The following is a 121896-nucleotide window of genomic DNA, read 5'->3' on the forward strand; positions in this document are numbered from 1 at the left end:
AGGTATGCAGTGTCACACATGCCAAGATTAGTGCCCAACTGTGTAGTTGTTTAATCAGTAGTGTTACTTTTTGCCTTTCTGTGATGGATATTGAAGAGGAATAATATGCTGCTCTAAAATTCTACTGTATGTTGCAGAAGAGTAACTAAACATACAGTATGTTTCTAGGAGTTCATAGATAAGGTGCTCTACCCACAGCTATAGCTTTCCACTGGTTCAAAGAGTTTTAAGGGTGGAACATCAGGGAGAAAATCTGTAGGTCCTGGTTTACCAGTGACTGTGGTAATCAAAGAAAATATAAACATAGCAGCCACTACTGTTCATTAGATAATTTTGTAACTATCCAAAAAGCTTGTAGCTATGTTTAGAATTTCAGCTGGAAATACATATACAAGATAAATAAAGTTCCTGGACTGGTGCTGTTGTGGCCACCTTTGATGAATTTGCAAATACAGTAGAATTTCAGTTATCCGGAATAATTTGAGAGGCTGATCTTTTTTCTTTTTTTTATTAACAGTAGTACAGTAAGCTACAGTTATAGTGATCACGTTTGCAAATTGAATTTTTATTATAATAAGCGAAAGATTGAGTTTACTGCCCATTTATAACAGATTGTACAAACAAAAAGCCCAATAAACCGAAAACTGCAAGTTATTTTTATTGTTTTATGGTTGTGACCTATAGAATTCTATGTGACCTTCAGAAATGTGCTTTAGAAAAATATCACAGAAACTACTGGGTTTTCTCGGAAACCATGAGTGAATTTCAGATTAGTTTAGCTCCAGATTCGGTAAGAATAATATCAGCATAAAACAGTGCGATTTATTATTTTTTTCAGTTGATTAAGGTAAAATGTGAACAAAAAGAAAATGCATAGTTTTAACATTGCAGTAAGAAACAAAAATTATTAATAGAATTAGAAAAGTTTAAAATTTAGGAAATATCTTCAAAGAGTTTAATGTGGGGACTTTAACAATTTACGACATCAAGAAAAATTCCAATGCTATAATAGCATTTGTGTCGATTATGGATAATGCAGGAGGATCTAGCAGGAAAAAGATGATGTCGAAAACTGAAAATGCCACTTTAGAGAGTGCACTCACTTTTTTTTTTGTTTTCTTCACAGCGAAGTTTAGGTGAACCAGTGTCTGGCTCAATGTTGTGAAAAAGCATTGGATTTTAATAAAAAATTAATAGGTAATGAAGATTTTAAGGCAAGCACAGGTTGGCTGAAAAACTTTAAAATGAGAAACGGTATATGTGAACTAGATATTCAAGGCAAGAAAATTTCTGCAGATGAATCGGAAGCAGTGTCCTTTGAAAAGTAAGTTTGCTTCAGTTATAGCAAATTTTGAGAAAGTAAAGGATTATAATTCTAATCAGACAGGCTTATTATTGAAAGCATTACTTGAGAAAAACCCTAACCACTAAAAGAGATATGCCTGCACCAATTTTTAAAATTAAAAAAGATCGAGTTACAATTGCTATGTGTACAAATGCCACTCGGATGCACAGATTGTCCGTGCTCGTTATCAGTAAGTTGGAAAAAACGAGAGCATTTAAAAATAAAATCTTTCTAATTTTTCTGTTTTGTATAAAAATCATAAAAATGCCTGTGTGGATGTTTCTGTTTTTCGAAATTGGTTTATATATATATTTTTATTTAATTAAATTTACCAGAAAATATTCTGGTTTGATTATCTGGAAAATTTGGCTATACAGAAGAGGTCTGACATCAATTATTCCGGATAACTGATACTCTACTGTAAATGGATATGGTATGTTGTAGTTCAAACTTCATCCAGCAGATAGTGGTACCAAGATTGTCCAGTAGGCAGACAGGTTGCAAGTAACAACCAGTTCCATTAGTAGCATTAAAGTTTCGTGTCACAATTTTGCAGTGGAGCGACGAACAAATATCAAATTTTGCTTTAAACTGGGAAAAATCTGCAACATAAATGTATGAAATGTTAAAAACTGTTTATGGTGATTTTTTGGATGGTACCAGTGTGTTTGAATGGCACAAGTGATTAAAAGATGGATGTGAGGATGTTATTGAATTTGATGATCCAAGAAGTGGGTGTTCATCAGCCTGTGGACAGAATTGCAAAAGTTCAGGAAATTAGCATTCGTCGAGGCATATGATGCAAGAAAGCAAGCTTATACAGCATCGGCAAAAAAAAAACAAAAAACCAAACTTCCCATTTCACCCATCCATTCACTCTAAAAGTTTGTCCACTTCTTCCTTGGATTTATTTAAGCTATCAACTTCCACAATGACAGATGGAAGTTTGTTCCAGTAATCAAATACCTACTGGCTAAAGGCAGATTTCTGCACATCTATTCTACAAATGTTTTTCCTCAATTTGAGCTGCCAATGTGCCATTAAAAACCAAATTAATCAATCAATCAACCATTCCTCAATTTGAGTTTATGCCCCCTCAGGTTTGTAATCTGAGCTAGAAGAAGAATCCCATCAGCATTGAGCCTGCTCAAACCATACAAGGCCTTATACAACTCAGTCAGATGATCTCGCAGGTGCCTAGTTTCCAGATGCTGTAATTTGGAAAAGTTAAGCCTTTCTTGGTACAAAGACCCCCTTCATTCCTCTCGCCAATCTTGTTACTCTTCTGTGTAGTTGTTCATGCAACTCTACATCCCTCCTAAAATGAGGACTCCAGACCTGTATGCAGTACTCAAGGTGTGGCCTGACCATTGCCTTGTACAAAGGGATAATTACCTCCTTAATCCTACTAGCAAAATTCCTGTATATCATTGACAAGACCCCATGACCTGCTCTGGCAGCCTGTCTGCATTTCTCAGAAAACAATCTGACTGCACAATTATACCCAGATCTTTTTCTTTCTCTACCACCCTAAGTATAGTACCACACAGTCGGTATGTTTCTCTGGGGTAAATTGTGGCAAGAGATCATTGTTTGACACTCCAAATGAAGGTTGATGAGTTTGATATGAATAAGATTTTAGGAAATACTTGGATTTCAGGAAAGCTTTTGACACTATTGCACATAAAAGATTGTTGTACAAATTGGAGCAATGTGGCATTAAGGGCAAGTTATTTTTTTTTTTTTACTTTTTATTGGCTACGGATAAAGGGATATTAAATGGTGGAAGGCAGTGAGTGGTTACCAATGAATACTGCTGTTCGTGGACTTCTGATATTAGTGGAATTCAACAGGGTTCAGTGCTGCTCCCCATTGATGTTTTCTGTATTTATTAATGATATTGATGAAGGTATATATTAGGCTTAATGTCTAAATTTGTAGATGATGCAGAGATTGGCAGGGTGGTTAATAATAATAATGAAGGTATGCTGCTGCAACAATATCTAGAAAATTTAGGCAGATAGGCTGAGAAAAGGCAGTTGAAGTTTAACATCGACAAATGCAAGGTACTGCATATGGAGAGCAGTAATGCTAGAATAAAATATCAACTGTGTGGTACTACACTCAGGGTAGTGGAAAATGAAAAGGACCTGGGAGTAATTATGCAGTCTATGAAATTCTCTGAGCAGTTCAGACAGCTCATTCAGTTTTGTCTATAATATACAGGGACAAGGAAGTGATTATCTCGTTGTATAAGGCAATGGCTGGACCCTATCTTGAGTACTGTATACAGGTCTGGAAGCCTCATTTCAGGAAAGATGTAGATCTTTCCTGATGTAGATCATTTCAGAAAAGATGTAGATCTGGAATGGGTGCAGAGAAGGACAATGAGATTAGTGAAAGTAGTGAAAAGGATGATCTTAACCAGGACAGGCTTCATTTCTGCTATTTGCTTCATCTTGAGATTAGGTACCTGCAAGGTGATTTGATCAAGGTTTATAAGGATTTGAATGAATTGAGCGAGATCAGTGCTGATAGCATTCTTGCTCTTGTTTAGACTACACACATGAGGGGGCATAAATCAAACTGAGTAAGGATTGTTGCAGGATAGATGTGAGGAGGTTTGCTTTAGCCTGCAAATGGGGCAGTTTGAATAAATTTAAGGAAGAAATAGACAAATTAGTAGAGGAAGAACAAGCGATGTGGGATGTTTTTTGCTGGTGTTTTATAATCTTGACCCTTGCATCATATGCCACTAATAATAATAATAATCAGTTCTGTCAGCTTTCATAAGAACTTATCAGATGCTATTATGAAAGAAGAAAGATTTGAAGTACAGTCATCCTTGGTTGAGGAATTAACGTTCATAAGGAAGCTTGAAATATATAAAAAAAATATATATATTGTAAATCATTCTTGTCATGTTAACAATTCTTCATAGTAGTACTGAGCGTGAAAGGATATTCAGTCAGGTGAGATAAAAAAAAAAGCAGAAGAATTCAGATCTTCTCTTGTTTAAACTTTGGAAATGCTCTTGACAGCCAGGTGAAGACAGAGGGGACATTGTTATGAACAAAAACTTTGACTCAACATTACTGAAGAGGAAACTGAAACAGTGTGTTTCTTGAAGCAATCAAAATCAGTTGATGTCTAACAGAAATCCAAACAAAATTAACAAACAGAGAAATCCTAGGTAAGGTAATATGTGAAATTATAATATACTGGTCAAGAATCCTGTGTATGCCCTTTAATATTGAAATGTGTAAGTTCTCACTGAAATTTAATTTCTGGTGCAGTGTGGACTTAAAAATCCTCCTGCTTTTTCCAAAAAACTACTGTTTTTCTTCTATTTTTTGTGAAGAATTCCTGTTTGCAAAAAAAAAAAAGAAAAAAAGCCTTTTCTTCCTTGTTTTTACCAAATATTCTTTCTTTTCTTCTTGCTTACACTTGATACACAGTTTTTTGAAAGTCAAAAGTTGGAAGCTAACTGGCATCATCTGATGGAATTCAGATGTGATCTTAACAAGAAGAAAGAAACCAAAAAATTAAAGGCTAAATGAAGCTTTTCAAATTAATAACCATAACTGACCATAATTAAGAGACCAGTGGAGTGAATCTTAATCCTGTTTTGCTACATTTGTCAGTAGCTACTACTGACAATGTTCATGCATGGCAGGCGCCTCTGTAGCCAGGTGGGAAGGAGCAGCAGTGCGCAGCACACACTTCTTGATTAGACCGGGGTTCGAGCCCGTCACCACCAAATACGGAGGATGCGGAAAGGTCAAGGAATGACCACTGCATATCCCGGAGCAATATGGCCTTAGTTGCTAATGCTCCTAAAAACCAACAAAATCATGCATGGCACCATCATTACCTTCCAACCAGAGCTTTGTCTCACATTTCTATTCACACAAAAGTTTTCACTCATCAGTTGCAACAACAGAAAACTAGTATTAGACATACTGCATCTCAGAAGCTGTCATAATATATATTTTTAAAATAGCTTATCTGAGTTTCCTTTTTAGTTCTATAACGTTGTACTTGGGAAGAGCAGTATCTTTCTGCTTCATATTTTAAAAATTCTGCAACTAATTTGTTTTATTTCAGTTCTTATTATTGACATAATTGTGTAACAGTTATAAGAGATATTTAAATTATCTCCCTTCTTCCTATTTGTAAGATTCTTTTTAACTTGTTTGATAAGACTTGATATAGTACTTGAACACCATATTAAGTCTCAACTTTGAAATTTCTAATTTAATATTGGCTTTTGATTTTACCAACTAAATGTGAGGGACATTAGTGTATACCACTACTTTTAATTATTAATGGGGATTTATGTGAAAATTTGCATGCATGACTATGATACTTATGGACATAAACAATTAGTATGTCAAGTTGTTGGTACAGTGGAATTTCTAGTAATGTATCTGTTACTACCCTGACATAGTAACATGAAGTTGCCATTAAAGGCAAGCGAACAGAATGGTGAGAATTTACCATCTAATTATGTATAGTGCTTTTGACATGCATAAGGAAACATTATGTGCAGCTAATGGACTTTGAAAGCTTTTGGATTGTGGGTTATTTGGATCTATGTAACTAGATGGTTAACACAGAAAATCACCATTTGTGCAGATCTTGATGCCTGAATGGTTGGATGCTATTGGCAACAATTGTTAGAGGAAAGTACATGGTTATGTTGCCAGAGCTCTGGTGGCATCATAAGAATCAAAATGGGATCAGTAGACCGAGCAACAGGAAATGGATATCATAATCTGCCAGATTTCAATATCTTAATGTCACTTGTGTCTGCACCTGTGGAAGGGAGTGCAATTAGCAGATGACAGCAAAACGTGGGACTGCATTCTTTGCTGTCTGTTGTCTGTGCAGAAAGAAATAAAAAAAATTTCATACATTGGATGTCATTGCAGTTTATGAACCAACACTGATGACCTTTATGATCTCAGTATGCTATATATACCAATATGTATCTGTCTTCAATAAACATTAAAATCACAAGATACCCTCAAGGTTATACAGGTGTAACAATTTCAGTATAATAGTACAATTCAGTACAATTTCAGTGTAATAATGCTGTAAGCAGCCTGATATCACAATTGCCCTGGCCATACTATATACCAGATTTTAATAGTCATCACATGCTATGAGGAAACAATTAAATATACAAAAGGTACAAATTGAACAACAGTGATGGATAATTTACATACTTTTACATTTCATGATTCACCAAAACCACAATTGATCTAGCCATATGTTCTTGAAGACTGTTTCTTATGCTCAAGTGGTGAATGGATCCTCTCCACTTGAGTCACCACTTTCTAATCATAAGCTATCAGACAGAATTTCCAATTTCCTGTAACAAAAATCCAAAAATGAAAACTTGAGAAAGCAGGATGGTCAAAATTCCATACTCCAGCAATTCTGGATTTGTAGACAATTCAACAGTCCACATAAAGTGATGCAGTCAAATATATTACAGAGAAATTACTGCATTTTGCTCATAATGCCATACTTAAAGCATCATGAAACTGCTGATACATTCAAAAACTTGGTGGAACAGTGATAGGCTTTTAAACAAAAAGAAACAAAATAAAATCTGGAACAACTACTTCTGCAACCAACTTCCAATAGCCTACTCTTGGTACATTTTGCTTCAACGCTAAATAATATCACATCTTCCCAATAGATCTAGACAGCTATTAGGAAAGTAAGGGGCAGATAGGTAGATCTTATGACAATCTTGTCACAATTATAAATTGATAAAGTCCTATAGAGTGCTATATAGGACTTTATCAATTTATAATAGGAGCAGTGAAGTGTTGCAACTTCAAATATTTAATTCACTCATAGCTTATAAATTGACAGAGTCAGAGCATTGCTGAACCACAAATTTCAAATGGTAAAGCTGTATGACTTGTGAATAAATTTGGTAAATTCTGGAAGTCAGTTGACTTTCTGTCATAACGTCATAAGATCAAAGTGTGTTTCCTCTGCAAAGTATGCTAGCTCCAAACAGAATTCATAGATAGCAAGCTGTCAGTCGAGTTCTTGAAGGGATTAAGTTAAAATATTCTTTAACTTTAATTTAAATATAATTGTATTTGGAGAGCTCTTTCATTATCCAGTAGTACTATTCAGAGAAGTTTTTGAACCAAACCAAAATGAATTGATTTTGCAAAAGAAAAATCTCAGTATACTATTCAGAGAAGTTTTTGAACCAAACCAAAATGAATTGATTTTGCAAAAAAAAAAATCCCAGTATCACTGAAGTAAAAGAAATATATTTTGCATTGTGTTCTATTAATATCAGTGTGAGAACTTACCAGATTCTTTTATAAAAGGAAAAAGAACTGATTTACAATAGTCCCTTGACTCTTGATTTTTTAAGGAGTCCTTATGTGCTGTAATGTAATGTAATATAATATAATATACACGCGTGCATACTACCACTTTAATAGCTTCAAAACTAATTCAGCAAGTACAGAACTAACACAACACGTCCAATCTCAAAATCACAACCCACTCATCGATTCAGCCATCACAGTAATTAAATTAAATTCTAGCTACAAAATCCTTGAAAACGAAGCCCTCGTCATCGAATGGTTTAAGCACCATACATCACTCAACGTGTTAAACAAAAAGATTCCCGCCAATTTCTCCCCCATTTGGAATTTAGCACGCATTAAGTTTCCACGTGCACTGAAATGCATTTCGGGAACCCAACCCGTATATAACACAAGCGCGCTCTCTTCCCCCCCCACTATAGCTAACTGAAGACGAGGAATCTCGAAAGTCGCTCGTGCGCGACTATTAGCTTCTATTTTTTTTTTATTTTTCTTCATTTAATTTAATTTAATTAGGCAACCATAGAATGGAAGGTGAACTTTCCTTTCTTAAAATTTTTGTTGCCCACAACTTAGTTTTAAACCCATAATCCCTGTAAGTTATTAGAATCCTATAACCACTATGTATGTGGTAAATCCCTCCACCAGCTAAGCGGATTACTATGAGGTGAGTGCTGAAAATTAAGCTAAGCTATACATTTTTTTTTTTTTTTTTTTTAATGAGAACCCCAAACACGAGAGGTATTATAACCTATAGTACTTAGTACCGTGCTTGGGTTGGAGATTGAGAAGACGAAAGAAGATATTTGTTGACATTGGACTTGAACTTCTGTAGATTGTAATTTTCAGGAAATACGTATGAAGGAAGGTTGTTCCAGAAAACGGCAGTTGAATGAATAAATGAGGAAGATGAAAAGTTGGTTCTGTGGGTTTGAAGTTGGACAGTAAATGGATGTTGGCTGGTGGCGGCACGTGTTCGGACTGTTTTGAAACAGAGAGCGGGAATTATAGAAGCCAATTCAGAAGAACAGTGCCCATGGAAGTATCTGTAGAAGAGGCATGCAGCAGAAACAGTGCGTCTATGAGACAGCGAGTGGAAAGACTCTGTTAGAGATGAATCATTAATTAACCTAACTGCCCTCTTCTGAATGGAATCAAGAAGCCTGAGAGAGGTTTTGGGGGCACCACCCCAGATGTGGGAACAATATTCCATGCCAGGGCGGATTTGCGATTTATACAAAGTGAGCAGCTGTTTGGGAGAAAAGTAACGCCGAGAGCGAAAGAGAAAACCAAGTTTTTTAGATGCAGAGGAAGCAATATTTGTAATGTGCTTGTGCCAAGAGAGATTAGAAGTCAGGGTAATCCCCAAAAGAGATATATCATTTTGCCTAGAAATCTGAGTGTCACTAAAGATAAGCATAGGAGCAGAAGAATCCTTTTTGCGAGATATAAGACAAGATTGAGTTTTAGAAGGGTTGAAATCAACTAAGTTGTCTTTGCCCCACTGGAGAATTACCTGAAGATCGGCATTTAAGGAATTGGCAGCAGATTTTCGAGAACTTGAAGCTGATTGAGCTGGACAAGGTTTCTCAAAATGGAAAGTTGAATGCAATGTGCTATCATCGGCAAAACTATGGATAGGATTTCCAGTCAATGGAAGAAGGTCATTGATATACAAGAGGGAAAGAACTGAACCTTGGGGGACACCGGCATTAGTGGAGAAGTTAGAAGACAGAGAGCCATCTACCATCACCCTCAGTGAGCGATCAGAGAGAAAACTGGATAACCAATTACTAAAAACAGTTGGTAAACCATAAGATGGAAGCTTGTTTAGAAGACCTTTATGCCAAACACGATCAAAAGCCTTTGAGATGTCAAGAGCAACTACTTGTGTTTCACCGAACCTTTCCATTGAATTAGTCCATAAATGGGTAACATAAGCCAGAATATCACCAGTGGATCGACACTGACGGAATCCATACTGGCGATCGTTGATCAGACGGAAGGTTTCTAAGTAGTTTAAGAGTTGGCGGTTAATTGATTTCTCCATTACTTTAGAAACAGTAGAAGTAATTGCAATGGGACGATAATTGGATGGGAGGGATTTGTCACCCTTTTTCGGAACTGGCTGGATATGAGCAAATTTCCAAGCAGAAGGAAAAACACCTTTGGAATAAGAAAGTGAAAAAAGGCGGCAAAGAATAGGAGTAAGTTCAGGAGCACAGGTTTTGAGAACAAGTGGAGAAATACCATCAGGACCTGGAGCTTTCTTAGCATCAAGATTCATCAAAATCCTTCTGATATCCTTTTGACGGAAGACCACAGGAGGCATTGAATGGAGCGTGTTAGGAATGGTGGGAGGTGTTTTACCAAGATCATTAATACATGAGCTCAAAGAAAAATGGGATGCTAGCAGGTCAGCTTTATCCTTGGCTGAAGTGACAACAGAACCATCTGGTTCAGACAGAGGTGGGAGCAGAGATGGGCGAAAATTGCGGCCAGTAGCTTTGGCAAGAGACCAGAATGCTCGTCTACCATTAGGGCAAGAAGCAAGTTTTCTACTCTTAGCCTGTTCAAACTCTAGTTTGGACTGATTAGTAACTGCTTTACAATTGTTGAGAGCTTTGGTGTAGGCAGAAAATGAAACTGAAGAATTAGAAACAAGCCAATTACGATATGCAACGTTCTTCTCTTGGACAGCCTTAGCACATTTATTGGAAAACCAAGGTTTAGATAAAGGACGAGATTTTAAAGTGGAGTGTGGGATAAAGGATTCCATTCCTGCAAGAATAATTTCACTGACACGATCTGAGCAAACGTTGACATCAGAAGTTTTGAAACAGTAATCAGACCAAGGAAAAGAAGAAAAGAAGTCTCGCAGGTCATCCCATTTTGCATTCTTGTAATGCCAAACAATACGAGGTTGGGAATAGCCATGAGATAAAGGTTCCATTGGAGAAGAGGCAATCACCAAGTTGTGATCTGAAGTGCCTAAAGGACCTCTCACTTTAACCTTGTACTTAGAAGGGTTGTTTGTGAGAAAAAGATCAAGCGTATTGGCTGTATGATTAGGATTGTCCGGTATTCTTGTAGGTAAATGAACAATCTGTGCTAGGTCATTAGTAATTGCAAAAGCCTCAGCATCTCGACCTGCTGGGTTGGTGTGACTAGAAAACGGAAGCCAGCTGGAGTTGTGAACGTTAAAATCACCAAGGAAAATTACCTCACTGTTAGGAAAGTTGGACTGGAGAAAGTCAAGTTGCAAAGAGAGGAAGTCAAAGAGCTCCAAGTGATTAGTGGAGTTGGGAGAATGGTAGAGACAACAGATGAATTTTACACAATGAGGTAGAGAGATTTTAAGCCAGAGAAGATCAAAGAGAGGAGATTCCAAATTGCCAAGTCTCTGACAGGGAATATCAGAACGGACATATGCACAAGTACCACCTTTGAGGCGAAAGGAATCATACAGCAAATAATTTGGACATCTGAGATGAGCAGTAGTTGAATCAACTGATAACTGAGATTCAGTCAGAAAAAGTACATGGGGTTTGGAAGACTGCAAGTGGAAATGGACATCGTTGAGATTAGAATTGAGACCACGTATATTTGTGAAATGAATTAGGAAGTCCTTGGGAGGTTTAGATCTTTTCGCAGATAAGCTTGCTCTATTATTTTGACAATTCATGGTGTATTCAATAGTAAGAAAAAGTGGGTGGGACATGCTGTATGAAGTAATGAAATTTTTGAATATGGTGTACATGTGGTAAGAATATACCCAGATCCTTGACATAACGTGGCCTCGACAATGCTCCCCACATACACACTACTCGGACTCCCTCCAGTCACTATCTGGCAGAGTAGAGGTAGCAAGATTATACACTAGCTGATCCGGAAGCTTCCTAGAGAGTTACCAATAGGTTCAGTCCGGTGTACTAACTAGCGGCCAGCCTGCGAACACCGTTTTAGAGCTGTACCCTCGAAATGTAAGGAATATTGGATCTCGCCACGACATTCATCATAACCTCAAAAATCATCAATCATACTGCATGATGGAAGAGATAGGGAAGGGTTGGCCGGAACTTAGCTCTAGAGACTAAACATGGGTTCCACCACTTCAAGCCTCCAATAAGCAAAGTGGTGGTATTTCACCGGTTGATGAGAGTCATTTACCACCTAGTACTGCCTGGTAACATAGAGGGGCGGCGTTCCTCCATGTGGTGTGGGCGCCACACCTCGACCCCTGCTTACGTTGGTTCACACCTGGGTGGTCACCCACCATGTACTTGTGCATGAAGGTTATACCCAGGATTACTAACAGTCCCACCATCGTGAAGGTGCAAGCAGAGGATTTGGCTGTCATAGACCGTCCGGACTTCGCCTAAATTGGGTCCACTTTGACTTGAGTGTCACCCAAATATCAGTTGCATCAGCGTTTTAGACTCCCAGGTAGCAAGATTTAGTTACAATAGTCCTTGGTTGGGGGACTGGTAAGTTCATAAAGGAAGCTTGAAATATAAAATATTATTTTTTGGAATAGTAGCTTCGATCATGCATGGCATTTTAACTGTTCCTTACAGCAGAACTAAGTGTGAGAGAATATTCAGCCAGGCAAGAAAAACAAAAACTGAGTTAAGATCTCTTTCTGGCAAAGCTTTGTAAATGCTCTTGAAGCCAACTGTAAACAGAGTTAGTTTCAAGAGCATTAAATAAGAACACATTATTTATTAGAAAACAGGCCTTGTGCATCTGGTTGCATTATATCATCAAATTATGTCATCTTTGATGACACATTATTTAATTAGGAAAAGTTAGATTGATACAAATTTGCAGCACGTTTTGTTTCATTAAACAATCAAAATCAGTTGATAAGTAACATAAATCCATAGACAGAAATACCTAGGTAAGCTAATATTTGAAAGCATACCATACTGAAAAATAATCCTGTATCCATATTTTAATTAATATTATCATTGAAATTTAATTTGTAGGCAGCTTGGACTTAAACTTTCTGCCTTTTCCTAAAAAGCTCCTGTTTACGGTTACCCGATCTCCAGCTTTTTGAAAGTCAGAAAAATGTTGGCAGCTCTGTGTCTTATTATTGCTATACTATATTTATTTACCATATATATAAATATTAAACACATTTTTGATATTTTTATTTACAGAAAGTTTTGGTAAAATTCAAAACTTTCCTTACATTATCACCATAATTAGATGGTAGAAAATTGCACGGAATAGCCATTATGCTTAACTATGACTCTCCCTATGCCTTTTCACTCAGCGTACATTCAGGGTTCTTCATCCAGAAATGGTTTCTCAAGTCACACATACCCATACATTCTTTTTCTGTATTTCTAAGTCCTCTACAAATGGAAAGAACTCAGAATGATACACTGATGCTGCATGGTCTGTGCTGCCTTGATGCTAATCCAAATAGCCTAACCTATACAAAAGATTTTTGTTCTAAGAGAAAGTGTAAAAAGCAGAATGGACTGAGTAATAAGCTTGATTATATATTTATTAGTTATTTTTATCCTCCCTTATGGGGTAGTACAAATTATACAATAATTTTTTGTACATTTGCAAATGTGTAATGTGCCTATAGCCTTCACTGCATCTGTCTATATGCATGTAATAATTGAAATTCTTGTGGACAGACCTTTATTTAGATTTGATATTTTAGAATTATTTGTCAAGCTATCACAAATTTCATTAAAATTCAACTAACAGAAATATGACAACCCCTTCCTCCCCAGTAAAATCTCACATTGTCTAACATAAATACCAAGTGTTTTGATTAAAAGGCACCATGGTCTATCTTGCTTATTTTTAGGTTTAAGCAATGTCTTTTTTGTAATATTTGAGCTGAAATTTTTGAATTTGATGTAAAAATTGGACTAGTATCACAGTTTAAATTTTATGATTTCTAAATTTAAATTTCTTCCAATCAAATGCTTTTTTCTCTGTGTAAAGTTGTGCCCCATCCATGGCTTAGTCTCTATCAACATCACCAATGTACTTTTGAAACCAGTGTAAACCGACAGTAGTTTTATGAGATGTTTGCCCTTCAGTATGTACATTCCACTGTACAAGGACAGTTGTGTGTCAATCCCCTCATGCTTACAAATTCAAATAAAATCGTTTACATTTGTTCAGCAGTATCTGATGTTTTTAGACTAAACTGAAGATGGAGGAACACCTTTCCCTCTGAAAAAAAAAACAGTTCATTGAGCAAAATTAAATTCAGAAATTGAGTTTTAACTGATAATACCAGTCAAATTTTAACATCAAATTTAAAAATTTAAATAAAGACAAGTCTTGCACAGAAATCTGTGAGACTATGGTCTTTATAACTGAAGTATGTTTATTCAGTTGTTTGAAGTGCCATCTAATGGTAAATTGTGGGGGGAGGGGACCCAGCAAGTGCAGAAATGGTCCAATTTTTCTTGAGAGCAAAAAAAAATGTCACTGACTATTACTAAAAACACATTCATTGTGTGTGCCATTATTAAGCATGCTTTCAATGGCTGTCAGCAACATAAAATTTGATGAGGGTATAGATGATATAATCTATACCTTTATGAGGGTACAAATTATATCACAGTATGCCATGCTCTTTAAGGAGCTTTTGCAGCCAGAAATCACAGAAGTAACATCAGGCAAATGGGGTGGCCCCAGTGTTGGCCAGGATTGACTGATAATTTTGTTATCAGTAAAATCACTTTGGTCTTGCACGGATTGAGCAGTGTGAAATTGTTCTCCATCATGGATTCCCAGGCATCCCAATTGCTGAACAGCTGGAATAGTATCTCTCATTTGCAACAAAACAGATGATAGGCCCTCTATCTGAATATCCTCAAAGAAGAATGGTCAGTATTATCACTTCTTTCCAACAAGGAAGTGGTGATGCCACTCCAAATGTTTTAGGGAACCATAGTAGAGCCCAGTGAAAGGTTCTGAAAAGCAAGCATTTTGCTTCCAACAACTGTGAAATGGAAGAATTTCACAATCTTTTGAAAAATGGCTTGCAAGAAGCATTCAATGCATCAGTATTACGGTGGCGAAAGTGTGTAAAGTTCAAGAGAGAGAGAGAGAGAGAGTATTTCAAGGATGTTATGCTCCGTTGTTATTTGGTTTTTAGGAGCATTAGCAACTAAGGCCATATTGCTCCGGGATAGGCAGTGGTCATTCCCTGACCTTTCCGCATTGTCCGTATTTGGTGGTGACGGGCTCAAACCCCCGGTCTAATCAGTATTTCAAGGAGAAATCCACAGAAGATTCAAATGATGACAATTAAGATAAGATCTTGCACCAGTCCACAAATTAAATCATACCCTTCGTATATAAATGAAATTGTTTTGGGCATTATTCGAGAAGGGGAAAGCCTGATCGGACATCACATTGTCAGCTTATGTTTTGTTGATCTCTAAAGATTTTTCACCTCCAATTCCAACCTTTCCACCAAAGCATTGCCACAAATATTGACCCTTTTTCAAAACTTCAGGATTTTAAAATATTTTTAGACATTCATACTAAATTTCATATTAATAGGTAAAATGATTTCCCCTGTGGGCTCATCAATGTTTTGATAAACATTTCTCAAGTACGGTGTAGAAGTTTATAAGAAACTTTCTGAAGTGCATTATTTAATAATTAAATGTATTTGAAATGTGTATGTTATCCTAATTGTTTTATTCAGCCTTTTGTTTGTTATTTATAGACAAATTTAATAGACACTTATTGAGCACAGATTGGAAAGGAATTCACATCTTTGCACGTTAGATTTCCATACTTATATTTTACCTACACTTCTGTCTAATAGTTTGGAATCACATTTCATTTAATTCACATTTCTTAATTTTCAAAGTTTATATTAAATTAGAACCAGCTTTACCAATTTTTATTAAAATTATTTTCTATTATGAAAAAAAAATCGAAAAAATTAATATTTAAGAAATTTATAGAATATTTGAGAATATTCCAGAAAGGTATAGAATACTTCTGAACATTAGATGATTTTAGAGTCTTTTGCAATAATATAAATTGAGGAGTAAAAGTTGTAACTTATAAAATTGTGAACACCCATCATTCAGAAAGAGTGTTTGGTGTAGGTTTTGTGCATTTCATTATAAACATGGCAAGAAATAAGGAATTAAGTGTTGAAAAAAGAAGTAATATTATAACTCTATATAAAGAAGGTTTTCCATTTGAGAAGTATTGACAGAAAACTAGGTGTTTCATTTAACTATTTGATGATTCAAAGAGACTGGCAGTTTAAAATATAAACCATGATCGGGATGGCTGTAACAACAGAAGCACGAGACAAGACCACAACACTGATTTCTAAACCCAGTCAATGATTTTCTGTACCTGAAATATGAGCTGAGTTCAGTAGGAACAGTGAAACTTCCATGTCTACATACATTGTAAAACTTTGTCGTAAACAAATTACTTCATGATCGTTTAACAGTCTGTAAACTCTTATTAAAACTGGAAAATTGAAATAAACTGTTGGCTTGGGCTAAGAGCATTGAACAAATGAAGAGTGAAAAAACTGTGGATGGATGAATCCAAATTTGAAATTTTTGGATCCAAGCATAGAGCTTATGTCAGATGATCAACTGAAGAAAAAATTGTGCCAAATTGTTTAGTGCCTACAGTCAAGTACAGTGGTGATCCCATCAATATGATCTGGGGTTGCTTTTGTTTTTCTAGAGTGCGTGACATCGTTAGAATTGAAGAAATTTTAAGAAGACCCTAAAAAACATTCTTGAACATTCATGCAACATCTCCTAGACTTTAACTTTGTGGAAGAAATTTTATATTACAAGACAATGGCCCAAAGCACAACTCTAATCTGTGCAGCAACTAATCAACAGGAGAGGGTATTGCAAATTATGGTGTGGCCACCTCAGTTGTCTGACTTAAACCCAATTAAGCTTTTATGGGATCATTTAGACCAAGTGGTTCTCAAAGTGGGTGCTGCAACGTCAAATTTAGCATCGGCTTACTTTGTGGCTGTTGCTACAAAAGGCCGTTGATTTTCATGCAAGCGCGTAAATTAGTAGTAGTCATGAAATAATTGCTGAGTCGTCCGTTTGTATTTGAAACAGCACAGTGCTGCTGCAAACGCTCATGCTCGATTAGTGGATCTTATCCCTTAGCCCTAAAATTAATAAAATTTTGTAGGGTTTTTTTTTTTTTTTTTTTTTTTTAATTTTGAATTATTTTAGTTTCTGAATATAAATTAGAAAATGTACTTATTGTTCTAAAACCATTAAAATAAGTATGAAAAAACAATCAAATATTTCTTTAATTTAGATTTTTTCACACAATTTATTATTCTTAAAGATATAGAAATTGTGCATAAAATACAGTATGAGGCCAATTTTTAAATAAAAACATTTTTGATTAAAAATTCTGAGCCATTTTTCATGCATTTTTCAAAAAAAAAATTTCCTCATTGCCCTTCCACCTTACAAAATATTCTGCAAGTGCCTATGCACCCGGTGCTGGGAATTTTTCATAAAGGATTTAGGGTGTCTTCACATTAAAAAGTTTGAGAACCACTGATCTAGACCATGAAGCCTGCCCATCTTCAAAAAATTTATGCGAACCTTGCAGATCACTTGTAATAATGTTAGTCAAGACATTCTCATAAAATTAGTCACCAGGATGAAATGTCTCTATAAGGCAGTGATAAAATCTTGTGGAGGATATTTTGATAAAAAATTCAGTATAGTTAATATTAATCATTTCAATATTTTTTGCTGTATATTTTTCAAAAAAAAAAATCTTAAAATAATTGGTTGGTGTGTGGTTTTTTTTTTTTTTTATATATTAAACCTTAATTGTCATAGCTAATTTTAAAAAAAATTAACAAAAACTGTTGTCATCAACTGTGATTCCAAACTTTTATACAGGAGTGCATATCATGGTTAATGCTTAAAAAGAAGTCCTACAAAAATTATATTGTGTAGTATCCATAACTGCATAATTATATAAAAAAAAGCTAATAAGGTATAACACACTTTTTTTTTTTTTACACTTATACTTCTTGCAGTGTATCAGATTGGGGTTCTCTGTTTCAGGTTCCTGTTGATAGCATTGAAAGAGCAGCTGGTCTTCTTCTGTTCAACAAAATTCCTAGAGAGACTTTCCGTCGTATTAATAAACAGAAGAACAACCTGAGGGTTTTGAACTAAATAGTTCATTTTAAGCCAGCATCAAAATAAATGGTGATTCATCAAATATCAATTTTATATTAGAGTATTTTTGTATTACAGACTGCATAAGGTCTTGTTTATGTGGGGATATATATGTTAATGGCAAAGTGAACCCAACCATTGTATAAAAATGCCTGGCAAAGTATGAAATTAACCCCCCCCCCCTTTGTGCTATTATACTCTTATGTAATTGACTCACAGTTCCTTAGTTTTATACAAAGGCATATGGGGGAAATACTGTTCTTCCCTTAGCTTGCCATAAAGGAATTGCAAGAAATGTGAAATGACAACTTACCTGAATCAGTTTGTGATTTTTACAAAGGAAAATACAGGGAGAAAATAGTACTCCCATGTCTCACTGTTGAAATGAATATATATCTGTAATAAGTAGTAAATATAATATCAAGAAAGCTTTTCATTCTTTACCAAGCACTATACAATGCCTGAATTCTATACTTTGCCTGTAATATGTACAACAATCATTTAAATACACTTAATACCACATAGATGTGATAAGTTCATGTATAATAACATGTGATTACAGTGATGATAACATTTGCAACTGGGTTGTCATCATTGCAACACCAGGGTACCTTGCCCACCCACTGATGAGGAGCCAATAAGCTCTGAAACAGTGTCACATGGGTGATGGTATCCGCTGAGAATAGGTAACAATAGTCTTCTCCTATGGTGAAACGTTACTTATTCGAGGTAGTGCAATATCGTGACAACTCATTGTGAAGGTATTCACAATATTGAGATGTATTTTAATATTTCTTACGTATTACTACGTAACCTGCATCCATCTTCTCCCATTGGCTTAATAAATATCACTAGGAGGAAAATTATTTTAATGTATATAAAGATAATGTTTAATTTTACTTTTTTAATGATGCCAATTTATAACTACTTAAGTACAGGCATACCTCGAATAACGAATAGGATGCGTTCCACGAAATTACTTCGTTTTCAGAGGTAAAAATACTATGGCCAGAATAGGGATACGTTCCTACTTAAAGAAAATGAAAAGCTTTTTTTTCGGACAAAGAAAAGTTTTATTAAATAAACAGTCAACTTACATACAAAGTGAAATCACATTTTAAAATAAGAGTCTAAAGTTGATTGTTTGTGCTCTTTTTCTCTTTCATTTAACAATTGCCTATACGGAGTTATTGCATTTAACACTGATCGCTTAACAATAATACTTCTTCCTAAATCAGGATCATTTTCACTAAAAAAATTTAAAACGTTTTCAATGTCATTTAAGCACCTTTTTAAATCTTTGGTTGTTAACACTTTTTCGGCAGGAACTTCTTTAACTTCGTCTTATTGCTAACAAGGTTTTCTAAATCTTCCACTGAAAAACCATCATCTTCTGCATTCAATAAATTTCTAACATCCTCTTCATCGACATTTTCGAAACCTATTGATTGAGCCATCTGGATAACTTCATTTCTAATTTCTTGGATGTTATTTTCTTCTTCTAGTACAACTTCTGGCCATATTTTGCACCAAACTCCATTTAAGCATATCTTAGTGACTTCTTTCCAAGAACTATCAATGTTTTCAATTGCATTTTTAATGGTGTAGTTTTTCCAAAAAGTTTTAACTGTCATTTCCTCTTTAACCTCTAGTTCAGTTAAACTGCTTAATGTTCGACGCAGATAATAAGCTTTAAATGATGCTATTACTCCCTGATCCAATGGTTGAATCAGAGAAGTTGTGTTTGCTGGAAGAAACACAACTTTGACAGGAATGCATGTGTCCAACGTGTTAAGATCAGTAGGATGTCCCGGAGCATTGTCTAACAACAAAAGAGCTTTTTCTTCAAAGTTGTTTTTTTTTTGACAATACCGTTTTACTTCATGACAAAAGTGGTTAACAAACCAATCAGTAAATAACTCCTTGGTAACCCGCGCTTTTCTATTTGCTTTCCATATTACAGGTAAATTCATTTTTATGTTACCTTTTAACGCCCTCGGATTTTCTGAATGGTAAACTAATAACAGTTTTAATTTATAATCGCCAGAGGCATTTGATCAAAAGAGTAACGTTAAACGGTCTTTGGCTGCTTTGAACCCAGCAGCTGATTTTTCTTCACTAGAAATGAAGCTTTTTGTTGGTAGCCATTTCCAGAACAAACCGCTTTCGTCAACATTGAACACCAAATTTGGAAAATTTTCACGTTCAATTATTTCCTTTAGTTTTTCTGGAAACTTATTTGCAGCTTCTCCTGTTAATTTTACACTATGAATCCTGGCCCGTTTTTTAAATTTCTCGAACCAACCACGAGAAGCTCCAAAGGTTTCCCTAATTTCTTCAGTTTGTTTAGATTTCAGGTGATTAAACTGGAATATTTTTTTTATGTTAAATGGGGCTTGAAATTGCCGACTTCGTTATATCCAAGCTTCGTTATCAGAGGTAACGTTAACCGAGGTATGCCTGTAGTTGGCTATGTAAAGAAATGATGCAATTGCACTAACTTGTATGCTAGTTGAACTTATACACATTTTCTTAGTGTAAATCCCAAGTGTTTTTGTAAAATGGTGAAACAGGAGTGTAATTTAAGTTTTATTTATGTATTACTAGTCACAGTGTATATTTTTAAAAGCTGACACAAAAACTGCATTGTTAATAAAAAAAAAATTAAAATATTTGAATAGCATACTGCACAGGCTATCTTTGATCTAAATACTGGAACTGAAATCACTTTGGTATGAAGTTTTAGAATCTGTTTATGGTTAATAGTCTGCAAACCATGTGTTTCAGAGATGTTTTTCTCTTTGTTCCTTCAGTGATTTGTAGTATGTTAATAATAAATTGATTCTAAAATTTTACACAGTTGTAGTGCTTTCAGTTTTAGTATTTTAATTAAAACTAGGAAGCCGTGCTCGCTTATTTTGATAAAATAAATAAAATACTTATAGAAGCTTTCACCACTGTGTCTCTCTCTCTTTCTCGGCTATGAATACATAAATGCGTTACATATGAAAATGTAAGAATGGTACTGTGTGGTCACGCTAAACAAAGCGTGTGCATGAGGTGTATCTAGCATAATCACGCTAAAACAGAAGCTTGTTTTACCACAGTAAAGCAAGCTTCTGTTATGTATTTTAGTATTTCTTACGTATTACCACGTAACCCGCATCCATCTTCTCCCATTGGCTTAATAAATATCACTAGGAGGAAAATTATTTTGTATAGAAAGATAATGTGTAATTTTACTTTCACTGACTCACTACACCAACTTCACACACTTGCTCTGTGCAGAATTTAAAGTAATAAGGACAGCAATTCAGTTACCGAAGAAGAAGTGGTACAGCAAGTACTACAAAACATCTTAAAATTATTTGTATCCCTTTTAGAAATTAAAGGCAGATTTTAATCATGCAGGTTGAAGTTGTTCTATGTTCACTGTCATTGTAATATTTGAACATGTTTAATATGCTAAAATAATGACATTACTAAAAGAATAACACATAGAACCATAGTAGTTATGTTTAACTTTTCACAGATATAATTAAACAGAAGCTTAAGATTTCTAAGCAGCATCTATAGCAATATTAACTACTATTCCACTGACTTGTATGTAACCTGGCACATGTGGTGCTGGCATGTTATCTGTATTTGCATTTCTATCATCTTTTTGATTAAACATTTCATTAACAGTGCAGTATTTGTATTTAATATTATACAGGGTCTTCTGATAATGGTGGGCCAAAATTTGTAGAAGGGTGAAAAAATGTTCATGTGTGAAAATATCTACAAGCACTTTGTTTTTGAGCAACACCCCCTTGTTTTTAGATGAGTATTGGTCACACAGCACAAGAAAGCTTCTGGCTTCATTTCAAAATTTGGCTTACCATTATCAGAACACCCTGTATCATTTTGTTAGTTATTAGGCACAATGTCGGCATTCTGTAAGTTGTTAATGTATCGTTCACAGTTTTACGTTATACATTAGCAAATCAATCTACCACAATTAAATGATATTATTTATTACATTTTTCATTGTTCACTACCTGTATTTACAGGTATTATTTACTTAATTCATTATCCATTTTTAATGTTGTGCCAAAATAGCAGTTATTCTTATCACAGTTACGGACTCATTTGATTTATTGTTGAATGGCTAGTACAGAGTTATACCTTTCAGAAGGCACGAAAGTGGTGAATAATCTAACTGGACATGAAAAATGTGAAAATTTATTAGTGTTTTGTTAGCTTTCTGAACATTTCCAGTATTAAATTGTGTGCTCCAAAGTTGCTTAGTAGTGCTTACATTTTATTCTGCAAATATTGAGATATCTGCACATATCAGAGATACAAGGTAATTTCTTCTGTACTTTTAAAACTTATTTTGATATGACATCCTAAAGAAAACTTGCATGTGTTGCAAAATGTAAAGTAGGATATCTGGATTCTTGCTAAAAAGTGACTTTAATAAAGATGTTTGGTTATTTGGTTTTTAGGAGCATTAGCAACTAAGGTCATATTGCTCCAGGGATATACGGTGGTCATTCCCTGATCTTTCTGCATCCTCCGTATTTGGTGGTCACGGGCTCAAACCCTGGTCTAATCAAGAAGCGTGTGCTACGCACTACTGCTCCTGCCCACGGAGGCGCCATAAAGGTGTGTGTGTGTGCGTGCGTACTGCAAATAGTTAAATGTGATCATAGTGAAAATCTTAGCAAACTGATCCGCTACTTTTTTTTTTTTTTAAATAATTAAAAATTGTTTTTGTACTAAATGGTTTTCAGAATTTTTGTGTCATACCATGTATCAAATAATGTTTCATCTTTACTTTTTTTTTTTTTTACTTTTATCTGATGACTAATGCCACATGCATAAAACAACATCCAGCATTTAGCTTAGAGGTTTCTAAGCCTTTGTAACATCACAGGAAAATTATATCATTCTAATATTATCACAATGTAGATTCCACTAAATGGCATTAACATGTTCTCCCTATTCTAAAAAAAATTGGCAACTAGTGTTTGTAATTAAGCTATCTACTGGCTCTATGCCCATGTATCATAACATGTATATTTGTTTTCCATTCACACCAGTGGCCACCCCCCCCACTCCTTCTCATAATACGTAACAAAACTGTCAAGATATTCAGTAGCTTTATACAATGGAAATAACATACCAGATATTTAGCTTTTACTTAAATAAGTAAAATTACATTATTTTAAGCTTTTCCTTTACATATTTTTAACTAGTAATTTATATACATTACCACTAACAAGAATGGCAGCTAGTTTAGGCCTTGTGGATAGCAGTATGATGTACAAAAACATCAAAGGCAACACAATGGTAAACCATATAGAAATTAATCCATATCATATATCTATTTTATATCAACTTTAAAATGTAAAGGTTTCTACAGTACCATGCTAAGGGGAAGAATGAAATAAATTGATATTTCTTTCCTACAAAGGGGTAATTGTACAGTCCAGCCTGTACAATTACCCCTTTGTAGTTCCAACAGTTCTCTGAATAATACAGACATTGCTAAGACAGCTCATTTTAAGAAGGATATGGAACAGATGCAGAGAAGAGCAACAATTGGTCCAGAACACAGAAGGGTTTTCCTACCATGAAAGATCTACCTACCTTGGAAGTTGATGGATCTTCAAATTGCAGTGCTTGGAAATTAGGCCCCTGCAAGGAGACTTGATTGAACGTGTTTATGGCTTAGAATGGATTGAGTAATCTGAATGCTGATATCCTCACTCTTTCTCAGTCGATGAACATAAGGGGACAAACTTAAATTTAAAAGGGATGGCTGCAGGATAGGTGTGCAAAAATTTGCTTTCATCCAAGAGAGTAGTAACTGTTTGTTGGAATAAACTTTCATCTGGTATTGTAGTTGGATAGTTTGAATAAATTTAAGGAAGCATTAGACAAATTATTAGAAGGGACGGACAGATGCACTGTGTTTTAGCTAATGCTGAATAAGTTTGCTGTCTTGCATCATTTGTCACCATTAATACTTTGTTGAATGAATTTGAGTATTTGAAGAAAAGGGTCATTGCTTTAAATCAGGCAATGTATCGTGCAGTTAGTTGCCCACCTTAATCTGGCTGCATAGCAGATCACTATGAGCAGAATGCATGGCCCCACATGAGGTAGTTATCCTTGGCAACTAATTGTCAGGAAAGCAGGAAATATTTTAGGGGAAACAATGATAGGTGGAATAGGACCAGGGTATTTCTGCAGGAGCAAAAGTTGGTAATGTAGAACAGTTATCTTTTAAGAGCACAAAGGGTGATACTGTTGTACATGCTGATACTAATGATGTTAAGAATAGGTATTCTGAGGCTTTACTTAGCAAGTATGAGGTATTGTTGAATATGAGTCATGAATTAGGGCTGGAATTTAGCCAAAATGTGATGAAGTTCATGATAAGAACCTTGTCAATCATTTTGGTGCTTGAGAGATTGTGAGAGTTTTATGAGATAGAATTTTTCTCAGTATACCAATTCTTGTCAACAGACAGGATACACTTGAATAGAAAAGAGGGTTGGTTATTTATTTATTTTTTTTAAATGAAACCCCCAAACACAAATGGTATTAGAAGCTATAGTACTTAGTACCATGTATGGGTTGAAGGTTGAGGAGACTGATGATACTTACTGACATCATATATAGAAAAGATGCAAAAATATTTGTTGATGCTGTTAAGGTAGTGTTAAATAGGTGGCCTCTTACCAATGCTCCCAGAAACCTAATGTGATCAGATTTCTGGGAGCACTGGCAAGAGGTTCATAATAGCAGGTCCAGCTTGCTTTGCTGCATGCTGGACCTTCTATTCTGGCACATAATTTGCTTCAAATTCCTGCAGTCTTCTTGGATGACTTGACTTTCTACCATATTTCTTCCTTTTAGAGCTGCATTCTCCTTTTGTCATCCACTCATTGTATATTTTTTAGATGGTTGCTTTCAGTACACAAGTGATTTCCTTTGTTTTCTCAATTGTGGCTCCTGCTAACACTGCTCCAACAATAATGCATTTCTGAAAATAGGGAAGATCACATGTCTTCACCACGACCACATTGATTGTTTGGATGGGAGATCTTTGACATCTCCCAGTGCCTATCAATCAGCACCTCACTGGAGACTTGTAGAGGCCATTTCTGACCATGCACACCCATTTATGGCATCAATCTTCATGGACCACTAAACCATCTTTCAACAAGACAGCACTCTATAGCACAGTGCTACAATGATATTAGACTGGTTCAATCAGCATTCCAGAGAGTTCTTTGTCCTCCCATGGATAGAGAACTCTCCCAACCTTATTTAAGTTCAGTTTAATTGAAGATATGTGAGATGGCAGAACAAGCCATCTCACATTTGCCACCTGGATTCAGCACTATCAAATATTGGGCAACTGTGTTGTGTGAGATGAACTGTAGGTGTCATTGGTTAGTTAGCTTACCTGTGGAGAACCTCCAGCATCACAAGGAGTCTACACCATGGCATATCTAGCTACACTACAAGTGGCTCAACCACATGCTAGGTGTGGTTGAGCCACCTCAATGTATGTAGCTTAGAAATAAGGACATAGTGAAACTGTTACTGTTCAAAGGCAGTCTGGGGCTTGGATGAAAGACCTTGAATTCTCTGGTATCTATTGATCAGTGGAAACTCTTACAGGTACATTTCTGATCATGTGCTGCTGTTATGGTAACAGTTTCCCTGGATCACAAGCCTACAACAGTGTTTAATTGGGTCTATGAACATTCTGGAGAGTTCCGTCTCACCACAGCCACCAGACTCTCACTATCTTGGCTCAAATGAACATTTATGGGATATCTTATAGTAGGCCATTCACCAGGACCATTGAATATCTGAAAACCATAAGCTAGTATGGGTTATCATAAATGTAGACATGAATCGGCACCACATAGTAGAAATTTATTATAGTTACACACAGAGCGTACAAATAAAGAAGAAATATATGAGCTTTTGGCTATATGGTAGCCTTCATCAGAATTAAAAATACATGAATGGCAGTTGGAATGGAGATGTGCACTGCCAGGTGCGTGAGACGCGAGGTTTAATTGTTTGTTGACGCTTGTGGCTGTGACGCATGATGACGTGGCCAGCGTTTGTCCAATGATAGAACTACTGACTCTGTGATCGGGTTGACTTGGCAACCACTGTTCCTGTTCAAGGATTTATCCGAAGATTTTATATTTAACGATTCCAACCAGGTACGCTTTAGGTAATGGTGGGATCTGTCTACCACCACGACATCGCGGTGTGGGTCGATGTCGTGGTGGGTTGTCCAGACATGCTCGGCGATAGCTGAGTGTTCTACATCCACTAAACGGATCGCTCTTTTGTGCTCCGAGAGACGTTTCTCGAGTCGATCGCTCTTTTGTCTCGGAGCACAAAAGAGCGATCCGTTTAGCGGATGTAGAACACTCAGCTATCGCCGAGCATGTCTGGACAACCCACCACGACATCGACCCACACCGCGATGTCGTGGTGGTAGACAGATCCCACCATTACCTAAAGCGTACCTGGTTGGAATCGTTAAATATAAAATCTTCGGATAAATCCTTGAACAGGAACAGTGGTTGCCAAGTCAACCCGATCACAGAGTCAGTAGTTCTATCATTGGACAAACGCTGGCCACGTCATCATGCGTCACAGCCACAAGCGTCAACAAACAATTAAACCTCGCGTCTCACGCACCTGGCAGTGCACATCTCCATTCCAACTGCCATTCATGTATTTTTAATTCTGATGAAGGCTACCATATAGCCAAAAAGCTCATATATTTCTTCTTTATTTGTACGCTCTGTGTGTAACTATAATAAATTTCTTAATGAATCCAGAGCGCGTAGGCCTGTTTCGTTACCACATAGTAGACTATGTGGTGCAGATTCATGCAGTAGTGTGACCACATAACTCTGTAGTTTCAGAAATCTGTTCAACAACATACAAAAAGGACACAATTTGCTTAGCTCTTTTATGATTGCCTTGTACAAAGGGTACTAGGAAAGTTTTGCAATACAGCTTTGTTTATTTAATTTTTTCAAAGTAATTTCCTCTACATTCAATACACCTCTCCATCCTCCGAAACCAATCTTTAAACCAGTTCTGCCAAGTTTCACTAGGGAGTAAAGCACACTCGTTGTCCCAAACCCGTAGAAGGTCCTCATCACTGGAAAACCGCCTCCCTTTTAGCTTCATTTTCACATGCGGGAACAGTGCAAAGTCGAAGGGAGCAAGGTCTGAACTGTAGGGAGGGTGCTCGAGAAGTTTCAGTCCTGTCGTGGTCAAATATTCGGTGCAGGCTTTGGCGCGGTGAGCTGGAGCATTTTCGTGATGGAGGTACCAGGTGTCCATTCTTGACTTTGGCCGCAGGTTCTTCATAGATCCAATGACTTTAGGCAGGCATTGTTCAGTATACCACTTAGCTGTGACTGTCTTCTGCGTGTCCAAAACAACACGTTCCACAATTCCACTCGATTTGAAAAATACAGCTATCATTTTCTTCTTTACAGATCGGGATTTTCTGACAATTACTGGTGTGTCGTCATCATCAAAGACCCAAACTTTGTTTTGAGCCTTGGTCGGCTGATCATAATAGTACAGCCAAGTCTCGTCACCTGTCACGATGTTGTTCACATACCGAGATTGTCCCTTATCAAACTTTTTTAACATCTCCCGGCACCAAGTCACACGTCGTGTCATCTGCTCTTCAGTCAGTTGATGCGGCACCCAGAGAGAACAAAGTTTCTTCACGTGCAAATGATCTTGCAGAATCGAACAAATTGCTGGTGCATTTAGGCCCAAAGTATCCTCTATCTGTTGGTAGGTCACTCGCCTGTTTTCGTCAAGCATTTTCCTCACAGCAGTAACGTTTTCCTCCATAACTGACGTTCGTGGCCTTCCCGGCCTCTCAGAATCCTCCAGAGTGAAATTTCCCCTTTGGAATTCTCTATACCACCTGAATATCGTTGTACGATGTGGACAATCATCATCTAGTGCAAGAGTCATTTCTTCTAAGCACTGGTCTATGGTTAAACCACGCACGAAATTATACCGCAAAACTGTCCTTATCTCATTTCGTGACCACGATACCATCGCAAGCACTTTACACTCTCACTACTAATGAATAACTGAGCCCATCGACTTGGCGCGGCAGCTACTATGCACGTATGAACATGTCTCAACAAGCAGCTTGTTGTGATTCATTGTTGCGTCATATTGCAAAACTTTCCTAGTACCCTTTGTATATTAACAGAATATGATAATCACGAAGCAGCTGGGCATGGCTCAGTTTCTATCAATCTGGTTCCTGCTGGCATATAATGTGGAAGTAAAGAAAACCAAAAATATGGTTTTCCTATAATGGAAGTAAATTGTTCATGTGCCCTCCATGCTGATCTATAACTGTAAGAAAATGAATGACATTGGTGACCCTTACCAAAGCATTTCAGAAGAAATGGCATAAATCTCATATTGAATATCTATAAAAACATCTTTTCAAAACCCCCACATAGAGGACACTGGTCTAAAAACAGGCAGGAATAATCCATTATGCATAAAAATCATATCATAGCTGCATTCTTGAAGACATGGTATTACCTCCCTTTGCAACATCTGTTTTTGGCACTGGCCTATAATTATGATTTCCATATCAGTGGGTTCTTTAGAGAAAAAAGGTCCAAGCGTAAATGAAGCTGTAAAGCTGCAGCATACAGTCACTTGCAGAGAATGGAGAGTAGTTCCAGAAATTGATTGAGACTGTCTTCAAGTCTTATGTGAAGTGTCTTATGACACACTTCAGCTGATTTGCTGGTAGAATTTGCTAATCTTATTTTGTTGGGTGTAACAATAAATTGTTATAGCTCCAAAGGACACTAAGACTCCACGTGTACAAGCATACACACTTGAACTTTCTTCAGCTTTTTAACTCTGTAGTTTCAGAAATCTGTTCAACAACATTTACATAATAGCATCTGCTTTGTTGGAAACATTTCCAGTTCATTCAAACTTTTTTTTGATGATATTTTGACGGTTGCTTTCGATACACCAGTGATTTCCTTTGTTTTCTCAATTGTGGGTCCTGCTAACACTGCTCCAACAATAATGCATTTCTAAAAATAGGGAAGTTCACTTGTCTTCACCATGGCCACATTGACTGGATGGGAGACCTTTGGCACCTCCCAGTGCCTATCAATCAGCACCTCACTGGAGACTTGTAGAGGCCATTTCTAACCATGTGCACCCATTTATGGCATCAGTCTTCATGGACCACTAAACCATCTTTCAACAGTGTTGCATGATTACACAGAACATGGCACATATTTCATCATCTAGAAAGAGAGAAAAGCCCTATTGATGCTACAGTTGTTTTCATAGTATAGATGAACTAATGCTCCTGGAAACATTCTCAATGTGAAGTAAATACTGCATACAGCACAAATGTGGCAGAAACATTTCCTTGCTTTATAAATATCAATGTACATGGCACTGTGTAAATTTGGCCCTCTGGTAGCAAAAGTTAACATTATTTTTTCTTAAAAAATATTTTATTTATTTTTTTTTAAGTTATTCATTTTTAAAAGTGAACAAAGACAAATATAACTACCCTATATAATACCAGGGTGGAGAGAATATGACAATCTCCATACATTTTCAATAAAGGTTTTCAACTAATTTGATCATGGTTTCTAATTTTTGACCAAGGTCACACGTACAGAGAATAAATACTAACTCTCCCTATACCACTGGTCAAAAATTGTGAACATCCTGGTTCGCAGATTTCCAACCAAACGTAACTGGCAACAATAATAGAAATTAGGGCATATCCAGTCACTTCTCTTCCTGTATTATCTAAAGACTTTTACAATTTAAGCTAACTTAAATGTACATTTACTAAACAGTTGTGATTATGTTAATTCAGTGGTTTTCAACCTTTTTTTAATAACGGCACCCCGACTCAATTTTCTCAATATATATAATATTTATTACAATAATATAATTATAAAAATTACATTTCATGATACAAATTATATATATATATACAGTATATAATTTTATTCTTTGCATAGAGGTACTAAGTAAACATCAATTATAGATCACCACAAAATTAAAAAGATACTGTACATCTTTTTATAATGAAATAAACATATAAATTAAAAAATAATAAGTTTAAGTAACTTAAACCCAAATTACGTGGCACCCCTGGAATGTTGTTGCGGCGCCCTAAGGTGCCACGGCACCCCGGTTGAAAACCACTGTGTTAATTAGTTTGTATTTATTATTTGATTTAGTTAATAGTTTAGATTTCTAGTTGTTTCTCCATCTTCAGTAATGGCTAGCATATTAAGGAATCTCTGTAAAAAGTCACTGAGTGCTGAATATAACATGTAACTGTGATGACCAGAATAATGTTCCTGTAAAATTTGCAATTTTTGTCTTAAAGGGGATGTTTTTTATACTATCTATTTTTTGATGTAGTTTCAGCTTTACAATAAATCTGTGAATCAAAGTAATGCATTATATTTTTGGAAGGCCTTGCTACTAAGGAAAACTAATACAATATTTTCTCCCTTTTTATGCAAATGGTAATGAAATGAATTGAAACATTTTATCTTTAAAAAAGTTTAATAGTAAGAAATGATTTCACGGCTTTCTTCTTTACAATGGGGAGATCTTTCATTGTTTTTGATATTTGATTTTTGGTCGCAAAGATGCCAAGGAAATGAGTATTGCCTCCTGAAAAGAAAATGTCATATATATATATTTATAATTATTGATAAAAAAGTAAAGAAAGAAAGTTAAAACGACAATAACTGTAACTAATATGTAAATAATATTTATGAGTCAATGCAGTTGCAAGCAATCATGCAATACACCCATAATGTCTATAATATTAAGGGTAATATAAAGAACCATTAGAATAAGCAAATCAATCCAATAATAATACCATCAGGGACCTAAGAAAACGCAAAAAAAAAAAAAAAAAAAAAAAAAAAAAAAATTATTATCGCTTTTTACCGACAATCTAGATGACTTCAACTGGGGCCAACCACCCAGAATGAAGGCAAAAAACGACAAGAGGTTCTCTGTTTCTGTGATGATCAATATATGCTAAGTAATTTAAATCTAAACCAAATATAAACCAGTATAGGCCGAATGTAAATCGAATATAAATAAATCGAAAGATGATAATAAAAGTTAAGAAAATTTAGAAATATTAGAATCAAAGATAAGAAATAAAGTAAAATATAAAAGTAAGCATATATTAATCATCGTTGACCCGACGGAGAATGTAATTTAATGATTAAAATAAGATTAAATATATAATACATACTACATATTGACCGTATCTAGGACATAATGTAATAGTCGTCAAAATAATATGTTGTGCCCCCTATGTGATGGATACGGTAAAAATAAATAATTAAATTAACGCATAGAGAAACATGCAGATAGTAAGAAGAAAAACTAAAGGAGTAGGAATAATAGAACCTGAACTCCACAAAGGCAAAAAATAGTAGTATAGATAAGAAATAGTTTCTCCTACATCCTCGGATTGCCCTAATAGAGAAATAAAAATAAAGAGTGTAGGACAGTTTAAAGACATTACAAGATATAAGTTGTGGCTCGGGTATGCCCGGGATCGCAAACCCGTTCCTATAGTAGGACCCTGAGCTGAATTTGCATGTTATCTCAGCGTGAACATAAGTAAATTTAAATGAATTTAACTATATATTAAAAAAAAAAAATGATACTCTAATTTGCAAGCCGGTGGGCACAAGTTTTCCACGCCGTAAGACACCAAGAATGCAAAGTGTATCCTATTTACATATATACGTGGCACTAAATATAACGATTATATTGAAAATTATATTAAAACAATAGGTTCAGAAAACAAATTTTTGAAATTAATTATGTTTATCGCTTTCCTGAAATGATATTTCAGGTAAGCGATAGGGAAATTATTATTGATCAACCTGCCGTACAACGCTGTTAAGCCCACTGAACAATTTTTATTACTATTGCAGATATGAGCAATCCTTAGACATTGCGATAAAATTATATTAGCATGCACTGATTTTGATATATTAGATTTCCAATTTGTAAGGCTGACTACGTTAAAATTAAATGCATCTCTTTTATTATATATGTTTACGTCTATATTATTATTATGGAATATTTCTATGTGAAGATCCAGATAATTTGCTATAGTATCGGAACTATTAGTTTTTTGCAATATAAGTTCTACTGGATATAATTTACTGTAATCCTGGACAAAATGTGGACAATTAAAAACACATATATCATCTACGTATCTATATATAAGTAGGTTATCTTGGAATTCTCTTTCTGTATAATGTAGATAAAGGTTTGCGATTATGCTTGATGCTGGACTTCCCATAGGGGTGCCAGTCACTTGTAGGTATAACGATGTTTCGTCATATACATAATTATTAAAGATGCATAATTTTATTAGAGAATCCCAATAGGTTAAATCAACCTTTATGGCATTTTTATTTTCTAAATATAGTTTCTGGAGGACGACTTTTAAGTTATCAAGATTAATGCTCGTAAATAGACTGTTAAAGTCAAATGTTTGTATTTGATGAATATTGTTATTTTTTAGAGCATTTATAATAGGTAAGTTATTATTTATTATAATAGTTTTATTTAAGTTATTTAATATAATTTTAAGTAGCTTTTCTAACGTTTTTCCGGGAAATTTAGCATAACTATCTCTACATGTTATGAATCTAAAAGCAATCGGTGTTTTATGAAATTTGGGTATGCCATATATAAATGGATATTTTAGGTTATTATACTTTAACTTTAATTTTTTATGCAATGCAATTAATTTTTTGATTATTATATTAGAGGAAGATGTTATCTGTTTATATGTATGGCTAGACTGTAGTTCATTTTTTAAAATTTCTATATAATATGATTTACATATGATTGCATAATTACAAGCAGCTTTGTCAACGGGAGTAATTACAAAATGTTCATGTATATCTTTGAGCTGCCTATTTATTAATTTGGTATTATATAGATTATCCTGTATGAATTTCAATTGATTATATTTGCTAGATATGATATTAAGCATTGTAAATAACCACATGTGGTATGCTTCAACCAGTATATTATGGTTGTATGCTGATCTTATGCAGTATTTAAGTAAATCTAGATATAACAATTTTTTAAAGTTAGATTTATTAATAGGTAAATTAGGTCGAAATTTAAAACCCAGTGATAAAATATCTCTAAGTTCAGGATATGGGATTATATCTAAATTGCCGGTTATAATGTGATTATGGTTAGGATCCACGTATCTATGAAATGAAGGTTTGTGGCAAACACATGTATCCTGTCCGATGTTAATATTGTGAAGGTTTGTAGCTATTGTTTTATAGTTACACGCTTTAAGACCAAATGGTCTAGAATATCTAAATCTGATATTAATATGTAAGTTATTAATAGGCAGCAAGTCATTACGTAAATTAATAGTTTTATGTATATCTAAATCATCCATTGTGTATATCTAAATCATGTCCAGGATTACAGTAAATTATATCCAGTAGAACTTGTATTGGAAAAAACTAATAGTTCCGATACTATAGCAAATTATCTGGATCTTCATATAGAAATATTCCATAATAATAATATAGACGTAAACATATATAATAAAAGAGATGCATTTAATTTTAACGTAGTCAGCCTTACAAATTGGAAATCTAATATATCAAAATCAGTGCATGCTAATATAATTTTATCGCAATGTCTAAGGATTGCTCATATCTGCAATAGTAATAAAAATTGTTCAGTGGGCTTAACAGCGTTGTACGGCAGGTTGATCAATAATAATTTCCCTATCGCTTACCTGAAATATCATTTCAGGAAAGCGATAAACATAATTAATTTCAAAAATTTGTTTTCTGAACCTATTGTTTTAATATAATTTTCAATATAATCGTTATATTTAGTGCCACGTATATATGTAAATAGGATACACTTTGCATTCTTGGTGTCTTATGGCGTGGAAAACTTGTGCCCACCGGCTTGCAAATTAGAGTATCATTTTTTTTTTTTTTAATATATAGTTAAATTCATTTAAATTTACTTATGTTCACGCTGAGATAACATGCAAATTCAGCTCAGGGTCCTACTATAGGAACGGGTTTGCGATCCCGGGCATACCCGAGCCACAACTTATATCTTGTAATGTCTTTAAACTGTCCTACACTCTTTATTTTTATTTCTCTATTAGGGCAATCCGAGGATGTAGGAGAAACTATTTCTTATCTATACTACTATTTTTCGCCTTTGTGGAGTTCAGGTTCTATTATTCCTACTCCTTTAGTTTTTCTTCTTACTATCTGCATGTTTCTCTATGCGTTAATTTAATTATTTATTTTTACCGTATCCATCACATAGGGAGCACCACATATTATTTTGACGACTATTACATTATGTCCTAGATACGGTCAATATGTAGTATGTATTATATATTTAGTCTTATTTTAATCATTAAATTACGTTCTCTGTCGGGTCAACGATGATTAATATATGCTTACTTTTATATTTTACTTTATTTCTTATCTTTGATTCTAATATTTCTAAATTTTCTTAACTTTTATTATCATCTTTCGATTTATTTATATTCGATTTACATTCGGCCTATACTGGTTTATATTTGGTTTAGATTTAAATTACTTAGCATATATTGATCATCACAGAAACAGAGAACCTCTTGTCGTTTTTTGCCTTCATTCTGGGTGGTTGGCCCCAGTTGAAGTCATCTAGATTGTCGGTAAAGAGCGATAATAAATTTTTTTTTTTTTTTTTTTTTTTTTTTTTGCGTTTTCTTAGGTCCCTGATGGTATTATTATTGGATTGATTTGCTTATTCTAATGGTTCTTTATATTACCCTTAATATATATATATATATAGCAAAAAACAGTGCAGAAAAAAGTTAACTGTACAAAAATCTGAATTTCATAAACTCAAAAGTCTGGATTAAAATAAGTTCAGTATTCTGAGAGGCTATTTTAGTCAGAATACCAGCATATTAATGTACTTGATTATTTGTAATCCTCATGTAACTGTTTAGGCCAATACAGTTGTGCCATAATTACCCGGTCTGTTGGATATTCTGTTTTACCAGCCTATGCCAGTATGAGTGACTTAACCTTGGATATTGAAACATACAAATAGCTTTGCAAACAGCAGTTGACTTGCATTTTTATTTTAATCTGAACTTGACAATGATTTTACAGAGTATAGTACATTGTGATGTAAATAGAATCATATATATAACCCTTCTTTCTCTTTAACGCATTCACTGCCACTTATATCTGTAAAGGTCCTTTCTGTCCTTCTGTGGGATGCTGGAACAATATGTAGCCACTGCATTTTAGTAAATGGGATTTCATGTGTAAAGGATCATCACTCCAAGTGACATTGGCATCTGTTGTTTGTAAACATTTTAACATTAACAGATGCATCTGAATGAGTATCAGATTCAAGGTTATCAGCTTTAACATACTGTCCATCCTGTTCTTTTTCAGTCCTGATGTCTCAGGCTGTGAATCCATTATAACAACCCTTTAGGGCAAAATTTCATAGGACACACACATTAAGGATGTTTTGTTTTTTGCAAACTAAAGAATTAAAATTCAGCAAGCATAATCTTCAAAATATTTTACCTTTTCTTCTTAGGGAAAATACTAAACTTGCTAAACTAACTTCAACACAAACAAATAAAAAATACAGCAATCCCTCAATTAGTGGGATTAATATGTATCCAGGAAGTGTCAGCTAATTGAATACAAAAGTACAGTGTTCAGTACAAACGGTTTGTTTGTTATTTGGTTTTTAGGAGCATTAGCAACTAAGGCCATATTGCTCCGGGATATGCGGTGGTCATTCCCTGACCTTTCCGCATCTTCTGTATTTGGTAGATGGGCTCGAACCCGGGTCTAATCAAGAAGAGTGTGCTACGCACTGCTGCTCCTTCCCACCTGGCTACGGAGGCACCATACAAAACGGTAACTGGTTCTAAGATTTTCAAAATATGCACTAAATTTATAAATATGCATTTTTTTAAATATTTTTTTTTGTAAATGAATGGAAAAGATAAAAAAAATGTTTCCATTAGTCAAAAATTTATTTGAAACAAAAGCTTACAGATACATAAATAAAAAGGTGAAAAAATTTCTTAATTTATTTTTTGGAAAAAGGTTTGAACCATGTTATTTTGGCAGACTTGCATGCTTCTTTGATGTTGGGATCAGCATCCATAATATGTCTTTAAAGTTTCAGGAGTGTGAAATATTTTGTTGAATTCTTTTAAAGTGAACTCCTTTGATGATTCATTTTCATCTGCTCACAGTTGTCCTCATTTTCAAAAGCATATTGTTCTAAATTAATAAGGTCATTATTACTGAGCCCTTCTATATGAGATTCAAGCAATTCACAAACATTTGCAGTGTCTAATTCATCTAAACCTAGTTATCTTCCAATATCAGTTATTTCAAAATATCTGGATATTTTAATACAGCTTCTTTATCTACACTTGCAGGTTCACCTGTTATTTACAGCCCTGTTTGATTTTTAAATGTTCAAACTAGCCTGGACTAGCAGAAAAATTTATCAGTTGTACTTGATTCACATTTTTTGTTCTGTTTTCTTTCACAGTTGATAAAAGACAATGCTTTTGCTCTGATGTCAACAGTGCTGAGCAGAACTTATTTTTGATTACAATCTTCAATCTATATAGACAAAAAGATGCCCCTTCTCAATCATTGCACTGCTTCTATTCCTAGTTTTCTACATTTCTACTGAATTTGATGCAAATTTGCCCTTTTCCTTATATCGATCTGCTTTGCTCAAAGTATTGTATACTGTTGATTCATTTATTCCAAAATCTTAACCAAGTTTTGCATTGCTATCACTGCATTTATATTTCTTTTTATAATTTTGAATTTTTTATTCTAAAGTATTTGCCTTTCATTTCTTTTTATCACTGCTACTGTTCACCTCTTTTTCCTTTTGTCCATAGGTATTGAAGCTATCGTGTAAGGACAGCAATGTAAAATAAAATATTCATTGGAAGGAAACAGTAAGCAAACATGTTCAAACTAGGAGAAGTGAAGCCACACAGATATAAGAAGAGCAGAATTGGAATTTGGAGAGTACAATGTGTACAGAAAGGGTAGGAAGGGTTATGCTGTTAATTCAGAAACACAAAATCTAAGGAAGTGCATCCACCAGTTGACATAGATGGACAGTGCAATATTAAGACAGTTTGGTGTGACATAAACACTGGGAAAGCAAAAATGAGTAGGAGTGTGTTATAGGCCTAATGAGCACAACGAACAAGTGTACAGAAAAATAGAGTGGGCCAGTAAATCAGAATGTCTAATAATGGGGATTAACTTCCCAGATATTGACTGGAATTTGTGGGTTGGTCACTCACACACTAGCAAGACTTGTGGATTTATTGGATGATTGTTTTCTGCAGCAGTATGTCTGAGAGGCAACCAGAGAGAGTAATACTTTTGATCTGGTTATCAACAGTGATTTTTTGTGCATTAAGAATTTGCAGATAAAGGAACTACTGGGTGCCAGTGATCACACAGTGTACTGATGTGGGATTTACTTAAAGATATTACTACCATCAGGGGTAAAAGGAAGGGTTTTTGCTTTCGTAAAGGTGACTACTGTGGTCTCAGACAGTTTTTAAATTCTGTACAGTGGGACCAACTGATGATTTTGCAGCCAAATTAGCAATGCTACAGAATCGTGCCAGTCACAAAAAACTATATACACGACAGCAAAAATCTTGGCACGGGCACACTACCAACAAGATAAATTAAATCAAGCCTGTAATTATGCATTGGCAATCTCTATTCAGTGCAAGATTCACTAAGAGGAAGTAATCCTTTCTTGGCTCCATGCAGGGAATTGTCACAATGCATTTCTGTTTCTTAAGGACTGATAATCATCCTAGGCATAGATATTTTGACATTAACAGTTCGGCACATTTTAATCAAATGTACATCTTTTAGTAATGAATGGCATCTATGTTTTATTCATCTGTTTGAGTCCTATACACTCAGATTTTATCAAATTATAACAATGTGTCAGATATATTCAAGTTTTTCAACTTATATAATTCTATTTAGAATGTTATTATTTTATAGTATTTAAAGTAGTTAAAATATTTTATAGCATTAGATGATGAAGCACCATCAAACCCCTAAATGACTGAATAATTAATCCTACAAAAAGAAAGTATCCAAAATAGTACATGCTGGTTTCTCATTGACAAACTCACTTCAATAGTGGTGGGCCTCCCTTTTGGCTACTGTGACACACTCCTGGGTAGACTTCCTTCAAAAGAATGATAGACTACAGCAGGTATAATCCTCTACTCCTGGAGAAGAGCAGCCAGTTGAACAACCAAGGTGGGACGTACTGGTCTGTCCCTCACCCAACGTTTCTATTCATCCTGTAGATGTTTAATAGGATTAAAATCAGTACTCTGTTCCATTCTAAATTTGTACATTCACATCCATGAATCAGTGACCCATTATTGAACAGCATCAGCAGTATGACATAAGGCATTATCCTGTTGAAACAAACATGGGTCTATACCAAAGAACCAACACATCATATGGCACATGAACTGATCAAAATGTTAAGGTAGGCACTGGCATTTGTGATTTCACCACACAACCACCAAAGGTTCTAAAGCATACCACAAAATAGCTCCACACACACACCCATCTGTGTAACATAATTCATCACTTTAGATCCAATTTCCACTACCTCTATGGAACAATTATAGCGATTGTTGTGGTTAATGCTGTTTGGCTTATGTGTGTTACTGCCACACTACCATGAAAACAGAGTGCAGAATTCCATACGTAATGTATTCATAGAGATCCCATTACCTGTCGACACCTTAGTCCTGCTTTTGCAGGAATGCTTGAGATTGTCATCTTACCCTTCCAAGTACCTTCTAGTGACATGGGGTGAGCTTCCTTGGTCTTCTGTGTGTTGTTCTTGGTGGCGGTACTGTCACACTTCCATTACATGATAACCTCACAAACAGTCAACTCTAGATGGTCCAGGCCATTGGCAATGTTGCCACATTTCCCAACAATAACACTCCTCTTGATATCAGTCATCACTCAGATCTGTGTGCCATAGTGAGAACAACTAACTGTGCTTCATATGACTTTATATACTTATCTGAGTTGCTTTTTTATCTGGAAAAGCCTGATGACTATGAAAACAGAGTCCAGATACAGCAATCAATAAAACTAATTACAACTGGCAATGATCAGATATTTTTACAAGTGCTTCAAAATACATTTAACAAGAGTATGGAGTGGTACCAGAGAAGTTATTGATGCTGTCCAAAACATGCATAGTCATGAATCAGGTTTATACACATGCCCCATGGTAGGAGATGGTGATCTTTAAAATTTAAAACTGTAATGTGGCATAAGTGTTGGCAAAAACTTTTGATCTCTAGGCCTTGTCCTTACAAATCATCTCAGGCTCAGTGAAAAATCCAATTGATTTAGGTGAGAGCAGGTCAAGCCATTAATGTTTGCTGATTGGCAATACTGTTATCTCTGGGTAAGATAACTGTAGATGTCTGGAGCACCTAGTTTGCTTGACATAAGTTTAGAAAGGTAATTATATTTCAAATGGTGAAAATTTGTTTCCAAGGGGGTATTTTCATGCAGTGAATAGAGATTGCCCTAGAAATAGTAAGGGGAGGTCAGGAGAGATCTTAAAAGCCAAGGACAGCTGAAAGTATGGTGGTGGTGGTGAGGAAGATGACCAAATCTGTAATGTACAAGAGCCACCGGTACTACATAAGTTTGAACAAATTTATTGACAAGCCTAATGTTGCTGAAACCCAGTACTTCCTGTTTCACAGACTGAAGGGCAGAGAAGAATTTATTTCTAGGTAGGTAGTGTCATTTGAAAGGCCAGATTCCTATCCTAAATCAAACTGAAAACTTTGAAAGAGTTTCCAATTTTAATTTGGAATCCACTTATTGAGATAGGCATTCAGTTTACTCTCCTCACTGAGAACATCATCTGGGCCAATTTTTCAGCACTTAACTCAATCTCTGAAGCCTGAAGGAATGTCAGATATGATGAAGTAATGTTAATATCAGATATTTGTTGCATTGTAGCTTTGCTAGTGCTTGATCCAACTGATTTGAATGGATGGATGAAAAGCAGATCATCAGCAAATGATAACGTTTTAAAAATTTTCAAAGTTTCCAATGCTGCAGAAAAGACACCACTCTGTGGAAAGATCTTGAGAATCCACTGTGAGCTACAAAATGTCTTTCCTGTGATATCTTTTTTTTGAGTACAATGGAATAGTGCTAATTTTAATAGAGTAACAAATTCTAAAATGATTTTCCAGGATTTTAAGTAAAGCTGTTAACTGAAGTCTTAACACTGAGAAAATTATATCAAGTTTTTCAAAAATCTTAAGGGTGCAGTCAACTGAGATCTGGAAAAAATCCTTTGTTTCAGTTATAAATGTATTACTTTTGGTATAACCCTTGTAAAACTGAAGATGATAGAATATGTTAACACAGACATAGTAGATAATAGTGATTAAGAAAATTTGCTATTATTAAAAATAATTACATTTCTCATACAGTCCTCTACTAGGAAATTAACTCAGCAGTAGTGGTGAGGGACCTGACTGGGCCTCTCAAAAATAACACTCCTGCATTACTCTTTAATTAATGATTAGAAAAGTTTTTTAGATTCCCAAATACAGTCAAACTTTTACTGCAATAGCTCCTGAATTTTTGTTATTTTTTCAAAGTAACTAAACATGAGCACCTGTCAGGTACCATGCCACCATTCTTGCAAATCTTTTATTTGCATGAAGAATAGCATGGGAATTGATAGATGCCAACACAGCTATGAAGTTCAAGATTACTTGCCTCTCCACTCCCACAAGTTAAGTAAATATCTATGGTCTCACATGGTTTTTGACATTTGTTATTGCTTGCTTTTGCATAAATGAAGATTTTCTTAGATGAAGAAATAAAACATATTCACTTGACAGATGGGTGCCACCTGCAGGAAGCAAAATGCATAGGTATCAAATTTCATGAGCTGTGAAGTGTGCTAAATTTTGAAATAAACTAAAAAAAATTTAAAAAGGTATTTGTATACATAATAAGCAGAAATATGCAGATGTGCATGTTTAAAATTTCAACCAGAAACCTTTAACTAGAAAATGGACCAGACTAATAGATTCACATCTATATTTTATATCTAAATTTTTTTTTTTAATTTTCAGATTAATATTTCTTTCTGATTGTTTGAAAATAATAAATATAAAAAACAGAATTTTTTAAATTAAAAATGAGAAGTTACCCACAATAAATATTGCAATCCATTAAGAAAATATAAAATATTGGTACTGTTCAAGCAAAATCCAAAAATACCAAGCTTTTTTCCAGAAATTAAAAAGAAAACTAGCACCTGCTAGGTGTTGCACAACTATAGGTCCAAGGTCAATTCTATACTGTGCTAATGTTGAACAGAATAAAGATAGGAGTTACTTATACTGTCTTGCACTAACACAAGCTATATTTAGAAAAATAAAAGTATATATATATCCACTGGATATAGCAAAATTAATGTATATAATTTGCCTACCTCAGTTCGGATAGTTCTGGATCCTTGATTTGGACAAGTGTTAAGGTAATATTGAAACAAAAATCGTGGATCATCAATCTGAAGAGTGTCATCAGCATCCACACTATATTCCAAACCTTTCAGACCACCAAATACAACTAAGAGATGTCTGAAAGCAAAGAACACTTATTACTAAAAAAAATAAATCAAAACCACAACTGAGCTGATAGTAGTCCTTCCTAATGTCAAAGTCAATTAAGATATGAATATTAATTTTTAGCCATCCCTAAACCTTCCTAATGACAAGTCTATATTAGTCTTGTACACTATATTTTGAGCTCCTTATATTAGTCATATAAGGAGCTCAAAAAAGTAGTTTTAGGTAAATTCTTAAGGCCTACTGTTAAAACAGCATGAATAGAGATACTGTGGGCTTTTAAAATTAAAATTCTTAACATCTACTGGCCCACTTAACATGGTGGCAATAGCCAGTCACTTGAAAGGTGATCCCCTAAAATAACAATCTCGAGTTAATTGTTAATTAGTGATTAAAAATCTCAAATTTTTTATAGCTTTATAAAAATACTGAGTATATATTATTAGTATTACATATCATTGGTAATATATATTATTAACATCTAAGTAACTGCATATTTATGGGCTAATTTGCATGTTATGCAGGCTGAAAAACCCAAAACTCACAGGGAAAAATCTTATACATCCCAATCTGAGATTGGCTAACTACATCCAACAAGGACAACTTTAGGAATTCCTCCAATCATTGTCAGGAACTGAACCCAGACCACTCCAAACAAGTGGCAGACAGCAATGTATCATGCTGAGTAGGCTGATATTGGAGGGCTTGCTTCCTAAACATAGACAGACTTTTACTGCAATAGCTTCTGAAGTGACTTTATGGTTTTCATGGAGTACCTGCACTGATATAGTGGTCATGCTGGGTTATAGCAAGAATTTTTTTTTTTTTTTTAAATTTACCATTTCATCCTAAAATCTTAAATTTTTCTAAAATAAATGTGCCACGGCTGCTTGAGATAAGACTAAAGCATATTATAATTGGTTGCATTCAGATCTACAGCTTCATTTAAGGTGCCACCACCACCACTAAAGTGTAAAAAGTTTAATTAATCAATTAAAAAAGCTATTTTGAACAGGCTAGGAATAGGAAATTTGCTTCTTTTCCAAATTGTAGTTGAGCCTTCTGATCTCTGGCCAAAGCTATTAGCTGCAACTTCTGCCAAGTCATACCACTTCTGTTACATTGTGATGGTTGTACTGCATCTTCAGCTAAAGATAAAGCTGACATCTGGATTTCATAGCAAAAGTTGTAGCATAACATGAACTTTGTATGAAAACACTTAATTTCCTCAGTGCTGCATGGCAACTGCCACATGACATTCCCTATTTTTGTGGACCTGATGCCAGGTTCTCCATAACATTCACATTATCAGTCTCTCTGAACATTTTCATAAGCTTCCATATTGCAGATATGATGGTGCCTTACAACATCAAAATCATCTACAAAAATGATTTTGGGTCAGGTAGTTTAAAATGCCTCTGTTTTGGGGCATATGTACTCATTAAGCCATGTTTATTACTACTCATACATTGAACATTTGGATTTATAGCTTTACAGGTTGTGAACAGATGATGACAGCATGCACGGACTAAAAAAAATGTCATCTGTTTCACTTGAAGTTATTCACATTTGTGTGAGTTTTCATTTAAAATGATCACTCTGTAAATGCACATTTTTTTCAACTAGAGATCTAGTTTGGGGAGGTGTACACTATATGCTAGTGAAATGGAATCAAAATTAAAAAATAATTCATGTATTCTGAAGTACTCCGGGTTCAGTTTATCCTGAAAAGGAATGGTTCCATTATTTATAGCAAATACTAAATAAAAATTGGTTGAGTACCTAAATGAAGGAAGTGTTATATCTTCTACACTATCTCCATTTTCTGATGTTCCAATTGTCAAATCATAGCCATTTTTGAAAGGACACTGGGCAAAAACAGCTCCCAAGCTTTGAGCTAATCTTACTGTATAACCCCAATACAGTCCTAACCTTGTGCGGGGAACTGATGGAGAAACTGCCTCTCCTTTCATCTTTTTACCTTCTATATAAAACAAAATAGACAAAAACAATTGCAAAATATGTATTTTAAACAATGTGGTATGCTACATATTTTATCATTATAATAAACTAATTGCAACAAAATGAAACTAACATATTATAAATTAATACAACATCAGAAGTTGTATTAATAATCCATTTATACAGCATGTTATTAGGTGAGGTAATTCCTGTATGTACAGGCATACCAGTAAAGGCCGCTACACACTTTCAGGTAAGCCTGTCAGTTATGCCTGCACAGGTCTACTGGAGTGTGTGGATGATAAAACTGCACAGTTATTTTGACCTGCACAGGCAACTAGAGGAAATATGAAAAATCATTTGATTTGCCTGAACTGGAGTGGCCTGTGCAGGAAAACCGGAGTGTGTGTGTAGCGATTTGGCAACTGCCAGATTGGGGGAAATCCCCATTCAACCATCATTAATAATTACATAAATTCTATGAAAAAAAATTCACTATTAACTTTGTCGCTGAATAATAAAAAAATTTGCCTGGATTAGAAGTAAATTTTAACTTTGAATATCAGTGTCAATAATAAAATTCATTACTATATTATTTTATTAAATTTTAATAAAGCTGGGGGATTTTTCTGAGAATTTTGCTAAAATTATTGTAGAAAATTTAAGATCTTCATAACTTCTTACAGTTGCAAGAAATCTCAGAGTTGCAGTTAATCTCTTGTGTGGTGAAATGGCCGTCCTCATAACAGTATCGTTTTTTTTTTTTTTTAATTACTGGAGTAACTAATGAAAGAAGCTCTAAATAAGTTTCTTCATTCATCCGCAAATAATTATGCCAATCTTTAGGGGCCAACTGCAATTCACTTAAGTTCACATGTGAATAAACTTTTTTTCAACCATTCTTTGCACCATATATTACATTTAAAACACTTTGTTGTAAATAATAAGCCAACTATTGCTAAAACATCGTCTGTCAATGCCATGGTCAGCCGACTGCATGAATGGTGACAGGTGTGGATGTGCTCGAATGCTCTCTCTGTGTGTGTGTGTGTGTGTGTGTGTGTGTGTGTGTGTGTGTGTGTGTGTGTGTGTGTGTGTGTGATAGCAAATGGCCCTCTAACTTCTCCACCAATGCAGGTGTTCCCCAAGGATCAGTTCTTTCTCCCACTCTTGTATATTATTGACCTTCTTCTACTGACTGACTGGAAATCCCATCCGAGTTCTGGTGATAGTACAATGCAATCCTACAGCTCTACGCAACCACCTTCCAGTTTGAGAAATCCTGCTCTGCAAAGAGTTTTGTCTTCTCAAATATCCATCACCAATTCCATAAATGCTGATCCCAAGTAATTCTCTAATGGGGCAAAGATAACTTAGTTAATTTAAATCCTAAACCTCAGTCCTGTTTTATACCTTGCAAAAAGTCTACAGCTCTATGCTTATATTTGATGACACTCAAGATTTCTAGATCACATATCTATTAGGGATTATCCTGACTTCTGGTCTCTCTTGGCATAAGCACATCACAAATCTCTGCATCTAAAAGATCAGTTTCTCTTTCACTCTTGGCATTAGTTTCCTTCTGAACAACTACTCACTTTGTACAAATCTCAAATTTGCCCTACCATGGAATATTGTGCCCACATATACAGAGAGGTTTTGGTGTCTCAAAACCTTTCTCAAGCTTCTGGAGTCCATTCAAAAGAGGACAGCCATCTTAATTAATGATCTACCTCTCACAAAATCACTCTGCTCGATATCTGCTGCATACCTTTTCTACAGATACTTCCATGGACTGTTCATCTGAATTGGCTTCTGTAATTCTTCCTCTCTCTTCCAAACCAGTCCAAACATGTGCCAAAACCAGTGAACATCCATTTACTGTCCAACTTCAAACTCGCAGAACAAACTTTTCTTCTTATGTCTTCAACTTCAGCTTTCTGGAACAACCTTCCTTCACATATATTTCCAGAAAATTAGAATCTACAGACATTCAAGTATAATGTCAAGAAGTATCTTCTATTTTCCCAATCTTCAATCCACACATGGTACCTTGGTACTACAGGTTCTAATACTTTTAATGTTTAGAGTTTAAAAACACACACACACACACACACACACACCAATCAAGGGTGTCATATGATCCTGCAACAATGGCACATTCATTAGTTGGTTGGTTTGCAGTGTAGCAGCATATGGGACCATAATGCACAAAGTCCATGGATGCAATAATAAAACTTATAGAAGTGCAAGTTAAGGTGTGCCAATCTAAGCACCACATTAAGTGATCACTGGTTAGATAATGTGATGAAAGTGGATCAGCTGCAAAAAGGTAAAGATATCCAATATATATTATCTTCACTGGTTAAAGTTTGCCTTAGTTTAGTAGGCAAAGTCAGTTGTTTAACACATTCACTGCCAGATGCAAACATGTATCAAAATGATACCACAATTTTGTGTCCATTCAATTGCAGTCAGTAAATGAGTGCTATAAAAGGAGAGGCACACGAAAGGAACAACTGTTCAATAGTGGCACACTGATTGAACCATGGGCAATTTACATCATGGCTGGGATTTTCCTTAGCGTCAAATTACACTGCCTGGAGCAGTGTTTCTTAACCTTTTTGATGCTGCGGCACATTTCTAAAGAAGCTAAAACTTTGTGACACACACTACGATTACTACTATACTCAGATGTTTACAAGTGGGAAGTTATTTCTGTCAAGTATTAAATATACCCTACGACTTCTGGTTATGGGGTATATTTAATAATACATGAATTATATGAAATTTAAAAGAAAACATGTAAAAAATTAATTAATTAATTATATAAAAACAAACAAAAATACAATTATAACATTTTAATCAGTGAGACAGTTGGGTCTGATGGGGGCACGGTTTTTTATTATGATGATTTATTGTGAATAAGCTTACTCTCAGCTCCTCTTTTACCAACCTTTGTCTCTCTCTCTTTGTTTAATCTCGTTTAAAGCAGAAAACCCTGTTTTGCACAAGTAGGAAGTGGAAAACGGCAATTCTAATTGCCATTTCAGAAATTCATGGAAATTCATTATGAATTTTGATTCAAAATTTGCTAATATTAATGTTATTAAAGTGAATTTCCAGCAACTGGCAGAAATTTCCAACAAAAGGTGAACAAAATTGTCAGTAGAAGTGAGTAAATTCTCCTCTGAGCCTTGCATACTGATATTTAATTTATTAAGCTGCATGAATAAATTGCACTGTAAATTAGCTTTTCTAGCAAATATGCTACAAACAACAGATGACAGTGTTACTTGACGTGACGATTCTTCACAGAAATCCCTTTCATTTACTAAAAAGCAGTGCCCCATAGCATACAGAAAGAACTGTCGCGAATATAAGCAGCAGTGAATGACAGTGGATATCACTTAGCCATGGAACATCCTTTGGAGTGATGAAGTCCACTTCTGCTTAAATGGAGAAGTGAATACGCACAACTGTCACATTTGGGGAACAGAAAACCCTCGAATTATCCAAGAGGTCCCGTTGCATTCTCCAAAAGTGACAGTGTGGATTTACGGCCACATTCATGATTGGGCCATACTTTTTTGAACAGGTAACACCAACTGGACCCCCACAACTGTTCCATCACTGGACAGCGATATTATGAAATGTTGGCAAATTTCACAATACCAGAGCTACAACAACTTGGGTGCCTTCAGGATACCATATTCATGCAAGGTGGTGCACTACCCCACATCCACCGTTGTATCTAAAGATTGCTAAGGCAACACTTTACAGATGAACGGGTCATCAGCCATTGTTTCCAGACATTTTCGCCACCCCAATCACCGGACCTCAGCCCATGTGACTTCTGGTCGTGGAGTATTATGAAGAACCAGGTGTATCGGGAAGGATGTCAAACTCTGGCAGATCTGAAGAACAGCATTAGACGTCATTGTACTGGCTATTCCACTTGACATGTTACATTCTGCTGTAGAAAATGCTTTTCTTCGAATGGAAACTGTTGTTGACCAAAATGGAGGACATATTGAACAATGGTAGTGCTGTTCAAGTGATTTGTATTGCCACATAGTGACAAATTTTGTCACTATGTGGTGCTGTGTTAACTATTTTTTTTTCCCAATAAATGGAGAGCGATTCTTTATTATACCCGTTGTCCAAATTTCTCTTCAGTACGAGTCTTAGAACTCGCTCCAGAGCCCTCTACATCGGGATACTTTAATTTTAACAACCCTGTATATGAGTTTGCAACTTTTTTTTTTACTGTAGGTGGTGGTGGTGGTTGTTATTTGGTTTTTAGGAGCATTAGCAACTAAGGCCATATTGCTCCGGGGATATGCAGTGGTCATTTCCTGACCTTTCCGCATCCTCCGTATTTGGTAATCACGGGCTCGAACCCCGGTCTAATCAAGAAGCGTGTGCTACACACTGCTGCTCCTGGCTACGGAGGCACCTTTTACTGTAGGGGTAGCATTTGTAGTGGCATATGATGCAAGAAAGCAATCTTATCCAGCACAGCCAAAAAAAAAAAAAAAAACCTTCTCAATTCACCTATTCATTCCCTCCAAAAGTTTCTTCCTTGAATTTATTTAAGCTACGAACTTCCACTACAGATGGAAGTTTGTTCCAGCAATCAACCACTCACTGGCTAAAGGCAAATTTCTGTATATCTATTTTGCAACTGTCTTTCCTCAATTGGAATTTATGCCCCCTCAAGTGCTTAATCCAAGCAATAGGAAGAATCCCATCAGCAATGAGCTTCCTCAAACCGTTCAAAACCTTATACACCTCAATCAGATCACCTCGCAGGTGCTTAGTGACCAGACAATGCAATTTGCAGAACTGAAATCTTTCTTGGTAAGAGCACCCCTTTGTTCCCATCACTAATCTCATTGCCCTTCTCTGTATATCAAATAAATCCAACTGAATGAGGTAAAGAGATTATAGACAAGGATCATCACAGACAATTATATACAATATCCTGAAATGGAATGAAACTTAACTGTGACATACAATATAAGTGGCAGTTGAGGAAACTGATGGTTTAGATCAGCAACTTTTCAAAGGCAAAAGTAAAGTGCAGCCATTATCAACCCACTGCAGGATGGAAGCCTCCTCAACAATTCATGCTGAGGGAAATGGACCATAATCTACCACGCTGGTCCAGTGTGAGTTGGCAGATCGACCGTATTCAGCAGTGAGGGGCTTGAACCCCGGTCTACTCAAAGAGCGTGTGCTACTGCACTCGCGCTCCTGCCCACTCGGCTACAGAGGCCGTCTTCAAAGGCAAAGGTGCCTGCTAATATCTTGTGTGTCTATATAAATTAAAAAAAAAAAATCTACCTAGAAAAAAGCTTTTAAATTGCAACTAAATATATGCATCATTTGAAAAGACAGGCATTTGTTTGCTTTTGTTATGACATTCATATAAATACTTTAACTGGAATAATTAAATAAAATAATCTTGTGTGTAACTCTGCAGGTTGCTGGTTTAAATTATTTTAGGAAAATTAAGTTGACTTCAGATGGAAGTGGATTTCAGCAAGTTTATAACTGGGCCCACATATAAATGAAGTGAATTTGTTAAGAGTAGCAAATTAACAGCAGCAGACAAAAAAACTGCATTACTTGTGAATTTTGCAAATAATGTGTTTTGCACTGCATTGTAGGTTGCAGAAGTGTTCGAAATGCATTTGCTAGATGGGATATATATACCTCTGTGAATGAAATCGAATAAAAAGACTCCACCTCATATACCTAATTGCCATAAATATCTTCCCAAAAAGTAAAATGTATAGAATTAATGGAAATTTGAGAAATCATGCAAATGGCATGATTTCTCAAATTATGACAACCAAACATACATTTTATTGCATTTACGTGTACAAACAAATGACAAGTTAATGTAATAGTCCTCAATATTTTGTTGTTCCTCCTCGAGCTATAATGACAGCCTTGCAATGATCTGGCATAGAGTTAATTAACTTCTGGATATATGGTTGCCCAATTTTGTGGTACCACGCCCTTACAATGCTCTCCTGCAGCTGAATCTTACTTGTTGGCCTCTTCTGAGCAATTTTAGATAACGTTATGTACCAGCAATTTTCAATAAGGTTCAAATCTGCACTGCTGCAGGACCAGTCCAACACTGTAATGCCAGCATTTCTGATGTTTACTGCACATTAAGGGAAAAAAATGAGGGAAAACATTGGTGTAAGTAAGTTTTAATCCTTGTGAGACAAGAAGACAAACACTTCATTAAATCTAAATAGCATAAAACTTACCAATTTTGCTGTGTGACAAAGTGCTGAGTCCTGTTGAAAAATGCAGTTTTGGATGTCTGTGTGGTGATCCCTAATAATGGGTTTCAGGCAATCCTCCAAGACAGCAGTGTAGGTTTCTCCAGTCACCATTCTGTTAATAAACTATATTCGCCCCACCCCTTTGCTTGTTATGCATTCCCAGACCATATGACCGGCGGGGAGCTTTACAGTCGGTGTTATGCAGTCAGGATGGTATGCCTCCGATTTTTGTCTTCTGACATATCGCTTCCCATCCTAGCCATGCTTGTTTGTTGTTGTTTGTTTATTTGGTTTTTAGGAGCATTAGCAACTAAGGCCATATTGCTCCGGGATATGTGGTGGTCATTCCCTGACCTTTCCGCATCCTCCGTATTTGGTGGTGACGGGCTTGAACCCCGGTCTAATCAAGAAGTGTGTGCTATGCACTGCTGCTCCTTCCCACCTGGCTACGGAGGCGCCCTTAGCCATGCAGGTTGAATTTCGATTTGTCAGAAAAGATAATGTCCCATTGCTCTTTTGTCCAAGAAACATGCATTTTAGCCCAAGCAAGTCACTTCTTACTCATTTGTTGGATCAACAAAGGCTTCTTCTTGGGCCGATAGGCATGTAGACCATATTCCAAAGCAGTCTTTGGACAGTTGGTGCACTTGTTTCAACACCAGAGGCCATCTCAAAGTCCAGTTTTAGATCAGGAGCACAAGCAAGGCACGGCGATTATGAAGGCATAGCCATTTCAAATATCGATCTTGGGAAGGCGTAGTCACTCTTTTAGGGCCTGATCCAGGTCTTTTCACATGACTGGTTTTACGCTTTAATTTCAGCACCCGGGATAATGTTGACTGGTGGCAGCCTATTTTATCAACGATAGCACGCATAGAAAGCACTTCCTGGGACGGAGCAACAGCTACACTTTTTTTTCTTGGTGTCAACTGAACATAAGGAGCCATGCTTACATCTCTGCAAAACAGGATACTAATGAGCGTGTATACCCTTCCAATGTCGTATTTACAGAAACGGCTGATGCAATACCTTGCAATTACTGTCTGATGCGATAGAAGTGTTATCTGACACAATACCTTTGCTTTGCAACATGTGTTTTTGTAAAGGGCGACTCCTAGAATGTCAGTTCAACTCTGCCTCGTATCTCTGTGAAGAACAGTATCACTATGTTGTTGTTGTTTGGTGTTTAGGAGCGTTAGCAACTAAGGCCATATTGCTCCGGGATATGCGGTGGTCATTCCCTGACCTTTCCGCATCCTCCGTATTTGGTGGTGACGGGCTCGAACCTCGGTCTAATCAAGAAGCGTGTGCTACGCACTACTGCTCCTTCCCACCTGGCTACGGAGGCGCCTTAACACAGTATCACTACAAATGGGCCCGATATGTGTGTGTGACGTAGGCTTGTGTGTATGTTCTGTTGTTGTTGTGTCTGGCTGCTTGGCTACCCAGAAGCATTAATCACCTGGAGAGATGATTCTGGATACTCACCCACACCACGGGAAGGCAAAACTATAGTACGAGCACTATAGGCCAGTCCTATAGTGCTAGTACTCTCTCAACTCGAGACTCTGACCCACCTGATGTTGCCAGATTTCATGGGGGGGGCCCACTCCAGAGAAGGAGGGGGAGAGAGAGAGAGAGAGAGAGAGAGAGAGAGAGAGAGAGAGAGAGAGAGAGAGAGAGAGAGAGAGAGAGAGAGAGAGAGAAAATATATTAAATATACAGGGTGTCTCAAAAATATTGGTACAAACGTTTAGGGGAGGCAGGTAACATCTAAAGGAATGCGAATCGTATAGGAACCCATAACCAGAAACGTCATGGGAAAGTAGTAGCAGAGGCACAAGAAGCAGAAATGACACAAGACAGTAATTAGTGGAAAAATTTATCTGACATAATATTAACAAAGGAGGACGAGATGGCTGCATTTCATGATGTTACAACAGATGCTCGAAGGTTCCACCATGAGACACGATGCATGCATGACACCGACGCAGCATGGATTGGCAGACACGGTCTAACACACCTGGAGTTTCTTTGACAGTAGCAGCAGCGCAAATGAGTCTCGCCACGAGATCCATTTCCGTCTCCACAGGCGATTCATACACGATAGATTTGAGAGCCCCCACAGAAAGAAATCAAGGCTCGATAAATCAGGTGAGCATGGGGGCCAGGCAATGGGTCTACCATGGCCAATCCATCGACACCCAAAACGCCTGTTCAAATGGTCACAAACACACCTTCCATAATGGGCAGGCGCCCAGTCATGTTGAAACCAAATGTTGCATCTCACATTTTCTGGAACATCGTTAAGTAACCCTGGTAGAACTTGTTCAAGAAAGATCCGATATTTAGCAGAGTTCATGTGGGATGGTAACAGGTATGGGTTGATAAGCAGTCACCAACCATACCTGCCCACACATTTATTGCGAAGTGATGTTGTGCCGCATGGGGGCGCACACACGTGTGGGCCCTCTGCTAATCCATACACTAGGTGCATGTCTGCCAGCTCACTGTTCATATATATCAATGCATGCTCTTCGTGCGGCGACTACTGCTTGAATGAGTAAACCAGAAATTGTCCCTCTCGCGAACTGATAAACAGCATACCGACTTACGGTGACATTTCCAGTTATGGGTTCCTATGTGATTCACATTCCTTTAGATGTTACCTACCTCCCCTAAATGTTTGTACCAATATTTTTGAGACACCCTGTGTGTGTGTGTGTGTGTGTGTGTGTGTGTGTGTGTGTGTGTGTGTGTGTGTGTGTGTGTGTGTGTGTGTGTGTGTGTGTGTGAGAATAATAATAAATAAAAAAAGAAATAAAATAATAATAATGATAATAGATATAAGGAATGAAAAGGAAGAAAGAATGAATTCATGTGGTGTTAAAAAAAATAATAATAAAATAAAATAAATGCTTTGTGACAAACAAAATGACTGTAATCAAACAATATTGTATATGCTTCACTACAAATGTTACTTTTTTATAAGGTGATGCAGTTTTTTGTCTGCCACTGTACTTTACATGATAATGCCAAACTTTCTTATAACTAACTTGGCATAATTCTATAAACTGAACTAAACCAATTTTAAACATTTTGTTGAATTCAGTATTAATATATATATATATATATATATATATATATATATATATATATATATATATATATATATAACCAAACAACAAAAATAATTTATTGACAAATAATCATGACAAACAAAAGTTTACCTATATCTAACTTGACTGTTACTCTAACACCAGGTTGAAGGGCTGTGTTAATACAAACATCCTGAAATAAATTTTACAATTAAGTTGTGTCAACTTATCTAATAATCAACATTTTTATTATAATTAACTAGGGAAATAATATTACATACAGTTTAATTAAACTTGCCCAAATTATAAGCATTACATATTTAAAACCTGAAGGGAAATGCTTCCATAACTTAAATGCTAATTTGTAAGAGCAAACGACAAGCCACTTCAGTATAAAGATAGGTGGTTATAATTAAAGTGCATCAACCTCGGTGGGGTATAGGTGCAAAGTTGTTATTGGTAGAAATTTGGAATGGATATATTATCCAATGCATATGGAAATGGAAAAAAGTTCCACAAAACGTAATTGACACTGTGTGCAACTGGCAGAGTGCTGTTTGAATGAACAAGTGAGATGTTCAATATAGTGACCGTTTGTGTACACTCTACGCTGGCGATACAGCATAGCATAGCCAACTGTTGTCTGAAGAACATTCATGGGGAACATTAGCAATAGGCCTCATGATGCTTTCCTTAGATATGTCTTTAATCGACCCTATCCTTGAGATATCCCCATAACCAAAAGTCATAGGAAATAATGTGGGTAACATTGAATATGTTACAAAGAAGGGAAGTTACTGGCCAACCAGTGTGCAAAACAGCTAAGTGCAGTCATTGAGTTTCTGTTGTTCTGTTAAAACAGATTAACCAGTGAAGCAAAATTTTTCTTTGAGGTGCCATTTTGAGTTCTGTTGATTCATTGCATTAACCACATCTATTTAAAAATGGATGGCTTCCTGTCAGAAGCATCAGGATGGCTGCATGATGTAATTAAAATTTAATTTGGCATAAACGGTGACAATTTCTCTTTTTGGAAATTTTTGTATTCCCCCCCCACCTCCATTTCCACATGCATTGGATAGCATCCATTCCAAACTTCATCTGAAGTGATACATTTCAGCTATATTCACCCAGTACAAAAAATTCTTCACCAAATAAAAACTATTAAAATAAGAAACTTAATGATTTATCTAGGTAAACACAGCAAGATTTGTGATTCATACAATAGAAACACTCTCCATTAATGTTATAAATCACAATTAATTACAGGAAGTAAAGATTTATCACCACAACTGTAAAAAGCATCTCTAATTTTATGGCAATACAATAAACCCCTGCTATTTGCAGGGGTTACGTTCCTGAGAAATGCCACGAATACTGAGTTATGGTGCCCATAGTAATAAAAGGGTTCTGTTCCAAAGTATGAAATATATAACAAGAAAAACTAGTCTAAAATTTTGTCCATGTATGTATTATATGTACCTACATAATATGACTATGTACATAGTGAAATACAAGCATAAGGCATTGAAATGAAAATAAGAAACAATTTAATATTAAATGTAAACAAATCTTTCAAAAAAAAAAAAGAATATTGGTTGCTGGGTGAAAAATAACTCGTAATCGAAGTTTGTTTCTTCATTTTTTTTTTATTGAATTCTTTTTGAATTTCCCTGTAAGGCACGGATAATTGTTCTAGGTCTCGTTTAAACTTGACGCTTATTTCCAAATTAGGATCCATTTCCACCACCTTTTCTGAAAGTTGTATGAAGAGGCTAAAGATTTTCCTTTAATGATTTGCTATTTAATTCTGGTCTAATAACGTCAAGTTCTCCCTCCTTAGGATCATTTTGGTTCTCGTTTGACCTTGTTACTAATTCATCCAACTCTTCTACTGTAAGTTCATCTGCATGAGTCTCAATAAGTTCCTGAATATCTGTTGCATCGATGTTTTCGAAGTCACTGCCTTCTATTCCCTGTGCAATTGCTACAATATCAGTAACCAGTTCATTGTTCTAGCAACAACCACTTCTGGCCACAATTTTCGTCAACATGTGTTAATTATGGAAGCTCTTATCTCATCAACTGATGCCTTCATGTTGATCAAGCAATCTGTGATGTTATAATTTTTCCAACTTTGATTTACAGTTAAGTCTGACTCCATTTTTTCAATTAAGCCAGTAAAAGTCCTCCTAACATAGTAGGACTTAAATACAGCAATCATACCCTAGTCTAGCGATTGTAAAAGTGATTCAGTGTTGGGTGGCAAAAACACAATTTCAACATTTGGGTGGTCAAATTCTAGACTGCATGGATGTCCTGGCATGTTATCGATAAGGAGAACTTTAAAAGGCAAAGATTTTGAAGCTAAGTAACTTTCCACCTCTCACACAAAGCTATCATTAAACCACTCTCCAAAACGTGTAGTTGTTACCCAGACTTTTTTATTGGATTTCCAATAAACTGGAAGATGATCTTTATTGTTTTCCTTCGAAGCACTTGGATTCTGCAATTTATACACGAGCATCGGTTTGATCATGTGTCCACTAGCATTTGCACAAACAAAAGGGTAAGCCTATCTTTGGAAGCTTTGAATCCATGAGCAGTGGAAATCGACATCGTTGAGATTAGAATTGAGACCACGTATATTTGTGAAATGAATTAGGAAGTGCTTGGGAGGTTTAGATCTTTTTGCAGATAAGCTTGCTCTATTAGTTTGACAATTCATGGTGTATTCAATAGTAAGAAAAAGTGGGTGGGACATGCTGTATGAAGTAATGAAATTTTTTGATATGGCGTACATATAGTAAGAATATACCCAGATCCTTGACATAACGTGGCCTCGACAATGCTCCCCGCATACACACTACTCGGACTCCCTCCAGTCACTATCTGGCAGAGTAGAGGTAGCAAGATTATACACTAGCTGATCCGGAAGCCTCCTAGAGAGTTACCAATAGGTTCGGTCCGGTGTACTAACTAGCAGCCAGCCTGCGAACACCGTTTTAGAGCTGTACCCTTGAAAAGTAAGGAATATTGGATCTCGCCTCGATGTTCATCATAACTTCAAAAGTCATCAATCATACTTTTGCATGATGGAAGAGATAGGGAAGGGTTGACTGGAACTTAGCGCTAGAGATTAAACATGGGTTCTACCACTTCAAGCCTCCAATAAGCAAAGTGGTGGTGTTGCACCAGTTGATGAGAGTCATATACCACCTAGTACTGCCTGGTAACATAGAAGGGCGGCGTTCCTCCATGTGGTGTGGGCACCACACCTCGACCCCTGCTTACGTTGGTTCGCACCTGGGTGGTCACCCACCATGTACTTGTGCATGGAGGTTATACCCAGGATTACTAATAGTCCCACCATCGTGAAGGTGCAAGCAGAGGATTTGGCTGTCACAGACCGTCCAGACTTCGCTGAAATTGGGTCCACTTGACTTGAGTGCCACCCGAATATCAGTTCTATCAGCGTTTTAGACTCCCAGGTAGCAAGTCTGTCATATCTGAGAGAATGTCTGTGAAAACCTCAAGGACCGAGGGTACAGCTCTAAAACGGTATTCCCAGGCTGGCTGCTAGAGAGTTCACGAGACCGAACTTATTGGTAACCCTCCAGGAGGCTTCCGGATCAGCTAGTGTGTGTGTGTATAATCTCGCTGCCTCTACTCTGTCAGAATGGAGGGAGTCTGAGTAGTGTGTATGCAATGTGCATTATCGAGGCCATATTATGCCAAGGAGCTGGGTATATTCTTGCCATGTGTATGCCATATCCAAATATTTCATTATTTCATACAGCATGTCCACTCCACCTTTTCTTACTACTGTATACATCATGAATTGTCAAATTAACAGAACAAATTTATCTGTGAAAAGTTCTAAGCCTCCCAAACACTTCCTCATTCATTTCACAAATATACGTGGTCTCAGTTCTAATCTCAATAATTTCCACTTACAATCTGCCAAACCCCATATACTTTTTCTAACAGAATTCCAGTTATCAGTCAGTTGATTCAACAACTGCTCATCTCAGTGGTCCGAATTATTTGCTGTACGATTCCTTTTGCTTCAATACTTGTGCATATGTCCATTCTGATATTCCCTGTCATTCTTAGAAATTTGGAATCTCATCTGGCTTAAAATCTCTCTACCACATTCTGTCAAATTCATCTGTTGCCTCTATCATTCTCCCAACTTCACTAATCACTCAGAACTCTTTGACTTCCTCTCCTTGAAACTTGACTTTCTCCAGTCCAATTTTCGTAACAGTGAGATAATTTTCCTTGGTGATTTTAATGTTCACAACTCCAGCTGGCTCCCATTTTCTAGTCACATGGACCCAGATGGTTGAGATGCTGAGGCTTTTGCAATTACTAATCACCTCACACAGATTGTTCATTTACCTGCAAGAATAGCAGATAATTCTAACCACACAGCCAACGTGCTTGATCTTTTTCTCACAAACAATCTTTTTAAGGTGTGATCTCAGATCACAACTGGTGATGGTCTCTTTTCCAATGGAGCCTTTCTCTTGCAGCCATTCTCAACCTTATGTTGTTTGGCATTACAAGAATGCAAAATGGGATGTTCTGCAAGATTTGGTTAGATTACTGTTTCAAATCTTCTGATTACAACATCTGCTGAGATTGTGTCCGTGAATGTTATTCTTAGGGATAATCCTTTATTCCACACTCCACCTTAAAATCTCATTCTTTATCTAAACCTTGGTTTTCCAATAAATGAACTAAGGCTGTTCAAGATAAGAATGTTGCATATCGCAATTGGCTTGCATCCAAAGCTCCAGCTTCATTTTCTACACCAAAGATTGCGACAATTGTAAAGCAGTTATTAATCAGTCCAAAATAGATTTTGAACAGGCTAAGTATAGAAAACTTGCTTCTTGTACAAATGATAGTTGAGCATTCTGGTCTCTTACCAAAACTATTTGCTGCAACTTTTGCCCATCCCTATTCCCACCTCTGTCAAAACCAGATGCTATTGCCACTTCAGCCAAAAATAAAGCTGATCTGCTAGAATCCTACTTTTCTTCCAACTCATGTACTGATAATCTTGGTAAACCACCTCCTATAATTCCCAGTATGGTCCATTCAATGACTCCTGTGGTCTTCCATCAAAAGGATGTTAGAAGGATTTGAAACAATCTTGATGCTAAGAAAGCACAAGGTCCTGATAGTATTTCTTCACTTGTTCCAAAAACCTGTACTTCTGAACTTCTGTTTTGTGTAACCTTTTTTCTCTGTCTTATTCCAAAGGTATTTTCCCTTCTGTTTGGAAATTTGCTCATATCCATCCAGTTCCTAAAAAGGGTGAAAAATCCCTCCCATCCAATTATTGTCTCATTGCACTTACTTCTACTCTCTCTAAATTAATGGAGAAATCAATTAACCACCAACTCTTAAACTATCTAGAAACTTTCCATCTGATCAATGATTGCCAGTATGAATTATGTCAGTGTCGATCCACTGGTGATATGCTGGCTTATGTTACTCGTCTGTGGACAAATCCAATGGAAAAGTTTGGTGAAACTCAAGCAGTTGCTCTTGAACATTTCAAAGGCTTTTGATTGTGTTTGGCATCAGGGTGAGCTACTGCAACAAGATTTAGGAAAATTGGATTGATGTGCCGAGAAACGGTAGTTGAAGTTTAACATTGACAAATGCAAAGTTCTGCATATGGGTAGCAGTAATCCCAGTATCAACTGTGTGGTACTACATTCAGGGTTGTGGAAAATGAAAAAGACTTGGGGTTAATTGTGCAGCCAGATATGAAATTCTCTGAGCTGTGCTGACATGCTGCCAGAACAGCTCACGGAGTTTTGTCAATTATATATAGAAACTTTGCAAGCAGGGATAAGGAGGTGATTATCCTCTTGTACAAGGCAATGGTCAGGCCACACCTTGAGTACTGCATACAGGTCTTTTGGCCTCACTTTAGTAAGGATGAAGATCTGCTGGAACAGGTGCAGAGAAGGGCAACTAGACAGGTAAAGGAAACAAAAGTGTGCTCTTACCTAGAAAGGCTTGTTCTGCAAATTGCAGCTTCTGTAGACTAGGCACTTGCAGGGTGATCTGATTGAAGTCTTTAAAGCCTTGAATTAATTGGGTAAGTAGAATGTTAATGGCATTCTTCCACTTGCTGAAAATACACACAAGGGGCATAAATTCTAATTGAAGAAGGATGGTTGCGGGATAGATGTGCGGAAGTTTGCATTCAGTCAGTGGGTGGTTGATTGTTGGATCAGGCTTCTATCTGTTGTGGAAGTTAATGGGTTGAATAAATTCAAGAAAGAAGTAGACCAATCCTTGGAGGGTATGGATGGATGAACTGTATAGGCTTATTTTTTTATTTTTGGCTGATGCTATAAGATGCTTTCTTGCCTCATTTGCCATTACTACTATTAAAACCATTAAGTTAAATTTTTTTAAGATTACCAGGCTGAAAACATCAAAATGGCAATATAACACATATATATCCATTTTACCCACAGCATGATAAATAGAGCATTACTCCCACACAAAGTACAGGCAACTCTCATATAATGTGGTACGTATACAACGTGGTTTTCATATAACGTGGTTTATAAATTGTGGCTACCCTTGTATGACACGGTCGTGGTTTCGATATAACGCGATCTACAAATTGCTGTATCGCTTCTTTTCACACACTTTTACATCAAACTTTATGTTCGTTAAATTTGTGTCTGCTCGTATAATGGGTGTAGTTGCCAGGACCAAATTTATATAAGGGAAAACACGCAAGTACATACATACATATTTTTTTGTGTTGTGCCAATTTATTTACCTTATAAAGAGTTAATTGTTGTGCAAGTAGTTATAAATAGTGAATTTATTCAGGGAATACCCCTTGGCAAATAAAAAAATTTGTTTCTATAGTAATGGCAACCAAAACTGCAAAAGAAGGAAAAAAACCAACATTGAAAAGAAAATTCATTTCTCTCGAAGAAAAAATTAAAATCTTGGATCGGTTGAAAAATGGAGAAAAACAAGGAGTTGTTGCAAGGATTTTGAATTTAAATGAATCAACAATTCGTACAATCAAACAAAATGAGCAGAAAATCAGAGCTAGTGTTATTGCTGGGTCAATGATAAGTGCAAAGCACACTGCTCATGCATGCGATATTTTAATGAAAAAAAAAAAAAAAAAAAAATGGAGAAATCTCTAATGGTTTGGATTGAAGATTGCACTCACAAGAAAATGCCTTTGAGTAGAAACGTTATTAAACAAAAATCCTTCAAAATTTATCGATATTTAAAAGAACTTGAACAAGATTTTTCAGAAGAAGGCTCTCAGCATGAATTTTGAACCAGCCCTTACAGGGCTGGTTCGAAAATTTTAAAAAGCGATTTTCTTTGCATAATCTTCAGCTCCAAGGAGAATCAGCATCAGCAGACATAGATGCTGCCCGAAAATTCTGAGAACTTTTAAAAATCATTGAAGAAAGTGGATATAGTGCAGAACAGGTATTCAATGCAGACGAATTTGAGTTAAACTGGAAAAAAATGTCAAAATGCGCTTATATTTCGAAAAATGAAAAAACAGTTCCTGGATTCAAAGTTTCTAAAGACAGAATTACTCTACTGTTTTGTAGTAATGTTAATTAACTGATCTTTAAATCCTCATGCTATGAAAGCGAATGACAAGTCCACCCCTCCCAGTTTATTGGAGAGCCAACAAAAAGGCATGGCTTACAGCTAGCATATTTGAAAATTGGCTTTTTAACTGTTTTGTGCCTGATATAGAAAGATACACAAAGAAAAAGAAAATCGACTTTAAAAATTTTACTAATTTTAGATAATGTGCCAGGGCACTCAAAAAATGTAACCTATCCGAATATTAAAATATTTATTTGCTGCCTAATACAACATCACTTATTCAACCCCTTGATCAAGGGATAATTTCAACATTTAAAGCATATTATATTCATCAAACATTCAAATTAATTTTGAAAAAAAATGGAATCTAATCAAAACATGACACTGCCTCAAGTGTGGAAAGAGTTTTCAATATTTAATCATGTAAAAATTATTTCTCTATGTGTAAAGGAGTTAACACCCTCTACACTGAAAGGTTTCTTGAAAAAAATATGGCCTGGTGTCATCCTTAATCAAAATTTCGTACCTCCTGTGGATGCTGAACTAAGTCATATAACAAACCTTGCACACATTTGTGGTGCCAAATTAGAGGGATTTTCCAATATGGTTAAAAATGAAATTCGTGAATTAATTGATGAAGAAACAGATTTAAATTAGGAGGAATTGGTTCAATTAACAGAAGATGGCAAAGCAAATACAAATAGTGGGGAAAGTTCTACTGAAGATTCTGATTGTGTCGAATCCGTTAAAGAGTTCAGTCTAAAGAAATTAGCAGAAGGATTAAATTTGGCACAAAAGTTATGAAGTTATTTTACAGATAATGATCCCTCAACAGAGTGCTGGTAAAAATTCAAAAGACAATTGGACAGTTGTTTAGCCTCATATTACGAACTTAATAAAAAATTGCAACATTGTGGTAAGCAAGGTCTTATTACCGACTTTTTGGTAAGAAAACCAGCTGAAGTACCCAGCGAGATACAAATGTCGAAGAGATTTCAAGTGATAATGACATCCAGCCACTCGTAAATAAAGAATATCTACAAAATATATTTTCTGAAGACAGTGATGATGATTAAAATATCCATTTCTTTAATTTTGAAATTTACATTATGTGCAATGAAATTTATGTACAATTCCTAATTTTTATAATTTTATGCTATGTATCTGTTAAATAGTTACATGAATTCTTGAATGAATAGAATATGTTTTTGTTGAATGTCATTGTTGTTTTTATAATTAAAAAAACACTACGGAACATAACCCTACATTTTGTATGAAACCTGAACCTCATATAATGCGATTTCTATAACGCATGATATTTCTGGAACCTAACTTCCACGTTATACAAGGGTTACCTGTACTTTATTATTCAATTTTGAACTCTTGACTTCTGTAAAAATTAAATAAAAATGGTGCGAAATTCTTACTTTTAAAGTCTATGAATAGAGAGGAGTAGGAAAAAAAATTAAATGATCCAAGATTCTTGTGGTTAATACAAAAACATTCATATGTAATGTATATGACTCTTTTGTATTAGCTATAATAGACTCTTTTGTATTAGCTATAATACAGAAGAGTCATATGCATTATAACATCTGTGGTAACATACATGGATTTAATACAGAAAGCCACAAACCTTTTGTAGTCCTACATTAACAAAACACCCCTTTCCACTTTTTACAGGCTTGTTTAAAACAACACCTTCCCTATATTCACAAACATCTGTTACTCTCTGATGGTGTGGAGCATCCAAAGGATTTAATAGGCCTAAAAAAAAAAAAGAATATGTAAACCATAGATTAGCAGTTATGAAATTACCTATTTCATAGGTAGTGGATTTAACAAAGCAATAGAAAAGTCAGTATGTCGATGGTAAAATTATTGTTCCTAATTGAGAATTAGTGTTTGAATCTTACAATTCCTTACAGTCACAAGGTTTCTACCCTACCCCTGCTTTAAGTATATAAGAAAAAATAAAAACAAAATTAAGAAGTGACTTCCATTATTTTCAAGTAATGTTGTCAAAATTTCTTGCATGTTGAAATTTTTAGTTCTTTAGTTTTAACCCATTCTGATAAGTCCTGTAAGATGTTATTAACTTGAGTTTCTATCCGGGCCCTGGAGTTAGCAAACAAAGACAAGATCGTCTGCATATGTCATTCACTGATAATCATCGCATTATTTAAGCAGTCACTGATTTAAAATCAAATTCCAAAGATTAGTAGACCAAATATGGAACCTTGTGGGCAACCATGATTAATTTTTCTATAAACTGCCTGGAAGTTGGAAGCAACACAAATGTGTCTGTCTGAAAAATAATTTCTCAAAGTGCAATATAAGTCAAAATGACAGTTTAAAGATCTAAGACATTCGAGGGCACTCTCCCACCAAAGAGTCAAAAGCGCCCTCGAAGTCAACATATATGGCTAAGGAGTATTTACGTTGTGCATAAGTCATGAGTTTCATAAGTGAACTAAAGCATCTTCAGTTCACTTATGAAAGCACCGACTCTAGAAAGAAAAGCCAAATTGATTTTCAGTGTAGAATTTATTTTCAGTCAAAAGACTAATAATACAGTAAGACAAAAGTCTCTCAAAAACTTTTCCTAAGTGACTTACAAGGGAAATAGGTCTAAAAGAATGGGGATTGTCAATTGATTTGCCAGGTTTGAGGAGAATTTTCAAAATTGCAGATTTCTGGAGACTGTAGAGAAAGATCTTAATATAAGCATTTGTTGAGTAGTTTAACCAAAATATGTAAGAATTTTTGATGCCATTTAACCCTCAATAGGGTCTTCCCCTGGACATTTTTTGGGGCTTATTTTTGCCAAATTGACCTGAGGACGAAAATGGTAGTGAAATTGTATTTAATCATCTTCCAAGTTTGTGACTGGGGAATTCTTCCACAGGATTATCATCTAAAAAGCAATTGATAGTGTCTATCCAATCTAACATTTCTATGTTATTGAATGTTAGTGTGTTGAAAGAAGACTTTTTAATGAACAATTTGTAAACTATACCCTGTGAACAATTTGTAAACTATACCACTGTGAACAATTTGTAAACTATACCCCCCAGGGATTTCGATTACCTTGCTCCATGATGTAGGATTTCCAGGTTTCAAGTTTACTTTGAAAAATGGCCTTTGTGTATTGTTTTTTAAGAGTAATATACTACTAGCGAAGATGTTCAACATCAGTCAGGAGCCGGGTACTGTGGTGATATAGTTTATGTGCCCCATGAACCAATTTACATAAATTAGTTAAATTTTGGTTCTATTGGGGAGTAATAACATTTCTTTTATTTAAGAAATGTAGGAAGTAGGAGTAGTGAAGAAGAGGATAAATTGAGACTATTCATTAATGTTTTATTTGAACAGTCTGCAAACACATGGCCACTTTGGGAACAGCAACCACAATAGGGAGAGTTATGTGTGCAGAAATGTGTTGTATGACCATAACTCAAGCACTGAAAACAGCATTACAATGATAAAGGGTTGATGATGATGTGAGCTCCAGCCTAAGAAAATTTTGCTGGAGAAAGAAATAAATGCACGGAGAAAGGCTTATTATCCAATGCATTGTTTGAGCATATTTACTTTTAGTACTGAATCTGAAGGAAATTTTTTGTTAAACTTCTAACATGAATCCAAAGTCTAGTAAGTTTTTATTAAATAAGGCCTCTGTAATTTCTTCTTTGAAAACACTTTGGGAATGTCATATATTAGCACTGATGAATTTGATCTTTTGGGAACTTAACAGAAAATACCAGCAGAAGAGATGACACTGGAGTTGGTTATATTTACCAAATCAGAGTTATTCAGTCTCAAGCATAAAATTGCCAAAAGCTTTCTTATTATTCTATTATCCTTGCTAGAAAAATTTCTGTATATCATTGACAAAACCCTGTGAGCTGTCCTGGCAGCCTGTCTGCATTGCTCAGAGAACTTCATATCTGACACAATTACCCCCAGGTCTCATTTTCCATTTCCCTGAGTGTAGTACCACACAGTTGGTATGTTACTCTGGGGTTACTACTACAGATATGCAGTACCCTGCAATTGTCAATGTTAAACTTCAATTGCCATTTCTCAGCCCATCTGCCCAACTTTTCTAGATCCTGTTGCAGTAGAATACTGTCATTAACCACCCTGCCCTTCATATCATCAAATATTACAAAGAGCACAGAAGAATAATTTGGAATGCAATAAAAAAAAAAAAAGAAATGCAAATTTCCACTAACACCATCTCCGATTATAAGTTGGAATGGACAGGTCTTGTACTCTCCAATAGAAATAGCAAATACTCTGGAAGAATCCTTTTCTCGAATCTCAGCTATATCTGCATATGATCCATCCTTTCAACAAGATAAAGCTAAAGCTGAGTGGCATAAAGTAAACTTTGATACCAATCTATCTCTTTCATATAATCAACCCTTTACCATATATGAACTGCAGGAATCCTAAATAAACCAGCATATGGTGCACCAGAACCTAATGGGATCTATTATATCATGCTTCAAAAGCTGATAACAAAGGTATTACTATTCTTTAACAGGATTTTTTCTAAAAGTAACTACCAAATCTCAGTGTCAATCAACAGTTCTGGCCTTCCCCAAACTGGTAAAGTTCAGTCTCATTCATGTAACTAACATCCAGTATACATCGCTAGCTGTTTAGGTAAGACAATGGAAAAGATAATGAACAACTATCCGATATGTTACCTAGAATCCCAAAGTCTGATGAATAGGATGAATATGGTTTCCGAAAAAAAAAAAAAAAAAAAAAAGAAGGTTCACATTAGATTCTATGGTTAAGGCTTAAAGTATAAAATGCTTTTATTAGAAATAAACATCTTGTCATGGTATGTGTAGATACTGAAGAAGCCTTTTATACTACACTGGCATGCAAAATTTAAGGACCAACACTATTTCTAACGGCTACAACCACAAAATCAAATGAAACAGCCTGTGCTGATTTGCATAACTGTGGCTGTTCAGTAGAAAACTGGTGCTCATGCAAAAATTTGAATAGTGATGAGAGGGCTCACATAAACAGATAAAAGCAGCAGTTCACCAGTTATGTGCAAATTACCGAATGATGAGCACAATTGTTACAGACGTTCAATTGGTTTCATACAGTGCTACAGACAACGAAATGGCCAGTAGACAACATCTGGATGACTTTACCCGGGGTCGAATAATTGGGAAGCTTGAAGTGCGAGGAGTGTGGCTGCAGAGTTTGATATTGCCCATAGCATCATCTCACGTGTGGTCGGCCTTCAGAAAGACAGGTACAGCTGTATGAAGGACCAATGGTGGTCGTTCACGAAAAACAACACCAAATGATGACCGCCATACACTCCTACAGGCTAAGAGGGGCTGACACTAGACAGCGGGATCATCCATTGCAAACCATGATATTCTACAGGACGTAGAATATCATGGTTTACTGTGGCCAGGCGACTCCACAAAAGGTGGACTGTTTGCCCAACGGCCAATACGCTATGTCCCGTTAACACCTGCCCATCAGAGACACCATTTAGAGTGGTGCATCGAACACAAGGACCGGACAGCAGCACAATGGGGCATGGTACTCTTTACTGATGAGAGTAGATTCAGTCTCAGGAGCAATTCTGGATGTCAGCTAATCTGGCGAGAGGTTGGCACACACAGTATCACCCTGCAAACATCACTGAAAGGGATCGACATGGCAGTCGAGGTGGTCTCGTCTGGGGAGGCATTATCTTGGATGGACGTACACAACTCCAGATACTGGAAGGTGGTACTGTAAGAGGTGCACACTACTGTACTGAGGTAATCCTTCCCCATGTACATCTGTTCCAAGGTGCCATTGGCCCTGAGTTCGTGTTTATGGATGACAACACCACATCCCATCACACTGCGGCTGTTGATATGCTTTTGGAAAGTGAAGACATTGTTCGTATGGATTGGCCTGCCCGTTCCACCCATATAAATCCCATCAAACACATATGGGACGCTCTGGGGAGATGCCTAGTGCCACGTCCACACCCACCAGTTGAAGATGCCGCTGATAGAGGAATGGGCGATGTTACCAAAAGAACTTATCAACAACATTGTTCTAAGTATGAACAATGGCATTGCAAAGCCTGCATCGACATTAGGGGTGGCCTACTGAGGACCACCTCTTCCCTTTGTTCCATCTTTGGCAGTGATGCATCTGTATCATGGCAGCCAGTGCTATGTCGCCATTTTTCAATAAAGTCCCTCTGTACCGTTTTGTTTCTGTTGTTGTGTCGGTGTTGTTTCCTTCATCATTTCTGTACCTCATGAGGTTCCTTTGGTATGCTTTTTTCCATATCCAGGCCACTCCTACGAGAAGCTATAGGTGAAAACCTTACTGGTCCTTAAGTTTTGCACACCAGTGTACTTGGCAATATTGTATTCTTCAAGATCTCCGTAACAAAGGACTTCAAGGTCAACTGCCAATGATTATACACAGCTTTCTTCAACACAAAGCCTTTCAAGTGCATTATCACAATATTCTCTCCGACTATTGTGATAATACACTTGTCACAAATTGCTACCCAAGAAAATGTTCCAAAAGTAAACTCCTCTGACCTGGTGGTTGTGCCAAAGTATAAACAAGAACATCTTTTAACAATAAAAGTTTAACAATGTTTTAATATTTTTGGAAGACATCATTACTTACAAAACCCAAAAATTTATTTCTTGAATTAATGAGATTCTACTGTATTTTCAATGAGAATTACTAAAACTCTGTACAAGTTTAATAAGAGTATCCGGCTAAAAATTTCTATTATTTAAGAACATGTCACTATTAATAGCGACATGTTCTGAAGCTGTATGGATACTTCAAACCTCATTATATTGAAATAGGTACATTTTGTTCCCTTTAACTTGGAATTAACCAGGATTTTAGTGGATATAAAAACAACAGAACCAATTTTTTTTCCATTATATCTATTTAAACATCTGCTAAAAAAAATATACTGAAATACTTCAATTATTAACTTGATACAGAGCTAAAATATTTTTGCATTTTTTTGGGAATTTTTTAATTACATAATTTTATTATCATTCATTAGTTTAATAAAAATAACACTATCTCATACAATCTGAGTTGGCTTTGATCTTTTGTATCTTGGATTACTGAGACTACTGTACATCCTTATTCATTTATAATGAAGTTTTACAGAAACACAAAATTTTATAATAACTTACCAGCATATTGTAAATCTTTGTGAATGGGGAAAAAATGCTTTCTTAGATATTGTGGGCATTCTAGATATTGAAGTATCCTAGCCAACTGAACAATTCCCTTTTTTTCACACCTTTGAAATGATTCAGTCATTTGCTCTATGCTAAGTTATCAAAAAAAGAAAAGAATTTTCAATGTCAATTCCATATTATAAGTTGCAATGCATATAATCAATAATAATAATAAAATGTCATATGTATCTCTCCATTCTCACATAATAACTTGACTCCTCACTGATAGATCATTATAAAATTTATATTTGAGCCTTTTAGAAAGATTTGTCAAACCAAATCAAATTTCATTAAAATTGGACCAAGAAAAATCTGGCAATCGTTATTTATTTTTTTCATACATATCACATAGCCTCTCTATATATTGTAGCTGAAGCAATGGATATTATATTTGTTTGTGTGTGCTGATTGGTTTTTTCTTTTTTTTTGTTATAAATTATGAATTATTGCTATTTCATAACATTCCTGAAATATAACCCACTGCATACATTAATTAACTGGTTTTATTGTTATTAGAAAACCCAACCTGCTATACAGGCAAATGGACTACAGCCAGCTGTAAGCATATTACAAATAGCCATGTGAGGAATGAATAATGTTTTGATCCATAATGAAATTACGGATCAAAACAATTAACTGAGCGAATATAACAAAAAATATCTGCTCAATTAAAAGTTCAACCGACTGCCTGCAAAGCAACTTTGATTTTATAGTAATAATAAAACACTACCAGTTTAACCAACACCAATTGTAAATAAATTCCACAAATTTCTTTAACCTGCACTAACACTGACAAAACGGATACCTAAACAGATTTCAGAAGATAAAAAAATAACTAAAAATAGCCAGTATATCCACACATTACACTTCAATTTAGCAGATTTCCTTACCCTATGCTAAAACTGGCAGATTCAGAAGATAAAATAAGCTGTTTCACCAATGAATAGAATATATTCAAAACATTGCACTGGTCTTCTGTCTCATGCTTAGCATAATTAAAAATTAAAAGAAAATTAAAAACTTTAGGTATAACTTAGCCTGGACTAAATAATTGCTACACAAACTGTCCATGCTAAATTGTAACTAGAGGAGGTGTGCAGAGATTTATACATAGGATGTATCATAACAGGTGGGACCCACTTTAGGGGTGAATTTAGAACCTAAAAACAATAAAAATATATATACCGTATTTCTTTGATTCTAAGATGCCATCGATTGTAAGACGCACCTTAATTTCAGAAAAAAAAAAGCTTTGATTCTAAGAAAAAATAAAATAAAATAAAACACTAAAATAAATCTAACAAATATTTTTATTATAATAGAATTCAATTTATTAACAATAGTACCAGAATTTATCAGTAGGTATGTTATTCATCACTTTCTTCTGAATCTTCTGAGCCGTCGATATCTGCATCTGAATCAATATCAGAGTCTACTTCACATTCAGGGTCAGATTCTTCTTAGTTGTTGTTATCTTCATTATCCCATAATATATCATCTTCTGAGCCACCGAGAGTGTTGGTGATACAATATTTTTTAAATGAGTGCTTGACCATTCTTTCTGGGATCAGCTTCCAAGCTGTTGGTACCCATTCTGCCAAATTTAATGCCATGCAGCCACTCGACGTTTCTCAAAAAAGTAAAGTGCAGCTATTATCAACCCACTGCAGGATGGAAGCCTCCTCAACAATTCATGCTGAGGGAAATGGACCATAATCTGCCACGCTGGTCCAGTGCGGGTTGGCAGATCGACCGTATTCAGCAGTCAGGGGCTTGAACCCCGGTCTACTCAAAGAGCGTGTGCTACTGCACTCCCGTTCCTGTCCACTTGGCTACGGAGGCTTTCTCAAGTAATCCTTAAATGGTTTGTTGACCGAAACGTCGAGTGGCTGCAGTTGGCTAGTCATGCCACCAGGAATCACAACCAAGTAACCACGTTTTTGCACGATTTTATTTTTGACAAGTTCGGACAAATTTCCACAAAATGCATCAAGTACTAGCATGCTAGGTGGGTTACAGAGACTTCCAGGACATCTATTCCACAAAACATTTAGCCAGTTTTCCATAAGCTCTGCCGACATCCATCCATTTTTTTGTGCACGCACAATAACATCTTTGGGGAAAATTTCATTCTTCGGTATAGTTTTTCAATTTAAAATTAAATATGGTGGCAACTTTCGACCATCAGTGGTGATGCATAGCATCACAGTGATACGCTGCTTTTCATAGCCCAATTTATAATCTTGATTTCTTTAGCACTTTTAGCGTTGACAGTGTAATTTCGAGGCATATCGAAGAAGACTGGGGTTTCATCAGCATTTCCAATTTGACTAAACTCATAGTTTCTTTTCCTTAATTTCATCACCTGTCGTTAAAAGTTAATCCACTTCTGTTGAAAGTCTGCAGGAATTTTTTGACAGATAGATGTTCGACGCCTTAATGATAACATCTGTTGAGTATGGACTTGGCACACTCAGGGTCCTGAGCTGGATATCATTATTCTTCTCTTTCTTGGTGATTCCCTTCTATTTCTGACTCTCTCTCTCAGGGGTAACTCAATTTTTTTTTTTTTTTTGGCTGGTGCAGCAAAAGCCTTAGGCTTCCTTGAACCATATGGCTAATTGTAATAATAATAATTATAATAATCCACTACGACGCATGAGTCTGTCGAACCAACCGCAACTGCCTTTAAAAATTATTTTCTCTATTCTGAGGGACTTGGCAATTTCTCCGGATTTCAACTGCATGGCTTGTCAAGTGATGGGTAATCCTTTTGCACATGTCTCCATTACAAAATGTATCACAGCTTCATTGACTTGTGGAAATCTTCCTTAGGCCCTGTAAAGCACTTTGTTGTTGTTTTGCACAAATATATGGAATTGCGATCATTTCTCCAATGATGAACATTTATTTCACTAATGTCAAAATGTCGACCTGCAGCTCTATTTCCATGTTCTTCATACACAATATCTCTACTTTTCCATTATAATAGCTATCACCCGTTCACCTACAAAAGATCAATTATCTTTAATCAATTTCTAAATGCCTATAAATATTCAATGACGGAATCTGCTTTGGGCTCAGAAATACAAATATTAACTAACAGATTCTTAAATAAAGGTTAAATATCTCCTTAAATATCCCCTTGCCACAATAAACCGAATTAAGGTACAGGCTAAGGATAGGATACAAAATACTACACCAACCAACAATAGTAATATCAAAAAATACTTTATTTCTGTCCCATATGTTGAACAGTGGCACAAACAGCTTAATAGATTTTTTAAAGATACCGAATTTAAAATTGTGGCCAGACCAATACGGAAATTACATACTATACTGAACAATCGCTCGGTTCTTTCCATGTTCGCAACACAAATCAATGACCTGGTATACAACATTTCTTGCGGTGATTGTGACTCATCTTACCAAGGTTCGACGCGTTTTTCTCTGAATATTCGTGTAAATCAACACGAAGCCTCAGTTCGTGCTTCTCATTCAGCAGCAACAGAATTAGCCTTTCATGCCATTAACAAAAAACATACTTTTTTATTTAACGAGGCCAAAATACTTAATGTCCAACATAATTATACATGACTATTAATTGCAGAAACCGTAAAAATTAAATTGCATGAGAATTCTGTTAATGTTCGTCGGCCATATTTGATCTCCGATGCATGGACCTTTACGGGCATGCGCAGAGACAAATAATCACTATTTAAGTTTCATGTTCAACCCGATTTGGTAATTTTCATTCTTGGGATCACGACATATGGTTGAAAAGCGTTGTCAGCTTCAGGGAGGAAAATCGTTTTGAATATTTTCGTTAGATTCTTTTTAATATTTTTAATTACGTTAAATTGATTTTTAATTGTGTTAAATTGATTTAATTGTGTTAAATTGATTTTAATTGGTTTTTAATTATTTTTTACTCTAATGTAAGTTTTTCCGATTTTTTCGTTTTTTTTTCTGGAGAGTATCATACGGAAGTGTTGTACGTACTATACTGAGGTAAACTCCTCTTATTATTTTACAAAAATTTACACAGTATCTCTGCATACACAATAACTTTTCATTTCAATGCGGCTTCGTAGTGCAATCTTTTTGGTATTTTAATCTGCAGTAAGGGATCAAAATTCTCCACTTCTTATGTACTTTTGAAGATACAAACAAAACTTCCTAGTTTTCGCTGAGTGAGCTCCACTATAATGAAATAACAGTGGCTTCACATTTCGAAAGCACATGAAATCACCCCCACGCCACTTTATTCTCTAACGGAATTGGAGAATGCGATAACAGTCAAACTTAGAGACGGGGTTTCCACGTAAAAACAAAATGTGTGGTGCTGTGCAAAGTGCAGGAAAATTCGGGTAAAAAAACTGGGATTGTAAGACGGCATTGATTCTAAGATGCATCCCGCTTTTAGACATGTTTATAGGGGGAAAAAAGTGCGTCTTAGAATCGAAGAAATACTGTATATATTTTTTAAAATTCATGTAAACATAAGTCTGGTTTTGCCTTGTTTCCAAGTTACAGCAACTATCTGCTAGAAAATGCTCAAAATGAGCACCATGTGCCTGAATACAAGCCTGTAAATGCCTCATCATAGAGCCATCCGCTCAAAAGTTGCAGGTGTCGGTCAGGTTTGCTGGCAGCCTTATTACACATGTTGGCGGAGCATTTCGATTGGTGGAAATAAACAATGGCTTTCAGATGGTCCCAGTGGATTCAGGTCAGGGGAACATGCAGGCCAGGCAATGGGTCCTGCATAACCTGTACATATATTAGGGAATCACTCATCCAAAAAGTTTGCAGTGACATGGCTAAAATGAGGTGGAGCACTGTCATGCATAAAACACATGCAATGAATGACATTAAGGGTAACTTCTCCCAACAACTCGTTTAAATGTTCTATTAAAAAATTTCAGTAGGATGTGCCTGTTAATCTTCCAGGCAGAACAATAGGACCGATTAAATTGTCACCAATTATTCCTTCCCATACATTCATGCCAAATTGTTGCTTGATTAAACAATGACATGGGGATTTTCTTTGGCCCATCAATGAGCATTGTAAAAACTAACCACACCACCTATAGTAAATCCAACTTCATTAGTTAATAATATAGCAGATAGGAAATGATCACGATCACACATCTGCAAAAAGAAGTATAAAAAGAGCTTCTCAAGGCAGGAAGTCAGATTCAGTAAGTCCTTGTACTCTCTGAAGATGATATGGATAAAGCTGTTAGTCCCATAAATTTCTCCACACAGTCATGTGTCCCACATTAGCATTAGCATAGACATATGATGCAAGAAACCAAGCTAATGCAGCATCAGCCACAAAAAAAAAAAAAAAAATGCTCCCATTTCACCCCTCCGTTTGTTCCAAGTACCTGTCCAGCTCAGCCTTAAATTTATTTAGGCTATAAACTTCCACAACAAAGGATGGAAGTCTGTTCCACCAATCAAACACCCGCTGGCTAAAGGCAAACTTCTGCACATATATCCCACATCTGTCTTTCCTCAATTTGAATTTATGCCCTCTCAAATGATTATTCTGAGCAAGAGGAAGAATTATATCAACATTGAGCATGCTCAAACCATTCACGGCTCTATACACCTCCATCAGATCACCTCGCAGGTGCTTGTCTCCAGACACTAATTTGCAAAATTTAAGCCTTTCTTCATAAGAGCAACCCTTTATTCCATTCACTAATCTTGTTGCCCTTCTCTGTACTTGTTCCAGCAGCTCTACATCCTTCTTAAAATATGGCCTCCAGACCTGTATACAGTACTCAAGGTGTGGCCTGATCATTGCCTTATATGAGGGGCTAATCACCTCCTTATCCCTGCTAGAAAAATTCCTGTATATCATTGACAAGACACTATGGGCTACTCTTGCAGACCATCTGCACTGCTCAGAAAACTTCATATCTGCCTGCACAATTACCACCAGGTCCTTTTCGTTCTCTACCACTGTCAGTGTAGTACCACAGAGTTGATACATCACTCTGGGGTTGCTGCTTCCCATATGTAGTACTTACATTTGTCAATGTTAAACTTCATTTGCCACCTCTCAGCCCATCTGCTCAACTTTTCTAGATCCTGTTGCAGCAGCAGCAGCATACTGTCATTAGTGTCCTTACAACCCTGCCAACCTTCGTATCGTCTGCAAACTTGGACATTACGCTTGATATACCATCATCAATATCATTTATAAATACAGAAAACAATAATGGACACAACACTGAACCCTGAGGGACTCCACTAATAACATTAGTCCACAATGAGCAGTATCCATTGATTACCACTCTCTGTCTCCTCCCCCTCAACCACCCCTTTATCCATAGCAGCAATTTGCCTCCAATGCCACACTGCTCCAATTTGTGCAGCAGTCTTCCATGTGCAACAGTATCAAAAGCCTTTCTAAGATCCAAGTATATAATATCAAAGTTATTCCCTGCATCATAGTATCCAATCAAATTGGTCAGGCAAGACTTACCCTTAACAAAACCATGCTGTGTCCGAGCTATAACTGAAGTCTTGTCTAGATGATCCTGCAGTGCTTCTTTAACAAGTGCCTCCATTAATTTTCCTGGAACAGAAGTTAAACTTACAGGTCTATAATTACTTGTGTCAGCCTTTGATCCTCCTTTGTGAATTGGGGTCACATTTGCACATCAAGATTGGGGAAGTTTTCTGCATACAGACATCTTACCTCAACTGCATTGCATCTAGCAAGTCCATACATGAAATGCATGTCTGCCATCTCTTGATTTGAATAAGCTTCCATTATCATAGCAAATGCACAGCATCAAAATGTTAATAACAAGCTCCAAATGTAGTGGCCTTGTGAGGAGAACCAACTAAAATTACTCAAAGAACACTACAGGATAGTGTTTCCATAGTGTGTGTGTGCGCGCGCAGATGTGTGTGTTTGTGTGTGTGTGTGCATACAGAGAGAGACCCAAATCATTTATCCCATTTCTTGTTCTTTTAAATTTCTTATGTGGCACAAATTTTTTCATCTCTTATATCCTCCTCCTCCTCCTCCCCTCAATCTTCAATCTTGATTTTTTTCATTAGGCAAATCCCCCTTGAAAATGAGCAGTTATCAGAAATATATAGATGATGGTATGATGAGCCAAATTACAGAATGCCATCGATACAGATATACAAGTATTTTTTGTCATCTTCTATTCCTGGATTAAAACTATTATTAGTAAAAATTCTGAGCAGCAATAATCATGCAGCTAACAGTTTTATTTTAAAAGAGTTATAACTGCATCCATATACAGCTAAATAAACAATGTTAAGTATTTATAATTTCCACCTTTTGACCATGCATAAACTAATGACTGTTCATAAGTGACTATATTAGGTTTCCCACTCTTCTCATAGGGTCGAAATGCTAAGTTTCAAGATAAATTCAAGAGATTACAACTGAATAAAATGACTGGACAACATTCTTTAAGTTAGAATATAGCTCTTTACTTAAGGAAACGATTTTATCATACACCAAATTTCAGACAGAAACAAATAACAATGTACTAATCATTCCCCAGTGTTACACTTAATAGTTGCTTGCCAACTATCAGAGACATGGTGTCACACAGATATAAGGAATACAGAACTGGAATTTGGGGAGTACAATGTGTACAGGAAGGAAAGACAAGATAGAAAGGGAGGAGGGGTTATGCTATTAATTAAGAAACACATAAAATCCAAGGAAGTACAGCCAGTCGACATGGCTGGACAGTGCATGTCGAATCAATTTGGTGTGACATAAGCACTGGGAAAGCAAAATTGAGAGTAGGAGTGCATTATAGGCCTAATGATTCTGATGAGTATAATAAACAACTGTACAGAGAAATAGAGTGGGCCAGTAAATCAGAGTGTCTTATAATGGGGGATTTTAATTTCCCAGATATTGACTGGAATTTGTGGGTTGGTCACTCACACGCTAGTAAGGCATTTGTGGATTTATTGGATGATTGTTTTCTACAGCAGCATGTTTGGGAGGCAACTAGAGGGAGTAATACTTAGATCTGATTATCAGAAGTGATTCTTCATGCATTAAGAATCTGCAGATAAAGGAACCACTAGGTGGCAGTGATCACAATGTGCTAAAGTGGGATTTACTCAAAGAGGTAACTACCATCAGGGGTAAAGGGAAAGGTTTTCACTTTCGTAAAGGTTGACTATGGTGGTCTGAGACAGTATTTAAATTATATACGATGGGACCAACTGATGATGTTACCAACAGCAAATTCAAAATGGGAAGCATTCAAAGAATTAATCTTGGAATGCTACTAGGCTTTTAATACAGACTAAGAAATATTGTTAAAGGCCTAGGCCTAAATGGATATCAGATAAACTAATGAGACATGCGGCAGAGAAGAAAAATGCATGGGATACATATAAATTAACAGGTGACACGGAAGCCTATGATAGATATAAGCTGGTCTGTAACCAAGTCACAAAGGAGGTTAGGCAGGCAAAGGCAGATTACAAGAAATCTTTGGCAAAGGATGCACATAAAAACAGCAAAGAGTTCTTTACTTATGGAAACTGTAGAAGGAAGGGAATGAATCAGATTGGTCCACTTGATATCGATGGTTCAACTGTTGATTCTGCTCAGGTAGCTAACAAACTAAATCAGTTTTTTGCATCTACATTCACACATGAGGAGTTATTCAGGGAGGGGAAAGGCCACAGGTGAATCAAACTCTGACAGTGAGCTAGATGATTTTGTAATAACTGAGAGCAAAGTGGAAGAGAAATTGTTGAAGACAAACATAAGAAAGGCACCTGGGGTAAATGGGATCTATCCAGTTATATTAAAGGAAGCAGTAAAGGAAGTAAGCAAACCCTTAGCCATAATTATGAGAGCTTCCTTGGACTCAGGAGAGGTACTCATGCACTGGAGATCTGCAAATGTGACCCCAATTCACAAAGGTGGATCAAAGGGTGACACAAGTAATTACTGACCTGTTAGTTTAACTTCTGTTCCAGGGAAATTAATGGAGACACTGGTTAAAGAAGCACTGAGGATCATCTAGACAAGACTTCAGTTATAACTGGACAAAGCATGGGTTTGTTTAGGGAAAGGCTTGTCTGAACAATTTGATTGGATACTATGATGTGGTCACAAAGGAACTGGATGTAAAGAATAATTTTGATATCATATACAGTGGATTCTGGTTATTTGGGCCACTGGTTAATTGGGGCAGCTGCTTATTTGGGGCAAATCTTAAAAAACAGAACCCAATCGAGAAAATAGCCATGGTTTTACTTTGCTTAACTGAGGCAGGAGACCGCAGCACTGGAGATTACCCTGCAATTGTCTCTGACCGTACCATATGGTTTGGTCGGATTTCTGGATGTCACAACCATAAAACAATAAAAACAATTAGCAGTCACCTGTTTATTGGGCTTTTCTGTTAGTGCAATCTAATCATAAAAGGATAATAAACTCGATCTTATTGAATTTGCAATAATACCGACTTCTGGAATTCTGTGAGCTATTAGGGTGAAATGTGTTTACACTTCCATGAAATCTTCAATCATATAAAAAAATTAATTTTCAGAAACTTCTCTTCATTCCTATTTTTAAAGCTTCAAAACTTGTTACTCTGTTCTCACTTGCGCGTATCGTGTTACTTGCAATTTATCTTTTTAAATTTTAACCCCCATCCACAAATGTCAACTAGTGGGGGTTAAAAATAGTATGTACATATTAATTATTCTGATTTTCACATATCATTTAATTTTTTAATTGGCAAGGTAATAAAGAGTAAATTTGTGCTTAATATAGATTCGCTTTTATAACCTGTGGATAATATTCCTCCTATTTTCGCTGATTAGAATCGCAGTTTAATAGAATTAAAACGTGATCACAATGTGACCGGCGATTACTACACATCGTATACTGAACAGTATTTTACTATGGTGATTCCATCATAATGTGATTTGATTGTACAGTGAACCATTGTAAAGCGGGGGTCCATTGTATTTTTAACTATTTACGTGAAAATTGGATAATTCGGGCAGCTGCTTAATTGGGCCAAAATGCACTAGTCCCGATGTGTCCCAAATACCGGAATCGACTGTATTTGGATCTTAGATAGGCTTTTGATACTGTGGCACATGGAAGACTGTTGCACAAAAGAGGAAACAGGTTGTGTAACTCATATAGAAAAAGGATAGCAAAAATATAAAAGAAAAATGGATAAGGAAAAATTTACCTACCAAAGAATTTCCTCACCTCTTCTGGAAAGCTACACAGCATTGCAGCAGGTAAAGGAAGAATATACCATTTTGATAGATTATATATCAAACACTACGTTGTTCTTAAAACTATAAACGTAAAAACCCGAAAATAAAAAGCCATGGACAACAGGTATAGAGAACCTAATAATTTTGTTTCAAATCTGAACTATAAGAGATTGCATATGACAACAAAATATAAATTAAACCAAATGATATTATAATTTTAAAAGAAGGAACCAATAGTCAGCATTTCTGAATATGAAAAATAACAGATATAAAGGGTACTGAGCAATGAGGCAAAAAGTATGGAAAAAAAGCCAAGTTGAACAGACCGTGGGTGGATCACATGTCAACATCAGACCACAAAAACCATTGTTTTATACTTAATAAAATAAATTATATAGATGAAAGAATAAAATTTAGAAAATGATATAAGTGAAGAAAGATTTGATTGTGAACTGAAATAACACACTTGCACACACATAAATAATAAAAGTTTGCTAGGCTTAGAGGAATACTGAAAGTGGGGAGGGAAAAAAAATCACGATCAAAATTAAATGTCAGTTGTTGATGTTTTCACTGCTAGCAAAAGTAACATCTCATTTCACTGGCATCTTTCATTTTTCCTCTTCTGAGTTTTATTCCAGTATCCCTCTGTATTTCCAAGGGGAAGGAGGGAGACTTTCATTATTTATTTATTGTAAATATTTATTTATATATATTTACTGTAAATATGTATAACATATATTTATTATTTCAGTTCACATTCTTTAAACCTTCAGTTCTAATACCTTTAAAACAGAGAGTGGACCCTCCCCACTCTCTCATAGATGGGGGGGGCTTTCATTATTTATTTATACATATTTATTGTAAATATTCTTACTATTGAATACACCATGAATTATCAAACTAATACAGCAAACTTATCTGCGAAAAGATCTAAACCTTCCAAACACTTCCTAGTTCATTTCACAAATATACTTGGTCTCAGTTCTAATCTTAATGATGTCCATTTCCACTTACGGCCTGCCAAACCACGTGTACTTTTTATGACAGAATCTCAGTTATCGGTTAATTCAACCACTGCTCCTCTCACAGTTGCCCCAATTATTCATTGTATGATTCCTTTTGCCTCAAAGGTGGTATTTGTGCATATGTCCATTCTGATATTCCCTGTCAGAGACTCAGTAAGTTGGAATCTCCTCTTTTCGATCTTCTCTGGCTTAAAATTTCTATACCTCAATCTGTAAAATTCATCTGTTGTCTCTATCATTCTCCCAACTCCACTAATCACTAGGAACTCTTTGACCTCCTCTCTTTGCTACTTGACTTTCTCCAGTCCAACTTTCCTAACAGTGAGGTAGTTTTCCTTGGTGATTTTAATGTTCACAACTCCAGCTGGCTTCCATTTTCTAGTCACACCGACCCAGCTGGTCGAGATGCTGAGGCTTTTGCAACTACTAATGATCTTGCACAGATTTTTCATTTACCTACAAGAATACCGGACAATCCTAATCATACAGCCAATACGCTTGATCTTTTTCTCACAAACAACCCTTCTAAGTATACGGTCGAAGTGAGAGGGCCTTTAGGCACCTCAGATCACAACGGTGATCGTCTCTTCTCCAATGGAGCCTTTATCTCATGGCTATTCCCAACCTCGTGTTGTCTGGCATTACAAGAATGAAAAATGGGATGACCTGCGAGATTTCTTTTCTTCTTTCCCTTGGTCGGATTATTGTTTCAAAACTTCTGATGTCAACTTTTGCTCAGATCATAACAGAAATTATTCTTGTAGGAATGCAATCCTTTATCCTCACTTCACCTTAAAATCTCGTCCTTTATCTAAACTTTGGTTTTCCAATAAATGTGCTAAGGCTGTTCAAGAGAAGATGTTGCATATCGTAATTGGCTTGTTTCCAATTATTCAGTTTCATTTTCTGCCTATGCCAAAGCTCGCAACAGTTGTAAAGCAGTTGTTAATCAGTCCGAACTAGATTTTGAGCATGCTAAGCGTAGAAAACTTGCTTCTTGCCCTAATGGTAGCCGAGCATTCTGGTCTTTTGCTAAAGCTATTGGCCACAACTTTCGCCCATCTCTGCTCACACATTTGTCAAAACCAGATGGTTCTATTATCACTTCAGCCAAGGATAAAGCCAACCTGCTAGCATCCGGTTTTTCTTCCAACTCATGTATTAATGATCTCGGTAAAATACTTCCCACCATTCCCAACACACTCCATTCAATGCTTCCTGTGGTTTCCATCAAAAGGATGTCAGAAGGATTTTGACGAATCTTGATGCTAAGAAAGTTCCAGGTTCGGATGGTATTTCTCCACTTCTCCTGAACTTACTCCTGTTCTTTGCCACCTTTTTTAATTTCTTATTCCAAAGGTGTTTTTCCTTCTGCTTGGAAATTTGCTCATATCCAGCCAGTTCCTTAAAAGGGTGACAAATCACTCCCATCCAATTATCATCCCATTACAATTACTTCTATTCTTTCTAAAGTAATGGAGAAATCAATTAACTGCCAACTCTTAAACTATCTAGAAACCTTCCATCAGATCAACAATTGCCAGTATGGATTCTGTCAGTGTCGATCCACTGGTGATATTTTGGCTTATGTTACCCATTTATGGACAAATTAAATGGTAAAGTTCGGTGAAACACAAGCAGTTGATCTTGACATCTCAAAGGCTTTCGATCGTGTTTGGCATAAAGGTCTTCTAAAAAAGCTTCCATCTTATGTGCATGCCAGCTGTTTTTTGTAATTGGTTATCCAGTTTTCTCTCTATGACCGCTCACTGAGGGTGATGGTTGATGGCTCTCTGTCTTCTAACTTCACTAATGCTGATGTCCCCCAAGTTTCGGTTCTTTCCCCCACTCTTTTCCTCTTGTATATTAATCACCGGAAATCCTATCCATAGTTTTACTGATGATAGCAGATTACATTCCACTTTCCAGTTTGAGAAACCTGGTCGTGATTAATCAGCTTCAACTTCTCGAATATCCACTACCAATTCCAGGCGCCTCCGTAGCCAGGTGGGCAGGAGCGGCAGTGCATAGCACATGCTTCTTGATTAGACCGGGGTTCAAGCCCATGACCACCAAATACGGAGGATGCGGAAAGATCAGGGAATGACCACCACCACATATCCCCAGAGCAATATGGCCTTAGTTGCTAATGCTCCTAAAAGCAAAATAATAACAACTACCAATTCCTTAAATGTTGATCTCCAGGTAATTCTCCAGTGGGGCAAAGACAACTTAGTTGATTGCAATTCTTCTAAAACCCAGTTCTGTCTTATATCTCGCAAAAAGGAGTCTTCTGCTCCTATGCTTGTCCGGTGACACACCGATTTCTAAGCAAAATGATATATCTCTTTTGAGGATTACCCTGACTTCTAATCTCTCTTGTCACAAGCACATTACAAATGTTGCTTCCTCTGCATCTAAAAAACTTGGTTTTCTCTTTCGCTCTCAGCACTACTTTTCTTCCAAACAGCTGTTCACTTTGTACAAATCACAAATCCGCCCTTCCATGGAATTTTGTTCCCACATCTGGGATGGTGCCCCCCCAAAACCTCTCTCTCTCTCTCTCCCTCTCTCTCGCTCTCTCTCTCAGATTCTAGATTCCATTCAGAAAAGGGCAATTAGGTTAATTAATGACTCATCTCTAACAGAGTCTGTTCACTCTGTCTCATAGACATTCTGTTTCTGCTGCATGGCTTTTCTACAGATACTTCCATGGGCACTGTTCTTCTGAATTGGCTTCTATAATTCCCATTTGCTCTCCTCTTTCAAAACAGCCCGAACATGTGCCGCAACTCGTCAACATCCATTTACTGTTCAACTTCGAACTCAAAGAACCAACTTTTCATCTTCCTCATTTATTCATTCAGCTGCCGTTTTTCTAGAACAACCTTCCTTCATACATATTTCCTGAAAATTACAGTCTACAGAAGTTCAAATCAATGTCAGCAAATATCTTCTTTCGTCTTCTCAACCTCCAACCCATGCACAATACTGAGTACTATAGGTTATAATACCTCTCGTGTTTGGGGTTTTCATTAAAAAAAAAAAAAAAAAAAAAAAATGTATAATATATATATTTATTATTTCAGTTTGCATTCTTTAAACTTTCAGTTCTAACACCTTTGAGACCGATAGTGGAGCCTCCTCACTCTGTCTCATAGATACCTTTTCTATTGATACCTCCTTGGGCACCATTCTTCTGAATTAACATCTATAATTCTAACACCTTTCAAAACTAGTTCAAGCACATGCCATAATCAGTCAGCACCATTCACTGTCCAACACCATTCACTGTCAAACTCACAGAACCAACTTTTCCGCTTCCTCATTTATCCCTTTTATTTCTGTTTTTGACAACCTTCCTTCATTTGTATTCCCTGAAAAATTACCATCTATAGAAATTCAAATCTAACGTCAACACGTATTGCTCACATTATACTTGAATATATATATATATATATATATATATATTGGTATGAAGAAAGTGTGGACAAGATTTTGTGTTTAATACTATTGAATCTACAGTTTACACGAGAAGTGAACTCTAAGAAACAGATAAAAAATGTGGTGATATATGGTAGGATGAACTGACCAAGTATGATATGAAAAAGAGACAAATAGTTGGCAAAATAAGATGAAAAAGCGACAAATAGTTGGAAAAATAAGACTACATTGCAGTGTTTTACACAATTTCAGTGTCTTCGTCAGAGGTCATCCACTGAAACTATGACAAAGACGGCAATGTTCTTGCTTCTGTTTCCAACATTTAATTTTCTTCCTCTTCATTACTAAGCAGTGATGAAGAGGAAGAAAATTAAATGAACACAATCTCTTCTGCAGCCTCTAGATTTCGTGTACCTTGTGCTCTCTTTAAAAGTCACGAACTGCACTCTTCGAAGTCACAATTATTTTTTATGGTTTCAAACAAGCACAAGGATCTCCCAACAAAATACAGTGGACCCCCACTTTAAAGATATAAAGCACAAATTTAACTTTATTACTTTATCAATTAAGAAAGTTAAATGATACTTGAAAGTCAAAAGAATATTTTCCAGTTAGCAAAATAAAAATAAATTTACGCTTACGTACATTAGCTTAATTTAATATGTACTGTAATATGTACATATTAACTAATTGATATTTCTGTTCACTGACTTTTTTTTTTTTTTTTTTGGTTTGAAAATTTAAAACAGTAAAAATGATAAGCAATTTATAACAAAGAACACGGTACACACAAGTGAGATATGGAGTAATGAGTTTCTGAAAATTTATTTATGTTTTTTACATGAAAGGGGAAACAAATTCCACCATAATAACATGAAAACCCACAGAATTCCAGCTATTGGTACTATAGCAAATGCAAAAAGATTGAGTTTAATACCCGTTTATAACTGATTACACTAACAGAAAAGCGCAATAAACTTGAAAGTGCAAATTGTCTTTATTGTTTTATGGTATTGACCTCCAGAAATGGTCTTTGGAAAAATATCACAAAGGCGATATCGATTAACGAGTCAACAGCAGGGATTCACATAAAGGAATGGAAACTTTTAAAATTACATCTAACATAATAGTAGGGTTTTCACAGCACAAAAGCTCAAAAATATTGTGTTATGCGAGATTTCCAGCAATTCTCAAACTGTGTTGTGCAAGGATTGCCGCAATTTATCTATCGTGTTAGAGCGAAACCGTGTTGTAGAAGTACTGTGTTATATGGAGGTTGCCTGTAATCAGAAAGTCTGGATCTTCAATTTTTTTCAAAACAACTTCACAAACTTGGAATTCTCTCATTCTTTGATCTTCACTGAAAACATTTAGCACTATCTTGGCACATACACACACTTTTCTCATGCCTAAATTTTCAGTGAAAACTTGTCTGACTGTTTCTTTGTCCATATTGAGTTCTGATACACCATTCGAATGCTTAATGAAGATCACTTCTAATCAGTGTCTTTACCCAGTCCACATTTTCATCAGTTTTTGTTTATACTGGATAGCCTGGTCATTCACACAGTCTTCCACATTCTCTTTCCTGTAGAAATCTTTGGTGCCATTCAAACACGCAAGCTCTTGACATAGTATCTTCCCCATAAACTTGATGTAAAAACTTGTAACTTTCAGTTGGTGTTTTCTTTAGTTTAGTTAAAAATTTTCAGTTGATTTGTTGTTTGATTCTTTTGTCTATCATTTCTCCAGCAAACTGCAAACACACAAGGTAATGAAAACCTGTCTCACTGCAAAGCAAATGAGAGCATTGGAATGTGACTTGGCAGACAATTGGGGAAAGGTTCAGGGTCGATTGCTATGCCTTTGTTTCACAGATGGCATTTGGTGTGTAGTAACTGTATGTGTAGCTTTGTTATTTAATAGCCACACCTTTTATGCCACTATGCAAATCTGATGATTGCTATCTTGAGCATTCGGTTTTTAAAGCTTTTTATTTATTTTTTTTTTTTTGCTATATCCAGCATTAGATTTTTAGGATAACTATTTATTAATACTTACAAAGAGCATGAGCATTCATTTATCCACATTGAGAGGGATGCAATGCTAGCACTGTGCTATGGGGAATATCAGTGTACTCATAACCTCCACCATGTTTCAATACAGCTGTTACAAGATTGCATATGTGACAACATAAAAACAAACCTAATATCAGTATGTGCAAAATAGTTTCTAAATATTTTTTTAGCATCAGAAGAAAACATAAATCGATATATCATTAGTGCTGTTATGTTAGTTTGTTATTTGGTTTTTAGGAGCATTAGCAACTAAGGCCATATTGCTCTGGGAATATGCGGTGGTCATTCCCTGACCTTTCCGCATCCTCTGTATTTGGTGGTGACGAGCTCGAACCCCGGTCTATATCAAGAAGTGTGTGCTACGCACTGCTGCTCCTTCCCACATGGCTACGGAGGCGTCTATCATTAGTGCACAATGCTTCTCATCACCTGGAGGTGCCTATATCCATAGTATATAAGGCTCTTTTTATGGAATTCATTTTACACTTTGTTATTTATGAATTGTTATCTTATCTCAATTTATTCACATTCTCATATAGTAATTACCATGTATCCGATGATGTCATCAATAATTTCAACTCCAGTAACTTCTCCACATAATGGAAGAATGATGTTATTTAGCCTCTAGTTTTGATCTTCTTAACTACAAAAAGTACTGGGCCGTGATTTCAGTTGAAATCCCGGCCAAGTGCTTCAGTAGTGCTAACTGAAATCTTAAGGAACCAAATGTCCGACCCTTTAATATTTTTACCAATGCTCCGGGTGATGAGGTGGAATCATATATCATAATGAACATCTTCCCTAGGGCTGAGTATGGTCTCTAAGATTGGATCCTTATGCCACCATAAGAACTGAAAGGTCCATTATTAACCTTGATATATCAGTTGCAATAAAGCAGTTATGAAGATGTAATTCCTCTGGCCTTGATAGCCACACCAATTAACAACAAAATTTATTAATTTATTTTAGTCAAAAACTTTTGCTCTCAACATTATTTCATCATTAAGCTTATTTCACACATCAAGTATGTGTCACCTACCTTGCTTAGTTTCCTTTAATATATTACTTTATAGTCAGCCATTTTTTAATGCCAATTCTAATTACTACAGCTGCGAATGAACATCTTCTTTGACACCTTTCTGCTTCCACAAGCTATAAGTGAAATTGTATTGCACTGAGCTAACTAGGCGCATCAACCTCATAATGTGGAAGCACTCTGCCATGAGTTGTCTCGGTAATGCAGCACTCCAATGGAGAAGTATATTGCTGTTTTACATAAAAAAGGAAAACAGTTTTCAATCCAATTTAGGATACTACTGGTGGGTAGACTCTGAAGACCTGAACAACCCAGTGACAAGACACTGTATATTCACAATATGATGGAACATAGTAAGCAAAATAAACTCAAATAAATTAAGGGCAAAGGTACTATGAAAGCTATAAAATGTCATAGTATGTGAAGGTTGTAGCCCTAGGTAGAGGCCATGCCCTAAATTTACTTGGCAATACATGGGATTGAATTATTTTATTACTTTACAGTCACACACTTAAGTTTTCTACCATCTACAATTCTGGTTACATGCTGCAACCAAAACAGATATATACTTACAGTAGTAAGTATACATCTATTTTGGTTGCAGCATGTTTCTTCCTAAAATTATGTTAATGCTACCTAGATATTATCCTAGCTTGATTACAGTTTGCAAAAGGCACTAAATGTCCAAAGATGTATCCATTCATAACATTATTAATAACCCAATTAATCTGCTAGTTGTAATATACATATACTCATGCCAATAAAATGACATTATTATAATGATTAAAGTTAAATTAACTTGCCTTGTAGATGATCCACTTTCATCAAAAACAATAACCTCATCAACATTAAATACAGCTGCTGCTCGTGCCACCTATAATAATAAATTTTTACTCCCTTGAAGTTCCATATTTATAAATAATATATTAAAATTTCTTAGAATTTATATATATTAGTAGTTAATTCAAACATAGTGCTAATCCTCAATTTTAGTAACCTTCCCTCATCTTCCCTACAATCTCAAAACCACCCATAAAATAAAAAATAACATCAGAAATCAGTATGATGGGGGGAAGATGTTTAAGCTCTAATAAAAAAGCTGCCTGAATGCAGTAAGACTGTACTCTGCTTCAAAGCAGTTTCAGGAGAGCACAGAGTATGTGGCAAAGATAACTAGTACAGGAAAGTTGAGAGTGGGGTATGCTACAGACTGTAAGACAGCATTGAGATAAGAGTCTCTATATGCAACTTGAAAGAACAAGTAAATCTGACTGCCTTGTTACAGGTGATTTCAGTTTACTGTTTACAAAAACTACAGAGCTTTAAACTGGGCAAGGCACCAGGTGCAGAAGTATCAATCCTATCATTCTGGAAGAGGTTATTAAAAATATGCTCCAAATCTTTAGGCATATGAGGTTATTGTTAGAGGCAGAGGATTGGAGAAGTTCTAAATTTTAACCAAAACATGGGAAGGGGAAGGTAAAGGGTCAGATGAGTAACTATACACTGGTTAGTTAGTTTAACCTCAGTGGCAGGAAATGTCAGGAACACGGATTTGCAAAAAAAAAAAATCTTATTTGACCAACCTGAAAAATTAATATGATGTGATCAATGTGGGGAACTTGGGCGAATTTGCATTCCCTGCAAATAATTGTCCAGAGCTGGTACTGAAGCAGGCAGTCTTTTTAACTTTGTCTTCTGCAGGTTCTTTGTGTGTAGCTGGTTTAAGTCAAGAATATTCTACTTTATTATGGTTTGTCTCTCATTTGGTAATTAAGTAAATTAGGTTAATAATAATTGTTTAGTAATCTTCAGAAATAACTCGCCTCTCTTCTTGAGACTGTTCCATTTAAAGGAATGGGCCAGACAGAGAGAGTAAATTAAAATTACTTTAAGAACAAGATTTAAAATAATGTCAAGAATTATAGCTCTAGGGCTTCCAGTTATCGAGTTTCAATAATACAGGCAGTTCCTGTTTTACGAGTTCCTGGGTTTATGTTTTTTTTTCAAGTATCAACAAAATCGAAAATGTGAACATTAATTATAAACAAATGCTAAACATTCATTATTACAGCATTTCACACAATGTGCATAGCTATACAATACAGTACTACTGTGCATGCATTTTGTTTGATCAGGCAGACGAGAGCATCTCATCTGCCTGAGATGAGATGCTCGTTTCTTGGCTCGTTCCTGCCTTGTTTTTCAAAAGATCGGCATGCATCAGTTTTGCCACAAATCATTGCCTCCGATTTGCTTTCGCCAGCACACTGTTTTTCTGTTATCCAGATCAAAAGTAATTTCTCAACATGCTCTAATGTCCCTGATCTTTGTTTGTTAATCGATTTCATCCCCTTCACAACATTAGCAGATTTAATAACGTCTTTGTTTTTCACAATCGTAGATACCGTCGTTCTCAGCATTGGCAGCAGCCAAGTCCCGGATACGCATGCCACCTTCATACTTTTCAACAATCTCTTTTTTCACCTCCATGGTGATCCTAACCATTTTCTTCGTTGTTTGGCTCTTCTCATTAACTTTCTTAGAACTCATGGTTAATGAATTTACAAAAAAATTACATGAAAAAACACAAAATCATGTGAAAATTCACAGAGTTATAGCGCAGGTTGTTCACTGAATGGTAGAAACTGTCGTACTGATACTCATGGGCAGTCGTGGCAGAGATGCCAGATCTTACCCCCTCTCCAAAAACTGAATTCAGTCGATCGAGGACGTAAGTGCGCACTGTGCACGCATACGTCCTCAGTCAGTTTTATTCGGAAAGTCGAGTGAGGATGGGCGCACGTACTTTGCTAGCGTCTGTCCCTGGTCGGCTTTTGGAGAGGGGGTAAGATCTGGCATCTCTGAGTCGTGGCTTTGTCTAGAGAGAGGTAAACAAGGGTAGCGTGCAGTGTCGTGACTCATTTTGACGCAAGCGAGTCGTATTCCAAACAAAGGTTGTATACCAAACAAAATTTTTCACGTCCAAACAGGACGTATATCAAGTTGGACTTATTCCAAAGCAGACACATACCGAGGTACCACTGTATTTGCTTGTAATTATTAGTGTTGAATTTAAACCATTGAACTTGATTGTTCACCCTAACAATCACCCTGAAAAAAATAAAATTAAATTAATAATAATTTTTTTTTTTCAGGGTGATTAAGTTTTACTTGTAAATCAACTACGGACTCTTTTATGAGGTATTGGTTGCTTCTTAAGGCAAATACCCCATAAAAGAGTACATAGTTGAATGTACAAAAGTGAGAAACTCCGACTGGAGTTGGTTATGGGTGTGGTGCATCGCTTGACTGTATTCCACGTTATAAATTTTCTCCCATTCTCCTCAAGACTGCTGAAAGATCAACCAAAATAGCTGAGTCAGTCTTGCGTTCTGTGGTGTTTAAAAGCTAATAAGGATGTTTCTATTTAGTAAGTCTCTGATTTGTCAGCCTATTATTCAGTACCACTTACTACAACATAAAAAAATGGTTTTTTTTGTTTTCCTCTTCAACTGAAAGGCAATATATTAAAAACACTAGAAGAGAGAGTACACTTGCATGGAACAATTTCAAAATATAAACACATCATTTGTAAACAACTGCACTACTTAAACTAATGGAGAAAAGACGACATTTGGAATATTGTACTCAAGTATGGAGACCTCAGATGAAAACAGACATTGAGCTTCTTGAAAGGGTCCGAAGACGGGCAACTTGAATGGTAAAATCAGCAGAAGGACAATCATATGAGTAAAGATTCCAATTATGTGGGCTACAGAGCTTGACAACCAGGCACCTCAGAAGTGACTTGATTGAGGTTTATAAGGCTTTGAAAGGGATTAGTAAAATGAACAAAGGTGGGATTCTCACTGTTATAAAGAATTCCAGAACTAGGGGTCATAAATTCAAAATTACAGGAGTTGAGGTTTAGATTAGATTGTAGGAAGTTTTCTTTTAGCCAGAGTTGTTGATTGCTATAACAAGTTGCCCTTGCAGATAATTGAGGCTGACAGTTTGATTAAATTCAAAAGTCAACTGGATAGTTACCTGTGTGAGGAGGAAAGCACATAATTTGTATTTTCTTATCTATTTTTTTTTTTTTTGCCAGCGCAGCAAAACCCTGTGGCTTCTTCTTTGTACTATATGCAAATAGTACAAAGAGGGGGAACCAAAAACTGTTTCAACTTACTAACAACAAACAACTTTAAATTAAGTTTAAAATACACAAAAAAAAAAACTTTAAGGAGCATGCAAATTTACAGTTTATCAGAACACTGGCCTAAAAAAAGTTTTCAGAAAGTCAAATAAGACTAAACTAGAGTGGCCACTGGATTAAAATCACAAGAGAACTCATTCCCATATCTAAAAATATTTCCATTTTCTCTTTGTTAAAAAATTTAATGATCCTTTCTTTAAAAATAGAAAAGTGGAAGTACTGAAAAGGAAATATTTCCCTGAAGTCCTTTTCTCTGCTTATGACAGTTTCAGACTAACTTTTATGAGCAAAAAAAAAAAAAACACCACTTTCTATATTTGTAAAGCTTGCAAACTGAGCCACCAAATTCAAATTTAAATTTCTTTTTACCTTCACTGTTTAAAATTAACTTGAATTTCCTACAGAAATAAAAAGACTTACTTTTTTCCCCCTTCCATTAAATCACTTTTATACCACTAAAACAAGATTTATTCATGTTTTATAAAAACAGCCTCAGGTAACAATTTCTAACAGTTGAACTGACTGATTTGTTTCACTGTTTAAAATTTGTTGACAATCTTTAAAATGGAAATATAGCAGAACCAAACTGTAAATAACTCAGATATTTTAATTTGATGGAAAACAAACAAACCATACTCTTGTCAATATCTCTTCTAATTAATTCAGTCTTGCTAATATTAGTGGAAACCGGAACTTCAACCATTAAGACACTAAAAACAATTGTCATTAACTGTTAAATGTTACTTTACTTAATATCTATTTCATCTCTCCCTCTAACTTGCATATTATTGCTATATAAACTCGCACTCTTTGTGCAGCACTTATGACGGAAGTGGCGAAAATTTAAAACAGTAGCTTCATTAGCTTAACATTACAATGATGAAAATTTGTTTTATAAGCATTCCAAACAGGTTACAACAATAGAAAAATTACCTTCTATGCCAAATTAACTCAAGATAACCATTTTTAAATAATTTTTCTTAACATATTTAACACAATCATTATTTTACCGCAAATAACCAAACATCTCACTTTAAAAGGGGAACACAGCTAGCTATATAACACAATGGTTAACAACACCATAATGTGTTGATATAAATGTTATTGTTATGAATGAATTTAGAAATAACAACATCGTAATATGTTGCTACTTCTAAATGTGCCACAGTTCTGTGTTCAGAAAAAGATGCAAAGAATTCTTTTTCAAAATATTTTAGAGTTGTTTTCAGAAAAAAAAAAAAAAAAAAATTAAATTTGAGGAAAGTTTAAAGCAAGACTTATTAAAACAGGTTCTGCCACAAGAAATGTTATTACTTGGAAGTCATTTTCACATGAAACAAGTTTGTACTGATGTATTCATTTGTTTACAAACAAACCTGTCCTCCCAAATATGTTCTTAGTTCTGGAGATTGAGCATTATCCATAATAGAGCCAGGCAAGGCAATGCTAATAGTATAATGTCTTCCCTTATCTTCCTTTTCCTGACTGCATGCATCATCTCTCAAATGATTTTGTTGTTCCTCCTCCTCTTTCTTCTTTTTTATTTTTTCCAATTTCTTAAGTATTTGCTGTTCCTTCCAAGTTTTCCGTTCAGCTTTCTCTATTACAAAATGAAGAGGTATAAGAAAAATAACTAATTCATCTTAATTTCATTATTGAATCAAACATATTTCATTATTGAGCCATAATATTCATTTTCAATTTTTGCTAATATTTTATAAAAAAGCCAAACTTTAGTATAGCAAAACCTCACTAATTTGTACTCTCTATAATTCAGACTGTTGTGTTTGTGTGTGTGTGTGTGTGTGTGTGTGTGTGTGCGCGCGCGCGCGCATGCGTTTCATTTATAAAGTAAGGCGATTTTCCCTAAACGAGAATTTAATTATACAATTTAAAAACTTTTCAAGAATGGTTTCACAATCACTTTTTAAGTAAAATAAAATCATTCAGAATGAAAAATTAAATGCAAATGTAAATTATGGCATTGTTATTGTTATATGATGCTGCTGTACGTCCTGATGAAATTTCATTAAGTAATAATGACAGCATAAATTTTCTTAACTCCCAATACCACAGTCCTCATACAATCTATGGACCACAGAGCATTACATATTGTAAATGTTTGCATCAAAAGAAACATTTAAAACATTTAAAGAGTGTCTGGATTTTTGATGATTTGTGCAATATATGAGACACAGGAGAAGAAAAAGCAATGAGAAGTATTAAAAATTATAACATACATGCTATTTACAACTGGACTGCATCCTGGAATGAAGTATAGCAGAGTACAATAGTAAGTGCATGGAAAAAAGCTATTAGATGATGATTTAGACAGAATCAAAAATGAGGAGTATCAGAATATGCTCTAAAGAAGTGATGAAAGGATATTATTTTGAAAGAGAGGGGGGGACTGCAGCTAGGTAACAATTAGTGATGGAAGAAGAAATAGTAGCATGTCAAGAGAGACCTACAGGTGAAGTGGGAAGTGAAGAAACTGAAAAAAAAAAAAAAAAAAAAAGTTTACATTACATGAAGGAAGAAGATAGCCCAATGCGCTCTTATTAAATTTTCAAATTCCGACATGGAATTCAAAAAATATTTTTATCCTCTTAAGAGAAATGAATAATGACCATGAAAACAACAGTACAATAGAATCTTACTCAACATAAATTTAGATTTCTTCAAACATGACAGTAGTCTGTAGAGGAACTATCTAGATCTGATTAAATTTAGTTAATCATTTAACATTAAAATTTATTGTTTAAAAATCTTATTTGAATGGATAAAAATCCACTTGATTTGAAGTCGCCATATTAAATTTTATTTTGAGTATAACCATTTTTATAATTTATTTTCTTTTCATCATATTTATGTCCTAATACTATCTAAATTAACATACGTTGCTGGATTATGAATAAATCTGTTTGCTTATTATGAAGTGAAAATATTTACATAAAGTGTTGTAGTCCTAAAAAAAGCAAGGATATACAATAAAAACAGAGGGTATACTGTATGTACGAGTCAAACAATCATGACAACAATTTTTAATCAAAATGTGTGGGTACATGCTATTTGCTTGAAAAGCACTATATACTTCCTGGTTTAGTTTTATATACCATTATATTCTATAATTCGGACTTTTTACTAACTGAAACTATGCCTTTTACTTTTCCCTCTTAGTCTGGAATAGTGAGGTTTTGCTGTATTGAAGTTTGGCCTTTTTGAATAAAAGCATGGGTCTGATTCTGAACAATTACAGAACAGTGGCTGTTTGAATTTTAGAAAAACAAATCTATTATGAGTGATATAAAATTAACAAAACAACACTAGATGCATAAACATAACTGATAATGTGTTGATTTATTTATTTAGGAAAATTATGGTCTATGTTTGCACTTTCATGTGGTATGCAAGTTTTTCATCCACCCACACAGCAAAAATCCAAAAGGGTTTGGGTTTATGACTTAACTGGCCAATTTTGTGGCCAGTTAAGTCATTTAACATATTAAAATTTGACATTTATATGCTCCTGCCTCCCATGATGACCACTTTTGCCAATGGGGTAAGGATGTTTTATCTTCCTCCAATATCAGACAGTTGCATGCAGCTCATGCTACTGCCAATTCCAATGCTTGTACAATATATATGAACGGGTCAAAAACTGACACTGCAGTAGGTGCTGCAGTGGTTTTTCCTTCATTCACAGTTACAGTTTTATTATCAACTGAATGCAGTATCTTCACTGCCGACTGTATGCCATAAAGCTGGCACTTGATCAGATTATTGATCACTGACTCTCTCAATGCAGTTTTTGTCATAAAAGATACCGTATTTTCTGGCTTATAAGACGCACGGGCATACAAGATGCACCCTAGTTTTGGTCACATATTTTGGTAAAAATAATAACCCTTCATTATCCTTCAATACTGTTTACGGTGAAACTAAGAAGCGATCTTTTACCGACTGATGTAAACAAATATGGCGACATGGTGTGATACGGGACGTAATCAGTGGGTAGGTATTAAAAATAAATTAAATGGAGTTACAACATGGAGTTTTTATTCAATTCATAAAACACAAAAATTTTTTAAAAATATTTATTTGTTCTAAAGATTATGAAATGTCTGACATTTTCATTTACCCTTAAAACCTAAAAAGCCATTACTGAAATCATCATAATATTCAAGATATTCAATGTCACCATCGTCCATGTTATGAGTGATCTTTGAGTCAGATGAATCTGTTTCCTCATACAAAAGGTCGTCTTCCGTGCCGTCAAGAGCATTGGTTATGCCACACTTCTTAAACAATCGTACTATTGTCTCCATTTTAATTTCATTCCAAGCATTTTTGACCCACTGGCAAACCTGTACAATGGTAGGTACAGGTTGATGTTGATGTTAGCCCCCTGTTGATGTTAGTTCATGCTGCAGGAGCATCATCCATTTATTCCATTCTTCACGCATGTAGTCCTTGAAAGGCTTATTTATTGATACAGCCAGGGGTTGCAACTGACCCGTTAATCGTTTGTTTGTTTGTTATTTGGGGCATTAGCAACTAAGGCCATATTGCTCGGGGATATGCGGTGGTCATTCCCGACCTTTCCACATCCTCTGTATTTGGTGGTGACGGGCTCGAACCCCGGTCTAATCAAGAAGCGTGTGCTACGCACTGCTGCTCCTTCCCACCTGGCTACGGAGGCGCCACCCGTTAATCCTCCAGGAATTACAGCCATTTGCGCGATTAAACTTTTTAATCTTATCTTAGTACAATTAGTTAGGTGAGACCAGAACTGATCCCACACGAGAAGCGACGGCTTCTTGCGAAGTCCACCAGGATGGCATGACCACACCTCAGTAGGAGGTGGTCCAAAATGTCTTTCAGCAGCACGGTTCCCATACTGCTTTGCAAATTCTATTACTTGTAATTTAAAGGCAATTGTGTAGCAATGCCTTCTCAACAACTCCATCATAACAGGGTGTCCTGAAATTTATAAAAAAATTATTGATAAAGAAAATAATAATAATAAAATTAAATATGGTAATATATTTTTCTCAAAATAATGGTATACGCTTGGGTAAATGTTCAACCAATAATGAAATGTTTGTTTCTGAAAAAAGCTGACAGAAGTAATGTAACAGAAATTCTTACTCGCCCTAAGACAAATACGGGCGTCACTTTCTCTTTGTAAAAGACGGTTGGAATTGAAAAATTCCGATCCAGTCTAATTAGCCTGCCATACCATAAAAGCGCGAGACCATAATATAGAGGAAGCAAACACATGGGAAAATGAAACAAGTTTTTACTTACGTCTGATTATGAGATTCATATCACACAGATTTCAACAAATTTTTCACGAAAAAAATATTACTGGTATGTATTGTTGCCATAGATTGTAACCACTGATAATTGTTAAAAATATATTTCAACATTGGTGTGAATTTCAAAGGAAAGTTTTCAGAACTCAGTTTACCGGCACTGCGTCATCGAAAATGCATTGCCAGTAGTCTTTAGGCCTAATCTAACATTGATCATATAAGACGCAGGGTGATTTTCCGAGTATTTCTTCGTGAAAAAAACCGCGTCTTATAAGCCGGAAAATACGGTAATTTCTCTTCCTCGCATCCAACACTGAAAACCATTCATGCCAGTTACTCCCCTGCAGTGAATCCAATCAATCAGTAACATTTTGCTTGATTCCATGTCATTCCAAAATTCCAGGAAATGAGACCACAGTCCTCATCCCACATTCTTAAAACAACATCAGGCACCTTATATGGATTACAAACCTATAATTCAAAAGGTATGTTACGATAACTGGTCACAGATCTGGCAAAGAAATATCAACAAGCTTTTCCAGATAAAAAAGGATCTGAAATTGTGGCTCTCCAGATTCAGACAAAACAGACGAGAAATGGTACTGGCAAGGTTGAGAATTGGGCACACTCATCTTACACACCTGTTTTTATTATTGGGAGAAAATCCACCCCAGTGCACATTCAACTCATGGTCCATCATTTTCTTGTAGACTGTCCTCTTTATTCTTCCATCCACTCCAACACCTTCCAATAGTTCTACAGATTGAATGAAGCTCAGACTCTGTCCCATTTCCTTGGAAATCATGCCAACATAGATGAACTGTTAATTTTCATGAAGCATACTGGCCTATACACATCAGTATAATTCAATAGGTCTGATATATTAAATACACTATGAACAGACACAATTTGGCAACAGCAGCCCTTGTTATACTAAACATCATTCCAACAATTCCTCTTTCAGCACCAGAACTTATTTTTAACAATTTATAACCTTGTCTTGGCACATAATGTCTTCCACAACTTCCATCTGTCGTTGTGGAAGTTGATAGGTTGAATAAATTTAAGGAGGAACTGGACAGGCATTTGGAGGGAATGGTGTGATTTTTTTTTTTTTTTTTTTGGCTGATGCTGCATAAGCTCATACACTTGCTTTCTTGCATCAAATGCCACTGCTACTACTACTACTATAATAGTCTTAGTCATTAATGCGTTAGTAAAATTACAAACCTAAAACTCACAAGATTTGAAAAACCCAGCTAATAAGCTGGAACTCTAAAAGTTCAGAATGCTGGTAGCAAGGGCATTTTCAGCACAATCCATAAACATCATAACAGTATATTCAGTACTTGTAAATGTAAAAGGCATCTTGAAAGTAACAATGGAACACAAAAGAACAACACTGATCTGCACATTGCAAGCTACACTCGATCAAGGTAGAATGAGTTGTGTTATTCGCAATGGCATGTTGCTGAGAATCTAAGAACATTATATAACTCCATAATTATTCAGAATCAGATCCAACATTCATATCAACTTTTTTTACTCAAAGCTGCCTCAGAAATCAACTCCTGAAGTTACATCTTATCTTCATGAATCACCCTGTATACATGCATACTTGCAAAAGGATTAATTACACTGGCCAAGAAATTTAAAACATTGATTTTTTTTTTTCTGAAATAAAATGTTATCTAATATGCTTTTGTAGTGTTGATTTGTTATTCATATGAATGACCTTAAAATTTTGCTATCACATCTGTCTTTTTTTTAAGAAAATTAAGATTTTTGTTTTATTAGTTTATTAACAAATCATTAAACAAAATAAACTGAAATCTTATAAGAAAATACAGAACCCTAAAATAATGAACTTAGTTACATTATTTTAGGTTTTTTCTGAATTTGAACAAAATTCATTCATCGTTTAAATTGAAATAACGTGTTGTGTACAGCAGTGGCTCACAGATGGATCCACAAAGTCACAAAGACTTTGACTTTGTAATCAAGTCACAAAGGAGGTTAGGCAAGTGAAGGCAGATTATGAGAAATTAAGGATGCAAAGAATTCTTTACTTATATAAACTCTAAAAGGAAATGGATGAATCAGATTGGTCCACTGGTTTGACTGTAAATGATCATTCTCAGATAGCTGCCAAACTAAATGTGTAATTTGCATCTATATTCACACATGAGGAGTTACTCGAGGAGGAGGAGAGGGATAGATGTTTATCAAACTCTAACAGGGAGTTAAATGATTTTATAATAAGTGAGAGCAAAGTGGAGGAGAAATTGTTGAAGTTAAACATAAGAAAGGCACCTGGGGTGGATGGGATCTATTCAGTTAGATTAAAGGAGGCGACAAAGGAAGTAAGAAAACCCTTAGTCATAATTATGAGATCATCCTTGGACTCAGGGGAAGTCCCCACAGACTGGAGATATGCAAATATATCTCCAATTCACAAAGGAGGATCAAAAGGAGATGACACGAGTAATTACAGACCTGTTAGTTTGACTTCTGTTCCGGGGAAAATAATGGAGTCACCGGTTAAAGAAGCATTTAAGGATCATCAAGACAAGACAGAGTAATAATTCAGACACAGCATGGGTTTGTTAAGGGGAAGTCTTGTCTGACCAATTTGATTGGATACTATGACGTGGTCACAAAGGAACTGGATGCAAAAAAAATAATTTTGATATCATATACTTAGATTTCAGGAAAGCTTTTGATACTGTTATACATGGATGACTACTGTACAAATTGGAGCAGTATGGCATTAAGGGCAAGTTGCTACAATGGATAAAAGGATGGTTGAGTGGCAGAAGACACAGTGGTAATCAATGGATACTGCTCTACATGGACTAATGTTATTAGTGGTTATCTCTCAGGGTTTGGTGTTGGGCCCATTGTTGTTTTGTATATTTATCAATGATATTGATGAAGGTATATCAAGCTTAATGTCAACATTTACAGATGATACAAAGGTTGGCAGGGTTGTTAATAACAGTATGCTGCTGAAACAGGATCTGGAAAAGTTGGGCAGATGGGCTGAGAAGTGGCAACAGAAGTTTAACATTGACAAATGCAACGTACTGCATATGGGTAGCAGTAATCCCAAAGAAATGTACTCGCTGGGTGGTGTTACACTCAGGGTAATGGAGAATGAAAAAGACCTGGGTGTAATTGTACAGTCAGATATGAAGTTTTCTGAGCAGTGCAAACAGGCTGCCAGAGTAGGTCATGGGATCTTGTCAATGATATACAGGAATTTTGCAAGCAGGGATAAGGAGGTGATTATCCCTTTGTATAAGGCAATGGTCAGGCCACACCTGGAGTACTGCATACAGGACTGGAAGCCTCATTTTAGGAAGCATGTAGATTTGCTAGAACGAGTACAGAGAAGGGAAACAAGACTGGTGAGGGGAACGAAGGGGTACACTTACAAAGAAAGGCTTAAATTCTGCAAATTGCAGCTTCTGGAGACTAGGCACCTGTGAGGCAATCTGATTGAGATGTATAAAGTCTTGAATGGATTGAGCAGGCTCAAGCTGATGGGATTTTCCCGTTGCTCAGATTACAAACCTGAGGGGGCATAGATTCAAACTGAGGAAAGACAGTTGTAGAATGGATGTGCAGAAATTTGCCTTTAGCCAGCATGTAGCTGATTGCTAGAACAAACTTCCATCTGTTGTTGTGGAAGTTGATAGCTTAAATAAATTCAAGGCAGAACTAAACAAACATTTGGAACGAATGATCAGTGAAATTGGACGGTTTTTTTGTTTTTTTTTTACTTGGCTGATGCTGTATAGGCTTGTTTTCTTGCATCATATGCCTCTACTAATGCTAATGTGCTCTGCGAGCAGCACTGCAAAGTGTCATGCCCAGAAGTTTACTGATCCCATTCTTCCACCTAGTTGCAGGTCTTCCTCTGCACCTCTTCCCCTAAAGTTTTCCCTTCTTACTATACAGCAGACTCTCGATTTACCGCGATCGATTAACTGGGACACTTCAAGACTCCAAATTAAAAAAAAAAAAATCAACCAGAAATCATAAAATTCAAGTAATAACTAGAATAGGTATAAACAGATGTTTTGCAAGTCATAAATAAGCGACAAGAAGTGGCGTTATAAGTCTTCATTGGGAGATAAGTGTACCTATTATCTTGCAACCCCGCTATCTTCACACCCACTGCTCAAAAAAAAAAAAAAAAAAAAAAAAAAAAAAAAAAAAGAGACCAAATGTTTAGTTTGTTTAGTGCGCTGTGTCGATTGCTGTGTTCCATCAAACTGCAAAAGGACAAATCTATTGTTATTCATGTCAGGAATGTTGGAATTTTTTTTTTTTTTTTTTGTTTAGAAATCGCAAAAATGGTGGCAAAAGCAAGAGTTGTGCTTCCAATAAAATAAAAACATCAAATTATTCAAAGTTTGAAAACAGTGCATCTGTTAATTAAATGTCTAAAGAACCATTATAACGTTGGTGACCAAACTATACGCAACATTGTAAAAAATAAAGGGAAGCTATTAGATTTAAACTCGACATTGTAAAAAATAAATGCGTGTCCAATACCACTATTTGGGTATTAGGCATGCGAGTAGTGCGTGGTAAGTTTTTTCGTTTTTTCGTTTTTTATCTATTGCCGTACTTTTTATGTAGGTTGCTGAACATTTTTTGATACAGTAAGTCCCCAACTTACATAGCTTCGGACTTATGTTACATTATTTATATATTTTTTTTATGACTGAAGATTGCAATGAAGGGGGAAAGACATTTCACCATAGTAACGTAAAAACCCACAGAATTCCAGCTATTGGTGTTATCGCAAATGCAATAAGATCGAGCTTACTACTCATTTATAATTAGATGCCCTAACATAAAAAGCCCAATAAACTGGAAAGTGCAAATTGTTTTTATTGTTTTATGGCAGTGACCTCCAGAAATGTGCTTTAGTAAAATGTGGACTCGTGTGTGGTGATAATAGTTAGTTTTCGCCTTAAACCTATGAATTTCTTTTCAGAAAATTTAATTTTGACTGTTATCATGGTGCCGACTAAGAGAATAAGTGACAGCGGTACTAGTAAATCTATCTAGAAAAGGAAAGCGATCAAGTTGGATCAGAAAATTAAAATAATAAGGATGTATGAAAATGGCCAAACACCAACAAGTATCACATGGAATTCAGATTTGTCAGTGGCAACAGTGAACACAATAAAGGAGAAAGACAGAATATGAGAAGCGGCGAAGCGATCGGCACCAATGAAGTCAACTATATAACCAAGAGTACGAAATACAAATCAGTTTTTACAGTACAATAACATTTGTTTTTTCTTCCTTTTATGTTTTCTTTTCTTGTGTGCCACTCTGGCTACTTCACCACCATCTCCAGATAAAGTTTTTAATTGAACTAACTAAAAATATTTATTTTTCTTCATTCTTCTGGGGGATATTATGTGGTTTTTGTAATTTTGGCATATCAGGGATATAATAGCAATATTTTATTAATCATTCCCGAGTCATGTAAACTCAACTTACGTAAGAAGTCCTGGAACATATATCGGGGACTTACTGTATTTTTGGATTAACCGGAAAATCGATTATCTGGGAAATTTTTTTTACCATCTATCCAGTAAAATCGAGAGTCCACTGTATGTCCAAAAAACTTCAGTTTTCTTTGGTTGATGCTATGAAGAAGAATTTTAGGCCTGCCAATTTTATTCAATACCCACTCATTTGTTCTTCGATCCAAGTAAGAAATACACAGTATTCTCCTGTAACACCACATTTCAAGTGCCTCAATTTTCTTCATGTCAACTCTTTTCAGATTCTATCCTTCACATCCATAAGTGGCAACTGGAAAAATTAATGAATCAATGATTCTCAGTTTCGTCTTTAGGGGCAGATCATGATCTATCCAAAATTTTGTCAGATCAATGACCAACGTTTTAGCAACTGCCTGTCATCTCTTTATGTTGTTTGAGCAGTCACTATTTTTATTTATGGTTGACCCTAAGTAATCAAATTCAGAAACTTCTTCAATATCTTGCCCATTAACCTTCACTTTACTGGAACTGAGATTATCACCAATAACCATAATTTTAGTTTTACACAAATTCAGAAACAATCCTTTTTTTCTTACTTGCTTCACATACTCAGAGTTTCTTTAAGATGATCCTTAGAATTGCAAATTAGCACAGTATCATCTGCATAATGAAGGTTGTTTATCTTCAGGCCTCCAATTTTGATGCCAGTCTCTAAATCTTCCAAAGCTTCACACATGATATCTTAAATGATACTGATCACAACTGCCCAGTAGCATACCTGTGGGGATGGAGCAAATGCTCCCCCTGCAACATTTTTGCCTTAAATGGCACCTATGGAAGGGTGCACAGTTTCTTTCTATCTGTTGTGGCTGGTAATCCCCAGTTTCAATGATATCAGCAAGTGTTTTCAGAAATTCTTCAGCAGTAATGCAGTCAGCACTTGCCACGTCACTTTGACGTTATGTAGATTTGTGCAAGCTTTGAATTGAACCCTAAAAAGTTTGTATCTATGAAAGTAACTCGAGGACTGCTTGTATTTATAAACACACTTCAAAATGTTACACAAAAATTGGTTTAAACTTTTGTTTAAAAACATTCCAATAGATGGAGTTGATTTAACTTCTAAAATCGGTAAAAGTTCTCTGGTATACTCTGGTAAGAGGTGATGAAAAAAATTAAACAGGTGTACCACTATCAATAGCCGACATTGATATTTCTCATGCAGAGCATCAAGCAGAGACTTCTTCAGTCATTTCTGAATTTATTAATATTGAAGTGGATTATCTGACAGACCCTCATTTGTTTTGTGATAAACCAATCATATTGTCTCTTGTGAGAGTACTTTTAAATGCAGACCTCGCCAACCAGGTCTCAAGGACAGTTTTCAAAATTTTCCAAAGGATGCATCTGGTCGCCATTTTGTACCAGTGGTATCAAAAAAAGAATTAGAAAAGTGGCCATGAAAGTGCCAGGCAGTGGCTTATCTATTCATCAAGAGTCAATGCTATGTTTTGCTTCTTTTATTGCTGGTAGTTTGCAAACTCCTAAAATAGGTTGGATCCTTGGGGTAACCCAAAAGTTGGTTGTAAAAATTTTGCCAAGGGAGTACACAAAATTGAAAAATATGAACAAACACACAGAAAAGGATTTCTTTCTAACAAAATTTTGCTTATTCCGTGATCGAACTGTCTTTGCCAATTTCGTGACAGCAGAGAAAAAAGAAATAGAAAAGAACAGACTGATTTTAACAACTATCATTGATGCAGTTCTGTTTTTGGCAAAACAAGGCTTAGCATTTCATGGTCATCGCGAATACAGAGGCTTAGGTGGCCCAAGTGCAAACGAGGGGAATTTCTTAGAACTCACAAGCTACTAGCTAAACATGACACATCACTTAGTATATGTTACTAAGTGAATGCAATTCAACATATTTGAGCCCAAATATACAAAATGATTTGATACTCACTCTAGCAGCTGAGCTCACATCATTGATAGTGAATAAAGTCCAAGTTGCCAAATACTTTTCTGTTATAGTTGACTCAACCATTGATGTGAGCAGGACTGATCAGTTTTCCTTATCACTTCAATATGTGACAGAAACAGGTGATATTGTGAAGCACTTTGTTCGATTTCTTGAACTGCCTGGGGCAAGTGCTGAAGACTTCTTTAATGTTCTTCTGCTTTAAACAACCTAGGGCTATCAACCACAATGTATTATGGCCAGGCATATGATTAAGCCAGCACCATGGCTGGTCAAATATCAGGTCTTCAAAAAAGAGTATAAGAAATTGCCCCTCATGCACTTTATACACATTGCTGCACTCATAATTTAAATCTCATCTTAGATAATTCAGTAAATTGCAATGTTCACAGTCGGTTGTACTTTGGAACTCTAGAAAGCTTGTACACTTATTTTTCTGGAAGTTTGCCTCATCTATCTGTGCCTCAGAAGGAGCAATGTAGCCAATTAGAGTCTTTTGCATTAACATTACAGATACTATCTGATACTAAATGGGCATCCAGGAAATCTGCTGTAGAGGCAGTTGTGCAAAGCTTACCAGCTACTGTTGTTACCTTGCAACGAATATTAGATGGGGATATTAACAGCACCCCACAGCAGCTTGCTGAGGCAAAAGGCATTCTTACAGCAGTTAAACATACGAATTTGTGATTTTTCTTATAGTATGGAAAAAACTCTTAAACAAGTCTCAACTAATTAAGGTATTTGACAATGATTTAAAAGCCATGCAAAATAATGATGAAAGTAATTTTAAGAAAATTGAGCAGGAAGCTATTGAACTTACTTCAAAGTGTAAGATAGCTTCTACATACAAATTCCAAGAGGCCGAAAGAGAAAGAGATTCCATTATGAAATTGCAGAGGACAAAAGAATATATGATAGTAGAAAATGTTTTATAGTAGAATTTTACTTGATGTCTTTGGATACAGTAATCAGCAGTACACAGGAGAGGTTCAAAAATTTCCTTGATGTGGCTTCAAACTTTAGTGTACTGGATCCCAAGAATTTTGATGATGAGAGTAATGTCAGCAGGTTAGAATTTATAGCAAAGGAATATGCCAATGTCCTTGATGACCAAAGTGAAATTATTCAGGAATAACTTTCCTTTAGAGGCCTGATGAAAGAGATGATGAGTAGTGAAACAAATTTTGGAGACCTTGCCATCATAACAATGTTTAAATTTGGCTACCAATAATTTGATCTCAAGTTATTCAAATGTAACCACACTATATCAAATATTTTACACCATACCCATAAGCACCGCTTCTGCAGAAAGATCTTTTATCCGTCTAAAACTGATTAAAAATTACTTGCACTCTACTGTGACAGAAAACGGACTCTCGGGACTAGCAGTCCTTTCCATTGAAAAGGAATTAGGAAGCAAGGATCATGATAGATACAGCAACATGATAGATCTGGCAACAATGAAACCAAGATGCAAGAAATTCCTTTAAGACTCAAGACTAACTTTTAACTGCTGAATTGTTCGACTGTATAATACATGTGTTTTGTGAGCCAAGGCTATTTTATTTATTTTTTTTTTTTTTGGTGTTGAATGTAACAGGGAAATTTCTCAAACATAAACAACTTATATATATGTATGTGTTTTGTTAGCCTTAACTAAAGCATATTTTTTGTGTTGAATAAAGCAACATTATATATATTACAACTTAAATAGATGCACTCTTGAAAACGCATGTGGTCTTAAAAATGCATTGTTGATTGTGAAATGGCTCTGACATAATCCCTTGACCTTTGTATGGTGCCTATTTTGTCACCCTTGCTCCCCCTCAAGGAAAAACTTGGGTACACCACTGCAACTGACTGCGCCTGCACTACACAACTGATGGTGCTCATAGGATGAATTCTGGTGAGTGATGCACTGCTATATCAGAATACAGTTATAAAAACCCTCTGTACGAAATTGGATTATTGTCTGTTATCAGAACTATCTGTGGGTCTCAAATTGGAAGCTTGGCTCAGATCAAGCAACTGTATCCAGAAGACTAACAAGAACAGTCTTCATAGACATGCTACAGTTATGGCTACTTTTACTTCCATAGTTTCAAGACTTGCCATAAAAGTTTTATTTCAACATGATGAGACTATAGCCCACTGGTTATATCTGTGGGCTATAGTCTCATCATGGGGACCCATTTGCTTGGCCACCAAACTCTCCCTACACCATTTAGCTTTTCTCTGTGGGGTTTCATTAATAACACTGAACAAAAAATTTTGGGTCATCTTGTTACGGGCATGACAGTAAATTTACTTTATAGATTTTGGGGTGCGAAACATAGAAATAGTGCTTGAAATGGCAGATTGGCTCTTGTTTTTGAAAAAAATAGTTTTTTATATTTATACAAAGTATTTTTTATTTATATGGCAGTAAGATGTAGCTACAAACATACCTATATCAAACACAGGACTTTTTTGCCTTTTGCTTGTATTCAGCTTCGGGAGCATCTCTTTTCACCATCCAACAATAATCGGCTAACATGGTGACACTCCATTTGCTTTTGTATCTTTGTTCAATTGCTGCAATGTCTTGATGGAAGTGCTCACCATGTTCATTGCTGACAGCACAACAGTTTGGCAGGTAAAAATCCAGGTGTGAGTGCAAGAAATGCATCTTCAATGACATGCTGCACCCCAGTTTTTCAAGAAGTAAAGAGATTTCCCACAAGCTTCCTGTAGTTACTGGCTTTAACATTTCCTAGGAAACCAATTGAAACATTTCACGCTGATTTCTCGCTATCACTAAGGGCAGGTTTGAACTGTTCGTCTTTGAAAAGTTGCCTTACTTGTGGACCAATGAAAACACTTGCCTTAATCTTCTTTGTACTAAGTCTTGGGAATTTCTCTTGCAAGCATGTGAATACAGGACCGTTCACTTCCAAAGTCTTCATGAAATTTTTCATGAGCCCCAGTTTAATGTGGGGTGGTGGGAGCAAAACTTTATTTGGATCTACCAGAGGTTCAAATGCCACGTTCTTCATTCCAGGTATTAAATGATTTTTCGATGAGACCAACTCCTCTTCTCATAGTGCATATCCTCGGCACGGCTATCGCACTCACAGAGAAAGCAACAATATTTAGTATAACCCTTTTGTAGTCCTAATAAAATTGTGATTACCTTTAAATCACCACATATCTGCCACTCACACTTCTGATAGTGCACACCTAAAAGGATGTTCTCCGTGTTTGAATATGTTTTTTTTTTGTGGACAGCATACACAAGCGGTATTGATGGCAGCATATTTCCACTGTGTATAACTCAGCCTTTAAAGCTAACCTTAGAAGCATCTATAAATAGTTGCCATTCTTTGGGAATGTGCCTCATGTTCATGTCATTAAACCAAACATCCTTACAAACAGTGAGTTTGCCTTCTGTTTTATAGAATTTATCAGTCTTTATTTCGAGAGTACGAAATGTTGTCACTTTCATAGAATGATGTAGATGATTCCACTGTTGTAGCGTCAAGGCCAAAAGCACTGCCTTATTCTTCGGCAGTTCGAGATCCCTGGTCACTAAGCTCACTTTCTATGATCTTGTGTGGTTCAGAAGGATAAAGGTTTGGACAAAATGGTGGATCCCTTGACGTAGACAGCTGCTGCACTTCTTTGTGTATGCCAGGATGATGTTCATTGGTGTCTTCAACTTCATCAGTGTACAGAAAAACAATTGGGTGGGTCAGGAATAGGTTCACCCTGAGGCATAGGACAAATTGCAGATGGCATATTTGGCTACATCACTGTACACGTTTTCTTCATTGTCCTTTTTCTAAGGCGGCATCGCACAGAAATAACAGTCTGTGACGTGATTTGTTGGCTCCCTTCATATCATGGGCACTGCGAAAGGCATAAAACATCCCTTTCGACTGACCCACGCATTGAGTTTTGATGAACAGGTAGTGCAGCATGTGTGGAGCCCAGTTCTTGTCCTGGTTGCCTACTTTACACCCAAAGTACAAAAAGTAAGTTTTTTATGGCTCAAATTAAGAGACACTTTCTCGAAGCTAATGTGAATTCTCCATAAGTAAAAGAAGTCATCCGGACTATTCGCACAATTATGGGGCATATTAATCTTACACGACACACATAGTGCACAAAAGGTAAGAATCTCACAGAGAACAACTGTTAACTGAGAAAAATCACCCAGTACCTAGCGTATTTGAGGATTACTGCAAGAGGGTTGAAGACACATTTGAGGAGACAGCAACCGATAAGAACATAAGGCTACTAAGTTTATTTATGTTAGTAGTTACCACCAGTTAGATACAGCATAAGTTTTATTTAAACTAAACTAAAGTGAACTGATTACACCAATTGGAGTTGACAGATCAGCTAAGCCACAGTTAACTTTATGCATGGTGATCATATAACGAAATTAGTTATAAATACTAGGCCTCCATAGCCGAGTGGTCAGGAGCAGGAATATAATAGTAGAATAAATGTGCGGAAGTTTGCCTTTAGCCAGCAGGTAGTTGATTGCTGGAACAGACTTCCATCTGTTGTTGTTGTGGAAGTTGACAGCTTAAATAAATTTAAGGCTGGACTAAACAAACATCTGGAGTGACAGGATGGGTGAAATGGGAAGGTTTTTTTCCCTTTTTCTTTTTTTTTTTTGGCTGATGCTATATAAGCTTGCTTTCTTGCATCATATGCCTCAACTTGTTATTGTTTGTTATTTGGTTTTTAGGAGCATTAGCAACTAAGGCCATATTGCTCCGGGATATGCGGTGGTCATTCCCTGACCTTTCCGCATCCTCCGTATTTGGTGGTGACGGGCTCGAACCCCGGTCTAATCAAGAAGCGTGTTCTACGCACTGCCGCTCCTTCCCACCTGGCTACGGAGGCGCCATATGCCTCAACTAATGCTAATGCTAATAGCACACACTCTGAGTAGACTAGGGTTCAAGCCCCTGACTGCTAAATGCGGTCGATCTGCCAACAAGCAGTGGACCAATATGGCAGATAATGGTCCATTCCCTCAACATGAATCACTGAGGAGACTTCCATCCTGCAGTGGGTTGATAATGGCTACCATATACATTTTTATAAATACTACAAGAATTTGCATTTTTTTTTAATCATTTACTAGCAGCAAAATTACAATTCAGTATTGAATAACATATTTTAATTGCCTTCCTCGCTTGTTTTCTTGTATTATACCAGATATTAAAGAATCATATGGAAGTTATATAATTATTGTTGAGTTCTCCAGACATTATATGATCATGGGTAAGCCCATGTCAAATTTCTTATCTTTAAGACACCTCAAGAAGAAAGGATATTTTTTTAAAGGGCATATAGTTTTATCAATTTTGTGAAAAGGATTTTCAGTCAGATTGTTTTCTCTAAAACAAGATTAAAACTCTCTAGATAATATTTCCAATTATTCTCTAAAGATGATTAAATATCTGTGCAAATTAACTTACATTACTTATCTTATATTAAGGAGCATGCTTAAATTCCTTTTAATTTGTTTTAACTATTAATAATTATATCACTAAGACTCCTTTATATATCTGCTCAATATACTCTACAAATGAAATATCCTCTTTTCCTCATAAATATGTTCGTGCATTATTTTCTTGCTTTTAAGGAGAGAATAAGCAGCATAACACAAGTATTAAGTGAAACTGTACTATATCAGTAACCTTCAATTACAGGCTACTGATATATTTTAACAATTAATTTCTACCAATACACTTTTTCTTTGTAGTACAGCAACCTTGGATTCATCCTGCCTAACCTCCTCTATTACTAACAAAATACTTAAAAGAAAAGCAAAAGCTAACTTTGTGTAAAATGAACTTTATCTTACCTATTCAGTAACACAACCAAATATATGTCGGGCAGTGGGCTGTCTGCTGCATACTCAGGTGTGGCAACAGTCCACTGTAATTTCTATTCACAAGGGACCATCTGCATAAATCAAACTTGACAAATCGATCCAAAGTTCATAGTAAAACGACACATAAATGGAACCAGTAATTAAAAAATAAATTTAAAATATGAAAGCAATTCTTACTTTTTCTTTTCCACTCTTTCCAGTCTTTTGCCTAATAACATAAGAAATAATAAATTAATACATTTTCATTAAAAAAAATTACAAGTGCAATGATTGATCAATAAACACAAATTAAAAAAGGCTTCTTGCTGAGGTTACCTATTCAGTGGCATAACCAAGAGTACACTGGACAGCTAAGTGCCTGCTACAAATATGCCTATACATATGGTGTGACAATGAAACAGGCAACTGTCCACAACAGACTCCTATTAAGGTGTATGATTAATAAGTTAGGTAATTTATCCATTGCATTACACTTAAGATATGCACAATATATTTAAATGTAATTACAATTTCAACTGGTAAAGGTACACATAATCACAGGATGCCATGACTAACAAAGGAATTGTCACTGGAAATTCACCTGTAAGTTATTGCCATTTTCCTAGTATTTGAAATACCTGGTCATTTGCTGTGTACCAGATAGGGAGTGCAACAACCTTAAATTATAGTGTACCGTCAGGTAAGACTGAACCTCTGGGAATACAAGTTAATGTCCTAGAGAAAAAACAAACTGGAGTATCAATAGAAATCCAAGTATCTAAGATATAGATATTCTCTCTCTAAATAACCACTTATACCAAGTGAGTTTTTTTAAAGTTTGTTTATTTAGCCACATTGACTAAATGTACTATACAATAAGATAATGTACTATACAATGGAACCTATCATCACACTATACTTGATTGTACTAAAAGAGAGAAAAACAAATAGTTACAATTAATTAATTTATGCATTACTACAAACATCCAATTATCTATAATTTATAAATTTTATACAAATAAAGGCAGAACTAAATAAGGTACTGGCTTACCTGTCTTGCTAAATGACTAAGTATCTTTAATTGAGTCAAGGGTGCTGTTAATAGCTCTTTTATACTTATTTGGGTATGGATCTGAATGTTGACATCTTATAGATTGGCTAACAGTAGGTTGCAAAATCAGTTATTCTTGATCCAAATTTTTCTTATTGTTCAAATGTGCCTCAGGGTTGATTTTTTCCATGTAGTTAGCTAAGTCTCACTCCCAAACTTCATAGGTTGTGGTTATGCTGGTCTGAGATCTATGGGTGGTGGTGGGGTGGGGGAAGGGTTGGCTCCTTGTCTGGAGCTTTCTTTTTGAGATCTTCTACTGTCCCTTTAAGAATATTGAAATATTTCTGATCAAATTCTATACCTTTTTTTCTGTTTATAGAGCTGGCCCCAAACATTTTTATAAAGATTGATTTTTAAAATTTTCCTCTAATATACTGTTGGCCAGTTGAAAGGGAACCTTGCTGGAACATATTAAATTGCCAAATATCTCCACAATGGAATGCTCGGAAGGGCAGTGTCGGATTCATTTATTCTTCCATATTGGATATTTTTATGTTCTTTTAGTCTGGAAGTGAAAGGCCTATAAGATTCCCCTATGTAGGTACCTCCAAAGTTACAATCTATTTTATAAATCGGCCTTCTAGGATTGTTGAAGTTGTTGGTCAGATCTTTTACTATCTGTTTCGTGAAGACAATCCTTTGAAAAATGTACTGACTCCATATATATTTGCTTCTTTTAACTATTTTTTTGCTGATGTTAGGCACATAAGGATATGAAAATGGTTGGTGATTTTTAGGTTTTGGTTAAAGGCCTTGATGCCATTCTCTATTGTTTTCTTTATGATACAGAGGGGATTGTTGTTATTTGGTTTTTAGGAGCATTAGCAACTAAGGCCATATTGCTCCAGGATATGCGGTGGTCATTCCCTGACCTTTCCGCATCCTCCGTATTTGGTGGTGATGGGCTCGAACTACAGTCTAATAAAGAAGAATGTGCTACGCACTGCTGCTCCTTCCCCACCTGGCTACGGAGGCACCTGATACAGAGGGGGAATTCATTATTCAAGACAAGTGTGGTGATTGCTTCTGATTCTCCTTGGAGATTTTCCTCTTTACAAATTCGGTGGACTCTTAAAATAAATAATTCCAGTACTCCAGGCTTTGTAGAGTGGGATAGCATGAATTATAATTTGGGATGATGCCGGTATCCATTAGTTTCTTGTAAGCTTCCATTTGCATTTCTGTAAGTTTTCTGGTAAGTAAGATATCCAGAAAAGGTTGGCTGTCTTTGTTTTTGATTCTGGTGGAAGCAGTTCAGGGTATTATAAAATATGTTCAATTGTTCTGTACAGAAGAATTTGTTCAATTCTGTCCTTTAGTACAGTGGAACCTTTGCTGGAACCTATCAAGACAAGTTCCTGAAACGTTATCTGATTGTATAGTACGTTTAGTCATTGAGATTAAATAAAATAACTTTAAAAAAACCCACGGGGGAACGGGGGATTAGAGTGGTTATTTAGAGAGAATTTCATGAAAAATCATCCCATAATATCATTTCCTAATTATATTAGCCCAAGTGTCTGATTTATGCTAGATGATATGCTCCTGAGTCCAGGAGAGCATTGAGATTAACTCACGGTGGAACCGGTGCAGAATGCTCTGCTTCCCCAGGAGTTAGTCTTACCAGGGTGTTCAGCTGTAAGAGGAAACTGAAAATACTCATATGTTACATTAGAGAGATGTAATAAATGGGTATTATGTGAATTCATATGAGTAATAATGACTTAAAACATAAACAAACTGGCTTGGTTAAGAAGTATGAGGTCATACAGGAAAAATGTCACAAGAAGGGACAAAAATGTTCTTGAGTCAATAGTTCTGCCCAGACATAATAGAAAGGAATATATGATGAAAGCCTTGAAGATTAACTATTCCTGAGGGATCCCACAAGGCTTATGGGGGGCAATTTTTTCCAGAATGACCTTCCCTAGTTAATGGAAGAAATCTGTTTTGTAAAGATTGAATTCATTTGAACAGGTGCAAGAAATTTTGCTAATGTTATTAGGAATTTCCTCAAGGTTCAGAGAAATTGATATTTTGTGTGGGGCAGGGAGATCATTGGAATGATATGTTAGTGATGTGGGCAAAAATCACACTCGCACCCTCCCTATGATGAATATATGTCTGGCCTGTTATTGCCTTATACACACAAAGAAACACTGAAACAGGTGTGAAAACCACATCACCAGCAATCATAACCACCAGGAAAAATGTTTTTAAACAGCTAATGGGATGCATCAAGTTAAAAATTAATTACGAACATAATGAAGAGCCTATTAGTTTGCAATTAAAAGAACAATACAATATAAGCACTGTTTATCAATTATAAGAGAAATATGTTACAATACCTGAAATATTTGCAATGCAACTAACTCAAGAAATTGACATTTAATTACTAATCAGAGAGTTCTTCAATCCTGCATGTATGATGTTTGTTTGTTTGTTATTTAGGAGCATTAGCAACAAAGGCCATCCTGCTCCAGGGATATGCGGCGGTCATTCCCTGATCTTTACACATCCTCTGTATTTGGTGGTCCGGGCTTGAACCCCGGTCTAATCAAGAAGCATGTGCTACGCACTGCTGGTCCTGCCCACCTGGCTACAGAGGCACCTGAGAAGTAGATGAGGTTTGTACCATTCCAAAGTCCATTTAAAAAATGAATACACTAATTAACAATGCAGGTTTTCAGTAATACAGAATTAGAAAATAGTTATTTTATGACATTACCTGCATAAATATTTAGAATGGAACAATCTACATTATCCTTCAGTTGATAAGTTAGCACAAAGTATGTAACTGGTATTCAGTAAAATTTATTCTTATTATATATATATATAATGCATATATATATATATATATATATATATATATATATACACTGTTGGCCAAAATTTAAACATAATAGTTAAATTAACATAAAGGTTAAATCAACAGGGAGGGGAAAGTTTTTTTGTTACTTTGTTTTATTTTCGTAGTTTGTTTAGTCTCTATTGGTGATATTTCACGTATTTTGGAATAGGCACCTTACAGGGGGCGCCACTAAATTCTATATAATTGGCTTTAATTTTAAATGGAATTGTTTTTAATTGATTTTCTAAATTATTCGGAGACTTTCGGCTACAATTTCAGTCTTGTTACTTTTGCTTTCCCCTTCCTGTTGATTTAACCTTTATGTTAATTTAACCATTATGTTTAAATTTTCGCTCAACAGTTTTGTCATACTACTGGCATATGTTTTAATTTTATACTTAATATCGGTTATGTATTGGGCATCATGTGGAGGATTGTGTATTTTGCTGCCTCTAATGATAGCTTTATATTTATATTTCTTTTCTTATTTTATTTTATTTATTTTCATAATTTTCCTAACTATGTTATTATTCAAATATATGTGTGTGTGTGTATATATATAAAGTTAATCATGTTGGATATTATAATAGTATTACTTATATTTAATGCTAATTTAGTTAGATTTTAACCTATTTCTTTTAAGAGATCTTTAGTGCATCATTAACGCCATTGTATATAACCCAATTGGACGTATACGTGCCTGTAATTATAATTATCGAAATGTACAACTAATTGTGGAATGTTTTTGATAAATGGTGTTTGCCTATAGGTATTAGAGTGCTTACGGTTCAGGTGATCAGGTTAGCCCTTAAAGGCTATCTTAACTCTGTAGGGCCTATAAACATATTATATTTATGTAACTATTTAAGTTAATGATAAGGAAAATTTCATTACAATTGGCTGATGATTTTTCCTTACCTGCAGCTAACATCTAGTCAAAATCAATAATCATGCTTATAACTATACTTATTCTTAATTACAATACAATTTTAATATTAATATGCAATTTAATTTAATACATTTCATCACGTGGTCATCAATCCCCTACTTCGTCGGGGCCTTTGAGCGGATCGAAGGCCCATTCGATGTAATGCCTCATACATACCCGTTTCTGTTGTCACTATACCAGTTTTGCTAATCTTTAGTCTAAGTGTGGTTATTTTAGTTATATTATAATTTTTAAAATTTTTGTATTAAAATCTTTTGTTCTTTTTAGTGTTCTATACAGCAAACTGGGATAGTTGACACAAAGTCCTACGAGTATGTATTCGAATATGTGAAGGTTCTTACTTACCATTACTAGTCCAGTAGAGGTTGTAGTTTAGAAAGGGGGAACTATCCACCTTCTAAATATTTTATATGTAGCAAAGTTTTCCCGCGCAGCCACACTTACTGTATTCAATGGCGTGATGGTGTATTAGCTTCGGGCCCCGTTATCCTATGCTAATGCTTGTGGGTGGGGATTTTTTAAGAGGTTGGGTGCAATTTTGGTGATTGGGTGGTTGTTATGCTGTTAATTCTATATGCAATTTGTTAACACTGGAATTTATACATAATGTATTTACCTATTTACATTTTTGTTTTCTTTTTCCATACACTTAATTTTGCAACTATTTCTGCTGTCTAATATTCAATTCATTTGGATTTAATTAGAATTATGCATATGCGTGCGCACACGCACACGTTGAATAGAACAACAAGAGGGAAGAAAAATGGAAAAAAAGAGGATGTAGTCTACTGCAGTCAAAGGCTGCAAAAGCTAAATTTTGTAATTATTTGTCTCTTATTATACATTATTCGTTACCTTCTTTCACTCTCTATTTCCCTCATTTTTTTCTCACTTTATTAATATATATACAAAGGGTACTAGGAAAGTTTTGCAGTACAGCTTTGTTTATTTAATTTTTTCAAAGTAATTTCCTCTACATTCAATACACCTCTCCATCCTCCGAAACCAATCTTTAAACCAGTTCTGCCAAGTTTCACTAGGGAGTAAAGCACACTCGTTGTCCCAAGCCCGTAGAAGGTCCTCATCACTGGAAAACCGCCTCCCTTTTAGCTTCATCTTCACATGCGGGAACAGTGCAAAGTCGCAGGGAGCAAGGTCTGGACTGTAGGGAGGGTGCTCGAGAAGTTTCAGTCCTGTCGTGGTCAAATATTCGGTGCAGGCTTTGGCGCGGTGAGCTAGAGCATTATCGCGATGGAGGTACCAGGTGTCCATTCTTGACTTTGGCCGCAGGTTCTTCATAGATCCAATGACTTTAGGCAGGCATTGTTCAGTATACCACTTAGCTGTGACTGTCTTCTGCGTGTCCAAAACGACACGTTCCACAATTCCACTCGATTTGAAAAATACAGCTATCATTTTCTTCTTTACAGATCGGGATTTTCTGACAATTACGGGTGTGTCGTCATCATCAAAGACCCAAACTTTGTTTTGAGCCTTGGTCGGCAGATCGTAATAGTACAGCCAAGTCCTGTCACGATGTTGTTCACATACCGAGATTGTCCCTTATCAAACTTTTTTAACATCTCCCGGCACCAAGTCACACGTCGTGTCATCTGCTCTTCAGTCAGTTGATGCGGCACCCAGAGAGAACAAAGTTTCTTCACGTGCAAATGATCTTGCAGAATCGAACGAATTGCTGGTGCATTTAGGCCCAAAGTATCCTCTATCTGTTGGTAGGTCACTCGCCTGTTTTCGTCAAGCATTTTCCTCACAGCAGTAACGTTTTCCTCCGTAACTGACGTTCGTGGCCTTCCCGGCCTCTCAGAATCCTCCAGAGTGAAATTTCCCCTTTGGAATTCTCTATACCACCTGAATATCGTTGTACGATGTGGACAATCATCATCTAGTGCAAGAGTCATTTCTTCTAAGCACTGGTCTATGGTTTAACCACGCACGAAATTATACCGCAAAACTGTCCTTATCTCATTTCGTGACCACGATGCCATCGCAAGAACTTTACACTCTCACTACTAATGAATAACTGAGCCCATCGACTTGGCGCGGCGGCTACTATGCACGTATGAACATGTCTCAACATGCAGCAACAAGCAGCTTCCTGTGATGCATTGTTGCGTCATATTGCAAAACTTTCCTAGTACCCTTTGTATATAGTGGTAGACAAAAAAAACTGCATCATCTTTAAAAAAAAGTAACATTTGTAGTGAAATGTATAAGATTTTGTTTGATTACAGTCATTTTGTTAGTCGCAAAGCAAAGGTATTGCATCAGACAATGCTTCTGTTGCATCAGACAGTAATTGCAAGATATTGCATCAGACGTTTCTATAAATACAGCATTGGAAGGATATACATGCACATTAGTATCTTGTTTCGAGGAGATAATAGTAATAGTGGCATGTGATAAAAGAAAACAACCATATGAGCTTATGTAGCATCAGCCAAAAAAAAAAAAAAAAAATTCACACAACCATTCCCTCTAAATGTTTGTCCAGTTCCTCCTCAAATTTATTTAAGCTATCAACTTCCACAATGACAGATGGAAGTTTGTTCTGCAATTAACCACCCACTGGCTAAAAGCAAATTTCCGCACATCTATTCTACAACTGTCTTTCCTCAATTTGAATTTATGCCCCTTAGGTTCGTAATCTGAGCAAGTGGAAGAATCTCATCAGAATTCAGCGTGCTCAACCCATTCAAGGCCTTATACACCTCAATCAGATCACTGTGCAGGTGCCTAGTCTGCAGCCGCTGCAATTTGTAGAACTTAAGCCTCTGTTGGTAAGAGGATCCCTTCGTTCCTCTCACTAATCTTGTTGCCCTTCTCTGTACACGATCAAGCAAATCTACATCCTTCCCAAAATGAGGCCTCCAGACCTGTACGCAGTACTCAAGGTGTGGCCCGACCACTGCCTTATACAAAGGGATAATCATCTCCTATTCCCTGCTAGCAAAATTCCTGTATATTATTGACAAAACCCCCATGACCTGCTTTTGCAGCCTGTCTGCATTGCTCAGAAAACTTCATATCTGACTGCACAATTACTCCCAAGTCTTTTTCATTTTATACCACCCTAAGTATAGTACCACACAGTTGGTACATTCATCTGGGGTTACTTCTACCAATATGCAGTACTTTGCATTTGTCAATGTTAAACTTCAGTTGCCACTTCTCGGCCCATCTGCCCAAAAATTTCTAGATCCTGTTCCAGTAGCACACTAACATTAGTCATTAACAACCCTGCCAACCTTTGTATCATCTGCAAACTTCAACACTAAGCCTGATATACCTTCATCAATATCATTGATAAATATACAAAACAACAGTCGGCCCAACACCGAACCCTGTGGAACTCCACTAATAACATTAGTCCACAAAGAGCAGCATCCATTGATTACCACCCTCTGTCTTCTCCCACTCAATCTTTTAACCTTTTATCCATTCTAGCAACTTACTCTTAATTATTGTTATTAGCCATATAGTGCAAGGAAGCTTGAGGCTGCACCAGCCAAAAGAAATTTCCGAGTAACCCCGAGTGTGAAAGAAAGAAAGAGAGGAATCACCAAGAAACAGAAGAATGATGATATCCAGCTCAGGACCCTGGGTGTGCCAAGCCCATACTCACCAGATGTGAGTCCCTGGGGTTTTAATATCATTCTGCTCCAATTGTACAGTAGTCTTCCATTCGCAACAGTGTCAAAAGCTTTCTTTAAATCCAAGTATATATCAAAATTATTTTGTGCATCCAGTTCCTTGTAACCACGTCATAGTATCCAATCAAATTTGTCAGGCAAGACTTTCCCTTAACATGTAAGCACGGCTCCATATGTTCAGTTGACACCGAGAAAAAAAAGTGTTGCTCTGTCCCAGGAAGGGCTTTCTACGTATGCTATCACTGATAAAATAGGCTGCCACCAGTCAACAGTATCCCAAGTGCTGAAATTAAACTGTGAAACCAGTGATATGAAGAGAAGACCTGAATCAGGCCGTAAGAGAGTGACTACACCTTCCCAAGATCAATATTTTAAATGACTATGCCTTCGTAATCACTATGCTAGTCCTGATCTAAAACTAGACTTTGAGATGGCCTCTGGTGAAAAAAGTGCACCAACTATCCAAAGACTGCTTTTGGAATATGGTCTGCATGCCTATTAGCCCAAGAAGAAGCCTTTGTTGACCCAACAAATGAGGAAGAAGCAACTTGCTTGGGCTAAAATGCATGTTTCATGGACAAAAGAGCAAAGGGACACGGTCATCTTTTCTCACAAATCAAAATTCAACCTGCATGGCTTGGATGGGAAGCGATGTCAGAAGACGAAAATAGAAGGCATACCATTCTGACTGCATAACACTGACTGTAAAGTTTCCTGCTGGTCAGATGGTCTGGGAATGCATCACAAGCAAAAGGGTGGGCAAATTAAGTTTATTAATGGAACAGTGAATGCAGAAACCTACACTGCTAACTTGCAGGAGTGCCTGAAACCCGTTATTAGGGATCATCACACAGACATTTCAAAACTACATCTACATGCAGAATAGCTGTATTTTTCAACAAGACTCACCACCTTGCCACACAGCAAAATTGGTAAGTTTATACTATTTAGATTTAATGATGAATTTGTCTTCTTGTCTCACAAGGCTTAAAAAATACTTAAACCAGTGTTCCCCTTCTTTTTCTCCCTTAAGGTGTAGTCATACCTAAGAAATACTGGCATTACAGTGTTCAACTGGCGCAACAACAGTGCAAATTTGAACCATATTGAAAATTGCTGGTATATAATGTTGTCTAAAATTGGTCAGAAGCCAACAAGTAAGATTCAGCTGCAGAAGAGCATTGTAAGGGTGTGGCAACACGAAATTGGACCGTATATCCAGAAGTTGATTAACTCTATGGCAGATTGTTGCAGGACTGTAATTGTTGCAAGTCAGCTTGAGGAGGAAAAACAAAATATTGAGGACTTTGCTGATTTACAGTACATAATACTATTACGTTAACTTGTCATTTCAGTTTGTACAGGTAAATGCAATAAAATGTATGTTTTCCATTTGCATGATTTCTTATATTTCCATTAATTATGCATTTTACCTTTTGGAAAGATATTTATGGCAATTAGGCATATCAGATGGAGTCTTTTTATTGGATTTCATTCACAGAGATATCTAATAAATGCATTTCGAACATTTCTGCAACCCACAATGCAGTGCAAAATATTATTTGCAAAATTCACAAGTGATGCAGTTTTTTTTGCCTGCCACTGTGTGTGTGTGTGTGTGTGTGTGTGTGTGTGTGTATATATATATATACACACACACACACACATGGTGTCTCAAAAATACATGGCATAACTTCAGGAATGAGTTCCTCATATGCGGACAATAAAAATATTTTATATCAACAGTTCTGGAAATGCTTGGTTTCCGAGTTTTGAAGGTCTGTCTATGACACTTAACTGTTCATATCACCTTATAGTAATTGTTCAAAATGTCCACCTTCTGCCTGAATACAGGCCTCACATCAACATCTCATGGACTCGTGAAGACGACGCCAAATTCCTGGCATATTTCATATTGTCTCACAACCTGCCACAATTCAATTGCGGAGAGTTTCCACATCAGCTACTGGAGTCGAATACACCAATGACTTTAAATGGCCCCCACAAGAAGAAATCTAGTGGGTTTTAAATCAGTGAGCATGGAGGCCAGGCAGTTGGTCCACCCCTTTACTTCAGGAGTCGTAGATCTTGGTTGTCCTCTGTGGGCAGCACAAGGTGTAAAGGTCCCATGTTCACAAAAGCGGCGATGGATAACTTCAAACATTTTCCTGTCTAGCCATCTTCATTCTGGGAACCTTTCGTGGTACAAACGACGAGCCTCCAGAGCATTGCTGTCCGCCAAACCATACATAAAGTGCATATCCGCTTGCTCCTGATTTGAGTACATGGTCAGAATGGAAAACCACAAGATTCTGTCAGTACCTTGTGATGAAGGAAATCACCTACGGGAGATAAGATATTCCGGTTAATAATTTGAGAACCAAGAATTTCCGGAACTATGTTGATATAAAATATTTTTATTGTCTACATATGAGGAACTCATTCCTGAAGTTATGCCGGGTATTTTTGAGACACCCCGTATGTATGTTGTATGTATGTGTGTGTGTGTGTATATATATATGTGTGTGTGTATTTAATCTATTATGAAATATAAGAATAGATGTAAAATGTATATCAGATCAGAATAATGCCATCAATTTTAGATTAAACATTACATCAGTCTGTAATCTATTACCACTATAGGAGTGTATATATATATATTATTATTAGCCATATGGCGCAAGGAAGCCCGAGGCTTATGCTGCACCAGCCAAAAAAAAATTTCTGAACTACCCAGAGAGAGAGAGAGAGAGAGAGAGAGAAATAAAAGGGAAGCACAAAGGAAGAGAAGAATGATGATGTCCATATATATATAACGAAATAAAATAACACTATTATACTACATGAGAAATATAACAAGTGGCTGAATTAGTTAGTCGCAGGCGATGGTGGCATGATTTTTTTCTCCCAGAACCTCGGGTTTTTCGTCCAGCAAACAGAAAATCGACCTCAGAACACACTCAATTTATAGACCAGGGGTCGTCAACCTTTTAATTCCTACCACCCACTTTTGTATCTTTGTTGATGGTAAAATTTCTTTACCGCCCACCGGTGCCGCAGTAACTCAATTTAGCCCCTCGTCCACGAGTATACTTCGAGAAATGTCCGGTGAATTATTATCTATATTCAAAGTTTGGAGATGGAATTCAAAAGTAAATTGCAAAAGCATATTTTACAAAGTCAAACTCGCGAAGTTGTTAGCAATGTATTCGATATATAGAGGAAGAACAAAATTTGTAACAATGGACAAAAAACCCCACCACGAAAGCTTGAATCGCCCACTAGTAGGCGGTAGGGATAAGGTTGACGACCACTGTTATAGCCAATACACATCGAAGAATATGGCCTGAGTCACCGACGCTCCTAAAACCGTACTACGTCAGTTCTTAACAAATAGGTTTTATTAAACTCATATATAATACAAGCTCAACACTACACTGATATTTTACTAGGTGACAGCAGGATTCTCGCCAAAATCAGTACTAATAACGAAGCACATTTTCTACAAGCAGAATAGCTGCAATAAAATTGTATTTTATATCCCACATTACGACGCTTGGAAAAATGCAGTTGACCGGAGGGTTGACTAAAAAAACAATTCTAATTACAATTTTTTTAATTGCTTTTTCTCAGAATCATATCATTACTTTAAAAATACTGATTACCCCATTTTCAACTTTACATACCTGCCCACCATCGAATGTATTCATCATTGTATACTTCTTTCTTTTATATACTATAAACCATAGAGTAGTACCTTACTTTTCTGTGGTATATATAAACAAACAAACGTGGTAAAACATCTTACTATGTCCAACGCCCCCTCTGGTTATTATTATTATTATTGTTGTTATTAGTCATATGGTACAAGGAAGCCTGAGGCTTATGCTGCACCAGCCAAAAAAAAAAAAAATTCCCCGAGTTACCCTGCGAGAGAGAGAGAGGGAGAGAGAGAGAGAAAGAGAAGTAGAAAGGAATCACTAAGAAAGGGAAGAATGGTGATATCCAGCTCAGGACCCTGGGTTTGCCAAGCCCATACTCACCAGATGTGAGCCCCCGGGGTTAAATATGGACATTGAATATATATATATATATATATATATATATATATATATATATATATATATATATATATATACTGCAATGCTATTTCTACTTTGGTCGTTCTTTTCAAAAATCTGCTATTTCTACCTTGGTCGTTCTTTTCAAATTTTGCATTTTTTCAAAATTCGCACTTTGTTTATAACGTTACACTTTCTTTTCCGTTCTTCCCCCTTTATTCAACATACATCGCTCCCAGGGTACACGGTATTTTCATTATTAGCATAAGTTAAATTAAAGATTTACACATAACATTAAAAATAATTTTCTATATATATATATATATATATATATATATATTTTTTTTTTTTTTTTTTTTTTTTTGTGAAAATCTTTTCGT

At 36.0% G+C, this 121896-nt stretch overlaps 2 protein-coding genes across 3 annotated transcripts in view; one reads left to right on the forward strand and one right to left on the reverse strand.

The window, feature by feature from the left end:
* LOC150089426 (endonuclease G, mitochondrial-like) overlaps positions 1-17936 on the forward strand; it is a 75468-nt gene extending 57532 nt beyond the window's left edge. Inside the window, exon 5 of the mRNA XM_090368582.1 lies at positions 17805-17936. Coding sequence (XP_090224708.1) covers positions 17805-17918 — 114 coding nt within the window. The 3' untranslated portion in view covers positions 17919-17936. The remainder of the gene's footprint in view (positions 1-17804) is intronic.
* A 12644-nt stretch (positions 17937-30580) lies between these two features.
* Positions 30581-121283, reverse strand: LOC150089427 (28S rRNA (uridine-N(3))-methyltransferase). Of its 2 annotated transcripts, XM_090368583.1 has the most exons (10): positions 121142-121283; positions 109072-109102; positions 91539-91762; positions 86747-86817; positions 68032-68171; positions 62445-62575; positions 53306-53366; positions 43588-43789; positions 41670-41817; positions 30581-30689 (listed from the first exon to the last, which is right to left on the reverse strand). In XM_090368583.1, exons 1-10 carry the CDS (start codon positions 121166-121168, stop codon positions 30630-30632), a joined length of 1095 nt encoding a protein of 364 aa, XP_090224709.1. In that variant the 5' UTR covers positions 121169-121283; the 3' UTR covers positions 30581-30629. The 2 variants fall into 2 exon arrangements, with proteins under 2 accessions (XP_090224709.1, XP_090224710.1); XM_090368584.1 differs by lacking the exon at positions 91539-91762.
* Between the last annotated feature and the right edge of the window lie 613 nt (positions 121284-121896).

Source organism: Mastigoproctus giganteus, chromosome 2 (assembly GCF_048544385.1).
Source record: "Mastigoproctus giganteus isolate SK-2022 chromosome 2, ASM4854438v1, whole genome shotgun sequence".
In the NCBI taxonomy this organism is placed as follows: Eukaryota; Metazoa; Arthropoda; class Arachnida; order Uropygi; family Thelyphonidae; genus Mastigoproctus; species Mastigoproctus giganteus.

Bases quoted from the DNA above. Each gene is read 5' to 3' on its own strand.
- LOC150089427 (XM_090368583.1), bottom strand. From the start codon at position 121,168: ATGATGAATACATTCGATGGTGGGCAG. The intron at 68,172-86,746 runs GCAAGTTAATTT...TTGATAACTTAG, and splicing joins GAAAGTGGATCATCTACAAG to CATAGAGCAAATGACTGAAT. The intron at 30,690-41,669 runs GTAGGCAAATTA...TTTTCTTTTCAG, and splicing joins CCAGAACTATCCGAACTGAG to GAGGCAATACTCATTTCCTT.